The 133625-nt window shown below is 44.0% G+C and overlaps 2 protein-coding genes across 4 annotated transcripts; both read left to right on the forward strand.

Moving 5' to 3' along the window:
* The first annotated feature begins 4063 nt into the window (after positions 1-4063).
* Positions 4064-70129, forward strand: col5a1 (procollagen, type V, alpha 1). 2 transcript variants are annotated; one of them, XM_084036114.1, is made up of 66 exons: positions 4064-4453; positions 18665-18832; positions 24712-24925; positions 25317-25479; positions 35260-35391; positions 36061-36168; positions 36257-36694; positions 37196-37780; positions 37862-37918; positions 39219-39260; positions 39818-39880; positions 39970-40044; positions 41557-41649; positions 41930-41986; positions 42098-42151; positions 42340-42393; positions 42516-42569; positions 42694-42747; positions 42834-42887; positions 43283-43327; positions 44022-44075; positions 44720-44764; positions 45488-45541; positions 45638-45682; positions 46256-46309; positions 47646-47690; positions 47901-47954; positions 48451-48495; positions 48864-48917; positions 50732-50839; positions 52447-52500; positions 52913-52966; positions 53639-53683; positions 53779-53832; positions 53918-53962; positions 54054-54107; positions 54201-54254; positions 54353-54406; positions 55264-55371; positions 55545-55634; positions 56127-56180; positions 56399-56506; positions 56597-56704; positions 57750-57803; positions 57894-57947; positions 58037-58144; positions 58238-58291; positions 58407-58514; positions 60423-60476; positions 60595-60702; positions 61071-61124; positions 61211-61264; positions 61355-61408; positions 61515-61568; positions 61663-61770; positions 61881-61934; positions 62012-62065; positions 62296-62403; positions 62539-62592; positions 62671-62706; positions 62791-62844; positions 62937-63204; positions 63852-63964; positions 65488-65556; positions 67542-67775; positions 67888-70129. In XM_084036114.1, the coding sequence occupies exons 1-66, from the start codon at positions 4354-4356 to the stop codon at positions 68032-68034; spliced, it is 6105 nt and encodes a 2034-aa protein (XP_083892240.1). In that variant the 5' UTR covers positions 4064-4353; the 3' UTR covers positions 68035-70129. The 2 variants fall into 2 exon arrangements, with proteins under 2 accessions (XP_083892240.1, XP_083892239.1); XM_084036113.1 differs by lacking the exon at positions 65488-65556 and adding an exon at positions 65357-65425 and having other exon boundaries at positions 4065-4453.
* Positions 70130-104318: 34189 nt separating this feature from the next.
* Positions 104319-120572, forward strand: olfm1b (olfactomedin 1b). Of its 2 annotated transcripts, none has more exons than XM_084035181.1 (6): positions 104319-104474; positions 110507-110656; positions 111182-111337; positions 113325-113544; positions 116815-116921; positions 118365-120572. In XM_084035181.1, exons 1-6 carry the CDS (start codon positions 104409-104411, stop codon positions 119037-119039), a joined length of 1374 nt encoding a protein of 457 aa, XP_083891307.1. In that variant the 5' UTR covers positions 104319-104408; the 3' UTR covers positions 119040-120572. The 2 variants fall into 2 exon arrangements, with proteins under 2 accessions (XP_083891307.1, XP_083891306.1); XM_084035180.1 differs by lacking the exon at positions 104319-104474 and adding an exon at positions 108824-109346.
* The last annotated feature ends 13053 nt before the right edge of the window (positions 120573-133625 follow it).

Raw genomic sequence — 133625 nt, forward strand, 5'->3', positions numbered from 1 at the left:
ACCCTGACCTTTCTTTTCATTTTAAATTTTTTTCTTAAAGAGATAGTGCACTAGCCGCCTTCATATCCAGGACCAGGACGAAACATGCAAACTCACACTTTTTTTTTCTTCTTGATCTACAGCACGACATCCGACATTGCATAAAAAGCCAATCTGTGTTCGGAGCCTGCCAGGAGTCACTCGGTTCCAGGATCCACAATCTATCTGGTCTTGTTTTTTGGTGCTGCTATATTTAAGTTTTCCTCCTTCTGCCTCCTCAGTGATTTATCCTGTGAAAGCACAGAATTCAACTGTATTCCGTGATTCATCGCCATCACACCAGCGGAGAGCAATGTTTTGATGCGGGGGAAAAGTATCGAGTGTTTGTGAAGGGATTGAAAAGGTCTTAAAAGGCAGGTTTTGAATGTGCAATTCAACTTATCCAAAGTTAATGAGCTCTTGACAAATTAAATGCTTCTAATTCTGCAGAAAACTGATTTATTTTAAGACCTTGTTAAAGCAAAACCAGATACTACAATATTCCAAACTATACGTTTAATGAATCGGGTTAGGGTTACACCATTAAAACTTGAGGAATGTTAAGTAAATTTGCTGTTTGTAGATCCATCCATGATTTCCAAACACTATATTAAACTTATCTGCTGACTCGACTGACGGTCGAAGCCTTTTGATCGTGCAACATGAGAAAACAACAACAATATGAATAGATTTTTCATTCCTTTTATCTTTTGTCTTACAATTTTGGGGTTGATCCTGCTCTCAGTTTTAGAATGACTGCTCCCATAATTTCATAATTTGGAGGATATAAACAGGAAGTACAATGTTGTCATGGAGTCAGAAGTAAGTATGCCAAATTTGCTATTAGAAGTTGCTGCATGCAAAGGAGCCATGAATGTACAGGCAACTCTCGCTGGATGACTTTGATATCGCAGAAAACCTACAAATATCATGAATCTGGGGCAAGTTCTGGAGTGGTTGTTTTTGGGAAAACTTGTGGTAACAACCATCTCTGCTGATCCGCATGTACTGTAGAAGCCCTGTTGATTGAAATTGAATAGACACAGGTGATTAATCTTGAAGGATCCATCAGTTTGATCCTCCGAATCCTGTAAAAGAAGAGTCTTTGATAGGGGTCGGCTTCATTGCAGGCTGGGAAGGATGCTGCACGAGAACCAGAGAGTTGGTTTGGTGCAACCTGTTTTAAATCAGTGATCTCCGTTCACGTTGGAACTTGATTGAACCTGACTGACTCAACCTCTTCCGGCAGAGCTGGACTTTCTCAGCCGAGTCTCATCACTTGTAGGAGTTGCTTTGACGACGGAGGATGAAGATGGATTGAATCAATTAGTAAAAGTGAACGTGGAAAATGGGAAAAAGAGATGGAAGGAAAATAAAATACTTTTCAGATGGAGTTCCCTATTGTTTTTTTGGCTCGCAAGGACTTACTTTTGTGAATGATTATGTCGTCTGCAAGTCCTCAAATGAGGTGGTAACCAGTCGGCGGTCCAGCTTCAGATAAAACACCATGTTTCTGGTTAGGAGACGGTTAAAGTGGAGGCGAGCGGAGGACTCGTACAGGAGTAGTTAGAGAGCCTTGAGATTAGTGTGGTGTAGGTATAAAGCCACCCTAAATACAGGGCTCAGGCCATAATTTGAACCATATATCTGACCAAGTAACCATTACATGGCTAAGTGGTCAGTTTGATGTAAATATCCACTCCTCCTTCGTGAGGACGTTTTTGTACGTTTAACGCCTATAAAAACCCAAGAACGTGTAAACGCGTGGTAAAAGGGGTGAGCTGAGGTAGAAAGGCAAATGTGTTTTTGACCTGATTATACAGCGTAAAGAGTTACAGCCTATGCTGATGATGCATGGTTCCAGGTGTGTAAGCAGGTGTGTTACATGATGGACCAATCATGTTACAGCTGACCTCCTTCTTTAACTTTATCCTCCAAGTTCACTGTGCAAAACAGCCGAATTCACATTTCAAACTGTTATTAATTGATTTCTTTATTTTCCTTGAATGCAAAGTGAAATAATTACATGACATAAAATATGTCATGCAAATATGAAAAAGACAAAAATAAAATAATAAAGGTTGAGGAGGGACAGGAGGAAGCTTATCATATCCCCTTCTTTAAATTATCGCGTTTAATTTACATACAGCTCATTTATCTGTTTGTAATAGTCTTTATCCAAATCTGAATATGAGCTATATATATAAACAACACAACATAATAACAATGTTTATGTTGTAGACTGGACAATTATCGTCCATCCGAGCAGAAAAAAAGTCCCTCGCCTGTTTTAAGATGGTCCAAGGTAACACCTCGCCATGTGACAGTGTCAGATGTGGCCACATTTTGGACCGTTTGTTTACTTTGTTGGAGCCAACTTTTTACTGGGCAGTTAAAGTGAAGTCGGCCTCCCACTGGAACGGCCATATGCCAGCTTACAAAAGCCAGCTGACATTATTGGTGTTCTGGAGACACCGTCGGCAAAGAGCTGGTGTCTGAGTCGTCTGTAAAAAAGTTTTTATTTTTTTAATTAACAGTAAAGTACTGTTCTTCAGCGAGGATAAATGCATTACAGTAGCAATGTGTGTTGTAATAAAGTCACATATGGATATTATTTCACAATTTGAAAGACATATTTTACTCATTCTAGTTTTTTTTGGTTCCACTTGGATGAAAAGTGTGTTTTGCACACTGAGTTGGTGAATAAACCTGATACATCTTGTAACACCATATTAATTCAAAGTAGCTGCTATTTTTATTTGCAGTTTAGTGTTGACATAATTTTCTTAAATTAGACATGTCCACTGATAAAAACTAGGACTTTCTTGCCAGAAAGTGATCATCGCTCGTTTATCCATCGCATCTGTTGCACTCCAATCGTGAAATGGGAGTCGACATCACTCGTCCTCCAGCCTTCAGAGATGAGTCAGCATTTTTTACTGTCCGTGTCAGCAAAAGTGTTTTTCTTTTGGTTTTTTTTGTTGGTTGGATGCCTGAAATAAGGTCTGTGGTTAACATGAGCGTAGGAGATTGTAACGTTTTGTTCTACGATGTAAAACACATCGGTAAATGCCCCTCTCGTGGAATTTTAAGCTTTTACGTGTCATTAAAAAAAAGAAAGACGTTTGTTAACAACGAGACGACAAAGCTAACAGTCTCGTTGCATCTTGCATTCATGTGGTGTAGTTTGTTTATAGCTTAACGTTAGCTTCTCACTTCTGCTGGTTATATTCACGCTTAAAACAAATGTTGATGTGTTAACAAAACGTGCACTTTTCTGCAATAATTCATAATAATAAATAATAAGTTGGCCCACGAAATCACATCATCCACACTTCATTGTGAACCTTGGGCTTCTGACAGTTTGTTTGTTTAATAAATTAAAAACAAATAAAAATAAAATAAAAATAAAATGAATTACCTTATATTATAAAGTTAGTAGTCGATAGTGAAATATTTGTACTATCTAACATTGTTATCGGAAAAACAACAACTTACATGTAATAAACACACACTCACAGATCATCAATATAATAATTATAATAAAACAGTAGCTGATGCCGTAGCAGTTTGCTAGACTTCCTGGGGTCCACAACAATTAATACAGTCCTATGATAACTTTAACAGTTAAAATACATTACAAATACATTGTAAAAGTGTAGCAAGAAAGTACATTACAAAATGCAGCACAATGTACATTATAAAAGTCCAGCTTTAAAGTGGTGGCCAACTGTTGATAGGCTACTAATGCACAAGTCCCTCGGCTTCCTTCATGCCTCCCTGTCAGAGGACTCTTTGTAGGCGTGAAACTTTCCCCCCAGGTTCCCCTCCCACTCCGGCCCAATAACAGGGCTGGCTCTAATGTATGGACGGCTCTGATTTGCGGGAGACTCCTGTCCGCGTTGTGAGTGACAGCCCGGTTCCTTTTTCTCTGTGTGCGCGCGTGTCTTCTGGTGTGTGTGTGTGCGCGCGCGCTCTAACTTGAAGGGGGGCCCTTACGTGACGAGCGAACGAGGGGACGACACTTCTGAACGGAGGCGCTGCGGTGCAGGACGGTTCAGAAAAGCAGAGAGGAGAGGAGCAGTGCGGGAGAGACGGGTGTCCATCCGTCTGCTTAGCTGGAGGAACGCACACCAACAACAAAAACCCTTATGGCTGCTTGAGAAATACACAGAACCCCCCCTCCCCCCCTTTTTCTCTCTTTCTCTGGGACTTTTTGGGGCTTTTTTTTTTCTTTTTTGGTGTCCTGACCAGAAGTTTTTCTTGTGCTGCGAGTCTTAATTAGACCAAGTTGAACAAAGTGAATCCACTTGCCGTGGACGGTCTCTGGCGGTCATGGATACCCATATAAGATGGAAAGTTAAACGGAGGATAAGGGACGCCCAGATCACTTTAGCGGTGATCCTGCTTTTTGTCACGTCGCAAGCCAGTTCAGGTAAGATGCAGACTTGTGGATGCAGTAAAAAAAAGAAGAAAAAAAAAGTTTCCCCCTCTCTGGTTGTAGTGGATCTCCGTTGATGAGCGCTCCTCCTCCTTAAACTCATCTTATACTTTTCTTTTTTTATATGGGCATCTTAATGTATTCAGCTCTATGGGACTAAAACTATGGGACTTTTTGTTGTTGAAAGTTTTCTCTTGTGGAAACTGGCTACTTATAGTGTCTGAGGCTGCAGGGAAATAGTGCATTTTGTCTCCAGAGAGGAAACAAATAATAAAAAAAAAAGAGTATAATCTTCATGGCTTGTTGTGGCGAAGTTTACATTCATTGCACAGTGAAAGGTTTCACAGATGTCTTCCTGATGTCACTAAGGGAAATCTCAAATTTCGAGTTTTGCATTTTTGCAGAATTTTAAAGTTGTAATAGTAACTCTTCTTTGGAAAAGTTCAACAAAGTTTAAAAAAGTAGGTTTTCTGTGTATTTTTTCTTCTCTTTCTTTTTTTTATTAACTGATGAGAGGGATGAGCACACTTTTCATAAGAAGGAGGGGCTGCAGCTCATCTACAGTGGCAGGGTGGAGCCGCCTTAAAAAAACTGACAGAACACAGTTTCTAAAGCCTCACAAATTTCATTTATTGCATTCTAGAAATCCTCACGATGCTTCTTAGCAACACTCAAGAGTGTGACAATCTGAACGTAAAAATTTGGCATGCCACTTAAATATCTGTTATACCCAGTCTGTAGGTAAAGCCGGGACAATAAAGTCTATTTTTTAATCATTAGACAGTTCTAGTGTGTCCCCATGATGTGTTCAGGGTCAGGCAGTGCTGTGCTAGTGCAGGTCTGGGGGTCTGGCTTGGCCCTACGAGTATTATTAGCACCTTACGACCGCCTGGCATGGTAGGTGGTCTGCTGTCTGCCCGCGAGGCTCTGACACAGGACTTTGAGGTGAACAGGTGTTTTTTTTTTCTTGTGTCTGCTTCATGGACAGTTAGAAAGTGTCCAAGAATGCGCCGATTGGCATGAATGGGACGTTTGGGGCCCGACAGAGTCAAGGCGCTCCACTTACAGCTCAGTCAGTCCACACTGCAGAGAACGATTGTCCAAAAAGGGGGTTATAATAAAAAACAGATGCACGTTGGAAGTGGTTTCACACATGTGGGCTATATACCGTTACAGATATGAAGGAATTACAGCAGGCCTGTTTATTTTCATGTTGCCTATAAACACTGGTTGTCAACCGGACACACGTTAGGTCACTGCACAACGTCTGGATCTGGATCTGGATCTGGGGTCTTTTTGTTTTTTGATGAGTTGGACTTGGAGTTCCAGTGGACGTTGAAAGAAATTGGGACCGAATCCATTTTGATGCTGCAAGCTGGATTTGATCAGCTCCTAATAGAGAGAGAACAACCAGAGTCTTGTAATTGATCCTCAAGGGGTCTGGTGCAATTCCTGAAACTTGACACTTGACACAATGGGAAACGCTTGATGACATAGCAACATGCTATCCACATGCAACTACTTCAAGTTTGATCTTTTCACTTTTTTTTTAAACTCTTTGCTCAGCCAAGCATTTAGTGTGGTTAGTCACACCAATGTAAAATTATGGTTAAAGATATTACATTTGGTTAACGAATGGTAATTGCAGACAATTAGCCAGTTTGTCAGCAGTAAATTATTCATCTTGACCAAACCACATGACCTCTTAGCCTCAGGGAGGTCCTACATTCATCTGAAGGCCTGTAGAGGCCTGCACAGACACACCAGCACTGGTTATCTGGGACTGACAACTTTATACACTTATACTTACATTCAAATGCAGGTGTAACAGAAGTATTTACAAACTATCAAATAGAAATACATATTCACTGTCTAATTTTGTATTAATTTTGTAATCATGCATCTGGAATTTTATAAATCAATAATTTTATGTTAATGATTTGATTATATTGTATACACATTATTATATTGTAACAATGGGGATTATAATAACACTGTAAACAGAGTTTAAAACAGTGTTTGCCAAACTTATTTTTCTGGGTGACCCACCTTTTTAAAAAAAATGACAAACCATCACCAATTCCCAACAGCCCTTATCTCTTATGTTATCAGCAGGCTACAATTTTCAGAACAATACAAACATTCAGGCTCCCTCGTGTGGCTCAAAGGTGTACTGCACGTATAAATGTTAAAAGACTATGGAAGAAATTCTGCAAATGTACTTGACGACCTTTGGAAAAGCTAATGTTACATGTTTTTGTGATATTAATATTTGCCAAATTTTTCATTTAATGATGCATTTGTGGATTGTTGGTGTTCAAGAATAAGTTCCATAACAGATATTGATTCAGATACCCAGATCTGCTAAGCTGCTAAGCTAACAAATTATCTCATGAAATTATTCATGTAATTTAAAATCATTTTTGATTTAGGAGGTCATTTTTCTGTATATAGCACAATGTAAGATACGCAACACCTATCTTTAGTAATGTAGACGTTTATAAAGCTGCGTTAATCCTGGTGATTTTTCACCACCTGGAGGCAGCATATCGAGCTGGAAACACGGCACTGACAATGAATTAACAAAGTTCAAAATGTTAGCAAACAGTTGCTTACAGTATTTAGACTATAGCATTAGTTTGAGTTGCGTTTCTTCCCTTTCAGGTCTGTTCTTGTCTCCAACAACACTTGAGGTAAATATCCAGCTCTTTAGCTCAAAGTTTCCACTGTGCTAATTAGCTAACGCGTTGCTAGCTTTGTCAGTGTGCCGTTTGGTGCTGAGCAGGCAAGGTTAGGCTGTAGTTGGTTGAACTTTTTTCACTGAAAGATGCTGCCTGCTGCTGTTTGACGCAAGCTTGAGTAAAATAGTGAAAGTGAACGATAATGTTGTGAGCTGTAATGCAAAAATGGTTAGCAAGAAAGATGCTAAATGCCACTGAGATCTACGCCAGCTGCAGTGTCGGCTGATAGCTTTCTATGGGAGCCCGTTCACATTACACACATTCATTTGTTAGCATAAAAATATTAATGCCTCGCTAGCTTTAAGGTTGTAGACTGTTGCATTGAAAAATATCACAAAACAAAGTTTTCTGTCAAATGTAGCTTAGCTCGTAAGCCTTTTAAACAGCTAGCCTGCCTAAAATGATCTTATTTTACCTACGGACAAGCCTCACAGTAAAGAGAAAAATATTAAGATATGCCTCTAGGGTTGTGGTGTATTCTCAAACTGTATGACTTTAATGTTTTTCTTAATTGTTTGAAGTTGACAACAACCTGAGGTCGGGTCAGAGAACCAAGTTAAGAGCGAGTGAAGTCAGGGGAGGTCATCTTTTTCGGCTTTTAATGAGGAAAACCTTACTTTAACCTGTGCGAAGCGGCGTAATAACAGAAGGCCTATAAGACGTAGAGGTTATGAATGAGTAGAGGGGTCGGAGTTCGGAGGTGAAGGTCAGGACTTTGGGATTACCACCGCTGTCAGGTTTACAGTTTCACTGCCTGAAGAAAGGAATTCTTGCTGTTGAAGCTCCCCCTCGCTCCATGTGTCGGTAAATTCTCCTCTGACTCTCGGAAGTCAAAAGATAAGGGGGGTTATGTTTTCTGGTTGTCCTGCCCATTCAGGCGATATCTCAGGAACGCCAGTAATTTAATTACATGTCGGATTTAGGGATGAACCGATTTAGAATTTGGTGGTCAAAGGTCAAGGTGACTGACGGTACCTGAAGAATTCATATTCGAATTCTGAGCATTTTAAACTAATGTTGAAAAGGGTAGACTGATAATGTGATGACATTCTGCACAGACATGGATGTAAACTGCAGTATGAGGCAGTATTTCTACTTAAGAAGAGGATCCCTGCAACAATGCACAGTTTGTTGGACTCTGGACTTAAACGGTCTTAAAGAATTGGCATCCTGAGCCAGAGAGGCTGATTTAGGTAATAATGGAGTTTTTGTCTCTCTTGTTTTTCCGCTAGTTGATGTTTCCAGATGTCTGACTTAATAACATCCATTCAAAAAGTAATAGACCCCCTAGCGTGGGGCCCTCAGTTGTTTTGTAGTTTTATGATCAGCATACCTGCTGTAGACCAAATTCTCCAAAAACCGTTTCCTTTGTGTTCTCTGCTGAGTTGCTGTTTCTACTTCGTTTCCTCAATCAATGAACTCTTTTCACAAGTCTTAGAGAATCTGTTTTGACTCTTTTCACTGTGGTTTGTTATCATTAATTAACCAAAAAGTTTTTTTTTTTTTTTGCCCGTTACAAACATTCACACAGGACCGGGACTTGCGAGTGTGGAGCTCTTTAGTCATCAGAAATACTGAAATAACATTCTTTGAATACCTTGTTCAAATGAAAACAAGGATGGATTTTGGCCAAAGCTACCTTTGCTAATAGACCAGAGTATTGAAAGGACCACCGGATATGCTCCAGAATCAGGAAATATGGTCAAGATTCAAGAATGATGCTCCAAATAATGGATCTGTTCATTTTTTTTTATCCTTATGTCCATTTTAAAATGGATAAACAGAAGAAGGCCTTGCTGTTTTACTGAGCACCTTCACATCTGGATCCGATAAGTTCCATTGTGCTGTCTGCTAAGCCCTCCAAAAACCTAGGAAAGATGTCTTCCAGATGTTTTCTTCCCATTTCGGTGGAACAGGGGACTGTGAAAAAAAATATACTGTAGCATTTTTCAAAAGAAAATACACCATTCTGCGCAGTTTTTTTCCAGGAAAAATTCCTAATCGAATATCGGGCCCGACATCTGCAGCCTTATATGCCGCAGTTTGTAAAACTAATAGTGCGCGGCCTTGTGTTTCAGCCAGGTTTGCACATACACATCCAGGGTCATTAAAAGGTTCTTTTTTTGTTTAAGCCAGCCGACTTTATGACGGGAGTTAAAGGTTGAATGCAGCTGGTCGGCAGCTGTTTTTCATTAGACCATTTATATCTGGGCAGCTCCTCTTCTAAAGGAATTTATGTGGATAAGTAAATTTTGCCTTTTCGTCACAGTGTATAAAGTTCTTCACAAGGCCAAATTAGCAAAGCTCATCGGAGGTGACTGAATCCACGCGGAATTGAACAAATTGCGTAACTTCCGGTAGGCATTATTTGTAAACATGACAGGATGCTAACGACTCATTTGAGACCCTTTGAGACTCAGCTCTGGGGGGTAAAGTTGTTGTTAACCACAAGGTTTGATCTGTCCCTATTTCAAAGTGTCCCCAGAACCCCAGTTGGCTCCCAGGGTTCTCTGCAGCATCCAACTGCTCATAAATGCATAGGGTGGGTTAAATGCAGAGGTCAAAGGTTCTATATCTACCTGTATGTATATGATGATTCACGTAAAGCGTATTGGTTGCTCTGTATGAAGATATGAGATCAGGTCCTTACAAGCGGACAGCTACAGTTCATTTGTCTGGTTGGTTTTGAAGAGATTCAAATGTATGTATTCATGGATCGGCAGCCTTGAGGGCTTGAGACACCGACACCACTCATCAGTGGTCACCTTTCAGAGTAGCCACGTAACCGGTCTCTCCACAGGGGGTCCCGGCGAATGTTTATCGCTCACCTTAAAGTGGTGATCCCGAGGTCATGTCCGACTCAATCAGATAAGCGGCGGTGAGGGAAAGTGACTTCTTGTGTGTGCGCCCATCGCCACGGCGCTGAGGAAGGAATCCGAGTTAGCTGGACTGTGGAGGAAAAAAAGCAGTGACCCTGCAACTGCAGTGTGCCAACTCGGGCCCTGTAAATGAAGGCTTTGTGGAAAGGGACCCTCTAAATCAGCTTTAATGCCTGATAACAACATGGGAGATAAAACCAAATATGCAGGGCGAGTTCCTGACCCCCCGTGTCAGAGTTAAGGAGACCCTTTGTGCGGCACAAATAGTGCATTATTTGCCATATCCTGGACAGTATATCATCTATTCCTCTCCAGACCAATTAAGGGTCAAATAATTGTTGCAAACTGCTCAATGGTTCTCTGTAGTCGTGACACAGCGTGCCTGATGTGAACCCAGATACAGATGGTATTTCTCTTTAGGTGTTGTTTACCCAAAAGCTAGTAGCTCAAAGCAAAGATGGCTTGTTGGTTCTTGACTCTTGGTTCTTGAGGGAAAAGGGGAACAAAATGGGGGCGGCGATGATGTGTGAACGTGAACACATCGTTGACGTAAAAGTTGGACGTCCTACCTCCATGATGCAACTCCTGTGTTTGAATTTTTATTTTTTGACCATACGCTTTGTTGCAGAACGTAGTGCGTGGCGGAGTGAAGAAAAAACAGGGCCCACAAGACGAGCATTCACTTCAGCTGGGAAACAGTGCTTTTCTCTGTAATGGGGTATTATAATCATTGAGCATGGAAAGCAATGCATGACTCATCCTTTCCAACCCCGCCCCCCCCCAGCCGGAGCTTAGCCACAGCCTGGGCAGAAGTAACACTGAGCATAAGCAGTTCTTCTGGGGGGGAAACACAATGGTTTCTGGTCACTCCAAAAAAACTTCTCCTCTCTGTTTCTATTTTTACTTTATTAGGTGATGAAATAAATTGGGGGGGTTTAGAAAGGAGAGGGGGCATTAAGTCAAGTTCCTGCTTATTCAGCAGTGTGTTGTCATTAAGCCCAGGGCTTAATGAACTTGGTTCCCGTTGTAACAAGGGGATCGAGCTCGAGTTTGACCGCAAACAAGAGACGAAATGACGAAACAGTAATCAAGCAACATTAAGTTAATTTTGTTTAAAAAATGCGATGCCGTCTGGAATACGTTTTCTGTCGACACGATAAGGAAACGTGTTTGGAAATGGAACGTATCGGACAAGCTATATTTGTCGTCTTTCCAAGATTTCCTGGAGATAGGGTTGGTTTTTAAAACCTGTCTTCAACTCGCCTTATTTTTCCAAAACACTGAACTTGGGGACATGAAGTCAGAAGCTGATTTTGATGATTCATAATTGAAGAATCTGGTAAAGCAGCATGCTGGCTGTCAGCTTCTGTTCACCCCACAGGGTTGATATTACTCAAGTACGACTCTGGTCGAAGTGTGTTTGCAGGAGATGACTAGACGCTTGGTTGACTTGGCACTTGTCACTGAAACGCCGGCAGATGATTTGGCACGACTCGTTATGGCAAGCTTTCCTTAACCGCAGGCTGCAATTACACCGTGTATTATTATTCCTATCACAAGAAGCACAGTGACTGATGACCTAAAAATGTGCCACTATAGTTTTCCATCTTCGTGTTGTCACTCTTTCCCACCTCACCGATAGCTGTGCCAAAGAGTTTTTTCAACTCTGCCCATCCTGTTTGTCTCTGTGATTTCCTTTCCCTTTAGACATGTTGACATTATTGCGTGTGCATCTGGAAACGGCTGCTTTTGATGTGTTACCTACATGTCATGACATACATTTAGTTTTTTTGCCTCTTAAGTCTAGAAGCATTACTGGATTTTAATTGGGATTTTTGATGCTTTGAGTTTGCAGGGGAAATATCCTTGTGAATCATTTTAATGTTGGTGCTTTCATCTCCTGTTATTGCCGTCCGTGTGCTGATTATGGGGACTGTGTGGAGACTTTTCACAAAAGAAAACATTGTATCTTTAGATTGATTCCCCATCATTGGGTTGGAAAATGTTTCCACTTTGATCGGCTTTACTCATGTGTCGGCGCTGGATGGTCCTTAACAAATGGAAATTGTGCAGAATTTCGTTTTTATTAGATTCTGTTTCATTGTTGAGTGTGTGTCTGTGTGTGTGTTTGTGTGTGTTGCTGGAATAATGGTTATCTCTGAGGCTGGGTGAGAGGAAATGGTTCTCGAATGTCAGTGCTGCAAGGCCCTCTTTTATCATACGTTTCTCCACAGTCAGCCATCAAAAGCATATCCTCTGTTGGGCGAGACGAAATGAGAAAAAAAGATAAAATAGGCAGAGGGAAATAACGTTGCTCACAAAAAAACTAAAGCAGACAAAACTACAGAGGAAATTAGAAGATAAAAAAGATGGAGATCATCACGCATGCGCCTTCGAATGGACACTTCCTGCAGTTTTCTTTGCTGTACAATGAGCGTCCAGAGGTGCGCCCTGGAATCTTGACTCAGTTTTTCCATCTTAAGTCTGTGGCGGATGGCAGACAGTGATTTATCCCTCGCTGCTGTGAGCCGCAGTGTGGAGACAGTGAAGTAAACCATCTGGTATTCCCCCTGTTAAAGCAATAAGAGGCTGGCTAAAGCGGTGAGAGGAGCTCTGGTCAGAAAAACTCTCTGTTCTCCGAGATCATCTTACGGGTCTGCGGGTGCAGATTCCGGGTAGATTTTATTCTGTCTGCGTTTTGCATGCGTTTCTTGTGTGTCTCTAAATAATCTGCTGTTTCCTGTAATCTTGCAATTAGAGTGCCGGGGTAAACTTTTGACTGTGTCATTCTGAATGAGTCGGAGCGAGTTGATCGTGAGCAGGGAAATGAAGGCACAGGGGCGCATAAACAACCAAAAAAAAAAAGAGCTCGCTCTCCTCATTTCCTCCCTTTAGCCTCTTCCTCTCTGCTGCTGCTTTCACGCGCCGCTCTCGGCCCGCGGGGTCACTGGGTCAGTGTCCTGAAAAGTCCGGATTAAAGCTGTCCGATAAAATGAAGCATCGCTGATGCAGGCATGTGAGGCCGTTTCCAGGCTTAAGATTGCTCACGTCCGTGTGTAAAAACGCTGTCCTCAGTTGCCTTCCAGAGTTGACGCCTGCAAATTCATTCTTCATCTTTTATTCAAAACAAAGCAGCTAATATGATGATTGCTAATGCTGATGATATAACTTTAAGAGTCAGTGATTTGACTCTCTACTGTAAGTTATACCAGCAATCTGTGTAAAGTTTGCTCACCACCTTAAAGCTGGTTATCCCAGATGTCCAAGGCTGTTTTAATGCATCTTTGTAAAAATTGCATAATCTCGCTTTATATCATATTCTCTGGGAGCCCTGAGTGCATGTAAATAGTGTTTTTGATGCCTCACCGGGATGCTTATGCCATTCATTTTTGTGCTGGCGTTAGTTTCCTCATGTGTTGTATGTTTGCAGATGTGTGTGTGTGTGTTCTCTCACAGGAAGTCCATGCAGTGCATGTAATGCGTTCAATCTAGCATACGTAATGCCCGCAGTGGGATTTCCAGGTCTGGTCACATGACACGCCGAAGCAACAACTTACGGTCAATGATAGTGTGTCTTTATCTGTCTTCATAGGCCTGAACTTGATATAGTGGTGCCTTTTTAGTGTTTTGGAGTGGTGGTGTTGTAAAGGCAAAAAAAAAACGAGTCAAGAGACAGAATTTCACACTGCAAATGCAATATAATGAGTGTTTGATTAGGCCTCGTGTCCGAATCCAGTCCACTCGCCTTCTCAGGTAATAAACGCGAGACCAAGCAAGCCTCCGGCTGCAAACTCTTCAGTGTATTAAATTGAGCATTTTATTATTCCACTTTTAAAATGCTAAGAGGATGGATGTATCACTTCCTTTAGCTACGCAGCTCATTAAAGTCAGGGGCCTTAATTGCAACCTGCTGCCACAGTTGGCTTTGGTTAAAAAGTTTTATAACAAAAATCAGGTGAAATGAAAAAAAAACAAAAAAAAACACCCTCCCCTTGTCTGTGATGCGCTCTAGGAGGGGGAAGTCTCTCATTGGGCATTCTTGTTTTTGGCTGTGCTGGTTTCCAAGAGAGGCAGGGTCCTCTTTATGGCTGCTAATTACTCCTTGTCCTCAGCGCCAGGTCAAGCATGTGCCTGGAGAGTCAGGCCTCACTTCAGGAAGGGCTGGAGGAGGATAGGGGGCAGGGAAACGGGGGAAGAATGTTAATCTCCATAACACCCCCCTCCCCATGAAAAAAATCCTAATTCACCAGTCCGGCACCCCTCCTCCTGTCAAATGGAATGGTCCCGTCTGGAGTGAATGTTGTTGCTGAATGTGTGTATGTGCATTTGAAATGGGGGGGGGTCGATGGATAGGTAAGGGGGGCGGGATCCACCACAGGATTATGAATCCGAGAGAAAAAAGGTCAGAAAGAGGGGAGTGGAAGAGAAACCACACCTTTGCCCACTTTCCCTTCTCTCTTAACAGTTGTTAACGTAGGAAGTTTGACCACATTTTATAATAATTCACACTTAAAAACCCACTGCTGTTTTTATAAATCCATTACTCTGCTGCGACCTCATCGAGGCCACCGTCTGACAAACAAACCCATAAAAAGGTTGAAGACGGAGTTAACCGCTACCCTCTTTTTTATCACATCACAGTCGAGATTCTTGCTAATTTGTGCATTTTGCTTCCAAAGCAATCAACGCTGGTAGAAGTGGATGCTTCAACTCTCAGAGATTTAAAAGGATGGATTAAGTTTCATTTTCCATCATCCATTGACATATCACGTCCTTGCCTTGAAATTGTGTTGTGAATAGATTGACCTGTGGAGGCCATTCAGAGCCTAACGAAAGAATATGTTTCCATATTCCAGCTTCCAAAGAGGCTTAAAGGATGCACTGTACTTCTTTTTTTTTGCCCTGCTCCGTGAGAGTGACAGCCGTGTGGCACCAAAGAGCAAATGTACACAAGACCGTGTCAAATAAACAGTTTTCTGTGTAACCTGCCTCCTGGATGTGAGGGGCTGTGGTCAGAGGGGTGGGAGGGGGGGAAGTGTTTTTAGCATTTAGTGCCAGAGGTGTCGGCCTCTCGAGGGATCTGCCACGCTAAGTGGGTAAACATCTCAGCTTAACAAGGTGGGACTGAGACCCGTACCTGTGGCTTAGGATGTGGTCGGGGTCAGCTTCCGCTGGAAGGTCGACCGCCGGTGACGAGTCCATGAATGAAGGTGTGTAAGGGGGGGAGACGGGGGGAGGAAAATGGAGCTGATGATGTTTGACTCTTGCATCAGGCGAGGCATCGCTTTAATGGAAACTACATTCGCTGTTCTCAGATGGGTTTCCGATGGGTCTGTGATTTCTCGGTTGGCATCTCGACAGAGATATTATGTTATCCTTTCACCTCCCTCCTCTTTTCCCGTTAGCTGCTAATTGGCCCTCTCCACCTGGCTCACCTCCAGATGACCCAGCGGAGGCCTCGTGGTCGCTTTTTTAGATCCACCGGAAAAATGAATATAACAGATTTTTGCAGGAGGGGGAAAAAAAAAAGGATAACTGGAAATGAGAAAGTGGAACGGTTTGATAGTTATAACTGAGTGGTGGAAGGAAAGGAGGAGGGGTTTCAGGTAGAGAATGAGGGGGAGGAGGATGATCTTCACGGGATTAGTTTGTGTCAGTGTGGATTAGCAAAAGCAACACTCGTCAGCAGGGGTCGTGACATAGTTAGCATCGACTCGATGCTCATAACAGGCCCCCCCCCCCCACCCCCACCACCAGCACCCTCTCCTTCTTTCCCCGTGGTGCTGAGCTGGCTGTTATTATGATGCTGTTATTGTTATTATGTCATATAGGCTGCCATTGCCCAAAAGCAACTTATTTGAATCATTTATCAGTCTGTGTGTCGCCATCATCTCTAAAGCACTACAATCCTGAAACAGCTGATCAACGACGGTAGTTCCCTGCTGGTGTTTACGTGTTTTAACGCTCCAGTGTGACTTTTACAAATTTAGTTTACAAGCAGCTTCACGAGCTGAAACGACAGCTAATGTGTCGCCGTGGTGACGTGATGATGTCGAAGTACTGTAATGTGAGTGTTAGGATTATATGAGGGAAGCTATGAATGGATGTTTGTACCGAGTGTGTAGCCGAAAAGGCTGCAGTGACAGGCTTGTATGCCCATAAAAGGCATCGGGGGGAGATGCCGCGTCGTCGTGGAGATGGAAAAGGGAGGCTGGTTGGTCATTACAGTCTGGGAATCACAGACTGAGCCCACATCGACTGCAGACCTCGAAGCTGTAGCTTGAGTTCAGCGTGACATCGAAGCTCCGTCATTTAATCAATTAAGCGATCTCCATGCCCTTATATGGACTCCCTCTGTGCAACCGCTAGTGATCGATTGATTTATTTTTCCTCAGGGGATATAATGTGCCGTTGGATTGTTGGCGGGGTCAGAGAGGAATCGCTGTAGTGTCAAAGCAGACTGTTGTGGTTTTTACAGGGAACGCTGTCCTTGTTAAAACACGGTATTAAATTAAAAAAGCTTTATTTGGGAGGTTTTACGTCATTTAACGTCTCTTCTATTGGTGTCTGAGAAAAACTGTCTGTCTCACTGGAACTGATTTAGAAGTCCAGCTCCAGAATAGTTTTTATTGTTAAAATCCGACGTGATGTTTGTCTAAAAGATGCTAAATATACGTTTTTAAAGAAGCTTCTGAGTTAAATTCTTCCATCCTGTGTGCTTATTGGTTATAGTAGTGATAATGCTTTAATTCTGTATCTTCTGACATCTGCACTCAACTTGTTACAAGTTACATTCAGGTCCCTGAACGCCTCAGTTGCTAAGCGACCAGTGTAACAGACTGAGACAGATCAGCTTACCACAATCTCCCACGTACACACCGATACGTGAGGGTGAGGGTATCGATGTGCAACACTTTGTTTACATTAAAGAGCGATCAATCAGAGCATGTTGCAACAGAACTACATTTCCCATCACTTGGTGGACCTTCGAACGTATTATTATTAGACGGCTGCAGAGACGACGAGCTCGTTAAATGAGCCTCCGTCATCGCCTCGTGGTGAGTGATGAGGCATTTTACTGGCCGGTCGGGGAGTTTCTGTCCGTCTTCATTACGAGTCGATGACAGACAAAGCTGTCTCTTTTGTCGAGGCCCTTCACCTGCTCGGAGCCCCGCCCCCCCCATCATCATGTGGCGTGCACCTCCAGGAATGTGTGGTGTTATAGCTATACTTTTGACATGCTTTCATTGCTGGAATAGGTTTTTGTTTTTCTCTCAAATGAGGAATTTGGATCCATAATAGACACACAGACAGTGTGTTTGTGTTAAAGCTGTTATAAAGAGTGTTACCTTATTCCACTACTTGAGTAATTGAAACGACGGCATCTGTCTGCTGCAGAGTGGTTTGTTGGTTTTGCCTTCTTCAGTCAGATCTTTGTCTCGTTGACGATAAGACGATGCAGCCAACGTGCAATCAGACGTCCATTAACGAGCAGGAAGTTGTTGTTTTTTTATCCCACCATCAGCTGTGGACGAACACGTGCACGTTTTTTTATTTATTTAATTGATCTGCGCTGCTGCACGTGAGCCATGTGTAATGACATCCAGCTGGAGGTTGTTGCAGCAGAGAAACACTCACGCTCTGGCCATTCACCCTTTTCCACCTTTCCCAGCATCCCTTTCACTCTCAGATGGATGGCGGCTATTGAGAGCTCCCCCCCCTGTGAACGGTGTGTGTGGTCTTTGAAGCCAGACACTGGGACTTCTGTACCTGTGTGTGTGTGTGCATGCTTTCATACTGCAGAATACCACCACGCCATTCTCTTTGTTCTTATTTCTGTGCCATAAAATCCCTCTATTGGCTCTTTGCTTCCTCACTTCAGTGTTTGCCCTCCTCTAAAACACCCCGACAGCCCCCATTCCTAACACGCCCGTCCCTATAGACACGACCCGGTGTCCTTTTCTTGTCCAGACGAAGGTCTTGGGACGCTAACGGGTCATCATCGTGTAGCTTGTGTGTGTGTGTGTGCATCTGGCTGCAGGAACAGCTGTTTGTCCTGCGTGGTTTTGGCATGCGAGGGTGCGGTCCGGGGTCAAACCCCGTGTCACATTGTTCTGATCTAGTGTACTCCTGTGGTGGCCTGGTTACAGCCGGAGAGAAGGGGGGTGGCGACCTTTCACGGCCCCCGTGAAAGTGTGCTAATTGCACGGTTGCGGCCAAGAGGAAGGCGGGCGGTAGATTTTTTAGCATGGCGGGGAAACGGATGGGTTTTTTGGTGCAGTTGTAACCCGTGATCATGGCGGATCTATAAATGGGCACATCTCAGTTTAGCGCCTAAATGGACAACTGGAAACGTCTCCGGACCACAACAATGACATCTCCTGCTGAGTAACCGGAGCGCTTGACTCAGCAAAAGACAGAAAATAGATGGGAACGGTCATAATTAAGGCTTTAAAGGCCGAATCTATATATGCATTGTGTAAACGGCAACTGTAAATGTGAAGTCTTACTTTAACCTCCCCAGAAAAAATGTAAAGAAAATCTAACATGATTTTTTTCTTCCTGTCTGTTTCTCCTCTCCACAGTGGAACCAGCAGACCTCTTGAAGATTTTAGATTTTCACAGCTTACCTGAGGGTGTTAGAAGAACGACGGGTTTCTGCTCACATCGGAGGTCAACACAAGGCCCCGATGTGGCTTACAGAGTATCCAAAGACGCCCAGCTCAGCGCCCCCACCAGACAGCTGTACCCAGGTGAGTCATGCTCCACTCTCTACCTGTCCTCTCTTTGTTTGCTTCTCAAAGCATTTCTTTTTTTACAATTCCTCTAACTAACCATTTAAAAGCCATTTTCCAATAATCCCCCTCCATGCTAACTACTCCGTGTTAATCTCTGCAGGAGCTTTATGACCTTTCACCCCACATCATATTAAACTGGGATTATACCATTTAAAACATAGCTGGAAAGCAATTTGTATGTGCCGCCTTGTGCCTTGTTCCCCTCCAGGCAGCCGTTTTATTGACTCCTGTAATATTTACGTCAACTCTATCTTTGCTTTATGGGACTTAAGGGCGCTTTATACCCCGCTGTTTCATTTTTCACCCCCCTGTTAACTTATTTACTCCTAACTAGAACACAAACTGCAGCACATGTGGAGCATAAATGGGTTAGTCCCGTTGCTTAGTCAGACATTTCGAGATAATTTAGGGAGAGAGAAATAAAACGCTCATTCACCCTGCACGAGAAATCCTGCCCTGTAATATATGATGGGAGGAGGAGGAGGAGGAGGAGGAGGACGATGGAAAAGCAGTGAAAAGAGGGGAGGGAAGTCTGGGGTTCCACTTTTGCCTTGTTCTATTGTGCTGACGTGGCTTTGGGTTACTGCTTCATGGTGCGCTGCAGTAGTGCTTTTCTGTTCTCTCCTCCCTCTCTCTCTGCCTTTCTCCCCTCCTTCCCTCTTTTATTTTCCCTCCAGTGCCGTCATTTTTCCCTCTATCATTTCTCCGAGACTGCTGCCGCCTCCCAGTGTTTTCGAACTTTGTGTTTCATCAAAAACTTTGTCTGGTGAGACTTCAACACCATAATTCTGACCCAGACAACCAACTTCTTCTATTGTTGAGAAATGTTCCCCCCCCCCCCCCGAAAAAGGCAGTGATGTGGTGCAGATGCAGAAAAGAGGGAGGAATAATAACCATTCCTGTGAGCTAATCTTCCACCGAGCTTAGATTGGACGGCCGCCCGATTCACGGCCCCTTTTTTGTTGTTGTTGAGATGTTTCGTCGGCCTCAGCCGACCTTTTGATCCGCGTCGTGGCTCTTCTTCGGGGGTTTAAAGTAGAGCCGCGGAGCCCTTCGTGCCCCCCGCCCCCCCCCGCTCTCCAATCAAACAAATACACTTCCCCTTTGAAGCCGTGTGACAGAAGAGACCCGTTTGAGTCCCCTGTTTTGGATACACATGCTCTAATTACACACATGCTCCCTCTGGATCATCCGAAATAACAGTCTACATAAAACAAACCAACTTCGGAGTGAGTTCACAACCGGCACCACGTAGTCTTAAAGGTGCAAACAGAAACAGCCCCCCGTCTGAGGCTTTAAGAGTCTAGCCGAGTGTCTGTGATGTCTCGCCTTCACAGCTAATATGTTCCAGAAGGTGACGTCATTTTATCCACTTTTTTCCTCCCCTTTTTTTTTTAAGTAAGTTTTGCTACCGAGTTATGACTTTGGCCCGGAGCCCGGAGTCACAATTTGCCTAAATAGCCATGACAGGTTCCTGCCTTCCCCCTTAAAGGTAAAAAAAAAGCCACATATAGAAAAGCAAAATGCTAACACGCGTTGTTTTGTTATGATTATACTGTCGGTAATAAAAAGCCACAGTAGCTGTGATTGAGAACACACCAGCCTGTGACCCTGCAACCACAGATGGTCTGCGATGATGTGTTGGAAAAGAGCGTGTGCAGACATGCGATCATTAGGCAAACATGTGGAAGGGATGATTCATTTGAAACCGCCGAGGCTCCGAAAACAGAGGAGTCCTTTCTTACCTTTATGATGTGAAAGAAAGTGAGGAAACGGGGGCAACGAGGCCGCCGTCCACCCTTTAACTTTTATACCACACACTTCCCACGTCTCCATAGTCTGTAGGCATCTATGAGGAATAGCATTATGAGTATTAAAGAGGCAGTCCGTAATATTTACATCTATTTAATTCTCTTTTAAGTTCCTGTCTATCAAAGAGTGAGTTAAAACAATGGTGGTTGATCATGTGACCCACTAATAAAAGTGCTTGTACTGTAGAAATAGAAAATTTAAAATGAGTTTTAGCTTTTTACGTCAGTCAGCAGCGGTTGGTCTCCCAGGTGGAGCTACTCACGGACGTATGCTGCGTTCAATGTAATCTGAAATCAGTAACTTCCATCTGCTGAGTCAGGCTCCCTCTAGTCCAAAGTGTTTCTACATATCATTACTGCTGACTCACAATGGAGGATCAACAGGCAGAGAAAGAAGACCGTTCAACTTCCAGTCCAAGAAAAAGAACCAACAAACTAATGGAAGTGAAGAAGGAAAACAAGGGAAAACGGACATCCTTTCAGTGTGGAGCATTTGAAGGCATCACACAGATGAGAGACGGTCCACACTGTTGGGTGAGGGAGATGAGTCCCAGAGGCTCGCCTGCAGTTCCATCTACCGCCAGAGAGGCCGCTAGAAGCAATCTTACAGACTGCCACTTTCATACAAAATCGCCATGCATCACTGGCTGCTTCTTCTATGTTATTATGACACACGGCGAATGGGGAATGATGCGGTGGCTCTTATGTTGCCTCTGATTCGGGGTTAGCTGTCACTTGGCACTCAAACTCGTGGTTTGGTGGTGGCGGCTTTGGCTCGATGGCCTTTTTTCAGTGAGCTCTGCTGGATCACAAGCTGTTAAAGCAATAACGCTGCTGGTTTGATTGCATCCATAGACAATGCAAAAAACTATTATTACAATTATGATATTGTACATGACAGCTAGTAAGTGAGGCTGTATGGCGAGAGTAAAACCAATGATGAAAATATGAACGGTAGTCAATGGTCTTAAAGGATGTGCTTTATCAAGCAACGCTTCTTCTCAGCCGGGAAGCAAAAGAATAGAACGTAGATGGCAGTTTTGAGCATTAAAAGACATATTTGAAGTAATTTAACACTTTAATTTGGGCCTTTTCCATTAGAGCCACCTACATGCAGGACACACACACATCCATCTCTATCTCTTTGTCCACGTTCCTCCCATCTCTGCACACCAACGGACCGACAGGTGCGCTCGTCGTCTATAAGCAGCGATGTGCAATCTCACAGGAATGCTGCGTGCCTCGTACAGAAGGAGGGATTTGGACACGGCGATGACTGAGTGACCAATTATTAAGGCACATGAGATTTTCTACCCCCGTTTACCTGCCCGTATGAGATTGCGGCGGGGATCGGCTGTAACTCCACCCTCGCTCCGCTCCCTGACGTTTGTGGCGTTCTCATAGACGTTCGGTAGATGAAGGAGAATAATTTATGTGTGGATATCAAACGCCTTCTCCAGTGTGAAATTGGAGACGGGGTGGCAATCCGCTCCCTCCGTCTCTTTTAACTTTAAATTAGACCTCTCCATCAACTCCAACGCTGTAGCTCTCGCAGAGAATAGACGGTAGATATAAAACAGAGGAGAGATTTGATAAAAAAAATCCCAACAATATACTTATTATTGGGTTATTTAATCTGGAGGATGTTGGCGGAGATGTCCATCCATGCGTCTCTTTGGGTCCCAGACCTCTTGTGTGTGTGATGATGGTGCTGTAAACTCCCAGGCCTTTCCATTCCCATGTCACACACACACACACACACACACACACACACACACACACACACACACACACACACACACACACACACACACACACACACACACACCAAATGAGGTATCTCTCATCTGGTGGCCTGAAGTAGCAGAGAGACACATTCCAGAGAAACCTGAGCTTTCGTACGAGGTCCTGAGGAGAGAGAGAGAGTGAGGAGGAGGAGGAGGAGGAGGAGGAGGAAGGGTCACAGACACAAGACAGTGCCCCCCCCCTTCCACTTTTAATGTTAACCTCCTTCTGTCACCCTCCTCTTCTCCACGGTCTCAGTCCTTCTAGTGATGACAGGGACAACAAATCCACAAATGAGAAACCTTGCTTCAATTCAATTTCGGAGGCTGTTTAATACGCAGTTTCTGCCCAGTCAGTTCCCCCCCCCACACTCCCTCTTCTTCAGTGGTGTCCCTTTCACCCCACAGCTGACCCTTGACCTCCACACAAACAGCCTGTCCTGAGCCAGCGCTGAGTCATAGGGCCTCGTCCAGCAACACTTTCTCTCATATTTTAAATCACCAAACATTCTTCACCATCCCAGCGTCCCACACTTGATCATTAATTGGAGTTTGGCTGATTGAACAAAGTAAATGTGTGATTTTCCAAGAAAAATCATCATCATGCAATATCATCCAAGGTTTGCTATATTCTTAATTGGCATCAATGAACTACAAATGTACTAATCCAATCATTAGAATTACTCTAAAATCTATAATAATCTGACAATCATGCATTTCGTTTACTCCTTAAATTCTATTTGTGGCCTGTGAAAGTGGGCTGCCATTTTTTTATTATCATGGGAAGATCGTCACGTTCTCTTTCCTAAAAGGAGCCAATAATAAGAAATCAAGAAAAAAAACGACATAAGAAGAAATGTGCTCTTATATTGCCTCTTATACCATGCTGCTGGAGCATGTGTCAGTTAAAGCACTCTTTCTCATATGATGCCAAGCTGAATTCCTGAGGGAGCTCGCTGCCAAGGCATGTACTCTCTCCCCGCATGATGTGGTCTGCAGCCTGGCATTAATCGAGGAGGAATCGTACAAAAGAGGCAGGAAAGACAAGACAGGAAGGCGAACAGACTCCCAGATGCTTGAAAAACAAAAATGAGACAAAGAGTCAAATGAATGGATAATGGCGCTGAAGTGTCTCTCTTTTTTCCCTGCTATCTCCTCGAAACTTTTTCCAACAGTCCTTCTGAAACATCTTTTTTCTCCGCAGCCAGTTCAGCATTTTTTTTTTCCACCCCGTCTCCTATTATTCTGAGAAAATGGTGGCTGAGTGCAGGGGTTTGATGGCTGCACGAGGTGCTACAAAACCGCTGCAGCCACAAAAACCCTGCCTCTCTTTTCCGGCCGTCTGGAAATCTCCGCTCTGCACACACACACACACACACACACACACTGCACAGCAAAAGAAATCTGCTACCGGGATCCAAGTGGGTTTCTTTTTCTTAAGTTCAAGATAAATCTCGTAACAATAGCAGGTTCCAGTGTAGTCAGATCACTTCTGTGCTTTCTTTTTCCTCCCAGAGGAAACGATCGAAAAATACTGTAGTTTTCAACATTAGTCTCCTCGGGTGGTTGTGAATGCCCCCCCCGTCCTGAAAACACCCCCACTAGGAGAATCTGTCTGGCAGATGTGCCTCCACACTTCAGCAAAATGGAGGAAATATTTGTGGCTGCACATGCAGACGGAGGCAAACGCCTTTTTTTTTTTGTAAACGTCTGATTCGGCACTTCGACACTAACGTTATTATTGGTATTCCTTATACGTGTGTGTCTTTAACACTTTCTCCTGTCGTTTTATTATTTTGACTCCTTATTTCCTCATATCTTGCGTCTGCTGGATCGATCAGCTGTAGGAGAAGAGAGAGAGAGAGAGAGAGGCGGAAAGGAGGGGTTTGAAGGATCGCTCAACAAAGTCTCCCAGGATCACATGCTTTTGTCATTATGCTTCTCATCCTGTGCTGTGCTGGAAATGCTCCACTTTGCACTTTATCCCCCCCCCCCCTCCTCTCTGAACCGGCCTCTAGTCTGCCAGCCATCCCTTTCAGATTAATCCTATCCCGTTACATTTCTGGGCTAATCGCTGGCCTTTCCTTTCTGTACTCAAAATCTTTCCAATTCTTTCCGATCTAAACGGTCATTTCCATTTCCATATCACCACCATATGACTAATTGAATAATAATATTCAAACATAGAATGACATTACTGCTATAGCTCTTTAATGCTCTCTCTCTCTCCGTCGTCCAGGTGATGTGTTCCCAGAGGACTTTTCCATCCTGGCCACGGTGAAGCCTAAGAAGGGCAGCCAGTCCTTCCTGATGTCTGTGTACAACGAACAGGGCATCCAGCAGCTCGGACTGGAGGTGGGCCGCTCTCCAGTGTTCCTGTACGAGGACCACACAGGCAAACCCAGCCCCGAGGACTACCCCCTTTTCAGAGGAGTCAACCTAGCCGACGGGAAGTAGGTGTTTCCGCTCGATGGACATCCGGACGTTTAGATGAATGCATATGAGACTCTGATTAAGGTGTATGTGTGAGGCTTTTGATGCTGGAGTGGTTTGTTAAGCAGCACCTTGTCCAGTAATACGGTGTTTTACAATTAGAGCAGGGGTGTCCAATCAGACACCTGACTCAACTAATGAACTCTTCAATCAAGACCTTGATTTGGTGAGGTAGCCGGCCGTTCTCGGATGAGATTGGACCCCCCCTGCTGTAGAGGATCTGTTGCACCAAATGAATTCTAACGAGAGGCCGAACACAATAGAGACGCTTCAGAGTGCCTGTAGTCGTGTGTAAGTGGGATGAAACCCAGTAAGTGTGTGAATTAACCTCATCTTCCCTCCGTCTTCCAGGTGGCATCGAGTGGCCATCAGTGTACACAAGCAGACCATCACCCTCATTCTGGACTGTAAAAAGAAGGCCACCCAGAAGCTGCTCCGGAGCCCCCACCCCATCATCGATACCAAGGGAATTGTAGTATTTGGAACTAGAATACTTGATGAAGAAGTCTTCGAGGTAGGCGTTACACTTTAACTCCTAATCTATGTGTTTTTAATGGTGTTATTCTCGAATGTATTTTATCCCCATAAAGATGGAATATTTTGTTTACAGACCACAATCCTCTCGTTAATTCCTATTTTAAATGCATGAGTAATCACCAGGTGAAATTAATTAATTCATCACATTTGTTTGGTGCTATAAAAAAACAAGACATTTGCAAATAATTCCAACTTTATGGGTTTGTATCTTTTTACAAGATGTGCACTACTTTTCCACTCCAAGTGCATTTTGTACGTGAGAATGTGAAATGATCGATGGCACGTCACAGAACCAGAGATGCAATTTTCAAGGCCGTACTAAACACATCTAGTACATAATAGTCCCTTTTTTGTGGACGACACTTGAATTTGATTCATGGTCCTGAAGTAGATCAAGCTAAACTGCAGCACAGACACATGTGGCCCCGGTGCAAACGATTGGTCGTCCCCGATCCCGATCCGGGATTGCGGCAGCGTCCGCTTCCTCTCGTGTGGATTTAGCTCCAACATCACCCACCCACCTATACACACAATCACAAATCACATTTAATTCAAGGTGCCACATCAAATAAACACCATATCCTCCAAAACATGTTGTTGCAGTTTCAAGGTTTTTGTTTCATTGCTGGTTTTTAATGTTTTAATTCTTTCTGTGATTTGGCTGCAACATTTGTGTTGTTTACAGATGTTTTTTAACGAGTGGTGACAAGTTTTCATCATCACAATGAGGGCTTAAAGTCTTCCTTTTTCTCTTCCTTTTAACGCTTTGTGGCTTGAGATGAAAGAAGAACGTTTAATCTGACGACTGTCGGGGAGGGGGGGTTATAATACGGGTATCAAAACATGAACTACTGTTTTTTGCTTTTACTCTACCTGGCGTGAAGAATCGGAGTTAGTTTGAAAAAGGAACTTAAACAAGCTTTTGTGTGGATATTTGTGGCTCTTTAACATGACCCCTGTGAGGGACACACACACACACACACACACACACACACACACACACACACACACACACACACACACACACACACACACACACACACACACACAAACACACACAGAGGCAGAAAGGCACAAGGAATAGTGTTGTCTTTGTCCCGTCAGAGTTGTGCTTGTTTAAAGGGGGATTAGTCCGTGAGGCTGAGGCCCTCAATAATAATTAGTAACAGAGGCTGACTGATGTGACTGATGCTGAGCCAGCTGACCTTTGACCTCGGTGCTGCTCAGTGAGAGCAGAGAAAAAGAATGAAATATGACATCACTCCCATACACACACACACACACACACACACAACCCCGCATGTTTGCCAAGCCATATGGGAGATGGATCTATGACGGGATATAAAACTAAAACTCCAAATCACAGCTTTCAACTTCATATCGTTTATGAATCTATTCCCACAGCAGCGTTAGATGTGCGACATTGTTTTGTGTTACACCGATTATGTTCAAGGCAAATTGTTGACTTGAACTATTTAACGAGGCATAAATCCAGATGTTTTTGTGTGTGTGCGGCGATTATTTACTAGTAAATTCCTCCGGTTGCCAACAGGATGACGGTTGTAATTCTGCTATAATTTTATTGTAATCGCCCCGCCGTACCGATACAGGAACGATTTAATTCGTACCCGGCTATCAGAGCCGTTACCGTGGGAACAGACAGATATTTTTTTGTGTGAGATGTTTTAAAAGGCCTCCCGCTGTGCGTCTGCCAGTCAGGGGGGAGAGAGAGAGAGGGAGAGAGAGGACAGGCTCCAGTGCGTGCAGAAAATGGAAAATATGCCACATAGTTTCCAAATTATGCTCAGGCTGCGCTCCTTTCCTCCTCTCACTCCCTTCTCCCCCTCGGTGGTTCAGCCTGATCCCGTGTTGACTTTTGCCAGAGTCGGTTACCACCGAGAGAGTGGTGAGCATGAAAACAGCCCCCCCCCCCCAAAAAAAAAACATATGCCATTTCACCGGGAGGCCAATTAATTCAGCCTCCTCAAGAGTCTTCAGTTTCTGGTCTCTATAGAAGAAAAAACAGCATGTAAATAATAACAAGGGTCACTTTGAGAGAGGTTTCTTTAAAAAAAGTCCAACATAATGATGACTCATGGTTGGTGCTGGAAATCCTTGAAAACACTTGAATTTTGGTGTGGTGTTTTCAAGGTTTGAAAAGTGCTTGGATTTAGAATAAAGGTCTTGAAATGTGTTTTCTATGTGATGACATATATGATAGAACAGAGAAAAGACGATCTCCATATTTGAGGGACTGAAAACAGCATTTTCTGACATTTCTGCATGAAAAATGACTTTTGATGATGAACAGATGATGAAAATAGTTGGTGATTATATTTCTGTGGATCTGTTTTCCTTTCATTTGTGGTCCTCCTGTAAAAAGCTGTCTCCAAACATCATGTTGGTTGTTTAGAGGACAATAACATCTCATTTAATGTGATGAACAAGTGACATAATAAGTAGACTGAATACTAAGGATTGGATTGATACAAATATGGAGTTTACCACAGCTGGAAGGTTCTGGAAAAGCATGGAAATGCACCTTGAAATGCGTGGAAAGTGCTTGAATTTGACTGGAGAAGGTGTAGGAACCCTGATGACTGTTAAGAAAGAATTGAGGAATGATGATGAATCTGATTTGTCACACCATTGAATTTAAGTGAATGGTGGGTTTGCTTCTCCATAGAGAAACATCCCTTTCTTTACATACAGCAGCCAGGAGGCAAGCAGTACTTGTATGTAGTACTTAGTGTATGCTGAGGTGGTTTGTGGTTTGGTTTCTGACATGCTTATTGTGGTCTCAGAGAAAGCGTCTACCCTCTATAAGTACCATAATGTTATTTCTTTTTGCTGTAGCGTGTGCCAGTGAAGACTATGAAGGTAATTAAGGTGCTGTTTGTATAAGAAGACATGCATTTTACCTGGCTAGAGTAATTACCCCTACCTGTAATGAACATGTTAAACCTGTATCTTTAATAATGTGCAGCTAATGGCTTTAAGGTATGTTTTCTTCTAGACTGTGGGGGTTATGGATGTTAAAAGCATATGTGAATTTAAATCTCCGTTGTGCAGAATTTAGAGGCCCTCATGACAGAGTCCTTCTGCAGAGCGAGTCCTTTGATTTCCTTGTGCCAAGAAAAACCAGAGATAATTTAATGCCCATCCCTCGATCCTCAGTAGCGTTGAGTGAAATAAACGGCCGTCGTTGGCTTTGAGGGGATCGCAAACGGGGACAGATGGACCACTTGGCTTCCCTCAAAGGGGGACCACGGGACAGCAGAAAGTCCAGTATGAATGCGGGCGATCATATAGTGTAGTTTTCAGTCACAGAGTAGCAGTTTTTGGCATTTTCGGAGCATTGGAACCGAATCAGCAGCCTCGGATCAGAAGAACAAGATGTTCCGGATCGAGAGGAGCGAGGCAAGCATGGGAGCAGTAGAGGGTTCAGGGGTTTTCTGGAGCCAAAACCCTTTTGGTCATACTCTGGAAAGAATGAGGAGCTCTCTCTCCCCACTGATGTCAGTCTTGGAACGGCAACCGTAGCGCATGACATCATCCAGAGGTTTCCTCGGTATCGGATAGGCTGTCCGATCCGAACATGGGGGGGTTCATCTGTGTGGGTGGTGATAAGTTGGGGAGGATAGGTAGGAAAGTGTGATGTTCTTCAGAAGAGGAGCATTGAGCTCATATTGAAATAAAGGATTAGAGGTGGAATGAGCGGGGGAGTTAAAGACAATATGATAAGCAACCCCCGTGGTGTTAACTAGAGCCAGGAAAAAAGTAGTAAAAACACACGCTTGCTGCTCGTTAAGCGCTTTGATATTGCGATGGCGTGATGAGTTGTACACATCCTGTTTCCTTACGTTAATTACTGTTTACCTTACTACTTCTCTGCAGCTTATTTACAGTTTCAGGTCATGATGCGTTCTTCTGTAGACGCTCCCTTGATTCACATCCAGTCTGTTTTGAAGACTTTCCAAAATTCAGAATCCCATTTAAGCCCATCTTGGCCAAGTATCTCGGATAGTAGTAGTAGTAATAGTAGTAAAATTGCTTTGACTGATGATGGTTGGGCTTCTCTTTTATTATCTGTTATTGGCAACACTCAGTAGATCCAGTCAAGCTTTTGAAAGGCTGTAGTTTGCCTCTTCGATTTTTTTGTCATAGAGCAGTAACGGGTCCAGCTCGGATGGTAAATGGATGGAAAATGGTTTCTCCCAGGGAGCTTCCATTAGGAGGAAACCTGGAAGGACACCGTGCAGCCTTCTCTCATTGTTATAAACGGGGTGGACAAAATAATGGAAACACATGTCAGTAAAAACTGAAAATTTGAACATTTAGGCTATCTTTAGCTCCATAGCCCTGTTTTAGGAGTTGACCCTGGTTTAGCTCCTTTAGCTTCTAGCTGCGACCTTAGAGCTCCTTTAGCCCAGGGCTAATGGATGCATCGGGTTTAGCTAGCACCTGGTAAAATGTCTTTTTTTTCTGCAGTGTTGAGTGCAAATGTGTTAAAGGGTCGGTCTGTAGTTTTCCCCTCAGATAAAATAAAAAATTCAGTGGAGAAACCGGGAACTGCAATAATGTCAGTTATCCAGATGTTGTTATGCAGATGATAATGCATTATTACAGGCTGAAGTAGAGAATTTACCGCCATGTGTCACTATGTCATAATGTAGTCAAATTATCATTTCTGAACGGTATTTAGTGGCATATTGTTTTTCCAAAGCATACAACATTAAATCCCTACACATGTGCATTGCCGTGGATTATCTCGTCCAAAGTTTGTCATGCTTCACTGTCAGAACACACTGCCTCGATGCATACGGAGGACTGGGATGTAGACTTCAGTAGCCCCAGGGAAGATGAAGTTTCCACCATGGATAATTAAGAGAATTTCCCTAACTCATGTCAGATGTTTGTCTTTCGCCCCTTTTATTCCCTCTGTTATTTCTTTACTGTGTCAGCAAGCCCCGAAAGTGTGCCCTCAGCACTTTTTTTTATGTAGATTTCAGCAATTGGCCCAAGCCAAACACTCGGAATACGTCTCTCGAATGAGATGAACAGGAAATGTGAATATGGCTGCCTGTAGTTCCCTCAGAGAAGGTTGGGATTAACATGTTACACAGAAGGGAGTGTGGTGGGGGTACAGGCGGAGAGGTGAGGGCATGGTTGAGGTGCTGTGCGGTGGATAAGTGGGGTCTGTTGCTCTTGGCAGCTGCTCTGAGTGTCGGGGTTGAGTTCCAGTCTGGATGGGAAAGCGTACATGGTTGCAAATGTACTTGATGTCTGGTAAAAAGTTTTTAAATCTGTCAATTTGACAGGGGCTATGTAAACAATATGTTTGTTTTTTTTTGTGTGTGTGTGTCCGATCTGTGCCGCAGGGCCGACCTCTGCCGACGTTCTGTTTCTGTGGTCAGATTGGAGCTTGCCCAGGTGCTGGGGCTGCCGAGTGTGCCGCCGCCGGTGTGGGCTGGCAGAGGGGACCCGAGGCCTGGCTCAGAGCTCAGGGGTGACTGTGTAAATATGTTTGCGAAAGCCAGCTTGCCTTAAAAAAAAAGAAGAAAAAAACTCAGCCAAGAGCTTCGGGACCTCCCAGAGTCGTACGTCTAAAACTGATGAAAAACGTACACTTTTTTTTTCTGTGAGCTGTTGTCTGAGTGTTTTTAAAGGCGTAAAAGGAAAACAGGGCCATAGATCGGTGTCCCCTGTGGATATGAAGAAATAATGAGCATGGTTTTGTGCTGTTTATTTCATGCAATGTTGCTCTAAGCCAAGAAAGTGCAACTCCCCCTAACCTGATTAGCATGGGTTCACCGCCCTATAATGAAAATAAACCTTCACCTCATGCTTCAAGTATGCATTTATATAAGAAAGAAATGAAGAGAGAGGAGATTTTTTTGCCCATTGCGATCAATATTGCCGTGTATCGTGTCCTTTAATCCAGAAGGGGGATCACAGTGAACTCGGTCCACCCTGCAGGATTGTGGGTCAGGTTCAGAACGGAGACACGTTTTTGGCCCCATGATCACTAGAGCACTCTCCTGCCCCCACCTGGACACTACCAGAACACCCAGTAGGGGTTCACGTGTGTCTGAACACAACAGGTGAGGGTCGGGAATGTCAGCCGGCGAAGACGAAAGAGAAATCAAATGCAGAAAGAATCTGAGCAATTTTTCAGTAATCGTTGTGTTTTTGTGCAACTTCTTTAACGCAAAGTGTGTGAAGTGGGCTCGACTGCAGGCGTCGGGGCTTTTCCACCGGAGAGCGTTGGCCAGCAGAAGAGTCATATTTCAGGGAGATGCTGACAACAGCAACCCTGTTATTGTCTGAAACCTCGGCCTTAAGCACCACTCTGATGCGCCACATGATGCTCCGGAGTGAAAAACGTCGCCGTCCTCTCAGATATGAAAGCTGATTGCATGTTTTTATGGTTCCTCCAGGGGGTTTGGGTTGGGATTGTATAATTCATGGGGTTTTTTTTTCCATTGCTGTGCTCGGTTTGGGTGTGGGATCGGTGGTTCTTGTGTGTCTGTGTTTTGCTGGATGTTAATAAGTCGACATATATTTCAGTCTGCGTTTGTGTCACGCATCCTTTTATTTTAAGTGTTGGGTTTAACCAATCAGTGTAGTCCCATTCTGAATCCCTGACTCTGCACATACAGTAGTTACCCCCACACATATACGGTAATATCGTTGCTTCAATGGCGCCGCCTGCCAGGGCACTAAATGAGAAACCTGGCATTTAGCATCCAGCTGGAGTACAGTATAGGATTATTTAGCGCTTCCCTACATCTGTAAAACAGCAGTTTATATAACGTTTGGCACCGTGAATCTGTGGAGCGCCGTGTGGTGAAAAAAGAGCAGCAGCGGCGGTTCAAAGAAAAAGGAAATCAGAACCAGCTTTGGTGGATCAAGACTTTGACAATAGTTTGACTGTGTAAGGTGGGAACGCTTGTACTCTGTGCCTTTTCTTTTTTTCTTTTTTCATGTCAACGCCGGAATAGTTCATGTGTGATGGTGTGAAAAGAACAGGAACGCCTTTCTGTAACACTTTTTTTAATAGACTGTAGCTGCAGTTGTTTTGCATCATCTGAAGAAAATCTGGAAAAGTGTGAACTCCCAAATGATTCAAAGTCGAAATAAAAATGTGGCTAAAAATGAATCGAACCTTCCACAGATTTGACATTTCGGTCCATTTTCTACTCACTACTAAAGATTTGCACCATGTGTGATGTCATTGAGTGATGTCATCAGGGTTATCTGATTGGCCCTGCAGTATGCCATGACGTTTACTACAAGAAATGGTGCAAAGCTAATGGAGCTAATGAAGTTGCATTATGGGAAATGTAGGATCCAGAGCTTCCATGCTAATGACTAGGAATGAGGATAGATCTGCATTGATTTCAGCCATTCTTTTTTTTTTTTCTTTCTCCGTTGTCCAGACTAAAGTGCCATTTGAAGTTTCTACAAACGTCCCTCCGAGTGAAAAGATATTTATTTCTCACGATTCGTATGCGATCCATCTGCATTTTGTTTGGTTTGGCGCTCGGTGCCAACCACCCTTTTTTTTATAGCCTAGAACTTTTTTTTTTTTACAGAATAAAACTTCAGGCGGCTGGAACTGTTTATGCTGAATTGTCCAACACGAATAAGCACGGCTCAACTCAGGTCCACATTCCCCCCCCCCCCCCCCTTCCCTCTCGTACGCCGTTGGCTATAGAGTAAAATCGAAAGCAGCCATCAGCTTTTCCAGCCCTCGATACGATCCTTCTCTTAAGTTTCTCTCTGTCTTTCTCTGTGTACATGTCAAACATCATTAAACACATTCTGCCGCGATTCTCTCAGTGCTGAGAGAATGTTCTCATTAACGTCCACGACGTATGATTCATTATCTCATCTTGGGACGATTAGGATCACACACCGATCGTGGTCGGGATCTACCGAGACATTTTCTTTTGACTGCTTTTGGGAGACGGAGCAAAAAGAATGTGGCAGAAAAGCAAAAAAAAATGACATATGAATAGGAAAGCAGTTGCAAAGCTCCAGACGGCAGGACTGTTTTGTTGTACAGAGAGCTTATTCCTTATTGAATGTGACCTCATTTCAAACACTGAATTCCCATCAGCCCCTTTGAGCGCAGCTGTTACACACAGTCTTGCCAGGATAAGGGAGAATCAGATACCGAGTAAAGGCTCCTTTACATTCATCCCGACTTCAGCCAAAATATCTCATCGGTGGACATTTGAGAGTTTTGTTTTGTTGTCGCTGGGAGCTCCTGAGTTCGTAGCTTGAAGAGTTGTGTAATGGCTACTAGAGGAAGTTTTGGGGATTTGTCTCCCCGGCATCCGCAATAAAAACCCCGCTGATGGCATAAGCCAAGGACGAGGCAGGAAACATCAACCTTCACGAGTGTTTTGTAAGAGTTCTTAAAGGATCAGGGTCGGGGAGAGATCTGTGTGCAGCGCTGGAAGACCACAAACGCAGAGATAAACTCCTCCGTGGAGAATTACAGCTGCAGAGACATGTTAGTGTGTGTGTGTGTGTGTGTTTAATTAATTAAACACACTCCACTGTGGTGGTCTGTTCCCATAGTTGCGTTACTTCAGGGTTCTTTAACTCCGCCTCCCCCGAAAATATGTAGTGTTTGATGGATGTTGAATGACATCACTGCGTTTGGAAACACGTCTTGGTAGCACATACTGTATGCATGCTGTTCAGCAATGTGGCGAACACACACACACACACACACACACACACACACACACACACACACACACACACACACACACACACACACACACACAGCAAACCCCATGTAGCCTGGGGATCCTTCTGAGCCTTCTCTCTTTCCCCTCTCTCTCTCTCTCTCCTGCTCTTTTTTTTCTCCTATCAATCTCTGTTGCTTTCCTCGTCCTCTCTTCCCTTTTTTTTCTTCCCTAGCTTGTTGCTACTGTTCCACTTCCCCCACTTCCCCCCCCCCCCCCCCCCCCGACTCGGTACTCCTTTAAGTCAAAGGGCTCGGCTATCTGCAGGTCTGCTCATGTTCTCCATGTTCTCCACATGCACCAGCCGATCCATTCATCTTACACAATCAGCTCGAGGGCTACAAAAAAAATCACTCATGCCCTTCGGATCTGTATGTACGGAGCTCAAAATCCATCATCTTGTGTGTGTGTGTGTCTGTGTGTGTGTGTGTGTGTGTGTCTGTCTGTGTCTGTGTGTGTGTGTGTGTGTGTGTCTGTGTGTGTGTGTGTGTGTGTGTGTGTGTGTCTGTCTGTGTGTGTGTGTGTGTGTGTGTGTGTGTGTGTGTGTGTGTGTGTGTCTGTGTGTGTGTGTGTGTGTGTGTCTGTCTGTCTGTGTGTGTGTGTGTGTGTGTGTGTGTGTGTGTGTGTGTGTTTGTGTGTGTGTGTGTGTGTGTGTGTGTGTCTGTGTGTGCAGCAGCATGAAGTCAGTTGTTCCATGTTCTCTTGGAGCTTTTTTCTGTCTCACACTCTAAACTCTGATGCAAAACGACACTCTTGGACCCTGGACAGAGTTCTTCATCATGTAGTGAGCCTTAGATTCCCCCCGGCTGGACCCAGATCCAGGGCCCAGATCCAGGACCGAGTCGTGATAACGCTGCATGCAGATGTTCATCCGTCACTTCTGTTTGTTTGTTCATGTGCTCTCGTTTTTTTGCTGCTTTATTTACGTGTCTGTACTCGGAGCTGATGTCCACCGGGTCTCATCATCACTTCCTGTTTCTTGTGGTTTCCAGGGAGACATCCAGCAGCTAATGATTGTAGCAGACCATCGCGCTGCCTATGACTACTGTGAGCACTACAGCCCTGATTGTGAAGTGCCTGTGCCCGACCAGCCTCAGAACCAGGACCCCAACACAGATGAATATGTGAGTAATAAAATACCTTATTTTTTCAAAGTTTTAGCAGCTTTGCATAAGAAATGTTACTAGAGGTCATTCTGGTGGAATCCTTGCATGCAGGACGTTGTAGTAAAGCAGCAAGAGATCCGTCCCACTGTTCTCATGACCTTCCTCGAGGAAGTTCATTTCCCTTTAATGCCATAATTGCCTGTAATACTCAAATCAGATCTCGGGTTGGATCCTGTGCTGAAAAGAAGCCTCTTGGCGTTTACGAGGAAAATTGCTGACTGGGGGAAGAACGGGGGTTATCAGGCTCACGCAGTTAGTTCACAATGTTCAGGAATGATGTGGTGCCTGCCTAAGCCTGCGTCCCTGCATGCTGGTTAAAGGCGTTGACGGTGGGATGTGTTAAAAGATGGTGCAGGAAGTCCTTTCCTCTTGACCTTTTGCTTGCCTGTCGGAGCGCCCTTCACCGATAGACGTGCGACCGATTCATTGAGAAAGCGAGTCATTTGTCATTCAGTTCTAACGGGGAGATGCAGCGTGAGATCTCGAGTAGAAGGCATTCCTATGGCGTCTGATTGATGAGCAGCCGCTCGCACATACATCAACTAGACCCCAGAGGCGACGCCGCAGTTTGGAAATCGTTGTTTTTTTTTTCATAACAGTTATCTCGGTCATGTTTCTCCCCTCTAGAACACAGAGGAGGACAGCTACTATTATGAATACCCTTATTATGAGGACGTGGACGGCAAGCCTTTCGATTCAACATCGGATAAAGCCACGGCCACGGAAGAAGTCAAGGTACCAAAATACATGTTTAACGTACTTCATGTGTTAACGTTGATACACTCGCACCCACACGCATCCTCTCCCTCCTCCTGCCTTACAGGAGACGGATGGAGACAGCGAGAGGACCACCGTGGAGGAGGTTTTGAGGGGCGCCTCTGGTGCCACCAGCGACAAAGTGTTGACGGCCATCTCCACCGGTTCCTCCTCCTCCGGCACGTCGTCCAGCTCTTCCAGCAGCTCTTCGGCGAGCTCTTCGAGTACCGGCGACGGCGCGGGAGAGGCCTACGGAGACGAGAAGACCACGTACGACACCTACGACGGCTACGGTAACTACGACACCACGTACTACGACGAGGCCACGGCGTCGCCCGACGGGGACGCGGACGCCTCCCGGCGCGTCACCGTCACCAGCACCAGCGACGGCGGAGAGCTGGATCTGGGCGGAGGCGGAAAGGTCGACTTCGGTACCGGGGTCGGAAGCGAAACAAGAGTCGGTGTAGCAGGATCTTCAATCACCATCTCCCACAATAAGACATCGGTACGTTGACGTCCTTACTTACCTTGGTGGGACGTAAAGGTCGAAGAGCATTTTAAACCCAATCTTTATTCTGTGACACAATCTTATGCTAGACCGACCTTGACCTATGTCTCAGGTACATAAGGGGGGGCGTCCTCGGGCCCGTCCTCATGTTATAATCCACCAATCCACATGGGGGAAGCAAAGCCAATACACTTTCATCTAAATCTCCATCGTTGCAGGTTTAGGGAAAGACGATAGAGCTAGAATGATTCGTCGATTGACAGAAAATAAATATGCAAATATTGTCATGATTGATTCATCGGTTCAGTTATTTTTCAAATTCCTTCTTTTAAAAGTGTGACAGTGAATGCAACACCTTTGGGCAAAACAGGTCATTTTAAGACGTCCCCTTGGGTTCGAAGGATTTTGAACAGCTTATTTGCACATTTGCAAAGGTCTGTTCTTTCACCCTGCAGTGCTGCAAATTTCTCTTGATTAACTATATCCGTGTTTGTATAGGGAGGAGGTTCCTACGATGACTACGGCGAGGGATACGATTACAGTGTGGAAGGCCATTACAACGCAGGTGGAGGCGGTGGCGGCAGTAGTACACTTCACATTGATGGAGTTGGCGCTGGCAGCACTGGTGAAATCCACCTTGGAGGTGGAGGAAGCAGCAGCACAATCCACCTTGGAGGTGGAGGAAGCAGCAGCAGCAGCACAATCGACCTTGGAGGTGGAGGAAGCAGCAGCTCCGTCCACATCAGTGGTGGTGGTGGAGGAGGCAGCAGCAGCAGTTCCACCGTCACCATCGGGGACGGGTCTGCTGGAGCTGGCGGTTCCGTGTCCGCAGGAGGATCTTCCGCCGCCGGAGGGGGATCGGCCAGCGCCGGCACCGGGGCAGGCGGATCCATCTCCACCGACTTGGGCGTGAAAGTGGAGGGCGACGGCGACTACACGGATCTGGAGGACGGGTTCAAGGAGGAGCACCTCACAGACTACGGACTCACAGACCTGGAGGACTACGGAGACTACGGAGACCTGGAATACGGTGACAAGGAGGGCAAAGTGCTGCCTGCCGAGACCAACGATTATTATGGACAGGTGAAAAGCACAACATACATTAGACATGACGTAGAGGAGGACGGCGTGGCGGCTGATAACGTGTGTGTGTCTGGTGTGCAGGTTGACGGAGCTCGTGGCGAGAAGGGACAGAAGGGAGAGCCTGCTGTTATTGAGCCTGTGAGTATCACTATTTGAACAACACACTTGAGCAACAGATGTAGGCGGCGTGCAGCCGGGTGTCAGGCGTGGATGTTTATATTTGCCGGTAGATATACGCGACCCACATCCAAACACACGATCGACCCCCAGCGCCGCTGATTGAGCATCTGAGGGGCCACACGGACTCACCGAAGGGCGCGCTCGACCTTTGTCGTATCGGCGGGCGAGGCCTCGCTTCTGCTGGACCTCCCGGCACGAAGGAACACGCAGGGATTGTCAATAATAATGTAAACACAGCGTGGATGGTGTGTAAACATGGGGGAGATGGAGGGAGGAGGAGAGCAAAAAAGGGAGCATGTTTTAAATGCAAACGGGGGAAATGCGTCCAACCTCAATCGGGAGATTCAAACAGTGTATACAGCTGAGCGCTATGTTTGCAGACGTACATAAGGCACGGCTGGAATCTCTACATCTCGAATGCAGCTGCAGCTGTCTCGCTTCAAACAAACGTCAGCGAGCGCCGCGGCGTATACATCGCCTCCGTGACGGAGTGTCTTCGTGTTTACGTGGGAAAGCAAGAGAGCAGAGTGTGTGTCTTCAGTCCACACGTCACACACCCGATGGGTCCTTGCCTCTTGTAAACATGCAGAAAGCTGGAGCATCACACACACAAACACACACACACACACACACACACACACACACACACACACACACACACACACACTGCAGGCGAGACACAGGCATCACCTGGGGAGGAGATTCAAAGATCAATTGAAGTAATTGCTCAGAGAGGTACAGCTTGGGGCGATGGAGAAAAAACATCACATCATTTGTATGATAATGTGCGAGTTTCCGTCCTCATAACAACAACAACAACAACAACAAAACAAAACAGGTCGATAAAATGTTACTACAAGAACAAACAGTGTGTGTGTGTGTGTGTGTGAAGGCACGGAGCTGCAGCGATGCATCTGGGTGTCAGATGCTCGTAAGTCGTCCGCACCAATAACTCCATTGAAGTAACTCTCCGTTGGTGCAGGTCCCTCCTGTGGATTAATTGCAGCTGAAATGACAGGCAGGAATGTATATTAAGTTTAGCAAAAAAAGACTTTTTTGACGTGCTGGGCAGGTGTGTGTGTCGGGGCATGCGTTCATGTACACTTACCTCCTCGAACCAACGCTCGTCCGCGTTAATGAATCCGAGGGATACGCTGGCGGCGGCGGCGGCGTCTGCACGCTGTGAGATGGTTGCACACACATGAATGAGTCTGGGAGATGGTAACTGATGATGCTTGTGTGTGTGTGTGTGTTTCAGGGAATGCTGGTGGAGGGTCCGCCTGGGCCTGAAGGGCCAACAGTAAGTCAATCTGTCTCTTCATTCATCTCTTTTGTCTTTCCTTGTCAATTTTTTCATGCAATCTCCCTATAAATGAAAGATGAGCGTTATGTCACCCCCGTTCCTCTAGTCTGTGCATGTTATGTCCTTTTTTTGAAGACGTTTAAGTGCACCACTGTGTAAATCCCCACCAGCTGCCTGATCTGTAATGCATAAAGGAGTGGCCAAGACAGCTCCCCCCCCCCCGATGAGATATGGACTTGCCCAGATGTTGAAGAAGTTAATTATTTATCTAGGACGATTCTTTTCAGACACCGTCGCTCTTGACACCCTGCAGATGGAGTCCCACAGAGGGCAGCCATTCAAGCGTTGAGCTATAGACAAATAAAGAGCGCCTCGCAGGAGGATTTACAACTCAGCGAGCTGTCCCGTATTGCCTCATGCATTCCTTTTGTCCCATGTGTGACCGCTTTGCAAGATAAAGGCGAGAACTTCTAGTGCAGTCGAATATGGCCGTTTTCTGTGCGATGCATGTATGACGTGTGTTAAAACGAGATTCTTTTTTTGCTTAAACGCAGGGTCTCCCCGGACCCCCAGGTTCTTCTGGACCACCAGGTAGTTCTGGTGATTCTGGAGAGAGGGTGTGTATTAAATTAAGATTTTTCAAACCCTCTAAAAAAAACCACCACATTTCTGTCCACGCTCATGTTTGTGTTGTTTTCCGTCTCAGGGTCCTCCGGGTCGTTCTGGTCTTCCTGGTGCCGATGGTCTGCCAGGACCCCCTGGAACCGTCCTGATGCTGCCTGTAAGTAAATTACAATTGTTAAAAATAATAGTACGTGCCTTTTTATGTTCAACCTCCGCTTAAAGTGATAAACGATGTATTCCACGAGGCTTGTTTAGCCCCGTTTGAAGCCAAGGATGATGCATCTTCCTCTGTGTTATCAATAACTCTGACATGTGGTTTACAGCGTCGTGGAATGAAGGGGGTTTCCTTTGAAACCATCTTTGATGGGCCGGCCCCTGGCAAATCTTTTTTTTGTAATGTAAATCTGTGTTTTAGCAGCCCCTTGTGGTATGTTGAGTAAGTAGCTTGAGTCTGTAGCTTCAGACGGTCACACGGCCATGCAAACAACTTCCTACGACGTCTACTTTTTTTTAAAATGCCCTATACTTTGCAAGATGTCAGATCCGATGAGTTGTGCAGATGTGACGTTGCAGTTTTTTCGGGGGTCCGCACGGAGCTGTCTGGGGGTGAGGCGAGCTCCAGTCTGGACAGGAACCGGAGCCTTTCCAGTGAATCCACTAGACTTGAAATCTGATCCTGGAGCCCTAATGGGAAACACGCATTGTTGTTTCACCCCGTCTCTCAGCAGAGCGCTCTGTGGCTCAGCGTGAACACTGTGGAGTCAACATAACAGGGTTGAATCTTCACTGTTGTTTTTGCTTTAAATAGTCCGGTGACTAGTGATGCATCCTCCTCCCTTTGTTTCCTGTGCTCTACCGTGAGTTGGTGTTGTGTAAAAGTCATGTAGTTCCCATCAGAGTGATTTTTTTCTTTTTTCCCCTCGGCCCCCGCCAGGCGACAATTTGATTGTGGCAGAACATTTTGTTCAAGGTTCGATGATGCGGGTCATTATATTGGAGAAGGATGGCACCGAGATGAAGAGGGAATAGAAAAGAAATAGCTGCCTGTTTGTGATTGTGATGGGATGATATTGAATCGAGCTCAGCAGAGTGAGATTTGAGCTCTGGATAGTTTATTATGGATGGTGCAGCAGGTCTGACTCATCCCTGATGTTCTCATTCTACGGTTTGCATTTTCCCTTCTTGGTAACAAAGTCGTCAATATTTCACGGCCGTGTGGCTGCACATGATCGTGATTCACAGCCCAAACAACCTGTGTTAAACCACCAGCCCCTCAGATAAATCACCTGTGGTGCAATGCCGCGCTATCGCCACCAGATGCCAGTAGATTTCGAGGCAGATTCATCCTTTTTGACAGCTGGAGGCTCGATACTCAGGTCGACATCTGCTGCATAGTTTCAAGACGGGGACAACCGTAATAAAGGAATATTGAAGGATGTTGGGAATAGATTCAACTGAAATATTTATTGTTGTGCCGCAATCCACAAATGTTCTCTTCAGCTATTACTTTATTTCCCCCCTGTGTGTGTGTGTGTGTGTGTGTGTGTGTGTGTGTGTGTGTGTGTGTGTGTGTGTGTGTGTGTGTGTGTGTGTGTGTGAGAGTGTGTGTGTGTTGGTGCATCATCTCTGCAGCAGTGGAAGTCTCACCCATCTTTGATTCGCTCCACAGTTCAGATTCAGTTCCGGAGGCGACTCTGGACAGAAGGGACCCGCCGTGTCAGCACAGGAGGCCCAGATGCAAGCCATCATGCAGCAGGCCAGGGTACCAGTCCCCACACACACACACACACATACACACACACACACACACACACACACACACATACACACACACAAGTCGTACGTTTCTATTATCATCATTGCTCCATTTTCTACCCCTTTGTGTTAATTTTATGACCCCACAAGTTTGCATAAATTCATACACAGAACACACAAACAGACACAAATACACGTGTTATATATTAATCATACATACTGCTATATGCAAAGTTTTCCGTGTTATATTGTTCTGATTGCTTTTCCTTTGCCTTACCGTTGCTCAGCTGGCTATGCGCGGCACTACGGGTCCGATGGGTTTGACCGGCAGAACCGGCCCTCTGGTTTGTATTTCAAAAGCACCTCAAAAATCAATAGGAATGATTTGTGAAAGATTGTTTGTAGCTGAGTGGAAAAACTATTGGTTTAGTGTCTATATTGTTTTTCTTCCCCAGGGTCCTCCCGGTATGACAGGACTGAAGGGAGAGAGCGGAGAGGCAGGTCCTCAGGTACGAGATATCAGAATGTGATATATAACAGAAACTGAATCAAAGTAAACCCCAAGCCATAAAGTTATAACCCAAAACTAAATTAATTTCTCAACCATTGTAGTATTCGAACAAACGTTCCTTGTGTTAGTATAATACAGAAAGATGATGCTTTTGATTTGAACACAACCGTTGTTTTGTTCTTTCAGGGACCTCGTGGACCTTTGGGAACCCTTGGACCCTCCGGAAAGCCTGGCAGAAGGGTAAATGTGACACGGAGCTGAGAGCATGCAGCAACATATTGCTTTTCTGATGCTTCAGATTTGAAAAAAGCCAGACCTATTCTAGGTATATTCACCGAGGTGTCTTTTATATAACCGTACAGGGTCGTTCTGGAGCCGACGGTGCCCGGGGCATGCCGGGACAGTCTGGACCCAAGGTACCTCGCCTACTCTACCGGATTCATAATGCATGCTGATGCGGCATATTTCATAATGCCAGTTTAAAAAAAAAGCAGTGCATTGGAAGAGACATGCAACTTCATGATTATCCTTCTGCTTCAGGGAGACCGAGGGTTCGATGGTCTGGCTGGACTTCCTGGTGAGAAAGGACACCGGGTAAGTTAGTGGAGAGTCTTTTTGATTGTGTGTGTGGATTTGTTTTGACCCGTGCATCTGATAAATCTATATGTTTGTTGTTTTAGGGTGAAAATGGTCCCTCTGGACCTCCTGGTGGTCCTGGAGAGGATGGAGAAAGGGTAACAGAAAAATCTCAATTTCACACCTCTCTTCTATCTTTTTCATCCTCCTTAATTTTCAAGGAAGTAGAATGTGTTGTAGTTGATGTATCTCACTGCTTAACCGTCAGAAAGACAGAAATCACTCCCAGTTGAACTTCTTCCTCCTGCCAAACTTTTTTTTTTTTTTTTTTGGTTCAGCCCCCAGATTTTTTGCTTCCACTCCACTTAATATGATTTGATCTCTGCGCACCTTCATCTGCTTTTAGTCTTCATCACAATCCTCATTATCCACAGATGATGAAACCAGATCTCCTCTTTCCCGGCTTTGTCTTCACCATTATCTCTCAATCCTCACACACACACACCCTCACTTCCTGTTCCACATTCTGACCCGTTCTCCTTTTTTTTCCCAGGGAGATGATGGAGAGATCGGACCCCGGGGACTTCCTGGTGAACCCGTGAGTGATCACACGTATTACCATTCGATCCTCCGCGGAGAGATTGTGTGAAAGAGTTGAGGGATGATCTGATTCTGTCATATATCATCTGCAGACTGCAGAGATTTCTCTTAGCGTTGCATTGCTGGAAAGGCTTGTGTGTGTTGACGAGGCTTAGCTCGTGCTTCGTCTGAAGCTTTGCAAGTGAGAATGCACATCAAGCTAGTTATAATAGCCTCCCACTCTCTGGATATTCCCCACGGAGGAGGAGGTGGAGGAGGGGAAAGAGAATCCACCAGAAAGACCCCTTTATAGCTGCTGTTATGACTCATTTTGTCCACCAGGGTGTGCTGCGTTGGTTTTGCGGTTCTCACACTGACAGGACAATAGGTCTTATTAGGTAACCATAGCTACGAGGCAAATGCATAGACATTTCAAAAGCAGTGTTTGACAGGCACGGCTGTGGGGAATGGATGCGTAGTAAAGGAGAAAATAAAGGAGAAGGGGGGGTTTCAGCTTTCGCCTCACACATCTGAGTCTGGCGAATATCCTCAGGACATTTGGGAAGTCAGGTTGTTTCCGGCAGTGTCATTTTGAAACTTAATTTAGCTGAGCGTGTTTAATAATTCATCAAATCCTTCCACAGGTGTGTTATCATGATTGATCTCATTTCCCTTTCTGTTTTTTTTTTTGTGTGTGTGTGTTTTGCCACTAGGGGCCCCGTGGTTTGCTGGGACCAAAAGGACCTCAGGGAACTTCTGGACCCCCTGTGAGTCCCACTTTTTTCACTATGTTGCAATAGATTTACTGTTCAGAGAGTCATGTTTTTTTTTCCCCTGCAAACAACGCCCACAGGGAAATACAACTCAATATATTTCAGACAACGTACACAAAGAGTGGCGTACGATATTGAGTTTAACTTCAGTGGAGCTAAAACCTCATGTATATATTGCTTTAATATGCATGGTGCTCCTCGATACAGGAGCTTTATTCTTCCCTGCGCAGGATGTCGATATCATATCATAAATCATATATTTTTTTTGTATTTATCTACAGCAGAGGTCTTCAGCGTGTAGTGCAGCTTATAAAAGTACATTAAAATAACATTTTTGACAGATTACATTACATTTAGCTGATGCTTTGATCCAAAACGACTTCCAATTAGTGCATCCAACCACTAGGGTACAATGGTTGAACATTCATGTATTTATAGAACATAATTGAATTCTATTTTGGCATTTCTACATCACAATTTCACCTCAAAGCATATATTATACGTTGTATTCATGTTAATGTGTATTGTTGAAGATCTCTGGTCTACAGCTAAGAGTGCAAGCCTAAATACTGTATGTGCATTAAAGATTTGCTTCCCCTTATGTGTGCTTAACGTTGTCACCGTGTGATTGGCTGCAGGGCGTCACTGGAATGGACGGCCACTCTGGACCCAAAGGAAACATCGTAAGTGAACCTGGAATTCACTCAAATGCCAATATTAAGGGTCGGATAAGAGATTCTCCATTTCCAAGAGAGAAAAAACCCAAAACACACAAATGTCATAGAGAGTGAATCATTTTCATGGTCTTCTACCATCTAAAGGTATTACCTCACACACACACACACACACACACACACCAGTGCAATCAGAGGATACTTAACAGATAATGAAGAATAGACCGGCTGTTTTTAGATCTATTTGTGCAGCTCGCCGCCACCAGTCGTATCATTCCAGGTCAATTTCTTCCAGCGCCTTAAGCGTAATGAGAGAATCCCCGGCCGGAGCAGCTCGTCTGCTCTGCTGGGAAAGTTCCAACTAGGTAGAGATGGAAGATCGGCGGCTTTTCCAGACTCCTGGACCGGGGCGGCGTAATTAATTGCCATTTATCTGAGAGAGGAATGTGCTTGTGTGTTTGTGGTTCAGTGCTTTCTGTCATTAGGAAAGTGAGAGTCTGTGTGTGTGTTTGTGTGTGTGTGTGTGTGTCTTCCACCTTGAGCCAGAGCAAGATCTTCTGCTATGTTTTGCCTGTTTAGGTATAAACAGGGTCTAACTCCTGATTTATCAGTTGAGAGCAGCTTTTAAAATAACTCCCTTCACATGGGAGGTTTTTACTGGAGTCAATAATTTAAAGTATCTCGGTATATGTAAGGAGATTTCCTAAAATGTACTTCTTCATTTCACTTCAGGGACCTCAAGGAGAGCCAGGACCTCCCGGACAGCAAGGCAACCCGGGCACCCAGGTCGGTGATGAATAGGCCTCGTCTGACATTTGATTTTTTTTATCTCTCATCCATCACATAAAATGTTCTGAGTGTTTTTTTGTATCCTCTCCACAGGGACTCGCAGGGCCCCAAGGTGCCATCGGACCTCCAGGAGATAAGGTGAGATATCAAATGATCGGCCATCTCCGCAGGACAAAAAACCCCCCCAAAACAATCCAGCTTTATAAAATATTAATAAACGCAGACACCCAAAATGTATGAAATTGCAGGGAAATTGTCTCATTCATTTGCATGAGCTGAAAAAGCCCAAGTTGCTATCTTAGTCAGCCCAAATGCTTATCACCCCATTATGCAAACGCGTCCTCACCCCCGACGTGGGAGCAAATAGTGCCGAGTAGACAGATTTTAATTCCTGATACATTTTAATCCAATTTCAGCTCGTGCCAGTTTGTGTGGAGGGTATTCAGTTTATTATTGAACAGCGTGAGAATGAATAATTTAGGTGTAATGTGTTTTTTTTTCCCGCCTGGTTTATAAATGAAATCCTAGAAAGCTGCAGCGTTTTTGATGGAGCACAATAGAGTCGAGATAATTATTTGAAGGCGTCGTTAAGTGATCGGCGTGTTGGAATGCTGATGTTAGCGTTTAGCGTTGCTGCAGACTCTCAGTCCTGATTAGACGGACTTTTATGATCCATCCGACCTTTCATTGCTGTGTTTGTCTTCCATCTAGGGTCCGACTGGAAAGCCAGGCTTGCCAGGAATGCCAGGAGCTGATGGACCCCCGGTGAGTTCACACACCCATCCCCTTTTTCTCCCTCACCGTCTCTTTTAGAATTTGCAAATGTTTAATTGCCATAACTGTGGAAAACATCACCTTTTACAGTTGCAGGGCAAGGCAATTTTATTTGTATAGCACCTTTCAACAACAAGGTAATTCAAAGTGCTTTGCATAAGACATTAAAAGCATTGGAAAGAAACACATAAAGAAAAAATTAGAAAAAAAAATAACAGGCGAATAAAATGTAGATAAAAAAAATAATTATAAAAATTCAAGCAAATAAAATTATATAAAAAATAATTATAAAATAAAAACAAGCAAATAAAATTAAATAAAAATTAATTATAGAAATTAAAAACAAGCAAATAAATTAAATAAACTACAACAAGCAAATACAATTTCATTAAAAAAGAATTATACAAATAAAAACAAGCAAACAAATAAAAACAAGCATATCAAAGGAATAGAAATTACAGCGCAGTATGAGCAATTCATGAGTTGCATCGTTTACTGAAACTGTTTATTGTTTGCTTGCTTACAGTTTTACCCTGAGATCATTATTTGTCTGTGTGAAACAGCACATTAACACAACAGGTAACCTTTGAACAACCTGCAAACGCCCCGTTCCCCATTCATACTCCTGTGTTAATGGTGTGTCTTATAAAGCACCAGGCGGCAACTTAGAGACGTGAATCACTAGTGAGAAAAAAAATTAAATAGTGTAGAAAATGAGGGATTAGCTGAGAGAGACAGGGATAAGAGATGGAGGAGAGCGGACACAGTACAATGTACTCGGCTGCCTTTAATGGCTTTCAGAGAGTTTTTGGAGACGAAGACACACTCAGCTTCTTTCCTTTTCTTTTTTTTATTCAGCCATTTGTTGCATCTTCCATCAACCGGCAATGTTCTCTCTGAATCTCCATGCCCCTCGTATCTATTTCCTCTCACATCACTGAAAACCCATCAGAGGCTCTGCAGGGCTCCTTTGTCTCATGAGACTGCAATCAATTTCCTTCCATTTTTTCCCCAAACATCCATATTAGATGTGTTTTTTTTTTTTCATTGTGTGTTTGTACACATGCACCGCACACAGTAATGTATTGTGAAGTCGTCAGTCTTGGCTATGAGGGCTCAGTAATAGCCGATAGTGCTTCTATAATTCTCCTGCATTAAGGTTAAAAATACCAAATGAGATTGAACTCTGAAGACTCCAATTTTCCACTTTCATACATCCTCCCATAGTTTTACAACTTAATCCCTCCATTACAGGCGGTGTTGGAGTATTTATGGTGGTAATTACCCCGAGATGGGATTCAATAATATTTCTCTTAATAATTCACAGGGTCACCCTGGGAAGGAGGGGCCAAACGGAGAGAAAGGACACTTGGTGAGTTTAATTTCTTTCCCCCCTCAAAACTTCTTTCAGAGATTTTTCTGAATTTCTTTGAGCTTTTCTTCCTCCTCCCTTTGTCCTAGTTCACATTAGACACATTTGCATAAACATATTTTTTTTGCATTAATGTGGATAGCATTAGCACTGTGTGTGTGTGACTGTAAGTGTGTGTGTGATACACTAAACATCTCTCTCTCCCCCCAGGGCCCTGCTGGCCCTCAAGGACCCCTTGGTTATCCTGGGCCGCGAGGCGTGAAGGTGAGATGATTATCAACTCATACATTTGTGAAATCATCAAATGTGGTACCTTATTATGGGCTAATAGTTGCACATTATCTTATTAAAATGCATTAAAAAAAAACTCAATGTTAATTTTTCCAAGGTTTTTTTTTTGCAACAACTAAGTGTTGCAAATTAAAAGCTCCAATTTGCATATTTGCTGCTTAACCGTCGAGAGTGGAACGGCCTTTTGTCACAAAAACCATCTCAGTGATGCAAAGATGGAGACAGGAGAGTCACCGCCTCAGATCTTTACATCACTTTGCTCACGTATGACGGCTCAAGGCGGAAGACAAAAGGATTCCCATCAAGTAAAATCCAATCATTAAAGCTTGGACGGAGAAAGAGAACGGGGTGGGGGATCATGAAAGCGCCCTGACTTCCGGCTAAAAATCCCCCTCAGTTACAAGATGAGCTGATTGGTCCATGTTGTCCGGCTTCACATCTGTCACATCTGTGTGTTCTTGCATCACAGGGAGCGGATGGCGTGCGCGGTCTTAAAGGGCACAAGGGTGAAAAGGTAAGAGAGCTCACACTTATTGGCTGAGAAAGTGTCCGTGCGAAAGAAAGCAGACAAACCAGAGACATGGTGTTTTTTTGTTGTTTTTTTTTAATCAATTATACCCAAATATAACAAGTGTGGTGGTCTTGCATGGAATGTTTCATGCAAATGATAATCTCGCTGAAATCCTGTAAAACTGATGCTGCGGAAGAAAGAAAAGAAAAGGCGATCAAGAGTTTCTATGGCAACGGGAGGGGAGGGGGTTGCCAAGACTCGGCATCTGTCTGTGTCTGCATGAATATGAATAGCACGCGAAATGTTTGAACATCTGTATGATCCCGCTCTTCATCCTTTTATGGCGTCCTCACCTCTTCGTCTCCTTTCAGGGAGAAGACGGGTTCCCCGGCTTCAAGGGAGATATGGGGCTCAAGGGCGACAGGGTAAGGCTGCTTTGTTTGGATTATGTGTGTCACTCATCACGGAGTTTTGGAAACACTCAAAAATAATTAGACGACTTCAATATCTGTGCTATGAGTTGTGTTTGGGGCTTGGTTTTGTTTCGGGGGGTGGGGGAGTGACCTTTACCTGAACTAAGTGTGAAATCACTCCTGAGGTGTTAGGTCCCCTCATGGCCTTCTGCGACTGCTGTGGAATTGTGGGTAATGAGCAAACATAAGGTGTTGCTCCTATTGCCAGCTGCTGGCGATGTGCTTACGTGAGTAGCAGCTTCCAATCCTCCTACTTTTTTTCCCGGTCCTCCTAACCTAGACAACTTTACACCAAAGCGCCGCTTTTTGAGAGGCGGAGCCAGGAGGAGATCCTTCTCCGCACTTAGGGGATTTATGATGTCAAGTTTAGTTGTGGGGGAAACTTTTTATCTTTTTTTTTACAGTGAGAAACATAACCCCGGTAGTTCAGACATCAATCCCCTCCCCCGTATCCCTGACCGGGCCTGTCATGGCTGAACACGGAAAGGAAGTAGAAATCAATGGCACTCTAAAGCCCCTTCAACCCCGGAGAGAGACGCGGCGCTCCGGCCCGGTTTCCTCTGGAGATGCAGCAGATCCAGATGAAAGCGAGGATTTGAGGAGTTCCCGAGGAGACGCACGTGGACTAGAATCTAAATGACTCAGGGTTTTTTTTAAGCAGGCCTATGAAGAGCGTCTGTCGGTGGGAGAGTGCTTTAATTTTAAACTCTTTGATGAGCTCGCGATTGTGCGAGAGTCAAGTGCGGTTTGCCTGACGGCGCTGTCCTCTGGGTCGCCGCGGCAACGACCAGTTGTCAGGGCGAGTTTGTACTCTTGTCACTTAGCCGGTGACTTCGCTAGAAGGCGGGAGGCGATAATAGGGTCGCTACCTGCTACTGAGGGGGAAAATAACTTTTAACGCAACTTTTTACACTTACAGCGGTTTTTAAAGGGTTAACCTGAAAGGATGGACTCGTTTTCTTTAAAAGAATATGGTGTACTTATGACTCAACGAAAATGACAGTAGTCCATATACTGCCAAGAAATATTCCTGACTTAAAAAAACATCCTTCGGTATTAATTGTTTCAGAGTTAAGTTAATAGAACACGATTCATTTTATTTAATTGTATTTTTCCTTCGAATACAAAGTGCAAAATTTCCGTCACATAAAATATTTCATACAAATAAAAATTATTATATATAATTATCCATGTATATGTGTAGATGGGATATTGTTTATTTACTTTACGTTAGACATTTATTTATGAATATATTTTTGGATGTCTGAAGGAGAAAAAACAAGTATTGGAGTAATGTTACATTGTACGCTTTAAATGTGCTGCTTTTTCATTCCCTGTGATCAACAACAAGGGAAAGAAACTTACTCTCATTAATGTATGTAATACTCTGAATACAAAAACATTTAAATCAATAAAATCATTCAAGATCGAGGAGGGACAGGAGGAAACTTAAAATTATTAAACGTAATTTACATAAAGCTTTGTTGATAATTGACGAGGGCCTGTCATCAGATTTGATTAAAATATTGCTAAATCCTCATTGGCGCATGGAAATACTTGACTTCGCCTTTTTCTGACTAAGCCCCGCCCACTTAAAATCTGTAAGAAAAACAGAGGGAAGTAATGCAGTGTTTGATTGCAGTAATGAGCCAAGAAATGTAGATATACGCGAGTAAAAAGGCAGAAAAAGAAGAAAAGACAAGACAATAGAGGTTTTCAAACATGTACAAAGAACATGACTACTTCCTGCTTCCTGTGCTTTCCAGGGAGAGTTTGGACCAGCAGGACCCAGAGGAGAAGACGGTCCCGAGGGACCAAAGGGTCGCTCAGGTCTCCCGGGAGATGCCGGTCCTCTTGGTACAGGCGGTGAGAAGGTAAGCTCCGGGTTGCCAGTTTGGTTTCTGCAAAACCCCCCCCAAAAAAACACTCAAATCCCCTAAAAAAGTAGTTATTCCAGCCTTTGTCTCCTGAACAGTAACTGCTCTTAAACCAGCTGGGAACATGAAATCAAATCAGTTCATCACTTTGTTTGTCGACATGTTTGCGGTTTTCCCTCTGGAGGCCTCTTTAGTGGTCTTTTACATTCTCTTCAGTAACGTCGAGTGTCATCCAGACTGCTCCAAACAACGTCGCACAAATACCGGATATCACAAGCCGCAGTTGGAGGGAAAACCACGGCCATGTTTAAGGACCGCACTACACGTGTTGTTCATCCTTAAAGCTTAGAGTGAGAGTCCTTCAGCTGATTTGCATTGTGGATGTAGACGCTGGTCTGAATCCGGTTTAATGTGGCATCACTACCATGCAGAAACGACAAAGACACACGTCAACAATAAATGACGATTAAAATCGCCTCATATGACACAATGACAGCATGAATAAGGATGACACATTGAATAAAACACAATTTACCACCAATTAGAAACCAAGAATTACAAATTTACAAAAAACAATAATATGAGGCTGCAAAAGCAACACACCTAAAAAAAAGAAAAAAGCTGTTTCAGAGCCAACAATGTTTTGTTTTAATGCCCTTTTGAAATAAATCTATTATTTATTTGTTTGTTATTATTATTTGTTATTATTTTTGCATTACCGATAACCCTTAAATATACGAAATATATTATTTTATTTTATTTTTTCATTTTTTTCATTTTTTTATTTAAAGGAGTCATCACCAGGAAATCGCAATTTCTCTTGTTAAAACATGCATATCTGTGTTTGACCTCAGTTGAAACTTGCCTGAAAGGCTGGAGTTTGAAAGTGGCGCCGTTTTTTCGCTTCTGCTCTTTTTCCGAACAGGAATAGCACACAAGGGTGTGCATTCCTAAAGCACGAGATTTTGATTCTGCGCCTTCGGTGACGTCACCGTGGCGGCTACTTGCATAAGCCCACCCCTCTTTCACCACCCAACCCCGCCCCGTCCGCTACCTGAAATCGCCGAAGCGCCGCCATTATGTTTTGGAGTCTGCATGCAGGCAAGCCCCCCCGGCTCTGTCCTTCCTGCGGCGAATCAACGCGCGCCTCATTACATATTATACAACGCACATCCGGACCAGTCAAAACCTCGCGCGTAATCTCGCGTGATAAAATCGCGGTACGAAAAAGGGTCAGAACAAGCTCAATGTTTGATTAAAATTTTTTTTTTTTTTTCTAATAAGTTTTACGAATTGATCCAAAGCGATCCAAGGGGGGCTGGATACGTATAAAACCAGGTTATGACTCCTTTAAAAAAAGAAGAAAATAATTTTATGTTTGTTTTTATATTATTATATATCTGTGCGGTATAATGTACACCAATCGATTTAAATAAAAATTTGAAAGAAAAAAAAATACAAAATATGTCATGGTGTCTCACTTAATTAATAACTTTTAATTAGGTAACAGAATTAAATCATGTAGGGGAAAAAACAGTTAATCATGTCCTCTGTTTTGGTTTTGTGTGTTTATCTGTCTCTGATGTGTCTTTTCTCCTCTACAGGGTAAACTCGGAGTACCTGGATTACCAGGATACCCAGGAAGACAAGGACCAAAGGTAATTCTTCCTCACCAATAGTGTATTTCACTACTATCTCTATAAACCTCTGCACCGTAAACCCCTCTTGATAAGGAGGCCAACCACACACATGCACGTCTGTGCTTATTTGAAAGAGAATTAATTTCCGTGCACGTGGCGTCTGAACTTTTTTGGACGGCCTCGTCCTTTCGCCCCTCCAGCGAAGCCGCGGTCTGACAAGTGGACATGCTTGAAGCTCTCTGATCAAAGAGGCGGGATTTGAATATGCCTTTTGGTGTCGGCTCTCCGCCGCTGATGTGACAACAATAAAACCACGCTTTTATCTGTGGACTCCCCGATCCGTTTAATATGCCAGAGGGGATATCTCATGGGAATAAACAAGGGATATCATATTTTTAAGGTTTGTCTCTTTCTTTCTTCTCCCACGCAGGGATCTCAAGGTTTCCAAGGTTTCCCCGGCGCCAACGGAGAGAAAGGAACTCGGGTATGTCGGACAGGCTTCTTATTATTCCTCTCGTTCCTACACGGGGTCGGATCAATAGGGGCGTAGCGCCGCAGACAGCTTCCCGTCCCAGCGCCCACATTTATCAACATGGAGGAAGTAGCATGGCTAAAGATAAAGATTTTTCACCAAGGACAGAAAGACGATTCCTTCTTCTCTACCACTTACACAACTCATTTCCAACCAAACCCAAAAGCATTGTTTATCACTCTGCCGGCAATGTTTCATTTTTCTTTGTTTAAGGGACGGGCCATTAGCTCGCCTGCAAAGAGTAATGGTTCGCCAGGCGCATAAAGCTTTTCATCTTCACAAAACATTTTAAGGGGGGGAGAATATGAGACCAAGTTCCCAGAGGTAAAAAAAAGAAGAGATAATAGTGCCATTAATGTAGTTTCAGAGAACTTAAAAGCCACACAAAAAAAAGAAGATATTGTTTTTCTCATTAAAATTGTATGCAGCCACTGTAATTGTTTTAAAACCTTATATTGCTGTGTATTAAAGTGGTAGTAATTCATCTAAGTGCCATGATGAATATTAATGGTATTTTTTGACGAGTGAATGATAAAAGATGATAGATTCTGTTTGTAAATGTGACTTGTCCGCTTGCGTTCGACTCTTTGTTGATGAAGATGCGTCCTCTTGTTTTGTCCACAGGGAACAGCAGGGAAGCCCGGCCCACGTGGACAGAGAGGACCAACGGTTAGTCTTACTCAGCAGACTCGTGCTTGTGTGCAGATGGCAGATCTTGGCACTTGGACCCCCTTTTTTTAATGCTTTTTGTCTTTTTCCTCCAGGGGCCTCGTGGAGAGAGAGGACCGAGAGGACCAACTGGAAAAGCCGGACCAAAGGTGCGTTGGATGCTTCGTACGCGGCTTTGTGTTTTTGCGTACATTGTGGTGAACGTTGACCTCTAACTCCTTCTTGTCTCCTCAGGGTAACTCAGGGAATGATGGCCCACCAGGACCCCCCGGTGAGAGGGTACGTACCTTCACACTTTATATTTTATTCTCATCTCAACATGTAGAATCACTTATTATTCACCAAACATCATTTTGACCTTTTGTTTCAGGGTCTTCCAGGGCCTCAGGGACCAACAGGCTTCCCAGGACCAAAGGGCCCTCCTGTGAGTCCACACACACACACACACACACACACACACACACACCGTCTATAAAACCCATCTTCTTTCATTCATACATGTGTGTGTGTTTCCCAGGGACCTTCAGGGAAAGACGGCCTGCCTGGACATCCTGGACAGAGAGGAGAGACTGTGAGTGATCTCGTCTTCATCACTTACATCTGTATTCAACACGGTCGCCGTATGGAAATGTAACTCTTGTTTCTTTTCACCCTCCTTGTGATAAACAGGGATTCCAAGGCAAGACCGGCCCTCCTGGACCTCCAGGCGTGGTTGGACCTCAGGTGGGCCACTGACCATCTTGTTGTGTTGCTCCCATATATGTTTTATCAGCACGACTTATTGATTGGATTCTTCGGTGAAGAAGAGACGAATCTCCTGAACAGAGACCTGAATGGGATCGCTAAAAAGGGAACAGCGTGTCGTTGTTAGGGGCAACTATTGGCAGAAATGCAATTTTAAAGCCTAACCAGACCAGACACTGGTGTCAATTTGACTCTAAATGGACCATAATGTACTAAATCAACATCATGCTGTATTGAAGAAGACTTGAAACTAGAGATTGAGATCATAAACGCTCATTTTGCAACCAGAGGAGTCGCCCCCTGCTGGCCAGATTGCCGCCTGCTTAAAACGAGCCATACATATCTACATATGGTGCTCTCGACAGGTCCATTTTTTAAATTTGCCTTTTCCCTGCTAGATGCCACCAAATCCTCAACGCTAGTGAAGCTACCAGAAGGCTCTCAGCATTTTTTTTGTCTTTCGTACCTGTGTATCTCCCCGGCAATAACTTAAGTGTTGTTTATCCTCTTTTATATTAGCAATGGGCTCTTCATCCATTATGCATACAAGGTTTAACAGACTTCCCCTCCCAGACGCTCTGCTAAAGCCAGCTGAGAACATTGATGATAACGGAGCTGTATGTGGCCTTAATGACTAGTAGGCCTCCCACACAGCAAATGCTCAGCTTCTCCCTGCAGTTTCCTAATAGATGGAGAAATTGTATCTTTATTTTTTTTTTATTGAATTGCTGATTTTGCTCACGGGTGTTCCTCTTTACTGTAGCCCCTCTTCTTCACACCTTTAATAGCTGTAGATGCCTGTGATTATATATTTGTTTCTCTTTCTCCAATTGTAGGGACCAACTGGTGAGACTGGACCAATGGGAGACCGAGGTCATCCTGGACCCCCGGGCCCACCTGGTGAGCAGGGTCTACCCGGTGCTGCAGGCAAAGAAGGAGCCAAGGTGAATCCCGAAGCTCTACATATATTGCATATTTCCTGAAGCACGCAATAACACCTTGAGTTTTATAGGATGATTCGACCACGCTCATCTGAGTTTAATTAGGAACAATAAATCCCACAGCACCACAACCCTGCGTTCACAGACAACTAATAGCATTGTGCTTTGACCTACAGGGTGACTTCGGTCCTGTTGGCCCAGCGGGTAAGGATGGCCCTCCTGGACCACGAGGTTTCCCCGGAGAGAGAGGTCTGCCTGGCCCTGTGGTGAGTATTCCCTTCTGCATCTCACAAATTCAATATCTCTGCCACAGATTGTTTATTGCATAATATTTCCGGGCTATTAATTCGCTCTAAGACTGCGGTTAACTTCAAGAATCAGACACGATGGCGCCTCCCAGAGTGGGTTTCAGATGAGGCTGTTTATTTATCAATACATATTTTTGACTTTATTCTAACTCGACAAAGTCCAGCTAGTTACGCGATTCACCCTCTTGTTGTTACTGCAAGGAATCGTTCCAACCCCGGGATGTAGAGACGATGTGATGCACCTGTTCCCTTCTGCAACATAAAGGATGTTCGCTACACCTTTTTTTCCCCCCGTAAAATAGCCGCTCTCAGCCTCCACTTCGGGGGAGTATAGGAGGTTTGTCCCGTCTCACGCTGAGCACCGTTTGAAGGAGTGCGTATGGCAGGATGTGTGCTTTACCCAACAGATGTGTTTGTTTCCTCAAGCCCTCATTTTCTCTTGTTCTGCAGGGGGCTCACGGCCTGAAAGGGAATGAAGGACCTCATGGCCCACCTGGCCCCGCTGTGAGTACAATTTACTGCATCGCATCCTCTGTTTGTCACTCTTCCATATTCTGTCTCTGGGAATTGTCCTCGCACCCTCAGTCTTATATAATATAATTATATGCACAGTTTGCTCCTTACGTAAGCGAGGTCTGACCTATTTGGTGGATGAACCTGGTGATACCTGATGTCTACATATTTCTGATCCACTAAACTGTTGCTGTGCGGCGGCGCTGTAGGGTTCTCCTGGTGAACGCGGTCCCGCTGGTCCAGCCGGACCTACGGGTCTCCCCGGACGCCCTGGCCCTCAGGGACCTCCAGGCCCTCACGGAGAGAAAGGTGGACCGGTAAGAGCATCGCATTATATAGAGGGTGCTGTGACGTTACAGGAAAAATATTGGATTTTCAACATTCTGGAAAAATATCTGTATTTTTAGGGAGAGAAAGGACCTCAAGGCCCAGCTGGAAGAGATGGTATTCAGGGACCAGTGGGTCTGCCAGGACCTGGAGGACCTCCTGGACCACCTGGAGAGGATGGAGACAAGGTGGGTAACTTCTCATATTTTGTCTTTGTCCCCTTAAAATGAAAATCCAGTAAAGCTGCATTGAATTTTTTGTTTTTGATGATGCACCCCCCCACACCTTACAAAGCTGCTTAACTTCTCTTTACCTGCGACCTTAAACGCTCTAAAGGGAATCAGCCCCACAGAGTTTGCATCACATTAGCAGATCTTTAAAGATGCCTTCTCACAGCTTTGTGCTCCTCTCTACAAACAGACGGAGGGGAGGGAGGGATTTTTTTTGGTGGCGACAACAGAATGTGTGAATGTGACCCTTCATTATTCACAAGCGGGGGAACAACTCCTCTAAAAACATTTGCAAGCAGATCAGCCGCGGATATACTCGGAGGATAATCTCTTCTCCTTTGAAGAATGCCTCAGTTCTCAACGGGCCCGGCAGTGGTCCCTGTGGTACACACGGACGCCGAGGATACAGAGGGGTATTTGCCGTGCAGATAAAAAAAAGAGGATCTGGCGAGCTAATGTTTACACACATTTAGACACTTTCTCATTATGAGTCCCGTCCACGGGGGGAAAAAAGCAAAGCCTTTTATTTTAAGCCCGACACCGCTTCACAAAGAGCATCGTCTGACTCAAACCCCTGAAAAAGCAGACGCCTTTGGCTTTGGCAGATATTAACATTATTTCTCCAAACACCCACAGTGTGGAGGCTTTGAAAGAACTCTGGGAACGCCGGTGCAAACAGGTTGAGACGGGACTTATTATTGTGTTTTTGGCTGCAAGCGGCGTCGGTCACAAGATAGAATAGAATATAGGATAGATAGAATATCCCCCCTTGGATATTTGGCACCAGACAGAGAGATGTAATTGAAATATCCTGACAGATTCTCTCTGATGGAGCTGAGAGTAGGTTTTATTATTGTGCTTTGACGTGTCGGATTCTGTTCCGCTGTTTGATGATGAATTGAATATTATTCTTTGTCACATATTTATCTCCCCGTCACCTGTGTTACTTTGAGTCAAGAGTTATATCTGTGATGTCAAAATCTGTGATGATGTCATCCCACAGGGAGAGCTTGGAGAGCCGGGCCAGAAAGGAGGCAAGGGTGACAAAGGAGAGCATGTAAGTTGGTGTTTATTCATAATGCTTTTCATGTCTGATCCATTTATACTGTGAATTCTGTGATTAATTTGCGTTTCCTCTCTTCTGCAGGGTCCACCTGGTCCCACCGGCCCTCAAGGACCCGTTGGAGCACCTGGTCCTGCTGTAAGTGTGTCCAGTTTGCTGTAAAACCAACAGTACTACCCCCCCAAGCCTTTGCGTTCCCTCATTGTGACCCCCTTGTCGTTGTTCAGGGTGCCGATGGTGAGCCTGGTCCCAGAGGTCAGCAGGGTCTGTTTGGTCAGAAGGGAGATGAAGGATCAAGAGGATTCCCCGGACCTCCAGGCCCAGTTGGGCTGCAGGTGCGGACTTCTAGGAAACATAGAAACTACGGTGGGATGTTGTGATTAAAGAAACATTTTGACCAATACTGATGAACCCTCTCCACTCCGCAGGGCTTACCTGGTCCACCTGGTGAGAAAGGTGAAACCGGAGACGTTGGTCAAATGGTAAGTGTGTGTTAATATACTGAACATAAGGGTTATCATTCAACACATCACATTACCAGACATTTGCATGCAAAGTCCCTTTAATTCATTAGACTGTATCTCCTCTTCTGTGTAGGGTCCACCCGGCCCTCCTGGTCCAAGGGGCCCCTCAGGACCCCCAGGTGCCGATGGACCTCAGGGACCTCCTGGCGGTATTGGAAACCCTGGTTCTGTTGGAGAAAAGGTAAACTTCTTCTTTATGTCTGCTTTGGGACTGGAGAGTTTTGGTTTAATCAATCCATAACATTTTGATGGGGTTTTTTGCCACTTCTTCAGCTGGTGTTAGTGTAAACACAGTGTGTTTTACTGTTTTCTGGGGAATTATTTCTGCTAAAAGAGGAGTTGTGGGACTGAAGCGTCTCCGGTCTTCTAAAGTGGATGGGAGTCGTTGTGATCGTCCATTACGGAAGTCCACTCACCCTGTTGAAATGTATTGTTTCTAGTTGACAATGTATTCATCATCGACAGACGCTTTTTTCTTCCAGATGGTACATCTGGTCCCGTTCCAAAAAAAACCAACAAGCTGAGTGCCACGTCTCTCCAGATGTGCATTTTTTAAAATAAAGATGTTTTTTCCCCAAAAGACGCAGATAAAACACAACAAAGGCCCCTTGGTGTTTTAGGCAGCTGACTGTTTCAGACATTTTTCATACTAAACTCCCATATCAAGATATATGCGACTCAGTTTTTGTCCGGTTGAATGGATTTATTATCACTTTGGAAAGGACAGATTGGGCGCGCTAGCAGTTTGTTTGAGTGCTCCGTGGTGAAGACTGTGAATGATCCCCCTTTTAAAAGCCTTTTTTTGGGCCATTAATATTCTCCATGCCTATTTATATGATGATCCTTTTAAATAAGACAGGACATTTTTTCTTTTCCTTTCTGCCACAGTGACAGCTGCAAAGCAAATCTAATGGACACGCTGCGTCCTCCAACAGAACTGGAGATTATGAATAAATACTCAAAGACCTCGATGAGAAATGCATTATTAAAAAATGAAGGCAGAGCTCGTACAAATTTTGCTTTAGCAGCGCTGTGCACTTTCCCGTAGCGACGGTGTGATTCCTTTTATCTGGTTCAGTCAATAGAATCACCTTTTGCTCCTTTTCTAATCTCCCCCAGGAGGAGACAAACAAACACTCCTTTAGGGCTAATCGCTCTTTAGCTGATCTGGCGTTTTATTGGCTGGCCCAGGGAGCTGCCAAAGCCACTGAGCTTCCTTTTTTTGTTGTTGTTTTTTCGTAAATACATCCCTCATATATCATTAATGAACAGCTGTCCTTCATGCTCACGGTTTCCCTGCTGTCAGCGGATTTTTTCCCCGGCAGCCCGCGTTGGCGAGCATCTTGTTGTAAAGACGGGAGTCAAGGCCTCCTTAGATGCAACGTTGTAGAAAAAGACCCGCTGCCGATACGGGAGGGATCAGTCATGCTTAGAAACGGGGCGTACCAACCGGTTAGAGTGGGGTTTTTTTTCCCTGACGGCACCAACGGAAGGTTTGGAAGACGGCCAAACACTAATTTTGCAGCATCAACACAGAGATGTTGCTCATCGGCTCATCTGCAGAGCTGCATCAGATTTAAAGAGTTTATTATCGTATGCACAGCAAAGGAACGTGTTTCCCTTTCGTTTGCTGTCCACAGAATGCAAATAGTGCAAAAACAACGTCATTTAAAAGGGCAGCATGTGACAAAGTAAATCCTCCAGCAGGGACGGAGGTAGCCTTAAGTGACAGTGAGTAACGATAGCGCCCCCGGTGTAAAGGTGAGTCAACAGAGCAACTATCCAATAAGGCAGGTTGGTGGTGGTGGTGGGGGGGGGCAAGATATATGTGGCGGTTCCAGGGAGAACAGTGAGGTCAGCGCCCTGGTGTGCTCCAGCCACCCAAACTGCCGGCGCTTGATGGATTGAAATCCCTTGTGTCATCGCTTTCTATCGCCATTTGGGTGACAAGGGCATCGGGACAGTGAGGCCTCCTGTAACTGATGGGACTTTTAGATCCTCGTTGGATCAACAAATCACCTCTCGGGAAAAATGGATGTATCTCTCCCCCTTTTATAACCCCTCTCCCCCCTCCTCTCTTTCTTATCAGGGAGACTCCGGTGAAACAGGAGAGCCAGGTCTTCAGGGAGAAGTTGGCCCACCAGTGAGTTGTCTGATTCTCTTCCCTCCATATTTACATGAATAAGAACTGACAAAGAAGTATTTTATCTATATATATTTTTATGAGCATATCTGACATTTGAGCCATGAATATTTTTTAGGGTTCAAGAGGAGAGCGAGGAGAAAAGGGAGAGTCTGGTCCAGCTGGTACAGGAGGACCTCCAGGCCCCAAGGGTCCCCCTGGAGATGATGGTCCCAAAGGCAGCCCCGTAAGTCTACGTCCACCTCCAACGTCATTTTATTCTATAAATGAATAAAAGATGGAATGAAAATGTCACCATATTATCCAATCAAAATGTGCTGAAAACTCTTATTCTGGCACTAAAACATTCTGGAACTTAAAAACAAATATATTTATTAATTTAAGTTGTCCCTCCGTTAATTTTTGTATTATTTGTAAATGAAATCTGGCTCTAGCTAGACGGCTTTTTAAAGTCACTTGTCGTCCTGATAATAGAAATGTGTTGTATTTGTGATCCATCTCCAGCCAACACTGATTTCATGTCTCACAAAAGCAAGAACATTGTGACCTCAAACTAAATGTAGTAAGTTTAACTCACGCTTTATTGTTTTTCAGGGTCCAAGCGGTTTCCCCGGTGACCCTGGTCCCCCTGGAGAGACCGGTCCAGCTGTACGTATACATCAGTGAATGAACTTCATTCTTTATAGTTTGTTTTTGATGCAACGTGACTGAGGCTCTGTTTGTTTCTCATGCAGGGATTAGACGGACCTGCTGGAGATAAGGGAGATGACGGAGAGGCCGGTCAAGCTGTGAGTGTTTATTTATATTTTATGATTTTAAAAAAATCACAAAAATGAATTCTGTTACATTTTCATTTTTTTGTCAACATCTGAATCCAGGGTTCCCCTGGACCCACTGGAGAATCTGGTCCCTCCGGACCACCAGGAAAGAGAGTAAGTGCCGTCCTCTGCTCTCTGGTCCTCCAAAAAAATGTTATCCATGTCACAATGTTCACACTTTATATTCCACTAAAATAATCTGTCATCTATTTATGAATAGGGCCCCCCTGGAGTATCAGGACCTGAGGGAAGACAGGGAGAGAAGGGAGGCAAGGTATTACACCCGGATCTCCTGTTCATCTCCTGTTTGTAAACCAGTAACGTCAGCCTCACCAGTATAATATAATGGTTTTGTGTTTGTGTCAAAGGGAGAGTCTGGCATGGAAGGTCCCCAAGGAAAGACGGGCCCCGTCGGTCCTCAAGGATCACCTGGCAAGCCCGGTTCTGAAGGCCTCAGGGGCATCCCTGGCCCAGTTGTAAGTACCGTCACACCAATTCATCACAGGATGTTGTTGTTGGTGAATAAGCTGCCGAACATAAAAGAGCAATATCCATAGAAACGTGTCTGAATGGTGTTTCTGTGCAGGGCGAGCAAGGTCTACCCGGGTCCCCAGGCCCAGATGGACCCCCTGGACCTATGGTAAGTAGAAGCAACTCCTCCTGTAGATCACATAGTCTGATCTGGATCATCATTCAAAATGTTTCTCCCTCCTTCAGGGTCCTCCTGGTCTACCCGGTATGAAAGGAGACTCCGGCGTGAAAGGAGAGAAGGTCAGCCACCTGCACGAGTTCATCTGTGATGTAGAATTAGCATAACGCCAGGCCTAATGGACCTAGTTACAAGCAGATTGATTAGATGTGTTGTTTGCCTCGCCGCCAAATCATTACCGTAATGATTAGAGTAGTGTGGCAGATGGATGCGTGATATGGCTAATGTTTGCTGTGGTGTATTATTGACCGTTGTATTGATAATGTTTGTGTGTGTTGTTCTCTCCCCTCAGGGCCACCCGGGTCTTATCGGTCTCATCGGACCCCCAGGTGAACAGGGAGAGAAGGGCGACAGAGGTCTTCCCGGTCCACCAGGATCACATGGTTCCAAGGGAGACAATGTAAGCAAACACAAGTAGTGTTTATAAAAAGGTCCACACCTGCCCACGCACTCTATTCCAGTCGATACGGACGCAGCAGGAATAAACAATGCTTTGTTCGTTATGGATTCACACCTTTTTTTTTTTTTCCTTCAGGGTATTTCAGGTCCTTCAGGTCCACTCGGTCCCCTCGGTCCTCCTGGATTACCTGTAAGCCTCATCATGCATGTGTTTCACTGAATACTGGGAACCACCTGAGCCAATATTGATTATGTGATTTCTTTTTAGGGTCCTGCTGGTCCCAAAGGTGCTAAAGGGTCATCGGTGAGTGTTTTTCCTGAAACAGGAGCTGTAACAAGCATCAAGCATTGTTTGTGATTAACCTTTGCTTTAATTCGACCTTCTCAGGGTCAAACTGGACCAAAGGGAGAAACTGGCACAACTGGACCTCCTGGTCCTCCTGTAAGTTAAAAAAGACGTTTGACTCCTCTTATCCTCACTGTGAGTCATCGTCTCCAGACATTAACATAATCTCTGGCCGGCATCTGTAACAGGGCCCACCCGGCGACGTCATCCACCCGCTCCCCATGCAGTCCAACATGAAGGGCCGAACCCGCCGCAGCATCGACGCCAGCCAGATGATGGACGACCCCGCCGCCGACGCCAACTACAAGGACTACGACGACGGCATGGAGGAGATCTTCGGCTCGCTCAACTCCCTGAAGCTGGAGATCGAGCAGATGAAGCACCCGCTGGGCACGCAGAGCAACCCCGCTCGCACCTGCAAAGACCTGCAGCTCTGCCACCCCGACTTCCCCGACGGTTCGTGTTCCACTCTGAAACCAGGCTCGGTTGTGTAATAGTTTGTTTAATTACGCCGCTGTAATGGCCGTTATCACGCAGCATCGCTCAGTAAACGAAGAAGGAGGAGGGAGCTGTGTTGTTAATCTAGCTTCCACACACACACACACACACACACACACACATTTATACAGTTCGTCTACAGCGAGTCAGTGACTTGATAAATCAATAGGCAGAAAAATGATCTGCAAATACATCGACAATAACTTTTCAAGGAAACAAACGATTCATTGAGAAAATAATAGATTTCTCTATAATCATCATTAGTCGCAGCTCCAGAATGAACCATCATTACATGCTGCATCTTCAATATTTGCATATTTCTAATCCGTCACAGCTGTTAACACGAGTATTTCTGTTTAATTTTTCTTTCTTCGGAGGATGATGTTGGGATTCAAACCACGTCATAACATTTAATGCATTTATTACAATGTTTTATTGAATGTTTGCCTTATAAAAGTATTATTATATTATGAATATGATGTGGGCACAGTACAGACAGGATAGTGGAGACACAGGAGATACTTTTAGCACAGGAAATGTGCTGTACAGGAAGGGAAGTAGAGTACCAATCACTCTGTAATTGCTGTCTCCGTCTCCTTCTCCAGGTGAGTACTGGATTGATCCAAACCAGGGCTGCTCTCGGGACTCCTTCAAGGTTTACTGTAACTTCACAGCGGGAGGAGAAAGCTGCATCTTCCCAGATAAAAAGTCTGAAGGGGTGAGTCTGACCGTCTGTACACACACACACACTAACACACGGGGGTATATTACACAAAAAGGTTGGCTATCGAGAAAGATAGTTTTTCTTTGCTATTTCCACTTTGTGATTTGATTGACAGTCAAGTGAATGATTTTTTCCCTCCACACACACATCTGGGACTAACCACCGTGCATGCTTGATAAATAATATCTCCTTGCGTACACACACATAATTATCCTCCATGAGATTACCTGCAGCAGTGGATGACACAACATATTGCATTTATTTTACAAACGCGCTAAATCTCACTCTAGTCCTGACAGCTGTAAGGGGAGACGACTTCCCACACTCTTGTTTTTTTGGGTGCCATTTTTAGATGGAGGCGGCCATTAAGGGCCCCGTTAAGCCGTTTGGCAGGTGACAGACACGTCGCAGCGGATCCCCGGTTCATTATGCATGAGCGTGCGGTCGGAGAGCGGTGAAACACTGTCTTTGACAAGTCAGGGTTGTGTAATAGCACGGCGCTACAGCCATTTTAATGATCCCACTCACCAAGCCTCTAGAGGAGCAGGAGTTTGCTTAAGCTTAGAATAATGAAGCAGACTTTTTTTTTTTTTTTCTTTTTCTTTTTTTACAGCGAAATAAAGCCTGCGCTGTCAGACTGCAAACACACCCAAGCACATTTATTTATACACCGTCCACGCACTCGACACCATCGCAGTCACGAAGACAGAATCATGGATTCTAGAAAAAGTTAAAAAAATAAAAAAGTCACAGGAAGAATGTATTACCTGCTCAGTCCATCCCCGCCACCGAAGGTCACCTTGAAGGCAGCACGGGTCTAATGTATGCCATCTTCCTCCCCGGCGATAACTGATCCGCGGCTCATCATTCATTAACGCATTAAGACATTAATGACAGTTCCGTATCAAAACGCTGCCATCTAATTAGAGAGAAATCCATCCTTGTCATGGCGGAGATCATTAGAGCTGTGCCCCTGTTGGCCAATTCACAGCTTTAAATGGCATAACAAAGTTAGTGCGCCATGGCTGCACAGCACTAACACTGAACAGCAGGGGCGGAGGCCGCCGTACAAGAGCTCCTCGCAGGCCATCATTGCTTAATTAATCACTGTGTACTCATGAATTTTTCAGCAGCAATTAGCTGCCAGCTACGGTTTGTACTGTACAAAACGGCATTTACTAAAAAATCTTCTGCCCCGGACACCGGTTGGTCTGGTTGATCTTGCTGGATGCTATTTCAGGTTTCGACTCCCTCAGAGGACGAGCAGAAGGAGGAAGAGGGGAAGGAGAGAAACGAGCTGGGATGAAATTCTGTCAGATGTGTTTTTCTTTTCTTTAACGCTGCTGTTTTTCCCTCCTCTGCCTCTCTGTCGATCCATGCCCCCAGGCTAGGCTCACATCCTGGGTTAAGGAGAATCCCGGCTCCTGGTTCAGTGAATTCAAACGTGGTAAACTGGTAAGAACCTCGACTTCCCCGAGTCCTCTTCCCTTCCCTGAATACCCTGTTATATTTTACAGAGCAAAATGGCAAAATGGCCCAAAGACTCGCCAGGCACATGGTATAGTCACTACAAGAGAGGTTCCCTGGTAAGTGGCCCCGCCTGTGGACCCGGAGTCCTGGTTGACGACCTGGACTCTGCGGTTCCTGAGGCTCTGCATGCGTCTGGTTCGACACGAGTGTGTGTTTGATGCCGTGGCACCCTTTTGCTTGCCGGTTGCGGTGCATGACTTCGACGCGGGGCGATGCTCTCGCAAGGCAATGGAGGAGAGGATTGTGGGAGCACCACACCTCTGCATCATTAAGAGAGCATCTCCTAGTGACTGTGTGCCTCGACCCCCATGACTCAAGAAGCTTTACATAGCTGATTTAATAGTCCCCGTCTCTTCATTGCACATTACATTTTTTATTTAAGTCAAACCTCATCAGGTCATTTATCCTCTGCTGGTGTCTCCTCCCCTTTAAAAGTACATCTTAACCCCCCGAGTCAGGTCTGGCACACAGTCACCACCCAGGGGCTTCTGGGTATTCAGTCACTGTTGACTTGCGGCTGTGATGATGAAGAGGTAATGTTTCTCTGGCGATGTCGGGCTGGATCCACACGCTATGCAGGGGGGAGGGGGGGGGGGGGGCGGCACTCATCGACATGCAGAACCAAGCCTTCATTGTTTCTGTTTTGTAATGAATTAGCTAATTCATTGGCACTACTTTTTTGGAGAAGCTGCTTCTGTTCATGTCGAATTTGAGTGTCGGTACTCTGGGTGTGTATGTGCATGTGTGTGTGTGTGTGACAACCAGTCCAGAAAGACCGGGTCCAGGCTCACACGGGCGGTGTGCTGCTCTGGCTGCATGGGCGTGAATGCTGCATGCGCTCCACCCTCAAGTCAGTCCTGTGTGTCTGAGAGACGAAGCGACTATGTGGATCTAATGGATTCCTGATGGTTGGTATGTAGATAGTCACGCTCAGACATTCAAACCGAGCCGTGATGTGTTTTTGCCAAGCTGCCCGTCCTCATCAGCAGGATTACAAAGCGCTGTAATCACCTTAATGGAATACATCCGTTTGCTGCAACACGGGCTGGAGGAAAAAAAAAAAGCTAAATCTGGGTTAATTATAGGTTAATTACCAGGCAATTAACATATTAGCGCAACATATTTCCTGTTAGGATAATTACATTTTCATGCGCTTAACATAATTCGCTCATATTAGGTATGTATTTTTACATAATTGAAAATAATCAACATTTAAATGAGATATTTAGTTATGCTGATTTTCACATCAGTAGAGCTTCCAGACATGGAAATATTCTGTGCCTCCTTCCCTCATCTATATAGTATCATCACCTGATCTATTGCTTAAGAAATATGGACTGATCTAAATATTTGAACGTCATTTATTAAAACTATGTTATGTCCATTTTTTTCTATCATCAAAAAATCACAGTAAAAAAACAAAAACCTACAATGAAGTGATTCTTTTATCAAACAAACATTTTCTATAAAAGGTGAGCCACACGGCTGACATCTGGGCACTTTTTTTTATCTTAAGTCCTATTAACACTCGTCTGTTGTTAATACTCAAATCATGTACTAAATATGTATTAATCCACAAGATAAAATAGTCCCCAAAAATTCCACCTTTTGCTCTGGTTTCAGTGACGCTTGGAGTTGAAAAATCGATATTGTATTGGGCGGCAAAGTATCGCGATATATTGCCATATCGATATTTTTACCCACTCCTACCATCTGTTGAAGTAAATTTAAAAAATGTATCAGGTCAACGCCTCGCTCTCTCAGAGAGCATGTTAGTTTATTATATATTAATTTATATTCCCTCCACATCCTCGGATGACACCTCCTCTTTGTCAATAAGAAGCCCGCACTCGAATCCCAAACACAGCCGTAAAAAAACAGCAACATGAATGACAAAGTCGTAAATTAAATAAAAATAGCTCCCGAGAGACAAAAAAAAACAAAAACACTGCACAGTATAGACATGACTCAGCGAGTCTTCCCCCCCTTTGGTGTTCCATGTTTTTGCCGTTCCACTTAAAACCGGCGTTCCTCCTCGCAGCTCTCCTACGTGGACGCGGAGGGAAACCCCATCAGCGTGGTGCAGATGACCTTCATGCGGCTGCTGAGTGCCTCCGCCCGACAGAACATGACCTACAACTGCTACCAGTCGGTGGCCTGGCACGACCAGGACCAGGACAGCTACGACAAGGCCGTCCGCTTCCTGGGCTCCAACGACGAGGAGATGTCTTACGATAACAACCCCTACATCCGCGCCGTGGTCGACGGCTGCGCGGTGAGTCGATAAGAACCCCTCCGATCTCTGGAGATTGGTTTTTATTATTTTATTATTTTATATCCCTCCACACATGACTAACCTCCCGCTGTGTCTCCTTTCTCCCCCACAGTTGAAAAAGGGTTACGAAAAGACGGTACTTGAGATCAACACGCCAAAGGTGGAGCAGGTGCCGTTCGTGGACATGATGTTCAACGATTTCGGCGGCTCCACGCAGAAGTTCGGATTCGAAGTGGGCCCCGTCTGTTTCATCGGCTAAGACTGTTTTTACTGAACAAATGGAGAAAAGGAAAAAAATTTAAAAAAGCATATTTGTTTTCTCAGAAAAAAGAATAGGACAATTCTATTTGTATAAAAAAGTAACTTTTTTTTCCATAAAGCAACAAGTACGAGTAAAAAAAAAAATCAAGTCGAGAATACAGAATTTTATAGGAATAGAGGAAAATAACCTTGAAACCTCAGTGTGCCTTCTTCATCACATGCAAGTTTTGAAACTGGATGTCAGATCCTGCCTCCCACACACACACACACACACACAGACACACGCACACACACACACACACACCCTAGGCCCATGTCATCACATGATTTAGATGTTTTTTTCCAACGAAGGCGACTGCAGTACTTTGCCACGGACTCCATCTGATTTGGCTCCTTTTCCTTAAAATCTGATCTCATGTTTTTCCCTCCCTGGCTTTTTTCTTTCTCCACTTGTCTATCGTTGGTTTTGTTCGCTCATTAGCTACGGGAGCTTTGTTTGTGCATAATTCTCTCCCCATTCCCTTGGGATGGACCTTATATATATAAATATATATAAATAATTTTTATGTTTGTAAGTACATTCTGTATATTTTTTTCTCCTGGTAATGTTTATTGCTTCTGGCTTCAAAACATGCATGTGACTTTATTCATTGCGAAGTAGGAGACGATGGATACGGGGGAAACATTGTAGAAATATATCAAAAAGTGAGGAAATTCGACTTGTAAATTGAAAAAAAACAAACAAAACCAAAATACAAAATTGGGAAGTCCTGTCTTGTTGCAGTTGTGGAGCACACCTTGTTGTAATTTAAAAACAGAATGGAAATAAAAGACGAAAACAAGCTCTGTGATATTATGTGACAGTTTGATTTGCGAATACATTCCTCCCTCGGTGCCCTCTGAACTGAATCATTAACTTAATAAACAGCTTTTTTTTGTTTTCTCCCCCCCCCGAAGCACACATCTATCAGACTATGCAATGGGAGATGACGCCAAAATGTTCTTTTTTTATGAATAACACAAAGAAATCAAAACCTAGGTGCTATTTTCTCTCTTCTGTGGTGCTATGTATTTTTCTAGTTTGTGTTGTTTGAATGAAAGGAACCCCCCCTCCAACGTCCAACAGGTGGATCTCTGCTGCATCCATTTCTTTTTTTTTTATTTGTCTGTTTGTTGTTTGGGTGTTCAGCGGTGGCGTTTGCCGTTTTTCTCGACACATGCGCTCACAGATCAGTGCAGCATGGCGGCGTTTGTTATCTCCCGCTTCGGCGGACCGCACAGATAAGAAACGAGTGTCGGCGATTAACGAGAGGAAACCGAGGCGTTCTTTGCATATCGTTGCTCTTTATGGCTGCTGGATCCTCCACGTCACACTGATGGGAGTTGAGAAGTGGACTTGTTGTTGATTGGGACCCAAAAAAAAAGGATATGGTCCAAAGTTTTTGTTTGGCCAACGAAACCCTTAACTCTCCCGCCAAAAAAAAAAAGGTTTTCAGGTATATATTTAGCTTTAAGGTCCGCGGTGGCTTGAAATCTTTCTCTTTTTCTACCATTTTATTCTTGATTGTAGAAGCAGGTCAATAAATTAGAAAGATGAAAGCGTTGGCTTGTTGGTCTACTATTTTTTTTTGCCCTTATTGTAATTATGCTCTTTGTTCAAAACTATGCACTCTCTATGCTTATGACCACTAGTATCTACCACAGAATCGTTATGCCCTTCATACATAGGTTCGTTTTGTTTCCTTTAAAAAAGAAAAGAAAAAAAATCTTCAAATATGTGACTTGAACCATTTCTGTTAACTCGATATGCTTGTAGATCTTTGGCTTTATTTTCATTGTGATGCAGTACACCCAAATTTAAAACTTTCTTCTTCATAAAAAAAGGAGAAAACATTTTTTTGTACATTTCCAGAACCAGCAGTGATGCTGCCATTGTTTTTTTTTGTTTTGTTTTTTTTGTTTTGTTTTTTTGTAGATTTCCGTTTTGTCTGTCTTGTTTTTTTGTTTGTTTTCACAGTCTTGTCAAACCTGTGTAAGGATAAGAGGATAGAAGTTATATTGGTTTTTATGTCAATAAATTCAAGTTTACTGTGGCCATCCACTCTTGTATGTCTTTTGAAGCATTAAAACCTATCTGTATGCATGAAATTGTAAAGTTTTATTCTCTTGTTGTTATGACTGTGTAGAGCGACATGATCTCCAGGCCACGTTTTTTATTCATCGGGATGCGTCCGCCTTTTTTTGTTGTTTTTTTAACAGTGATGAATAAATATATATATATATATATAAAAAAAAGGTCATGTCCACAATTGTGAAGTGGAGAGAGAAAATGCTGAACTTGTAACTCTACCAAAGCCAATGTTCGATTGTAGTATATTTATTGTATTATTTAAAAAATAAATGTTAAATGACACCATAGTGTAAGTGTAAGAGGCCCCCTCTTTACGTGCACAAAAAAATGTTATTAATTTACCACATATTACACAACATATGGGCTCCTTTTTAAACGGAGCCTTCGTTTAAATCTACGATCCTCAATGTGTTGATGCTAAATTGGTCTGTTTAAAATGCATACCAAGGTAAGGCTGCTATCACTGTACTGCCATGTGTGTTTTAATACTCTCGCTCCACAAGAAAGAAGTTCTCAGGCTGCAGCTCGCGATCCGACATTTCCATTCGACGCCTCCAACAAAGACCGCTTGAAGAAATCTTCCCGTACTTCTATCATAATTTCTCTCCACCGCCTGCAGCGCATCACCATCAGACAGACGACATATGTACGATCACTGCTACGTTACGGCAACCTTCTTCAAATAAAGTGCTTTCTTAACGCTCAATGCACCACTTATTTGAAATATTTGGAGCTTTGATCAAATCTCTGCTGTCGAAATGACTCGCAGCACTCGAAGTGTCTCGTTAGCAGAAAATCTTACACGGTCAACATTAAGCCGAGAGCAGCAAAAAACATTTTTTTACTTTTTTTTTAAGTTGATACACGATCAATATTTAATGCAGTGTTTACAGGATGGAAAAAGGCCGATCCAGAATATATGGATTCTACTGAGGCAAGCACCCTGGGCAAGTTAAGCAGAAACTAACAGCAAAGTCCTCATCTGAGCAAATGCAAGGGGGGTAAGTGGGGCATCAAAGTGGGTTGAAGAAGAAGAAAAACAACCAGCAGGTAGGGGATTCAGCACAGGTGATGTGTCAAAAGATGGCAGAACAGCATCCGAGTGTGATGAGCTGATGGAACATTTTTAGGATGTGTGAAGAAGTCACTTTGGGAAATGCAAATGTGCTCCGGAGCAAAGCGGGAGGACGATTATAGTGCAGCAACCAAAGCACCGAAACCAGGAAGTAGTCACATCCAGTTCCTCATCATCTTCTCTCGACATTCGGCGCATCAATGTAGCTGCAAAATAACTATTTACGATGTAAAGATATAGCGAAGCAATGTCTGAGCAATGTCACCTTCCCTCTGTGTGTGTTGTTGTTGCTTTCTCCCTGCTTTGTTTACATAGCTGCCCTGGCTGTGCCTGCCTTTAAAGTGCACTTAGCTCGAAGCTGCAGTTTTGCTTTACACTCATTCGGGGGTCTGATGATGGCGGTGTTGTTGTGAAGTGTAGATCCCCTCCCTCCCTCCGGTTACCTGTCAGGTAAACATACTTTTCCTCTGTCAGCACTATTGCTGTGTTTTGCACTGTTAGCACTGTTAGCATGTTAGCACCATGTTGGGAGACATTGAAAGGGCTCTGAATTCTACTTTTAGCACCTTAAAGTACAGAAGTATTATCAGCAAAATAAACTTAAAGTATTGAACGTAAAGGTCTTGTTCTGTAGAAAAATGGCACTGGTGTTACTTACTGTTAAAATGTAAGACGTTATATATACTTCATACTTTGTGTGTAATTCTCTCAGTAGTGGAAGAAGTAGGCGACCATTACCATGGTCAAAATGTTCTAAAAAACTCTAGATTTTGAGCAGATAAAGAAGCAGCTAGTGAGGCTTTAAATCTGGATTTATTGATGCGTCTCGGATTCTCGGACCCAGAAGAAAAACACTGTTCCCTGTTTCTACATACGATATCCACGTTTTATATTCTGCATTAATTCACGTCTTTCATGCGGTACAGGGAAGTGGAATTATTAAAAGTTAAGGAGTGCTGTTAATGTGTGGTCCGGGCTGATTAGGGACCAGCTGGAAGGTCGAGCAGCAGACGGGTTCTAAAGGGAAATTTGGGGACGGAGCTCCGTGTTAATGTGTAATTGCTTTGAGCCTGTGGATCTTTTGGCGAACAGAGCCCATTCATAGCCGAGGCGACACCACTGACCTACTTCCATATGAATCAGATAGCGAGGAAGAGAGCGAGATAGTCTAACAATCTCGCTCTCTGTCATATTGGGATATTAATAAAAGAGCTTTTTTTCCTGCTCTAATGGACTTTGAGATTGAGGAGTGGCTGGAGTTCAAGATGCTGGTTCCTCTAATGTGATTAGTGTCTGGCCACCCAAGCATTACTGCTGGGTTCACACGCTGGTGTGTTAACGCTGAGTGTCGTTGTTTTACATTAGGATTAGAAATTATATTTTACAAAAATGGGCCAAAATGGTATTTGATGATCAGCTGCTATAAAGATACGTCTCCATGTAACGGTGTCTGAATGTATAGTGAGAAGACTCAAAACATCCCACAATTCATCTTGAATAGAAGTGTACAACCGACTGGTCAATAACCGAGCATTATAGACCATGATGCATTGCGATGAAGGGGAAATGATGGCAAATCCATGAGTCGTGGTGTGAAATTAATATATTTAATAATATATTCAATGCAAGCAGAGCAGAGGATCACAACACAGATGCTCAACAAGTTATTTTGTTTGTTAATTTGGAAAAATATTTAAATTTCCCCCTACATCGACTTTCGTTGTTGCCTTTCATAACAAAAGCCCTAGGCAGTATCAACGCTTATCAGAGGAAATTAATTTACAACAAATAGCTTACAATATGCATTTATTTAACAAAAAAAAAAAATGTTTGGTAGTATCTGAAAATGTTTCTGCATTTTCCAGATGAGCTCAGCTGTTTAATCCTCTATAGAAGTCCTCGATAGAAGTCCCTGGATAGCGGGGAGGGAGGATTGAAGTGAGTGATTCCAGACTAACGAGCCACCTTGCTAATGTAACACACCTGATGGATGTGAGGAGCTCACAGCCGCCTGCAAGCTTGCATCAGCTAGAATCCCTCACATCAGGGACTGTGTAGATGCAAGCCTGAGCTCCAGTTCGTGTCGGCATTATTTGACTATAAAAGAAGGAATGAAAATGGCTAAATAAATGAATTAATTTCTGCCTCAATGACTCCACCCTCCACCGTCCCACAGCTGCAGTCGTTAGCCCGTCCAATTAGATGACGAAGCAAACGTTATAAAGGACAGCAGACATGGAGGGCGACCTCGGAGAGAATGCACAACAAAGGCGCTTCATCCTGGGAAGCAAAACCATGAAATTACAAGCACCCTTTTTTTGAATTTTCTTTTATGAAACTGACATTCAATTTAAATATGAAAGCAATCATATACACTATGATTGTTGCTGACTCATCCTATAAAATATACAATATCCAAGTAATGCCACTAAGAGGGGCATACTTGGACTAAGCAGTCATTTCAGTGGGAAATAGCTTTTTTGCATCATCAGATTAACGGAGGCTTTGATTGTTATCAGCGTGTCTTAAGTGCTGCCGTGTCAGCGTTTTAATGCTGATAAGAACCCTTTTACATCGGATGAACCCGTGATTGCTGATGACACAAGCCTCCATGCACTTCAAACATACATTTTCCTGTCGTTAAATAATCTAATAAAATCAAATAAAGAGGATCTGAAATGTGCCAGGAGAGGCGCCAATCAAGGACAAACGTGCCCACGCAGAGCCGAGAGGTCTAATCAGCTGACAGGCGACACCTGTGTGGGTGTGAGAGCCTCCGTCTTCCCAAATCTCTTCATTCTTGTGAATGTTTTTGAAAATAAAACTCGAAGATGAATACGTTTATTAGCAGCAGCTGTGTCTGCTTGGTTCTCTAATTCTACACGCTTGTCGGGGCATGTAAAACAAATGTAATGAATTCAAGTCTTTAAGAAGATACTCTTCTTTTTTTAAAAAGATAAAGATCACAAGATAATACTGTGCTTAGAGACCGGAGGAGATAAGAGCAGATGGGGGGGAAAGGATGAGGACAAAAAAAAGGGAAAGCAGTGAAAGCGAAGGGGAGATGTTTGATGTGTAAATACATCAGACGCAGCCGGCGATGTTTTCCCTGCAGGAATGCAGGTAAATAACGCATGAGTTTGGTTCATATTTAGAATAATATTCAAATAAGTGTCGGCAGATATCATTAGGGATGCGGAGGATGAGTCTCGTGGTCCTCGTGCTGCTTCTTTGTTCCTCGTGGATATCGTCATGGGGGGACACAAACATTTGAGATGTTACATCCAGATCCTCAGAAGATCCTTAGAATAAAAAATAAACCTTAGAATATTAACACGTACCACGGGTTCTATACTGTGTTGTCAGTGCGGGGGGATGAGAAACCTAATATGCAAGATTTGTTTTGCTTTTTCTTGGCGTTGACGCGGCGTGATGAATTCTGTTGCCAAAAAGGAAGAAGCTAACAATATGACTTTGAACCTTTGTCTCAGCGGGAGAAGCTTTGTCCCACTCATGTAAAACTTAGCGCTTGATTTAATTAGATCATCTTGTTTCGCGGCCAGAAGGAAGAGCATATGGTCCTGCACCCCCCCCTCCCATCTTCACTCACATACAGTAGCTCTGTTCTATTTTCAGGATCCCGGAGTTTCAGCTTTGAAGCTGTTGGCCTCCACACATTGGTGGTCCCCTGTAGAGAGACGGGGGTCAAAGAGACCTGTGTGGTGCAGGACCCAAACAGCAGCCAAGGACGGGCAGTTATTAATAGCATTAATTACCTCTCCTAAACACAGTGTGAGCCCCCCCCCCCCCCCCCCCCCCCCCTGATGTCATTCCAGAGATACGAACAAGGACGGGGTAAATTCATTCCAGCCTGATCTCACGATGCTGTAATGAAGCACCAATTTAATGTTGCGTTCTATCGCAATGCCGTTTCTTTTGGTGTGCCATTTTAGTCCGTATGATCAGGCAACATCCTCCAGTTTTTGAAAAGTAAAGCCAAGGTGGAGGCGCCTTTAGATGTGCATTCTTTTTAAAGTCCATCAGGGGGCGACTCGTCTAGTTGCAAAGTCTGATTGCATGGAAGTCTATGAGAAAACTCGATATATAACCTCAGTAATGAATTTTCCACATTTTTGTTTTTACTTTAAGCTTTTTTTCACTTTCTGAAAGTTGAGAAAACATTTTGGTTGCCTAAAAATGTTTAATTCAGCGCTCGGTTGTACTTTGCTCCAGCCCTACATTGGGAAAACATCGGAAAAACCTTGCCTTCTGACAGCCTGAGACATTATGAGATTTGTGATCATCCATCAGAAGGTTGATTCCAACATTTGTTAATGACTAAATATGCAACAATCAAAGTTTAAGAACGGGAACATTGGTTTTCAGTCCATTAAAAAAACACAAGGAAACTAACCACTTACAAGCCACCAGGCGACTGGCTGTGAATTCACTTAACCTTTTTTTACACCAGCACATTTCCATTTATCCGAGACGATACGTGCCTGCTGATATAACTCCGTTGGAAAAGAACATGATTCATGTCGGATTTTTTTTCTCCTGCTACTCTCCAGTGAGCAGAGAGGAAGATTGGGTGGTGAACTGGCAGGAGAGAGATTGAGCTGTTTTATAGGATGACATTTGGAGACAAAAAAAATAATAATCATATACTGAAGAGGGCTCACTCGGTCGATGAACACAGAAACCAATATTGTTTGCACTCGGATTCCATCGGGGGGGGGGATTTTTATTTGTGGCTCCGTTCGCGGTCAACAAACAATTCCTCATATTTATTTGGCCGTTGCGTCTCTCTCCCCGCTCAGCTCTTCCTCTAACAGATGGCGTACGTTCTCGGCTGATGAATACGCCGGTGAAGCGCAGGTGGAAGAGAAATGTGGAGTTGTTCATTCATTTGGAGGAGAGCCGTGAAAAGCGATGCAGTTGTTTGTCATGCAAAGTGAAGCGCTGTGTTGTGCGGTTGCACTCGGAACTCAAGGATTCAGCCAAAGGTCGTGGACGCTGTGTGAACAAACCTTTTGGATCTCTTGAATGAGTGCATTATTTGAGCTCATACTTGTTTATTATAAGGTGCAACTACCTTTGGGAACTATCTTTTATTAATCAGTACTACGTTGCCATTATTAGAACATTTTAACTTCATGCACATATCCGTTGTCGGCTCAATGGTCTGTTAAAGGGGACATATCATGGAATTTGCATATGAAAAGACATGCTACTTCCCGTTCTGAAAGGTAAAGCCAATGCACAAGTGCCTTTTTAAAGTTTCTACTGGCCACTAGGGGCCGGCGACTCTGGTTGCAAAAATGACACCAATTGACCCTTATTTCAAGTCTTCTTCAAAAAAGCATGATAGTTTAGTAAATGATGGTCCCACTTTGAATATAACAGACGATAAAGCTGCATCGCTACCATAGCTACCAATGCAATTAGCTATTGATATTACTTTAACACAGCTGTAAAGATTACCTCAAATTATGGAAGCATAGTTTGTTAATAGCAGTTAACAACTTTTCAGTACTCAAATATGGTCACTTCTGTTCACTGGTTGCAAAAAATTCAAAGATGGCTCCCAAGAAGTCTTCAAAACCGTAGTTTACAATCCAATGGGTGACATCACCATGACAACGTCCACTTCTTATATACAGACTATGGTGAAAACAGGTATATTCAGACAGGAAGTATGTGAAAATTGTGTTTTTTTTTTTTTCAAAATTAAAGCATGTTCTCATGGAAACCCAAAACACAAGTCGGCTATGAACCAAAAAAAAAAAAAAAAATAGAAATGACATGTCCCCTTAAAGATATACTGTGTCTATAGATTAAAGTCAATACATATTGCATTCATTAGCCATTTAACAGCGCGAGGAAAGATTCAGTCACCAGGTCGTCTTGTATTTTCTCGGGTGGGCGACCACATCTCTCGGCTCTCCATCAGCATATGTCAAACAGGATCAGGCGATAAAATAATTTCAGCACAACTCAACTGAATATTTCATGATGCTGGCAGATGCTATCGACAGCAGCGTCTCACTTTCCTCTCCCGTGCTTTTTATTTGCTATTAAATCATTCGCGATGAGACAAAATAGAATCCGGGCTTGGTCATTTGCCGATGCAAATATACAGCCACTAAAGCGTGCATGAATTAGCATAGAGAGACTTGTATATGCATACCCCTACTTGCTTTATATATCACGATGTGACATATTTTGTAAATATAAACAGAAAGGGCGAGGCCCTTCTCTGCAGTCTGAGACGCCGCTCAAATAGCCACCGGTTGACTCCTTGGACCGGCCTTGACCACATTTAGTGTCTGCGATACTTCAGTCAAATGGCCATTTAAATGATTTGTAATCCTGCTTCGATACCTGGCAGTTGAATCTGACCCTTCCTGCTCCAATTCTTGTATTTTGTCCCTGAGCCCCTTTTAATAACTTTTGGTCGTTGCTGTTTTTCGATGTTTCAATTTTGAAATGCGCCACAGGGAACCAACTTGCTCAAACTTGATTTTATATTGATTAGAGTCACCTGGAATCATCCACCTCCCCCTGCATCCTGCCAGAGGAGATATAATTCAAAAAAGCGGAATATTAAATTACCGAAGTGTGAATGTACCACCTGAGGTCAAAGCACACGGAAGTAATTCATCACTGTCAGTTCAACATCAACACCTTTCCAGCAGGTCCAAAAAAAAAAGCTTCCTCTGATTAAACATCAAGTGGAGACAGCGGTGCCACGGAGAATCAAACTGGTGAAGCATCTTTGGCCTGGGAGACTCTTTTTGCAGTCTGCTAAGCAAGATGGATCTCCACCAGTCCTACGAGAAACATTTAATTATAATGAGGTTATATCGCTCGGAGCAATTTAACTTCAGATTTTTCTTTTATCTCCAAAAATAGGAGAAAGCAACCTGATTTTGTTTCTTACTTTATTTATCTTAGCCTGTCGTCTATGGCAACCATCCCTGCAACATTATCATTATGATGCAATACAAAAATCAACAATCACCGTTGTGTTGAATGAGCATCTCTATCTCGACAAGAGTTTATGATTATGCTTTGCAAATATGCTCATTACAGCCAGCTATTATATTAGATTATTATGTTTCAACCCCAATTACATCCCTATTCAGATAACATTCAAATTGAGTTCAGTGTATTGCAACATTCATATTAGTCCTCACAAATGCATTTTCCATTAGCATGCATGTATTTGGTTACATAGTTTGAATAGTTAAAATAATAATAAGCACGGATTAGATTGGTTCAGATCATGTTCCTGTGGAGGTGCACAACAGCGCTAATGAAAGTATAGGAAATACCTTTATATGGAATGTATTTTGTGTAGGTTTTTATTCCGCCTTTAGTTTCTGCAGTGTGACGTATTTCACAGTGAAAATGGGATATTTGAAGGATGTGCAGTTACAAGAAGGGTTTTAATCAAATGCAAAGGATTAGTTCAGCTAGATTTGGAGTTGCGGAGGATTGTTTTGCTCCCTTCGCTCATAGAACTGGAGTTATAGTCAGTAACTGGCCAAAATGAATGGTTCGAAACAATTAGCAGTGGTGCTGCTTTTGCAACCAGGAAAACCAGGAAGCCAGGAAAAAGACAATTCCGAGTCCGACGAGACCAAGAGTGCAAGACTTCAAAAAGGTGGCCTGGAGACCAGACCCGAGTTCTTCAGCCCCTGCATGCGCATGCTACAAAGTGAAAGTACTCATTACTGGTGAAATACATCATCAACATGCATACGTGTTCTGGAATAACATCAGTGAGACCGGCTTGTGCTGCACTTTGTCCACAGCCAGACTGACTGATGGGGAGAATAATTCACTTAATGGTATTTTATGGCTCATCGCTGTCATCAGGCGTTCCCCTGATACCAGCCGAAGCTCACAAACTGCTGGCTCTCCCAGTTTTTTTACACGCACTTAAACACACCCTCCAACATCCATGCAAACAAGGACTAGATTTGTAATCAGTGTAGATTTTATTTCAGTCCAGGGGAAACTTTTCCTCCATCTCTCAACTGGTTTTTCCTTTTTCTCCCACGTATCTTCACTCCTACTAGGCTCCCTATCTCCTGCAAAAGAGTGAATCTCTGAAACTCTATATTTCTACACTATTTTTGGTACGGTGGGTTTGTACGAGTGTGCCACGTCAGATTAAGCCCCTTCATTATGATACGTTGTGTAAATAAATGACCAGCGCCAACATGATGAATGCCACCTGTGCATAAGTGAGTGCGTGCTCATTAGAATTGTAAATTAGCATAATTAATGCCACCATATGAGGCTACACATCCTTCCCATTATGTCTCCTGCCTTCGGAGATCCATTAAGGGAAGTATCATTTTTAACAGTGGAATTGAGGGAGCAGCTAAAGCCGAGGAATGAACAAGTACCGTGTCTCCTGCGGGTCTTACTGTTGCTGAAATAAAGAAGGAATGCTTCCATGTGAAAAACCTCGCTATAATATGTTAAACAGGTCTGGACCACTCCTGAATTGTGTTCGTATCAAACCCTGAACCAGAAAAAGGTCTCTACCTGTCGTGCTTCGGCAGCGCGGCACTAACCGCCCCTGATTCAGTCAGACTGGATCTGTTTAAGGGCTGACTTCACCTTTCTTTTTGTCTGAGCGACGGTGTCATAGACCCGAAATGACAGCGGGGATCTGGAGAACGCCAAGCGCACGCTGCTCGAAGTGCAACAAAGATGTTTCATCATCAAAACCGAGCCGGATCAAATACAGTTGGGACGATGCATCTTTAATGGTGCCAAGGCAGGCGTCGCGAAGCATTAGGTTTTAAAGGAATAATCCAGCCTTAGGTATTCTTACACTGCTCGTTACCATCAGCATGACACCTCTGATGAGTGTTTGTGAAGGCACCTGTGTCATGTCAACCACCTTCGACTTCTATTGTTTGCGACTTTCTGTTCCCCTAAAGGCTTTCGACAAACCCCAGAGAACCAGAAGCGTTGATTCAAAAGTGTGAATAAGAGCATATAAATACAGCAAGCTTGCCAATTAGTACGTGCACGTTGGTCTATCATTGCTGTCATGTCCTTTATCCTAAATGAAGTTGCATGGGTACCTGGCATTCTAGCTCTTGTGGCTAGGGCGAAAGAGGAAAGAGGATATTGCAAGGGGGGGGCAAGCCAAATGGTTCAGCCCAGACTCCTCTCTCATTAGCAGCATCCTCCAGCTCCTCTTGAGGTCCGCCGGGTGTCCTGGAGCCTCATCGCAGTTGGACACGCCTGGAAAGGGGTTTGTCCCGATCAGATTCCCCTCGGATGTCTGACCCCCTTCTTCTTACGGTCATTTCCCAAAGATCATAACCACATGTGAGGGTAGGGAAGTAGACAAACCTAGACAATAGAGTACTAATGGCGCTGCGCCAATCCACCCCTCGAGCTCATGCTGCATCTCTTCTTAAAACGAGACCCTGAGATATTACGTAATTAACTCGGGGCAGCAACTGAACTCCTAACCTCGGAGCTGCTGAATCTTGTCCCAAACTGTCCCAGTGTGTCATTGGTCACGGGTCGAGCCAGAAGAACCACATCATCAAAAAACACAGAGATTAGGCTTGGGAGGTATATATATACCAGGGTATATACAAATCCAGACGGCATGATTTTCAATACTTTCATAAATACAGGCGCTGCACTTTCTATGTGATGTATTGTAGTGAGCAGCATGTGCCACCAGGGGTCATCTCTATAGAGTAACAGGCAGCTGAGCTCAGAAAGATTGCAACTGAGTGTGGCCATCTTCTGTTGCCTTATGAAGCTTATAGTTTACAGTAGGGATGTCAGTTTTGGTTGATTTTTTTTTTAAAGAAAAAACACAAATTGACTGCAGTGCTCCGTTGCGGCTGCCTTTTTTGAAGTGCTCCATCCAGTTTTTATGTATTTTGATGCAAGTTTGTGTTAATTGTGTTTTCTGTTGGCTTTGCTGATGTTTGTGTTGATGTTAGAGTTGCCGATTAGCTGAAATTTGTTCTTGTTTGATCGCCTCTCTAAAGGCCGATGAGATGATGCATCGACTCTAACTGAAATGTTCTTAGCGCTTGTTTGTCTGCTCTTTTAATGAGCATTGAGGCCCTTTCTTGAAAAGGTTATCTAAATGTAAGTTTTAAGTGCATAATTAGATGTTGTGCGTAAATGTTGCATTAATCAAATTTGCTTTTGGTTTGCTAGAAAAGCCTGTACACACTTAGTTAGTGTGACTATGCTGCTCAGGAAGAAGTCTTCATGTTTCATACTATTTTCTCAGCGATCAACGTGAATAACACACATCTAGAGCCAAACAACACGGGCCCAGATATACAAGGAACAGAGTCAACAGCTGTTTTTATAAAAACAGAAGCACACATGCTGTTCAACACGATGTATTACATTAATCAAGGCAACAGCATGTTGTGACAAGCTGTTTCATTTATTTTTTGAAAACAATGTGAGCAAATAGCTTCAAGCAGGTAAGGCAAACCTGCGAAATTGTGCTGAAGAAATTATGGATCTGGAGCATTAACTGTTATTTTAGCGAGAAGAAAATAGACTTGTGATATGCTTCGAGGTGATTTAACATAAATTGTTCCTTTGGGTGATGGATGCCAGATGATTTCAATCTGTTTAAAAGGAAATCAGATAAAAGCACCTAGTAGTTAGACTCAGATTATTCAATGCACTTCTTTCAGTTCAATCTCAGAGTAGATCTGCTTGATCCCATCTGAATGCTTTATTAATTAAGGTATGTCTTTTTTTAATAATTGCCTCTCCTGGTTTCTTTTTCTCTGAAATGTTCCATACTCACCACCAGAAGTGAATACATATATGCCATAAATTATCTTTCCCGCTCCACACTTGAACTTTTTGGAGTTTAACTTCTTTATGGGATAAAGAGATGAGTCCAATGAGCATATACCCCCCCCCCTCTTTTTTAATTTAAAGCACTAAACATTAATTTAGGAATCCACTCAACCACTCATTTGTCACGAAGTGGCAGACAATCGCCAGACGCTTCTCCGTGCCTCTCCACGCCTCCTTACCATTTGTTGTTGTCACTAGCTGTTGGATCCAGAGAAGGGTGCAGCCGTGCCTGTCTGACATGGAGATGCTACCGAGCGCCGGCACAGGTGTGCGGTTGCCAACGAGAGTCTCATGCAGAAACGGCTCTGACAGCTGTGTAATATCTTGCTAACCACTTTGAAACACAGACATCATTATACAGCATCATTTAAATAGCGCTACAAAATGATGCAGACAACGTGTGTGTGTGTGTGTGTGTGTGTGTGTGTGTGTGTAGCGCCGTTACGTAAGTGAATGAGAAGTTTCTACAAGTGAAGTGGGATGCATGGCCTCTGAGGAGCCAAAATAACAAAGCAAGATTATTGGCTGGGAATACGAATGATGCTGTGGCCCAGATTGGAGGGAAAAACATGGGGGCGAAAACTGTTAACCCAGACGCCTGGAAAAGAAGCGCAACTCGCCTCTTCAGGGCTGCATGGTGGTGTAGTGGGTCCCGGGTTCGATTCCAGGGTTCGATTCCAGGGTTGGGTTCCTTCTGTGTGGAGTTTGCATGTTCTCCCCGTGTAAGCATGGGTTCTCTCCAGGTTCTCCCGGTTCTCCCAAAGTCCAAAGACATGCAGGATGGGGACGTCTGTCTCTACATGTCGGCCCTGTGATAGACTGGTTACCTGTCTGTCTCTACATGTCTCCCTGTGATAGACTGGTTACCTGTCTGTCTCTACATGTCGGCCCTGTGATAGACTGGTTACCTGTCTGTCTCTACATGTCAGCCCTGTGATAGACTGGTTACCTGTCTGTCTCTACATGTCAGCCCTGTGATAGACTGGTTACCTGTCTGTCTCTACATGTCTCCCCGTGATAGACTGGTTACCTGTCTGTCTCTACATGTCAGCCCTGTGATAGACTGGTTACCTGTCTGTCTCTACATGTCGGCCCTGTGATAGACTGGTTGTCTGTCTGTCTCTACATGTCAGCCCTGTGATAGACTGGTTACCTGTCTGTCTCTACATGTCAGCCCTGGTTACCTGTCTGTCTCTACATGTCTCCCTGTGATAGACTGGTTACCTGTCTGTCTCTACATGTCAGCCCTGGTTACCTGTCTGTCTCTACATGTCTCCATGTGATCAACTGGTTACCTGTCTGTCTCTACATGTCAGCCCTGTGATAGACTGGTTACCTGTCTGTCTCTACATGTCTCCCTGTGATAGACTGGTTACCTGTCTGTCTCTACATGTCGGCCCTGTGATAGACTGGTTACCTGTCTGTCTCTACATGTCAGCCCTGGTTACCTGTCTGTCTCTACATGTCTCCCTGTGATAGACTGGTTACCTGTCTGTCTCTACATGTCAGCCCTGGTTACCTGTCTGCCTCTACATGTCTCCATGTGATCAACTGGTTACCTGTCTGTCTCTACATGTCAGCCCTGTGATAGACTGGTTACCTGTCTGTCTCTACATGTCTCCCTGTGATAGACTGGTTACCTGTCTGTCTCTACATGTCGGCCCTGTGATAGACTGGTTACCTGTCTGTCTCTACATGTCAGCCCTGTGATAGACTGGTTACCTGTCTGTCTCTACATGTCAGCTCTGGTTACCTGTCTGTCTCTACATGTCTCCCTGTGATAGACTGGTTACCTGTCTGTCTCTACATGTCAGCCCTGTGATAGACTGGTTACCTGTCTGTCTCTACATGTCGGCCCTGTGATAGACTGGTTACCTGTCTGTCTCTACATGTCAGCCCTGTGATAGACTGGTTACCTGTCTGTCTCTACATGTCAGCCCTGGTTACCTGTCTGTCTCTACATGCCAGCCCTGTGATAGACTGGTAACCTGTCTGTCTCTACATGTGATAGACTGGTTACCTGTCTGTCTCTACATGTCAGCCCTGTGATAGACTGATTACCTGTCTGTCTCTACATGTCTCCCTGTGATAGACTGGTTACCTGTCTGTCTCTACATGTCTCCCTGTGATAGACTGGTTACCTGTCTGTCTCTACATGTCAGCCCTGTGATAGACTGGTTACCTGTCTGTCTCTACATGTCTCCCTGTGATAGACTGATTACCTGTCTGTCTCTACATGTCTCCCTGTGATAGACTGATTACCTGTCTGTCTCTACATGTCTCCCTGTGATAGACTGATTACCTGTCTGTCTCTACATGTCTCCCTGTGATAGACTGATTACCTGTCTGTCTCTACATGTCTCCCTGTGATAGACTGGTTACCTGTCCAGGTGAACCCTGCCTTCGCCCAATGACAGCTGGGATCGGCTCCAACCCCCCCGTGACCCTGAATACAGGATAAGTGGTAGACGATGGATGGATGGTTGGAACTCGCCACGATTTACAAGCTCGCAATGGCAGTTTGCAGGTTTCCACCTGTCTGAGAGTTGCTTGTTCGGGGGGTTCACTAACAGTCCCGATTCGTATATTTGGCAAGGTGTTTACTCACAGCTGTCGAGTCTCCTCGGCACCCTGCGTCCAGCTTCAGCAGGGGATTTAGTATTAGCTTTGAGGAGAGCAAAAAAAAAAAAACCTGCAGCGGTGTGAGTGGATCATTATGGGAGCCACGTCTCATGCTGTAGTCCGACGGCCCTCGCTGTGGTGCAAATGCTGACAGGATGGAATTAAACCCAGTTTGAGCACTGAAGGAAGGCTGTGGCCATGAGAGTTTTTTCTTTCTTTTTGTTGTTCAAAGCAGACATCACAGCGGTCCGTTATGAGGTCCGTCTCCAGCAAAGCGTCCGTCGTTGCATCAACTTTCAAAGGGTTGCTAGACTTGGGGGTGAATTGAATTCCTAATACTCAGGACTTATTTAGAACGTGTTGCTTTTTGTGTGTGTGTGAACAGGTTTAGCAGTACTTGTGAGGACTGGTGTCGCGGCCTAGCTTGTGAAGACATTTGTTGCTAAACATTACATTTATTACATTACATAAGAGTGGTATTGATCTCATCAAAACAGCTTTTACATTGCCCACAAAATATAAATATGTGATCAAATTATGTCTGAAGGACATCTATGTCTGTTTTATATTGTTTTTATGTGGATGTTGAAGTATTTGGAGGGACCAGGACTGTCGGTCTAAAGGGATTCTACCACTTTTGTCCACAGGGACCACCAAAATCAAAGCTTTAAATAGCTTTGTACAATCTGTCTCGATCAGAAAATAATTGTAAAAACGGAGGAGGGTCATAGGTGATTCATTCCCTACTGCACTCGGAAGTACAAAATGAAATTCATGCATTACTGTGGACACAGGCACGACTTACAGCCTCCTGCCGTTTGTTGACTCATTTCATTTGTCCCAAGGACCCACTTCTGTATTTCTTCCTCTTTCCTCTAATTCCCTATTTCTCCTCGACGTCCACAGCGCCTGATGCAATGTGCTGGCATCCACTCATTAAAGCCAAAGTCAATAGGAAGACGAAGGAGGGGGCGAAATGATTTGCACAGGACCGTGGGAGTGAGTTTCACGAGCAGCCAGGTACCCCGGGGTGAGACGGGAAGGAAATTGGATCTGGAGGGAATGAGAGTGGGTCCACGTGAAGTCGCATATTACGACAGATCAGTGCAGAGAGGTGGGCTATCACTCATTACTGAGCTGCTGTGCAACAGGACAAACTCAGCTGGGGTCTCCAACGAAGGTGGCGGTAACTGGCTGAGCCACGTAGTGCGTGGGCGGGATTCGCCGCCGGAGTCCTGATTCTGCATCGACGCCACGTCTTGTAGGGAAAAAAAAAAAGGCAACACAGCTTTCATGGTGTCGTCAGCATCTGTGTGGACATTAGGTTCTTTATAATCTCACGTATCTCTGTGAGAGCGTTGGAACACAAGCGCCATGTTTTTCTTTTTTAACTGTAAATAAAAGGAAAATATTTGCTTTGACACAAATAGCTTTTGTGCCGCGGCCCACATGGTCCTCTCGGTCAGTGCATTATTAATGATGATGTGCTGCGATAACAAGGCACGTGTCCAGTACTGCAGAGGTCTGCAATGTTTTCAGGTCAAGGACCCCCAAGGACCCCCTATTACATATTATATACACTATATAACTGTTCCTTATTAAACCGGGTCAATGATGATGTGTTGTGCAGCCTATAGTGCCATGTATAACAGTACTTTGTAATGATGGATGTATAGGAATAATTCAGATTCATATTTTAATTTGATTTTGGAAATCACAATTTCTCAACATAATATTAAACAAACAGGAAGATTTAGATTTGCGTATATATATATAATAATTTCGGGCTTTTGCTACCAATATCATTGTGCTCATAATTTCAAATAACCAAACAGCTGTTTGAGTCCTCGCTGCATTCATTTTCCTTGTCTTTCAGTTTCTGGAGGAAGGAAAAAAACAAAAAAAATGGAGGTGTACAAAATATTTGTCGTTTTGGTTCAGCGGAGAGAGTAGAAGGTTTGCAGAGAAGGTTATCATCCTGACACACTCCTCGGCTCCAGGATGCAAATTGGACCTGTGCAGCTCGGTGCCAGTATCCTTGTAATTTTCAATTGAGCTCATTTAGGCGTAAACTGGCCTCGGAGAGAGAATGAGGCTGGGGAACACGCAACGAGCTGGATGCCAAGTCACAAAGAATTCAGCACCTGATTCTCTCAGCTAGGACAGATGGCGGAATTGCAGCATGGTGGCATAAACAAGCACAGAGACGGGAGAGAGGAACAACACACACACACACACACACACACCCATATCAGTGTTCCCTTAGGCGTGTGGCCAAGAAACGCAATGTTTCATAAGGATTAAAGTCTCCGTATGAAACCTGTGACTGAACATGAGACGTCGGATCACGAAGCGGTGCCAAAACAGCTGTCAGGCGCCGGCGCTGAGTCACGGTTCCTGTCCACGGGCCGTTTGTTCTGTCATACGATACGAGGGATGTAAAACCCGGCATGTTCCATTAATCCTCCCCCGCTTGAACGTCACGGGGCCGCCGAGGGGCCGGACTTCCTGTGCCGATGGCATCCACGCGGCTCGTCATTCCCCAGAGATGGTTACTGTAGTTTTAGGATCATTATGGATTTCATATCCTCTCTCAAATGTGTGTCGGCATTAGATGTACCCTGCTTAAGCCCCTCGGTTTCTCAGGGCCAGTGTTAATCTATCAATACTTAGATTTGTCTCCCCTCTCTCCCATGATCCATGGTGATAAACAGAGCTAATAAAGGCACGGGCAGACAGAAGCTGGCGATAACACATTATCCTCGCCATCTAATCCCCCTTCTAATTAGAGATGTTGATTTTCAACCAAGAAAAAAAAAACAAGGAAAATTGAAAAGTCAGACAAAAGACATCCATTATTTTAACGTATTAATCAGTCAAATAAAGGCCCATGCTGGTGGATTTGTGTGTTTGAGACCATTAATAACACATACACACACACACACACACACTGTTTTCCAAAGTTTGAAGCTTGATTTCATTCCTTCCAGGCAAGACATTGGTTTCATTTCAGTACTTCAGAAAACCTCATTAACTTGGAGATAAATTAAAAATGGCTTGTAATAGATAATCCATCACAGTGAAGTTAGATTTTAATTTTTTTCGTGTGAGAGGTAAGGCCGTTAGGAATGTCTCCCTATTGGACCATTCACAGACACACAAGACCTCAGGCTAACCTTTTTAAAAAATGCATTTGTCGATATTTCTTTGATTTGCATCATGGTAACCATGGTAACATGGTAATCATGGCCCAGAGAGAGTAGACATTAACTTCAAACAGCAGACGGACAACGTTAGCAACATAATGGCTGGAGGAGACCAAAACGGAGCTAAGAGGGGAAATCAATCCAATTTACCTTTTAAATGAATGCTAATGTTGCTCCACATCTGCTGGACAATGTGCTTAGCATGGTTATGTATTTTTAAAACTGTTTTCTTTGGATTTTTATTTTCAATAAAGTGGTCTGTTTTTTTGTGGTACAATATCGAAAATATCTCCATCAATTTTGCTGGCGGGAATTTATGGAAAAGATGATCAAAAGAATAATCACGAATGAAGAAACAGAGAAAGGAACAAAAAAAAGACATTAAAAATGACAGAAAATGTCTGTGTTGATCCGGAGAAGGCTGTTTTTTGTTTTTAATCTTCTCACTTGATTGCATCACCGTCTCTGAATCGGCTTCAGTGTGAAGGTAGCATCATTTTTGTATTTGTGTGTGTGTGTTGTCACTTTTTGAGGTACAGGAGGCAAAAGTATGAAGATGACATCATCTACTCCCATCACTCACCCTTCCTCCTCATAATCTCGGCACGCTCCGTCCGTCCACTTTCTCTGGCTCGCCTATTTTGTCTTTGGGTGAACATGAATTGCTCTGCCTAAATGTAAATCCCTCCCTCTGTCCTCTTACGACGTCTCCTCTTCCCTCTGGCTCTTTGTTTACCTTCCCCATCCCTATTCCCCTATGTCGTTTTATACACCACCCACCAATTTTCTTTCCCTCCTCTTTTATATTCCATCACTCGCTGCCTCTTCTCGTCTTCCTCTGTGTGTGTGCTCGGACATCATCGTCCTCCTCTCCCTTCATAAGCAAGCAAGCTGAGGAAGGTGTTTGTACGTCTCAGAGGATGCTAATGATGTTTTAATAACTCCCGACTAAAATAGAAAGAGGCATTCAGGGTATAAACAAAAAAAAAAAAGGTAAATGTGGTTTTAGCTTTTAGTGGACACATTTGTCGTACATTTTCAATATAAGAGCTGAGATCCCATGAGTTGCATTTTTTCGTGACCTGGAAAAGCGTGGCAGCTACATTTCAAAAGAAGCTGCTGTGTGAATTTCACAAGTTAACTTGCCCGAGCTGCTGATGTTGTGAAGATACTTTGCTGAGCCCGGAGAACAGACGGGGGGATAGTAAATGGCCTAATGAAGGCTTTTGAGGCGTTACTTTAGCAAACTCTGTCTGGCTCCCGCTCTCCTTCGCCATGGTTACAAATTGAAGCACATTTACTTCTGGACAAATCTCTTCTCAAAGCCTGGCCGACGCCCAGTGTCAAGTTATAAAAGTTTTATTGAAATATGAAGAGATTGATCTCTAATTGGCTCTGCTTTGCAGTAAAAGCACTCCCAATGACTTACGACGGATGGACGGTAACAGGAAACACGGATCAGAGTTGTCAAAAGGTAAAAGTGTGGGAGGCAAACATTCTCTCAATAAACCAGAATGGGCATTCCTTTTTCTAGCGTCACGGCTTTGATCTCTTTCCCCTACAATTGAAAGACTCGACTCCCCCATTTGTTTCCTATTTCTTTTGTTGATGGAGTGGCAGAGAGGCCCAGAGGTGATGTTGTCAACAACACATTCCAACCCAGTCTAATGACAGATCGTGCAAAAAGAAGCTGAAATTGAAATCAATTGATTTGTGTACACGGAGAGGAATTTTTATTTTTCTTCGTGTTGCTCAGGAAGACAATAATGCCACAATATATTTTTTTTGTAATGGCTAACAAATTAAACACAGGGCCATGCAAAGGTCAGAGCTAGTGATGTGGTATGTAATATTGAGAAAGACTTATTGACTCAAACAAAAACAGGACATTCAACCAGACGGCGTTTCTCAAAGCTCTGTTTTTCTTCTTTTCTTCAACCCCAACTACGTAGTTTTATTGCCAAAACCTTCACATTTTTGCTTCCTAATTGAAATACATTGGTTTGAAAGACGTGCTTGGCGACACAAAATAAATGGACAATTACTTCCCATGTACAGAAATAATTAGACTTGCCAAATTCCAACCCTTGGTCAGTGGACTTTGGCTTCAAACGTCCTGCAGTTCAACAACAATAACGTGGATCACGGTTCTATCAATCTCAGGCAGCATTCTGTGTATGGACCCGGCGCCAGTGTAAAGCGGCGTGCCAGCCGAGAGCAGCATTAGCACACAATGGAGCTTAACGAAGGCAGCGGATCGTCCTCTGGGGAAACGGAGCTTCCCAGACTACTTGGATGAAAGCTGCAGCGTCTACAGCTGAGGGAAAAGCTCAAGTTACCCCGAGGCGGAGAGGTCCACTCTCACTCAAATCCTCCTCTCCTCACCAAATGCACCATTATCTGGCTTTAAAAAGGGTTGATGTCTCTCTTCCTGTCAGTGAGTGTGAGATGGGGTTGTAAACTAGGGGGATGAATGGGATGCATGTTGACTATTTGGCATGACACCCATGGTCAAGTATAAGAATAGTACTTATTTATGCGGTTTAAGATGCATACTACCCTTAGGGGAACCATTCACATTGGCTAAAACTGACCATTTGCAACAGTGATTGTCCAATCATAGCTCAGTGTACAACTATAGGCACAGTAGGCCTGTCAAGCTTTGGATTTCCTAACATTATGATTTGTTTCCTAAAAAACAAACGAAGGGAAGGAACTAAACCAACAAGCCCTCCAACTCATACGACCAAATAGGTCGTGTGTCACGTCCTCAAATACGACCTCTGGGAGCGTATTGCGGAGATTCTTCCGCAACGATAGTAGTGGTTAATGTTAGGGTTAGGTCGACGTGTGGAGGGGGTCTCTGCCGATGATTGACGGGGGGCGATCGTCTGAGACACCGGAGTGTCGATATTTACTTGACCGCTAGAGGGCGCGCTATTTTGAAACGTAACATATGGTCGTAATTCGGTGCTTGACACACGACCTATGTGGTCGTTTTCTCGAGGAGGACAGTCTGAACTAAACAGGTAATGGGTGTGGTGTCTCCCCTTCATTGTGAGATCAATGAGGCACAAACCAATTAGTCATTAATGGTTAAAAGCTGACTGTATATAAGAAGTGGACGTAGTCATGGTGAAGTTACCCACCAACTTTTGGACTACACTTTTGAAGCTTTGAGTTAAGCATTTTGGCCGTCACCATCTTGGAAGGAAGTGACCATATTTGGACTGTGGAGGAGCGACGGGTGGATCTGACAAACACAAACAGCAGAGCAACATCCTTATTGGATCTGGATTCATCTGGCTTCTGGCATTCAATAATTCAAAGCAAACTGTATAGCTCAGTGTTCAGAAGTCATCTTAGTAGCTGATTGTAGCGACTTGTGAAGGTAGCCACGCCCTAAAACATACCCTGTCTCATCATCTATTTTACTCTAAATGGGAGAATCATTTACTAAATGAACAGGTGTAGAATTTTCCAGACCTTTTATCTTGATGTACTTGAAGTTTAGATACCATTCGATAGGGGAGTTAAAGGTTCTGACGTGTATAAATGGTACTGGTGGTAAAGGATACACAGATTTTAAGTGCCCAGATTGAATTTGATGTGAGAAGAAGCAGACAGGATGTTCAGTTAAACGCTTCTCTTTTCCGTTGGAGGGCAGGAGGTTGGAAAGTGTAAAGAGTCAATGGCATGGGCGTGACCTTAACATTATTATTTACTGTCCAAACCATCATTAATTATTCACTGAAATTAGAGCTTGAGCCATACATGTTGTTGCATCGTTTCCTGCCTGCAGTGTTTGAGGGGAAAAGCATTTTTTATGTTTTCAAAAAAAAAAAAAAGGAGCAACACTCACTGTAAAGATTCGTAAGGGTTGCTAATGATGCCCAATGTGATGCAAATGACTCATTCATAGCCGCTGCCTGGCTTCGCCTTGAATAGACGGAAGGGGGGGGGGAACTCAGACCTAATGATGTTTGGATGGAATCTCTGTTCCGCATTAGGACTGAAATTAATTTGCAAACACAATGCCCCTTTCTTACTGCATCGCAACTAAATCAAACACAGAAAGAAATCCAGATGAAGCCTTGCAAATGCTTGTTCAAAGGCCATTAGAAATTCTATTTCATAATGAGCAGTGCCCGGCTCACTCATCATCACACTGACAATCCTCCCTCCCCTGCCTTTTTCTCGACGGAGCCGAGGAAGCCGAGCAAATGGTGTCAGAGTCGTTGAGCGAAGTGTCGGAGCGGTTTAATATTACATGATTTTGGGCATCAAGTTCTGCTTTCGTTCTCCTTCACAGCAGATAAACAGGCAAAGGCAAAAGAGAATAGCAAGTGTTTTTGGCAAGATGGAGCATAATTCATTTACTCAGTGTCCAGTCGGAGTAATAGATATTAAAAGCATCTGTTCCCAGCCAGCCGCGCATTAGGGCGCTCTTACATGATGTGGGTCTGTCAACACAAATCTGAGTCGGGCAGGCACTCTGTTCGCAGGCAGCGCTGATATATGAAGATGTCAGTGAGAGACATACAACTTCCTCCTGTGAAATGATGGAAACAAACAAAGTCTTGTCAAAAGGCGGCTCTGCAGGGTTGCGTTGATTTACTCGGTTTACTGTGCAGCCGACTGAAAAAAGAGAGGCAGTGAGTTTAGAGAGTAATTGTAACAGTTTGATGCCTCCAGGGAGATGAGTGTATTTAATCTTGCTAACATGCCGCATTAATGCTGAATTAATATTATTATTATTATTTTTTACAAACAACCCCTACTGAAGTCAGCGTCTGACTGAGAAAGCATTGTGCAATTAAGTCATTTCAGTTAATCATAGAGTGCCTGATGATGAATAACCCTGTATAATGATATAATAAAAATACAATTTATTTCAAAAACAGTTACACAGTGTTTCACAATTAACTTGTTATACTGTCGAATGAGAAGTTATCTCAATACATTTTCAAAGTCCCAACGTTACATTGTGTAGGATGTGAAAAGGAGCTGCACAACAATCAAATCAATCAACAAAAAGCTCCCTTTATTTGGTCAAACAAACTCTTTATGTGACCAATTACTGCTGGAAATCTCTGTCGCCTTATTAAATATGTATTCAACTCCAATAATATTCCATCAATAGCAAAAAAGATTGCCTGCACAATGCAGAAAAATAAACATTAACAGGCGCGCTGATGCTCATACATGTTCTTGGATACTATAAATAAGACGGTAGCATTAACATTGTGGAACAGCGGCCGCTCGTTTGCTTGCTAGCATGGTTGTAAATCTGCAGAGAGCCCAGCTGAGTGTGTTAGCCTACAGGAGCGGGGGAGGGGTGGATGAGACTGATTGTATCTCAAGCACCGGGGGTCTCTCTGCATTACGAGCTTTTTATTATGAAAGGGTTAATGCTGCTGTGCACGTGCCAACGAGCGAGATGGATGCTTGCTGCTATGCTAGGTGTAATTGGATCACGCACCTGCCTCTGTGGTGTGGTCATTGATCTCTTCCCCCTGCAGGGCCCAATATTTAGGGAGGCGGAGCCGCGTGACTGAGACCCTATTGATTTTCACCTCAAACCGATCATGAGTCTTTGAACATGACTCTGCGGCGCTGCGCGGCGGACCGCCGAACAAGGGCCCGGCCGTTCCTGTTCAGTATGTGTGGAGTGAGACGCTCACAGCGGGGCGAAGCTGCTCCACCGCTGATGAAATTGCATGTTGACATTTTTGCTTGATTTGCGTAGCAACGTATTGATAAGCCAGGGGCTGATAATCGATGATGCAACACAAAGAGAGGCAATGACAAACTAGCTTGGGACCAGCAGGGTTTTCACTTCAGAAATGTAATTTAATCGAGGATCATAATGAAAGAAATTCTTTTTTTTTTTTTGTCTGCAGGTGATTTATCATTTGCAGGGACTCATTTTGAGAACCGCTAAACCACTGTTGTTGTTGTTTCTTTTTTTAATGCTAAATTCAGAATGAATTACAGTGCTACGTATTCAAAATGTCACTTTCCATCATTTAACTGCTGACTGGTGATATACCTTCTCACATTATGTGCTAGAAGGCACTCAGCGAAGGATTACACTTAATTACACATAAAACACTTTTCTGGAGCAAAGCCATCCACATTTTCTCTGATACAAAAAATAATAACTAAAGACAAACTAAAGACAATACATAGGAAAAAAAGGTCACTTATTGATGTTGCATCAGCGAACCAATTTAACCTTTTGCATCTGACAACTGCATTTTAATGCATTTTAATACATTTACACAAGCAAAACAGAATAACAGTGATGAAGCTATTTGCAAGCAAGGAAGTTTTATCCCCCTGGATGACATTTACTCACACAAACCCAGGGGACTGCATTGTCTGTGGGGGGGGGGGGGCATCGACAAAGCAAACAGTTAAGCAGCATCATTACAATGCATAGAGCCAGGCAAACTCATTTCATTTTTAATGCATATAGGTGTGTGTGTGTGTGTATGTGGTACAAAGGTGATAAACAAGTCAAAGGACATTATATTAGGATCAGTGGGGAGCTGGCTTTCTTTGCATGTGTGTGTGTGTGTGTGTGTGTGTAGTCCTACAATTGTGTACTTAATATGCTTTGGAATTTGTGTTATGATTGATATCTGGTAAGTGCATCCTCGGTCCACATGGTCATAATAGATGAAGGTTTTGAGAGATTGTGTGTTTTCTGAGAATATTGAATCAGTTGTAATATGCATGCATTCATTCTTCTTAAATGCTTGCAAAATCTTGGTGTGTGTGTTAGTGTGTGAGAGAGAGAGACATCTCCTCAAGCAAATGAAAAAGTATTCTGCAATAGCCACCTCTTTCATATCTGGGAGTCCCACCAGATAACTGCTTGATTTCACTCTTTTTCAATGATGCTCTTTGACCGGCTGCTGAAGTTGCCGTAGGCAACCAAAGCAGAAATATTACAACCGTGATGAATATCGAAAAAATGCAGTGTGGGGTTTTTAACAAGAGCTTATACACGGCGCATTAGGATGATGAATCCCCCTCTGCCTGGGCACCCTCCAGATACAGCACAAAAAACCCCAGATGAAATCTATGTCAGAGAGAGAGAGAGAGAATACCTGGGTGTCTGTTCTTGATTAAAGAGTGGTAGACAAAATATTAGGTGATGTTTACCTGCAGCATTCCATTCTAACACCACAATTGGCCTCAGTGATGACAATAGAGGCCTACCAACGTCTCTCCGACACCGCCTTTCAAACCAAAACACACATTTTAAGATCACACAGGTGTTGCAACCAAACCCCCCGCAGCTACGGATGACATCAGCTGTCAAAACCAGCCTGTAAATACAAAGGCGTTAGCAGATGAAAGCCGGCGCTTCTTTAGGATGTTAGAGAGATTATCCTCGTGCAACACGTCGAAGGTGTTCCTCTCCGTCTGATGGTCTTTCTCTCCACACAGAGGGTGGGTTTTTTCCCCCTCTGTTTGGTTTCTATGGCGCCCCGGCGTTTGAGCCGACAGAACTTGCCGTCGCCACGTTTTGAAGTCGTAACGCTCACAGTGTGTTGCCTCCGAGTAGCAAATGCATCACTATAATCCAAACTCCTCTGTTTGATGGGCTTTGAAATAGTGTTTAACTGAACTCCCCCGGTGCCGGCGTGTAACGCTCGTGCAGAGATCCCGAGACACATTCAAATCACTATTAAACCGAGAGGGCAGTTCTCGCTCTCGAGAACAAATCAAACGTATTCCGCCTCATATATCACTGCAAGCAGCTTTTGGCAAACTTTCTCCTTGCACCAACTTTGAATACTAAGTGACTTTTCTTGTCTACTCATCTCGCCGTTCATTTTCCTCGTGGCCCAATTTCTCCAGGGATGTATAATTGAACAATTTATGTATGAAACGGTTACACAGTGTCACACGCAAATCCAATTTCCAGACAATAATAACTATTGAGATACTGTATTGTTGAGACGAATCAACCACATCTTGTGAACTGATTGAGGTTCCAGTGAAGAGAACAACGCAGACCTCATGTATTCTATACTCCTGTGGAAATACTTCACTTACTGTCAAGAATGACTTCATAGTTACATACGGACCATCTTGTGATGGGATAGACAAACGGACAGATCTAGACAAACTGAGAGATCTAGACGAACAGACAGATCTAGACATATTTAGACAAACGGACAGATCTAGACAGATGGCCAGATCTAGACAAACTGAGAGATCTAGACAAACAGACAGATCTAGACAGATCTAAACAAACGGACAGATCTAGACAAACAGACAGATCTAGACAAATGGACAGATCTAGACAGATCTAGACAAACGGACAGATCTAGACAAATGGACAGATCTAGACAAACAGACAGTCCTAGAGAGATCTAGACAAACAGACAGATCTAGATAGATCTAGACAAACGACAGAGCTAGACACACGGACAGATCTAGACAGATGTAGACAGATTTAGACAAACTGACAGATCTAGACAGATCTAAACAAACAGACAGATCTATACAAACAGACAGATCTAGACAAATGGACAGATCTAAACAAAAAGACAGATCTAGACGGATCTAGACAGATGCAGACAGATATAGACAAACGGACAGATCTAGATAGATGTAAACAGATCTAGACAGATCCAGACAAACGGACAGATCTAGACAGATCCAGACAAACAAACAGATCTAGACAGAAAGAAACAACACTGTCTGTGATGGTTCCTGATAGTCGCTGTCTCCTGAACCACATCATGTCACGATGACTCAGACACAGACACTCTCACAAGGTGAAAACAATACCAACGCCGCTGTCGTGGCTGGTACATTATTATTGACTCTCAACAATCCATTAAGTTGATTTGTCAACATCAATAAACTATATACAGTGGAGGGAGCGTAGGAGGCCTGGCTGCCTTTTTTGTTTGGCAGAGAACACAAAAGGCCCTTCAGGACGTCGGACCGACACACAGCTTTTGTCTGGGGAGGACAGGCTCACCCAGGAGCTCAGGGATCTTTCCTCTCGGCCGGCTTCTGGCACTTCTCGAAGCTCTCCCGCAAAATTACCCAGGACATCTTCTGTGGAATCTCACGCTTGGATTTAGAAAGCCGCTCACATCAGACTTGTGGCATAGCCGCTTAGTGACAATTAATTAAGATAGCCAGACTTACTGTGTGATGCCCTCCGTGTCGTCCAGGCTCTGCAGGCAGTGGGAGTCTTTCTCTCTGTGAAAACGATAAAAGTCCCTACATGTGTTACAATCACACAGTACATCCTAATTACTAACCAACGGAGGGGAAGAGTTGATTTGCGCATTCTCAACTTCTTCGACTTTTCACCGTTCATGTCAGTTTTGATTTTGACCAACACCTCTTCTTCCTCCGCTGCCTCAGGCTCAGGTGTTTGCACCTCAGGTGGCTGCCGGCGGGGCGTCGGGCTCGGCCATGGCTCTTTGCGCTCCAGCCCTTCATCATCCTCTTCATCCCCCCTGGCTTTGGTTGTCAAAAACCACAATGACAGAAGGAATGATTATTTTGACGCTCGCTCCTGTGCTGTTTGTGTATTTCTAACCTTCCAGCCGGCTTCACTACCCATTCCTGCTGCCTTTTTGACAGACTTCCTCTCAATGCTCTTCCTTTTCCCGGCCTCCTGCAGGTGGTTCTGCACATCAGCCCGGATCAGCTCGCCATCCATCAGGCGCTTGTCCATTTTGAATGCTCAAGAACGGACAGGACACAGACTGGATGTCGACCCGGCCTGTGGCAAGATTCAGCAGGATCTATCTTTCTTGAATGTTGGGCAACCGAAGAGACCTCCAGAGGTGGTTCAGCAAGGCCGAACACACCTTCAGGCAGATGGTGCAAACAGTTGCTGACTTAGGTGATACAAAATATTCTTAGTTTATTCTAAAACACAGGTGATAAGCTTCAGCAAATATCCCAGTAGCTGAAATATTTATATAAAATATAATGTATCAAATAAAGGTTCAAATTATCTTTACAAATGCTGGAAGTGAATAATGTAAGAGAGAACAGCAAGAACAGCTAATAACTTATGAATAAATAATACACATTTTTTACATTAGTCATACAGCATTAAATATGGCTTCATTGGACCACAGACTGAGACTAGGAGGCCGAAAGACATTGGGTCAGACTTTCATGTCAAACTTCAAACGTGCAAATTAAATAAAACATTAATGAACCAAAAGCGTCACCTTTATGGAACCTTTTCATCCATTGTTATCTGAAAGTATTGGCAAAAATAATCACCACGGCAATGACATTTTCAGTGATTGCACAGTATCAAAAATCAATGCTAGAAAATATTGCCTGCACAGTTTAACAGCTGCATTCAGCACAACTACAATAACGAGACATACTGCGTTGACCTTCAAGGCAAGAAAGCTGTAGCCTAGCGACACTATTATATGAGGACACGCAGGAGGTGAGGCATCGCTGCAAGCTTATGCGGCGTAATTAAGACATTCACAAATCTGGCGACCCAGTAGTCTGAAAAGCACATTGCTGAACTGCAGCTCAGTCCTCCAAACTACTGATCTGGCAACTGGCGGCGGCGTCCTTTAATTATCTCTGACATGAATACAGGAACCACGCAGAGATGCCGCGTGTGATGAGCAAACAAAGGATGGTACCGTATGACAGAAATACTAACATCAAGCAACGACTGTGAGCTCCCCCCGCCCTCGTCCTCCCTCCGCTCTATTCTCTTCACTCTTTTTGTTTTTGCACGTCCATCAATCCGTCTCCTGCTGCATTTCCTCTCTCTTATGTTCATCCATGATGGCCTCCACACTGCTCTGCTTCTCCCCGTCTCCCATTGTCTGTCAATGTCCCTCAGTGCATGTCTGCTGCGTCATTCTGGCATGACCTACATAACCCCTGGTCATCAATTTTGTATATCTGATGCATTATGATGCATGGATTTCTACAGCAGAGTTCCCTCCAGGCAGCTGTGAGCAACGGCATGTCACTAAAATAAACACACACACACAGACACACACACACACCCACACACAAGCATAAATCAGACCATAGCAGTCGTTCGCTGACTTGAGCCCCCCCCCGGCAACAACACAAACGGACAGCACTGCAGCCTATTCAGGGGCAGACAAACACAAAGAAGACGGCACAGTCTGAGTGGGGATGATACTATCTTGGCACCGAGCACTGGATGAAGCGAATACAAAGATAAATGGAACGGATAATTAAGAGATGATGGGAGAAATACACAAACCCGTCGTTTTTAATAGAAGGTTGAAGCAGCTGAATGGACACGCCGGAAGAGAAATAGGCTAACACGTTGTAACCCTCTGAACCAATGCGGTCACTCATCGGTAAAGATGTTTGACAATGTGCTTCCAGTGTTTCGGACTGGAAGCAAGAATGAAAAAAAAAGAGCATCTACAGCAAGCGTGTCGTCACAGTTGAAAGTGTTTTTTTGAAAGGGTGCGTTTACAGATTTTTTTTTGCGATTTAGGATCTTGCGCTTTTAATGTAAATGTCTGCATTAGCCAAATCACAGTGCTCAGTCAGTGAATAAAAAGGCCTAAGGGTCGGCCTGTAGGCTTCTCCACCCGGCGGCCTTGAGTTGTCTCTGTTTACCCAAACTGTGTGGGTTCAGCATCAATCACAACAGCCTACACCAATCTACAGAGCACTCCGCTCTTATGTCTTCATCATCTGCCTAAATACCTGCAGCTATACAAAACATGGAAGCAAAACTGACAGTTACTCAGGGATGGATGAGCTGTAGCAAACTGACTCTTGCGTAGCCCAACTGCAGTGTATACAGTTATAATAAGATGGTTACCACTCGAAATGAGTTATCCTTTCCACCATTGCTGAAAACTGTGTCCTATTAGCTCATTATCTAATGAGAACCCTATGAAATAGTCCTATAAATACATCTTTGATGGTTAAGTACATGATATCATACTTGCGCGATGACTGAGGCTAAAGCTAAAGCTCAGCACCCTTACCAGCTGATGAACCACGTAGAAGGCTTGTTAGTAAAGGAGCAGCCTTATGTGTTCAGCAGGGTAAAGTTAACTGATATATTTAGCTAACGTAATGCTATCTAGGCTAACAATTAGGCTGGGATGCTAACACAAGGGCGTTAGCATCTCTCGCTCTCTCTGCCCAAGAGGGTTTTTTTCATATTTAACCTCAAAGAATAATGCACTTAGTTGATAATACAACATTATTTTGGAAGTAGCTTCACTACTGTAGGTAGTTAGCTAGTTAGCATGCTAATATGTGCTAAGTGAGCAGAGAAACTCACTGTTTAATCACAATCGTGCTCTTGTATTTTGGGTTTTGGAAACACTGTTGTCCAAATTCTTTGAATAACAAGTATAGCTCATGTTGGGCGTTTCGACATGTGGGGTAATCCCAGTTATTCATCTGCCATAATTTACTTACGGTGGCTAAGCTACCATTGGATGAACGCTGTTCGGGGTTAGCAAATTGTCAACTGTGGGAAAATGTCCTAAAATGTTCTAACGATATTTAGTGAGATATGAGTCCATCCTTAAGGAAGAGAAGCCGGCTAATCTTTGATGGACGAGGTTAGGTCGTGAACGTTAGATGTTAATGATCTAATTCATCTCTGTGATTCCGAACGGCCCATAAAACTTTAATGATTTTTGGATGTGGTGATTGGAGAGGCCGTTATAATGTGTTTGACTTCACGCCGGCATCGATTGAAATCGCTCCAGAATTGCTCTTGCGGCTTCTCTGGCGACATTACTGACCCGCAGTACGAGGGCAGCATTCGCCTCAACGTGGACACCTGATGCTCGAAACTCGTTTTTTTTTTTTTGTCTTTCATATGAAACGGCTCTCTGTTTCACTTCAGACCTTAAAACTATGTTGAACATGTGGCAACTGCGTTTCACAGAGATTTGTCCGGATGAAGATAAACGAGAGAAAAATGATTCATCGGACCACGCTTTTTCCAATTGCAGCAATCAAGAATTTGTACTCTTTATGCCAGAACATTTATCTTTGTCTAATGGCCTCAGATATCGCCAGTTTCTGAAAGGCAGCAGCGCAATACATGCCAGCTATACATGAATCTCAATAAGTGCAGAGGCGGTAGTTCTGCTCAGAGGTAAATTGATAATTGTTCGTTCTTCTACTTGTCATTTGCCTCGATAGATGGGAGATAAATCTCTTCATCCACATTCCTCTTATTTCTAGCCCTCTCTTTTCATTTCCTCTTGTCCTTCCTCCTCTCCTCCCTCACCTGATCACTCTGTACAGCACCAGAGGGTTTTTATCCTCCCAAGGTCTTAAGACTGAATGCCGATAGAGTGATTATCCAATGCATTAGTACCGACTCCAGATAAGCACAGAGTGGGCTGTTAATTCATGCTTTTAATGGCGCTCTCTCCTTTTACGTGCAGAACTGGTTCCTGGACCCATATATATATATACAGACCAGGTTTGCAACGCGCCGAATGAATGCAGCTCTGCTGAGACACAATGGACGGGTGCAGCATATCTTTGATAGCCATCTGTAGCATCAACCCTGCAGAGAGCGGAGGGAGAGAAAGTGATGAAAGGGGGAAGTAATGGCAGCGCGCCTGAGAGGGACGACACACATTCTATTGGGACCTAAATTTAAACTGGAGCTCTTTTACTCACTTCCCCCCCAATCTCTCTTTCACACACTGTACACTTGCAAAAAAAAATCCCATCTGGGAAGAAGGAGGGGAAATAACTCAACTGGTGAAAGAACAGGGCCTCTCTCAAATGGAGCATTTTGGAAGGTTAATCAATTTTTTTCCCTGTGAAACGTTGGATAACTACACGCCAAATCATAGCGTTCTACAGTTCATCCCGCGAGCAGATACATAAGCAAAGAGAGTGTGCTCACAATCATTCTGTCGCCTCACAAAATGCAATGCAACTGAGCGAGCACATGCGTTTTTGCTCAGTGACTTCCCATGCGATGCACCTGCAATGACGACAATTTAAATACATCTGCATGCAAACAAGATAATCCAGCGATTTGCATTTTGAACTCAAATACATCTCGAGGAGGAAATATCCATACGAGGAGGCCACATGAAATCAGTACCCCACATCCAGCTCTGTTTGAACACTGAATTCTTCCCCAATCACAGCGGCGATCCATCATCTCCTATTGCTTGTGTTGATTGCTCGTTCACCACAGTCCTCATCTACTTGCATCAGTGGACGAGGAAGCGAGAAGACGCATTAACTTTGCACAAAATAACTAAACCAGACGCCATCATTCATTTTTTAGAGAGTTGCAAAAGAAAAAAGGTGCCTTGTATGAATTAACCGAACAGTCGCCGAACGTCTTCTCTCACATCCGAAGGCGGTGAAGGCGAACAAACATTCCCGTTCTCCCATGCAACTTTTAATAGAGGAACAGCTCGTCAGGCGGTATCAAAGGGACTACTGTGCTTTTAGTGGAGGTGTCCGCTGTCGCTTCATGCAACGGAGACAGCCAACTTTAATATCGGCCAAAGTGCCAGTGAGAGGTGTCTCCTGCTGTCCGGTGTGTGGGCTGTGTACCGCCACGCAGGGGACGGCTCCGGCCAAACAAATGTTCTTTTGTCGGCATCATTCCACTTCCATTACTCAGAGATAACCCCGCCACCCCCTTGCCCCATAATCAAATCCTCATTGAGTGAGCTGAAGACACGTCTGATGGAAAGAAAAATCACTCGGACTTGCAAAAGCAATCGGACGCACGAGAAGAACGCGCCATCCTGAAAATCATTTTGAGTTTAAACCTCCTCTCGGTCTAGTTCAGGCAGACGGAGCAGCCAAAAAAAAATAATCTGCTAACGGACAAATGAGAGTTCACAGAACACAGATAGGAACTTGCCCTGGTTCCATTACGAGGTGATTTATGCGTCTTCGTTTCAGCTGGGAGTCCATCTACAGGCCACTGGGCTATCGGGAGTATAATGTGGTTCAGAAAGTCGTGGGCAGGCAGGAGCAGGGCCGCTTGACCGTCCAATTAGAGGTCTATTGGGTACCTTAGTATCATTCTAGATGGTTCTAGCGTGCAGATAACACACACACACACTAAATTAAACACAAAACTAAATTATTAAGACAAAGGATTCATTTATTATGATGAGACTGGATTCATCCCGCCCACACAGTCCCGAAGAGGCAAATTAAAATAATCCTCCAAATATCTCCACATCCCGTAATTCTAATGCTTGATTTCCCTTGTTGGTAGTAACACATTCAAGTACACAAGTGTACAGCTTTGATTGTGTACTTTTTGAGTAGGTTTATTTGTCTGTTTATATATACATATACTGAACTCGACAACAATAATGACAATGATGCTCAAACGCATCAGTATAGTAATGAAGCTGGTATTCGAGAAAACACCGGTGTGGTTATTTGTGATTGGCGTCAAAAGTACAGCCGACTACTTGTCTTTGAAAAGGCTCGGGTAAAAGTAGAAGTACTGATTCAACTAATTTACTCAAGTAAAAGTGGAAAAAAGTACATTCTCTGAAATGTACTCAAAGTATTCCTATTATACTTGCTGTGTTTTTTGCGTCACAGTAGTAAGAAAAAATATAATCGACTTCCCCTCAAATGCATTCAAACTAAAGTAAGGAGCCTGTTTTGAAAATGTGAATGTAGAAAGTACAAATTTTGGAAAAAAATAGAAATAGGTACTTGGTTATTTCCAACCTCTGTTATCTGGCAGCATTTTAACATCTAATAATAACACATGAGCTCATGGGTATGGAAGACAGTATGTTGTTTTTTCCTTTAGACAGACTTATTTGGAGCGAATCATCATCCGGGAGAGGCATGGTCCCTCCCTTATGCTTTGCCAAATTTGAATCTCCCTCTCTCCGCGATGCTACTTCCGCTTTCAGCACCATGTACAGCGCCGTCACTCTCATCTCTTCCCCCCCATCGAGAGCAGCTTCGCACGGCGGCGGCTCCAGGCGGGGAGGGAAACTTTTGGCGATCCCGGAGCGCAGCTTCAACAGCGGGCGTGTGCGCATCGACAGTGTCCTGCTTCGTTCTCCCGCCCGGATGCTCATCACAGCCCGACGCAGCCAGAAATAAACTGCGGCCACGGAGGAACCGACGGACAGGAGAGAGAGAGGAGAGAGAGAGAGAGGCAGCGAAGACATCCGAGGCTCCCGATATGAAATGAATATGCACGGAGCCGCCAAACAGACCCGCCGCGTCCTGGGCTGCTGCTGAGGGGAGAACAGCATTAAAGAAGAATTTAACAAACATAGAATAAGAAGAAGAAACCAGCCCGGAGGAGAGGACCGCTGTGCGGGGAGAGGGGAAGAGGTGGTGGTGGTGGTGGTAGTGGTGGTGGTGGGGGGGACGCGAAGGGACTCGATCTGCATGTGAGACCGCTGGTCCACACACACCGGAGGCAAGAGATGCAGCCTGCGAGCAAGCTCCTGACTCTGATTCTCCTCATCTTCATGGGCACAGAACTCACCCAAGTAGGTTTTTTTTTAAATGTTTGTTTCACGCCATTTTCCCCCCCACATCCTTTTAATTAAAAGCTAAAAAATAATCAAATAAAAGCGGTTGATTGGCTTCAGATCCGAGAGATTATACCTGGCATACCTCGCATAAAGAGCCCCCGTGAATTAGCCCCCTCTTCCCCCCTCCCTGCTTAAACAGATTAACGGTGGGATTACATGATGTGAATACATTGTGCTTGACGGGCGCGGATGGATCAAGCAATCCCCACCGCCGGGGATGACAAACCGGCCAGATATATAGGGGGAAGGAGGTGGGTGGAATTATTGCATGAACTGTCAATTTTCTCATTAGCAAATTGCTCAGATTGATCAACTGCAGGGCTGATACAATATGTTGCCTGTATCTCTCTCTAAAAAAAAAGAGGCCGTTGTTGAATCATGGGGGCTGCTGCTCTTAAATCAAGGCTTCACAATCAAATGCAGTGTCTCATAAAGAAGGTGTTTGGAGCATGCTCAATGACCACACTGTGACTTACTGTGTTTTTGCCTGAGAGAGAGAGGGGGAACATTCATTCCAACAATGTGAAGCCAAGCCAGTAGTAAACAAATGGACTGGTCCATAAATCGCATCTTTGGGATTCTTTTACTGGAACCAGTAATGACTTCCTGCCGTTCCCAGCGACGCATGTAATATGGTTGCATTAAACTGTTGCCTTTATACATTTTGTGCAGACGGTATGGTGGTGGTGGTGGTGGCGGGTGGAGATGTGGAAGGGGGGGGGTTATTTATCACCAGGCCATGCCACCACCGGATTGAAGAGTTTGATGATTTAATAGCCCCCCCATGCTTGAACAGAGAGTCATATTTCATTGGCTTCACTCTAGTGTGAATCCAATTGTGGTTGGTAATTGGAGGCTGAAAAAAAAAAAGTGCCACAGAGGTATCAATAAATTAATCTCTGTTCCCGGAGGATTTGTAATATACTCCAAGTGACACACTCAATAAAATGTGTTGGAAGTAGGCAGCTGACCCCCCCCCCCCCCCCCCCACCACCACCATAACCAGTGTATTAGAACATTATTGATGATATATCGCCTTGACACAAATCCGCCGACATTATTGATTTAAACAGCAAACGCGTGACAGATTTGACATGTGGACGTACACACACAGCTACTGGTGCCGTTGTACCCCCCCCCCCTAACGAAAAGCATCGAACGTGTGAACTTGTAATCTGAACTGGACACGAGTGTGCGGCGGAGCAGGGTGCTGAGAAACGCTGACACGGCGGGAACGATGGGGCGATTTGATGGAAGTCAGAGGAGAGTTGGGACTCTGGGTTTGGTGACAGCAGGTGTCGGGGTCAGGGGTTTACAGTGCCGGCGTTTCTCTGGTGGCCTGAGAGTGCATCCCATCTGTTTTTTTGTTTTTAAGAAGGCAAGTCGAGAGGAGTCTGTTCCAGGAGGACAGAAACTCGACTCGACTCTATATTTATACAGCGTACTGCTATAGAAACCCACAGATCCACCGTAGGAAGGCCTTCTCTGCATCACATCTCTGTTTGAAGACGGATATATATATATAAATAAATAAAAACACAAAGTGAGAGGCGTATCCAGAGATGGAGAGCCTCGAACAATGCTGCTCCCTTAATGACCACGTGAGCCACCTTTGCTTCATAAAGTCAGCGAGGTGGGGGGGGGAGCAGGATCTTTTCTCAACATCTGCCTGATTAGTGGCGTTTCCACTTCCTCTCTTATTCCGCCCGCGTTCATCCTCCATCTTCCTCTCGCTGGAGGATTTCACTCGACTGCTCGGCGTTTGGCTACAGAGAAGAATAGTAAGCAGCCAGAGCGGCATCTGTTCCTCACCTAGTGGCTCCCCCCGTGGGCCTCGGAGGACCTCCCCCCCCTCCCACATCCTCAAACATCTCACGGACACCTTTTAACGACACAGATGGCGACCTGCTTCCCCCCCCCCCCTCCCTCCCTCTCAGACACCATGCAAACCCACGCACCATATCGCTCAAACAAGGTTGAACCTGCACGTGTTAAGGTTTTCGATTTCTGCAGGATTCTTTTTTTTACACGTTAAAAGAAAAAGAGCTTCTAATTCACATGAAACAACTCAATCAACTTCGCCAACTTTTCTCCGGCAAGGGAACGTTTTTTTTTTTTTTCTTCTTTTTTTTTTTAAACAGTAAGTTGGATTTTTAATACATGAAGGTGGAAGAATCAATCGGGTCTTTTTTTTCATGTGAGAAAAGAAACTGAGATGGAGTTGAGCTGAATTGCAATACGTGTGGCAGCTGGGGTTGGAGCTATTTATTATTCAGTATGGTTGCTGAAGCAAGTAGGGGGAGAGAGAGGGTAGAGAGACAGAGAGAGAGAGAGAGAGAGAGAGAGAGAGAGAGAGAGAGAGAGAGAGAGAGAGAGAGAGCAGAAGAGGTGGATACGGTGCGTTTTGTAGTTCACTTGCAGGCTGGAAATGTGTTTTTTTAAGATGATGCTGAGTGTTAATGTTGTTATCCTACATTATTTATTTATATACACACAAGCTAAACACCTGTTCACTATAATGCACTACAGCTCAATAGGCAAGAATATCATCATATATTAATCTTATTTTATTGCCTTATATTATTAAAATGTGGTCCTTTTTTCCACCTATCTTAATTCAAATCTGTGTCTTTTTTATTGTGAAGAAAAATTCACTTTTAAAGAGTTATTATTTAATGTTGCCGTATAAACCTCTTTTACACAATCTTATTTATGGAGGGTTCAAACATCATAATCCATAAGTCGTCATTGTGCAAATGTTGCCTTTTGATTTGGTTTGGACATTTTGAGATCTGGCGTACAGAATTATAAAATCAATCCCCAGTGTTTCTAATGAGTGGTCTTAAATGACAGGTCTCTCTATAAACTGATGAATGATTGATTTTTTTAATTGTATTTTATTGAGTCATCAGTGCAGCTGTGGTGCTCCTCCTCATGCTGCCGTGTTAAATACTTTATACGAGAGGAGGAACCTTTTTTATCATCACCTCCATTAAAACAGGATTAGAGCCGACAACATGTGAAGCATCAGAGTCATTAACACTGGACTAGTCCCCCCCCCCCCACTGATGCCTCACAATAATCTGTGGAGGCTTCACGACTCTGAGCTCTCACCTCAAAGGTCACAAAGAAGTTGCAGAGACTTGGGAGGGAGGGAGGGAGGGAGGGGGTGAGGAGAGAGACAGGGGAGACGTGGAGGTGCAGAGAGTGCAAACTTTCAGTTTACCAGAAAAATGCATTATGGAGCCGACAGAAATAGTCGTGGACACGGAGCCACTCGTGCTATTCCGGGGCCTCATGCATCATGCAGGCCGCCGTCCCATCGGCCTGTTGATTAACCTCCCTTCATATAATGCACACATCCTGTATTCAGTGCACAAACGTGGCATTTATGCATCATATTAATGCTCATATATTATTTTTTACACATATATTTTGCATATGTAGTGCTGCTTCCTTGCATTTTAAAAAGCATCCCCCCTCCCTCCCTCCCCCTCCCTTTTTTTTTTTTTTATTCCGGCAATGCCACAATCAGCTACACGATGGCGCCAGAGTCACGCGCATTAAAAGCTCACCTTCCGTTTGAGCGCGAGGCATCCGGTAACCCTTCATCAATAAAACATACTCCGACTTCTCATCACCCCCCCCCCCCCCCCCTCCCCCTCCTCCCCCTCCCTCCCTCCTCTGTCACTGAAATGCGACAGTTTGGTGGTGGTGTGTGTGTGTGTGTGTGTGCGCGCGCGCGTGCGTGTGTGTACGCGCGCGTGCGTGCGTGTGTGTGTGCGCGCGTGCGTGCGTGTGTGTTTTGACATGTGGATCTTTGCAGTCCTACTATGAACGATCCGGATCAGGTTCCCCTCTCATAGACAAGAAAGCAATGTCACTGTCCCATGTGATTAATAATCCTCCAGCGTCAGTGTCGGCCGACCTCAGCCGCACTGCTCATTGCCCCCCCCCCCCCTCACACACACACACACACACACACACACACACACACACACCCCGGGACAGTCGGTATCGGGCAATTTTGGGCGAATCAGGCGCACTCCCAGATATCAGCGTGAGCGGACCCCCAACCTGGCTGACATCATTGCGTCTGGCGATGTAGATGGATCCGTAGTACCTCCTCCTCCTCCTCCTCCTCCCTCCTCTCAGTGTGTGTGTGTGTGTGTGTGTGTGCGTGCGCGTGTGTGTGTGTGGAGTCAGTGGCACTTCATCACTGAGCTCAGCAAGGCAGGAGGCGGACCGTCGGGCGTGAACCAAATAGTAACGGTGAACCGGAGAGGCGGCAGTGTGCGGGACTACGAGCCAACAAGGAGACGCTTCCAGCAAGGGTTCCCCCTCCCCTCCTCTATTTTTTTTATTCTCTTCCACTGGAGCTTGTCTTACAGTTTTTATTTTTTTTTAAATCTCCATCCCGGACTCCCCCTCTCCGTTTTCACCGGTCCAGGTCGCCTCTCGGTCTCGCGCGTCCGACTCGTTCACTTCGTTTGGAGATGTCCAAAAAAAGAGCCGCCGATCCGGAGTCCCGGGTGAAGAAACAGCAACAGCAAGCCGAACTGGGCACCATGACTCGCCTCCCCCGATCCTCCGCGGGCTCCGTAGAATGAAGACGACCTGACGAGATAAAAAAGATTAAAAGGTGGAGAATAAAAAAGGTCCAAGCAGCGCGCAAAGATGTCGGTGCCTTTGCTGAAGATCGGAGTCGTGCTCAGCACCATGGCGATGATCACCAACTGGATGTCGCAGACCCTCCCCTCCTTGGTGGGGCTGAATACCACCAAGCTCACGGCGGCGCAGGGAGGGTACCCGGACCGGAGCACGGGAGTAAGTGCGCAAGTTACGCATGTTTCCTGCGGCTGATTTCCCCCGTTTTCTTCTTGAATGAATGCTGCGATTGAATGACAACATAGGCAATTTGTGCGCTTTGGTTTCCTAATTAAAAGGAGGAATTCTGTCAACGTGATGCGCTTGCGAAAGTAGACTTGGAGAGTCCTGGTCTGATGTGGGTCCAGCTGCGGTCCCTATGAGTAGCCTGCACTAAGTGGAAAGTTGTCATTTTCCCCTGGTATTTATAGAAATAAGACATCCATGGAGGATAATTAAGCGATTGAAGAGAAATTTCAAGGCAGCCCCCCCTCCTCCTCCTCCTAGTCTGAAACAGCAGGGGGTCCTCATGCATCCTCTCCCCCCCCAGCCTTTGTGAATGAGAGAGGCGTTCAAAGCCAAGGTACAGTTATAGAGTGGAGCTCTTTGTGTCTCTGACAGATCCCGGGTCTGCCTCTGTGCCGGGATAACGATGCTAGTGGAGCCTGAAACATACAACAACGGATGCCTTAAGGCAAAGAAAATAGATCCATGTTGATACCTGATATTTGAATGTGCCATTTCTGCATATTTTTTTGGTAAAAGCAGGGACTGACTGAGCAGAAAAAGGGCCTGCAGATGCACACTGAGATATCAAGGCGGCGGGATTTTCTTTGTGATGTCAGCACATCCTCTGGGGAGACAGCAGTTTGTGGGGGGGGGGGGGATTTTTTGAAGTCACTCCTTCTCACTAATTGATTCAATCAGCAGATCTGTCAAATTCCACTCACTCAATCTTATCTGATCAGCATCTCTCTCTCTCTCTCTCTGGGGAAAAGAACCCTTCATCGTGACGTCGTACTCGTCACGCTTTACACCCTCACACACCCACCCGGTGAATAACGGGGAGCAGCCTGATTGGCTGCATATTCCCCCCTTTTGTGTGGCTTTTTTATATCCTGTGTGATGGTGCGAAAGGGGCGGAGCCTGATGCCTGATGGGGTTTTTTCATAATGGTTATGAATGCAATCCGGGCTTTGGCATCACACAGCTCTTAATGGGCAGCGAAGTGACCTTTTTGTCATTTCCCAGCCTCTCTCTCTCTCTCTCTCTCTCTCTCTCTCTCTCTCTCTCTCTCTCTCTCTCCTCCTATTAATCCCAACCCTAACTCTCGCCCTCAGGTGTTGCCAGCCAACCCGGAGGAATCATGGCAGGTGTACAGTTCAGCCCAGGATAGCGAGGGGAGGTGCGTCTGCACCGTGGTGGCGCCCCAGCAGTCCATGTGTTCACGGGACGCTCGCACCAAACAACTGAGGCAGCTGTTAGAGAAGGTAATCACCTCGGAGTGACCGCCTTTTATCCTTACACTACTTCACACACACACACACACACACACACACACACACACACAGAGGATTATCCATGTTTGTGGTCCGCCCCGTCGGACAAGAATAGGAATCACGCTCTAATGAGCTCCCTGGAAACCCGGCGTGCATCATCAGAGGCAGCTACAAAAACTGAGTCTCTATTGTTCAGCCGGAGCAACACATATGATGACGCAACAGGGCTCAATACACACAGGCTGGAAGCTACCACATTTAGACAAAAAAGGAACATTTAAGCACATTTATGGGCTGGTAATCCCTAAATAATGTGGAGTAGCGAGCTTTTGGGAGAAACCAAATGTCTTAACAGTATGCATCCACTTCCACCGTGTGTCCGAGGGCCCCTGACTAGTTTGTGAGTCACTGCAGGACCAAAGCCAAACCCCCCCCCAAAAACAACACATTGGCAGTCTGTTGCGTGTTTCCTCTGCATCTCTCTCACAGCCAATGTCCACAATGTGTCCCTCACAGGTCCAGAACATGACCCAGTCCATCCAGGTCCTGGACCAGCGGACCCAGAGGGACCTGCAGTACGTGGAGAAGATGGAGGTTCAGCTCCGCGGTCTGGAGACCAAGTTCAGGCAGGTGGAGGAGAACCACAAGCAGAACATCGCCAAGCAATACAAGGTACGGAGAGACCGCCGGTACATCGATCCAAACCGCCCCCCCCTTCCATTTATACTGCAGCTTTAACCCATTTTGTGTTTTTTTTAAATATATTTGTTGTTCCCACTGTGATGTTTCCATAATGCATGCATAATCAAAGAGGTAACTGGACCCACCAACTCACTTCATGAACCTCCGAGATGGAAATCAACCTGGAAATAAGGAGATTAATGTTTATCACACTGAGCAGATAATGTAATGGTAAAATGTACCACCAGGATATCTGATCATGTGACACTTATCCTGAATATAATCTGATTGAAGAGTAGACACAAAGCCCCTTTTTCTCTTAAAGGGCCAGCGCAGCATTTACTATGATATTAGCAGAAATCGAAATTAATATTAATATTTGTGTTTTCATGAACTTTTACTTCCATATAAGGAGTTCGTAGATAGTTTGGATGTGTGTTCTTGCGTGGGGCCGTTCTCCTACACGCTTGGCAAGTTTGGTTGCAAGCTCAAATCCCACACACTGGCCCTTTAAAAGGGTTTGCTGTACAATCAAAATAGAAAAGCCACAGAAGGTTGAAAATAACTTTTATTATGGATATGCATTGATTATTGTCTCAGTCCAATGACTGTTTGAGAGTGAAAAATAAGTATTTTGTACTTCTTAAAGCCCATCAGTCATCAATTCAACAATGCTGAGCTGGAATTCAGGGCATTGTTATTTGAAGAATTACTTAAACGATCAACCAACTTTTCCAAATAATCGCCACTTACTTTTCCACCGATTGACTAATTGCATGATGGACATGAAATTGCTTTTTCAGCTCTCCACTTCGCAAAAAAAACGTTCTCAAGTGCTTCATGTTGTCGAAACACAAGAAGCCAGACAAGAACTTTCAAAATAAAATAATAAGTCAACAAGATACAGATCACAAATTGGACATTCGATGCACTTCAGCTTGTTTTATTCTGATCCACATCATAAAAGCAGATTCCTGATCATCTCATCCATGTGTGTCTATCCATGCATGCTCACATGCAGCCATTCAATGCATGCATCCAACTTTACTGTAATATATAAGTGTGTGTGTGTGTGTGTGTGTGTTGTTAGTTAGGTTAGCAAGCTCTAGCCCCTGTCAACAGTTTGTCATTTTCTTGCTTGCAGGGCTAACTTTAAGACATGTAAAGAGAGCCACAGGGAAGAAGAGGCAGGTCTATTCCAGATTCCCCTGAACTGGGCCACAGTACTGAGAGCATTTGGGCGTCAAACAGTTAATTTACCTTTTTTTTAGCACCATTAAGTCTAAGAAACCCCCAGCCTTCTCCCAAACCACCACTGATCTCTTCCTGCATGTTACTGCTGTCAAAGTTTTCCATTTAAAAGCTTTTTTTCTCCAAACGTAAATACATTATTATTATTATTATTATTATTATTATTATTATTATTATTATTATTATTATTATTATTATTATTATTATTATTATTAATTGCTGTTATATTTTTTTTCTTTTTGGCTTTTGTCTATGCATATTTGGTTACTCAACAAATCTATACGTTAAAAAAAAAAATCAATAGAAGTAAAATTCGAGACACTTTGTTGTGTGTGACATGTAAAAGCATGTAACCCTTAATACGATGTTGCATTTTAAACGATGATGACCAATAAAGAGCTTTCCCAATTGTTGTCGGTGTACCGAGGGCTTGCTTTTTAAAACGGCTGGTCACTGCCGGGGGGAGGGAGGGGGAGGGGGCGGAGCCTCCTCTGCTCGTCCAGGTTGGAGAATGTTTGACACACACCTGCACAGACAAAAAAAAACACACAAACTCTGAACACGGACACAGACGGGGGTCAGTGAAGAGGCAGGATAGAGTTAGAGCAGTCAGGCTCAGACAGGTGTTTTTTTTTTTTTTTTCTTTTCCTTTTTCTTTTTCTTTTATGGACAGTCTCCTTTTTTTGTCGCGCATGACACTCAACCGAGCTTATTCTAATCCTTTCAGGCCATAAAAGCGAAAATGGAGGAGCTTAGACCGTTGATACCAGTGTTGGAGGAGTACAAAGCCGATGCCAAATTGGTATTGCAGTTTAAGGAGGAGGTCCAGAATCTGACGTCAGTTCTAAGCGAACTTCAGGAGGAGATGGGGGCCTATGACTACGAGGAGCTCCACAACAGAGTGTCAAATCTTGAGGAGAGACTCCGAGCATGCATGCAAAAATTAGGTAGGCACAGAAAGTTGTTGGCACACACTTTTGCTTCAAAAAAACAAAATAACATGTGCATGCAGAACAAAAAAAACACACTCCCACTGACATGAAGTTTGTTGTGAGCGGCCAGAAAGAGATCTTCAGGCATATTCAGAGATACTCAAATGCATATTACACAATCTTACACTTTATGGTCAGTCAACCAATCACAGGGCTCATTACATCCAGGTAACTTCTATATCTTTTCCTGTCAGAACACCAATTTTAAGTCAATAATCAACATTTATGTGATGTTTTTCTGTTTCATGCGAATGTTAATTGAATATTTGGGGATTTTACATTGTTTATGGAGCAGCACACACCATTTGAATACTCTGGGAAAATGTGATTTTTATGACATTTTTATGACATTTTTATAGACGGCGTCATTAATAGAAAGACTTAATAATGAAAATATCCCATTTAGTGGTTCTACTTTGTGAACTTGCATAAGATAGCATCCTGTAAAAAAAACGTCTTCCTGTGATGGAAAAAGGAGTTAAAAAACAAGATGAGGCACAAAACACATAACCAGGGAGATGGCGAGTTCCTATCAGACTAATCTTCTGGTTTTAGCCCCGTCTCAGTCTCTTCACACCTCTGTCACAGCCCACAGTGCTAATAGATGCACACCCACACCACAGTGACTAAGATATATTACAAGAGCAGAGACACTTAGCGGGAATATCATGTCCCTGTTTCATATTATTCACAGTGCGAGAGGACAGAAAGGAAGTTTTGTTGCAAAGTCTACTAGTCACTTTATGTACATTGTAGAGTGAACTCAGTTATTTCTCCTGTCATTATGTATCTTTTATCTATGCACACAAGGTTAGTTTTTTTCCTATCGGCTGCTGTCGCTACCCATCGGACTGGACCAGGAGTCTGCTCTCTCAGTTCAATGCACATGTCGTTGCTCACATCTGCAGTCAGGCGAGTGGGGAACTGTGGGAAATCCACCAGAGTGTGTGTAGATGTGTGTGTGCGTGTGTGAGAGATCAGACTAGATAAAGGCGAGGTCACCCAGCGAGGGACTCAGGCACAACAGTAGGGTGGCTCCTCCCTTTCATCTTCACACGACGGCAGAGGAACTCATGCATAGTGCACACAAACACACTCTCGTTATTGAGATTAAACTTGCGAAGGTCACTAGACAAAAATTTGCATCGGCAGATCAACAACCGGGGTGTGGAGGAGAGGAGAGGGGAGGAGGGGGGGGAGACAGGGAAAATAAAGAGGGCAGGAGGAATAGAGTATTGAATAATAGATACAGCGTCAGGAGGAATTGATAGGAGGGGGCGAAGGGAGGGGGAGGGGGGGAGTGATAAAGTGAAGGCGAGCGGGGAAAGTGAAGGAGAGTAACTAGGGTCCCTGCAGAGCTGTCCTTCAAGCTGTTTTGTGCTGGAGAGACTAACAGACCGGCGGCTGCTGGGACACAATGGCCATCGATCAAGCGGGACATGCCAGCTCGCTGGGCAATAATCAAATAAATAAATCACCCCACGTCGTGCCCCCCTTCCCCCCCCAGGCAGAGGGCTTCAGGCAAATCCGATCCCCTTCACACACAAAACGCTGATGAATGGAGCAAAGAAAGTCACACCGGCGCATTTAAACGACGCCGCTCCTCTCGATTTCCATTCCCATCTGTAGAGAATAGTGAGGGCTCACGCCGTCCACGGGCCACAGAATCAATATTTATCTCCTCCTAAACAACCTCATCCAAGCTGACGTAAATGGATTTCCATCTTTATTATAAAATCATTTATTTATGTGTTTTGGATGTTGATGTCCTTTTTTTTACATGGAGGTCGTCAGACGATGAGGAAAAACTAGAAAACTGTTTCTATATGACCTCAAATATAACCAACTAAATGTAATAAATAATTAGTAATAATCATTAGACCTGTTAAACTTAAACTAGTAGTGACTAGAGCTGCAATCAACTAGTCCTAATCCTCTGAAAAGTTACTGAGAAACAAAGAATCAATTTAAGAATTGCTTTCAAGCTTCTCACGTATGAGATCTCGATGCATTTCTTTATCATACAGTAGAATAAACAGAATATATATTTGGCGTTTTGTACAGTTGAATGGACAAAATGAGACATTTGGAGACGTTTGTCACTATTTTCTGACATTGTATAGCCAAAAAAATGATACATTTGGCTACAATGTCATGACAACATTGTAGCCAAAACTACAAAACTAAGACTCATGTTGAAATAGAGTGAAATCATCTTTTTACAAATCATTGAAGAGTGTTCATTTTTATATCTAAATCCTCACTTTTGGGGTTAAACGCTGATGGTGTTTTCCCTCCAGATATCAGCTCCAGTTTCCCATCAGGATTTTCTCCCATTTGCTTTGCCCTTTGCCTTCAACGCAGGCAAATTCAGGCCAAAAGGGGATTAGACCCTTGTGTGCATCTCCAGACTGCAGATCCGTCAGCGGGCCTCCCCAGCAGCCTGCGACGGCAGCGTCCATCTAAAGATAGAGGGCACGATTAGAGGAAAAATAAATAAATCAATGGGCGATGTATTACCGCGGTCTGTAATCCCACTGAGGGTTATGTAACGAGTACTTATGTAACAAATAGTAGATGCTGCTCATGTGACCATGTGTTCGTCTCCCAGAGCGCCGCTGAGGTGTGATGCCCACACACAATCATGGGCACGACATATGTCTCACACAGACACACGCAGGCTGGTTATAGACCATTTTCATCATTCGACACAGATAATGTGGATTGTGTGAAATGATACAGAGATGAAAGAGAGCCACCGTCACGGTCCCGCCCTTTTAACTTATCAGAACGACTCATTACGTTCTTGGGACGGAATTAAAATCATCTAATTGACTGTTTTGTCTCTATAAACTTAAAAAAAATAAATAAATAATGGGTGCGTTGCCGTGGTGTTTGAGGGGCTGATATTTGGTCAAATTAGGGATACAGAGACCGGTGTTTTTAAATCAAAATCACATGAACACCTCAATCAACACTAATTAACACTAAAGCAGCTTACTAGAGCAGAATACACAGAGGTGCTCCCTCTCCTCTCGCATACACACACACACACACACACACACACACACACACACACACACACGGCATGTGTGAACGGAATAATAAGGGACCCCTCCGTGTGCAGAACAAGCTGGACGACAACCCGGACTCCTTTTTTTAAGTAGAGTACCCGAGTCCTGGGTGTTGCTCTGGATTTTCCCATCATGCCTCTCTCCTTTGCAGCGTGCGGCAAGCTGACGGGCATCAGTGATCCCATCACCATCAAGACGTCCGGGTCCAGGTTCGGCTCCTGGATGACCGACCCTCTGGCCCCCGAAGGAGATACGCGGGTATGTAGAGTCACGGGGAGTCGTCTCCTTATATGGTGTTGCCTCATCTGACATCATCATGAACTGACACGGTGTATATATAGGATATAATCTGGTGATATGTGTCATGATTCAGGGGTTAGAATTCAATATATTGGAGATACTGTAAGTGAGGCGATTATATTCAGATTTTGGAATCTAATTTTTTAAGGAAACCATAGTATGAACACATCATTATGAGTAAAAAATACAACTTCCTATCTACATTTTTTGATAAAACCACTGTCTACAGTATGATTGATTATGTTTTGAAGGTTGTTTTTTACCTTCTCCAGTGTGATTCCTTCCATTATCTTGGTCTTCCACACTATGAAACTATTATTGGGCTTCACTCTATTGGCTGGTTAACATGCAACGCTGCAGAGACAAGTCCCTGAAGATCTGCAAGACGAGTGTGTAGCGATACTAAGTGAGAGTCGACCTCCATCGTAGGTGAAGGTCAACGCTCTGCTGTGTTAATTGGACACTGTCCTTTTTATGAGCTGATTGCATCTGATTCCCTCTCTTCTGGCTGGTTCAATAAATGCTTTCATCACTAAAACACATGAAAATGAAATGCCAGGGATGAATCTGTAGGGTTTTAACAAGACTGACAAGGAAGGGGGAAAAGTTTATTTGTCAGCTCAATGCATGAAGAAGAAGCAGCATACAGAAGAGGAGCTGTGTAGATTCTGCTTCCTGGAGGCTAATTGTCATGACAACAAAGGCTGTATAATGTGTATATTTTAGAGATTCTGAGCAGCAAGGGTGAAACTTTCTGCTGACTGAGATTATATTCACTGTAAAGCAACTTTTTTTTTTGTAGAAACTAACACATTTTGAGCCGACTAACACGAATGACGCATGAAAGACGTGCCGCGTTATCAAAGGGCCAGAAAAAAGAGGAATGAATGTAATTGACAGGAGCAGACACTTCTGCTCCATGTCTTTTTTATGTCTTTGTTTCCATACCTTGGTTTTTTTTTAACTTCCTGGGCCCTCAGAGACCTGCTCCCGTGATATGAATCCTTTTTTTTAAGTCAATCACAGCAGCTCGTGGAAGCAGGTGGGGGGGAAGAAGGTGCTTCAGGTGTGTCAGTCCCTCAGAGACGAAGGAAGCGTTTGAGTTTCGAGTTCCGGAGAAAGAGCTCCTTTATCTGCCGCCGCCGCCGCTGCCGCCGGGCCGAGCAGGAAGCTGGGTCGAAGCGGCTGAAATGGGCCTTTTTATGTGGGATGATGGGTGTTATCCCGGCAGCCCTTGGCTGTCACGCTGGCTCTGTTTATATTCAGGTCCCCGCTTTGGTCGGCCCCTTGAGGAAGTCTGACTTAATTGGGATGCTTGATCTGCGTAGAAGGTTCCGGTGTTGTCTTATCTGTGTTTCTGGCTCGGAGGGGCTAACTCTTCTTCCTCTTCTTGCCGTTCAGGTCTGGTACATGGATGGTTACCACAACAACCGCTTCGTGCGGGAATACAAGTCGATGCAGGACTTCATGACGTCGGACAACTTCACGTCCCACCGGCTGCCCCACCCGTGGTCAGGCACCGGCCAGGTGGTCTACAACGGCTCCATCTACTTCAACAAGTTCCAGAGCCACGTCATCATCAAGTTCGACTTCCGCACCTCGTCCATCAGCAAGTCCCGGCAGCTGGACTACGCCGGCTTCAACAACGCGTACCACTACGCCTGGGGCGGCCACTCCGACATCGACCTGATGGTGGACGAGGGAGGCCTGTGGGCCGTCTACGCCACCAACCAGAACGCCGGCAACATCGTCCTCAGCAAGCTGAACCCCAACACGCTGCAGATCGTCAAGAGCTGGACCACCAACCACCCCAAGAGGAGCGCCGGCGAGTCCTTCATGATCTGCGGCACGCTCTACGTCACCAACGGCTACTCAGGAGGCACCAAGGTGTACTACGCCTACTCCACCAACTCCTCCACCTACGAGTACATCGATATTGCCTTCCAGAATAAGTACTCGCACATCTCCATGCTGGACTACAACCCGCGGGACCGAGCCCTCTATGCCTGGAACAATGGCCACCAGGTCCTCTACAACGTTACGCTGTTCCACGTCATCCGCTCGGAAGAACTGTAACCGTGGAAACAAAACGGATAACGTCCATAAATACATATTGTTTGTGTCAAGATCTCCCTATATACAAAAAAAATATCTGCGAAAGAAAAAAGACTATGGCAATACAATTCTATTTATAATATAAAGTAACTTTTACTGAGAGACTCTATCAACGCTGAATGCAAAGTGGATTGAATGTGCATATACATGACACTGAAAAAAATATCTAAAATTGAAGGGTTTCATTCCAAATATTTGTTACAGAAATAAAAAAAAGCTTTATTGGTTAATATCACAATATCGCAGATGATTGTTAATAAATGTTTTGTTTTTTTTGTAAATAAAAGGTCTTAATATAACTTGAATATGTACCCATAGTAGACTTTATTTTAATAGCTGCCATAATTTTTTGTCTGCGGAATTTTATTTTGGAATGAAACTCTTTAATTATTTGCCGTGTAGAAAATGATTGTAAAAGTAGTCAAATATATCAGATTTAAAAAAAAAGAATAAGAACAGATGCCAAAAAAAAGGAAAAAAAGATGATCACGCCTTTTTTTATATATATATGTTATGGAATATCAAACCTAAGCTCATTCCCGTGGCTCTGGTTCTTCTGTAGAAATCCTCCCAGCTGAACTTTTCTTTTGGTCAATGGGGGTCCTGACACAAAGACTGTTGGTAATACACTGTTTGGATCCCCGGGTCCCATGGACAGACAGGAGAGGTGGGAGGTCAGTCTAGTCAGAAGACTTGCTAGCTAACGGGGTGCGGTCTGTCGTATCGTTTTTAATCAAAGTACAGTAGCAAATCAAAAGTCTGTAGAGAAACAGCAAAACAACAATAACACCATCGACTAAAAGACCTGAAGGCACTGACTGTTGACAGCGCTGTTGTTTGAGACGACTTTTCCCGTGTTTGTGACTTTGTGTGAAAAAGGCTTTCTTTGCATGAGTGTTTTCGATCACTCCGGTCTGCTCTTCTGAATGTCTTTTGCTGTATGATATAAAATAAAAGGAGTGAGGGTTGGGAGGGAGGGTTGGTAGAATACCTTCTGGGATTTGAGGATTCGCAAAGATATTTACTTTCTTCTTTCTATTTAGTTCTTTTGTTTATTTTTGCTTTTTTTCCTTGCTATCGTTTAATTTAACAAATGTTCTCGTATCACTGTAACTGTTGGCACCGCTTCTGCCTCTCTGTATTTGTTTATTTGGACCGCGTGGGACGGCTTTATCTCGCTCACATCTCTCTGAAGAACAAAAAAATAATAATAGAATGTATCAAGTATTGTATCCTGGGAACCCTGGTCCTCCTATCTTCAATTCACATCATGTAGTAGGGAGAGGTTTATTTGATCTATTTTTTATCGAGGATAATCCTGTCTCATGTCAAGCCCCCCCTCCCCCCCAACTGCTAGTGAAGGATAATGCTGTTTTAAATGTATACCCCTGCAGAGGACAAAAGCTTTTCACTCTTTTTGCGCTTTGCCGGACATGTGTTGTATCTGAGATGAGATAGTTAATGATTCGTGTCAATAAAACAGAGAAATCTGAAGCTTGGGTTGTTACCTTTTGGGTTTTCTGTGAGGCCATTCTGGTCTTTTGTTGGATTCTGGGGAAATGTTAAGCATCTACTGGCTGTGACACATTTTTAGAAGTCTTAAAGTGATGCTTAATATCCTTTTGAATTAAGAAATTATACATTTTTCCTTTTAACCACGGATTCATAAACCATAAAAACGTTGCTAAGTTGCACTTGGGGGTTCTGCAGCTACAGCCTTGCTTGGTCTGGTAAGACCACTAGCTTGAAGTGGCTAACGTTAGCATCCTTTAGCTTGATTGCCACGTTCAGGTGCTTTTAAGGTTTTGCAAATACATAATTCATCTGACCTCACACAGATCTGGGCTATTACAGTTTTGTATTATTATTCCCTCCTGCTACTTTGACAAACACTCGATTTCAAGGTTTGATTGGGCGCTAAACGTTACTTTTAAGTCCCAAAGATTTTTATCCATCACAGTATGAAAGAAGCCTTTTTTGTGCTTCTATCGCTTGATATTTTCCTCTGCGTTCTGTGATGTCTTCTTAAGGCCAAACTGTCCACTTTTTCGTTCACTCAACAATTTTCCCTCCTTTTGTTCCCCACTCAATTTCACTTACCCCACACCGCCATCGCATTTTTCTTTCCCTCCTTTATCGTCAAGCCACTCTGTCTTTCCCGCTCTTTGTTGCCCCCCCGCTCCCTCACTGCCTCTTAGTCCTCTGATGTTTCAATCGATGAATAAATGATTGCTTCTATTTTTCACTCCGAGTGCTCGGGCCAACGCAAGCTGCTTTTGCTCCCCCAGAAAGAATTAGAGATGGGATTTTTTTTTGGAGACAACTTGTGGCTGAGGGCCTCGCAGTGTACGACACTGATGAGCTGTCAATCAGGAGCCAAATGCATCTTTCAGCTTTAAGCTGGCGCATCAAGAGTCGCAGCAGCACTCCCTCTAGTCCCAGAGCCCCTCCAACCCCCCAACACACACTCACGCCTGTGAACCTGACAGTTGCCTTTCATTTCATCATTTTGAATGCTGCCTCTTCCCTTTTTCATTCCTGCTCCAATGTCTTTTTTTAATAGTGCACTAAGCTAATTATCTTGTGCATACTTGCCCTCTGACTGCTGCAGCACTTCTGGGAGTGAAGGACGGACACAGTGAGAGCTTTGACCTTCCTTCGGCCAGCTGTAAGGTGCATCACTCCCCCCTAAGGACAGAACCACTTATCAGTGATAGAAAGCTTAGTGTGAATGTGCCAACGAGAGGCTTGCAAAAAATTGCTGCACAGCGCTGCAGTTTTCACTTTATAGTGCTGCAAAAAAAAATTGTTGTCACGGTTGCATACTTCCCCAGGTGGCCATATTTCATAATTTACCTTTTTTGAAAGTGACTCTCATGCAGCGTCTCTGTGGCCTCTTTGTAAATTTTGAAGGTTGAGTCATGTATCCCTTGAGAACGCTAACTGTCAGGTTGCTATTAAAGCCGACTGCTGCGGTAGTTGACATTCAATTGAACGTGACGTATTATGATATGCTGCGGTGATTAGCACAGCGGTTGCCTGTTCGCCCCATGTCAGCGTGGGTTCCCTCCAGGTGCTCCATGTCCTCCCACACTCCAAAGACATGCATGTCAGGCTAATTGATGACTCTAAATTGCCTGGGATGTGAATGTGAGCATGAATAGAAAATAAACAGGGTGACTTATTTGTGCGGCTGCCTTTGCACGAAAATGTTCAAGAAATCAAAAATCACGGCTCAAGTGGCACATGAACTCACTTGAAGGGATATTCAACAACATGTGAAGCAGAGAATATTAGTTGAAGTAGAGCACTAGAAATTGTGCTTGGATTGGTTAAGTGATTGGCATCAGCTGCTTCACCCATGTTTCACAATCAGGGCCTCATTCATCAGCTGCTCGGCCATCAGCAACATGCCGTTATATTCACACAGGTGTGCAACCTGTGTGAATATAACGGTCAGTATTTCTGACTTCTGCAAATCCCTCCACCACCTATCATCTTGTGATACTACTGACTAAAATGTCTTTGCACATAGGCACATGGACATGTTGGTGTACCACAAGGCTCTATACTCGGTCCTCTTCTATATAGTTCCGTTCAGCTCTATGGAGTCGTGTTGCATCTTCTAGCTCAATATTTCAGGTTCACCCTCATTGCTCTCAGTAAAAAAAATTTCAGTCATCCCTCCACCACCTGTCATCTTTTGATATTACTGACTAAATATCTTTGCACATAGGCACATGTGTTTGACCTTGTTGCCAGGTCAGATTAAGTAACATATTTAGTTCAACCAGCTGTCTGTGACCTGAATGGTTTATTCAGGGATGCAAGTCGATGCCAAATACAATTTCAATGATAGTATTGCGATAGTAAATCTCTCCCTGGCTTTTACTATTCCAATGACAATTGTTATTGAGTATTCCAATAAATCTGCTGTTTTATTTAACTTCCACTTTTTCCACTAGAAGTCGCAGAAACAGTTTGGTTTGGTTGCCGCCTCAAGTTCCACCAAAAAAAAGTTCCATCTTAGATATAGAAACGTGATTAATCCTTAACTATCAAGAGATCCAAGGCAGTAATAACATTTCCAGGGCCTAGGACCTGCCCTGCACTCAAGCAATTACCGTGAGCCCTTTCAAATTTAATGCTACGTGACACTCGCTGACAGTCTCTCCACTCCTTGCTCACCGCTCCATTTGGAATTTTTCCATTCCGATTCATCACACTGGCAGGGGAACGAAACAGAAATAAAGCCTAGGTCTCACGTTTTTATTGGAGCCGGGAGCAATCTCTGAGCTAAAACTATTACAAGCCCGGTGTGGGTTGAATAACAGCCAATAATAAATCAATAGAACCATAAAGAATAGGACTGAGGGAGAAAAACAACAGCAGTAAAGACAATTCATTTTAATTATGGTGCAATAAAAAGGCAAAGTAAGACGTCCTGTTTGCGATTCTCCGAGCACTGGTTGCGTTTACAATTGTGTCCTTGTCAGCAATTCAACACCTGCTCTGTGACAAAATGTCTCCTTAATTAGCATTTTCTTTAATGCACTGTTATCACAATTGTGTGTGTGTGTGTGAGTGTGTGCGCGTGTGTGCATGCATACATATAGACACCACAGCAAAGCCTAACCCAATCTCCGTGCTGCAATTAATGTTTTTACAAGTTTGCTTTGCCAAAAGATTTTGTAGGTAATATTATGATCCCTGCATTATGTTCAACGGCAACATGTTTGTCCAATAAAGAAAGTGTGAGTCATAGACAAGCAGTCAAGGTGGGTGGTTGGGCATGCAAATCACAGTTGCGTCCACATATTTGCGTTGGTTAAGAAGTCAGATGTACTTGGTTGCAGAAAGATCGCAGTTTTAGTTTAATATTGCATGTTATGTCAAGAAATGCTTTCAACGTTTTGTTTTTTTAGAAGCAATCATACAAAAAAAGCACCAACTCTGACAGTTTAACACCTATTCAGGACCAAAGTCCTGTTTTTGTTTGACCCTTCCTCGCTCTTTATATATCAGCTGCTCTGACCGGCTAATAATGACACAGGTGGGATTTCGTTGAAAGCCCAGCAGCACTGACGAAATGTCAGTATTTGACAAGTTGGAAGTGCGATCGGGTCGACTGAAAACAGCTGCCTGCTGCAGCTGAAAATGACTGAGAGCAGTGAGAGTGAACCTGAAATATTGAGCTGGAAGATGCAACACGAGCTGAAGGGAACTTATTTTAAGCAGATAGATGACAGTGTTGTCAGCATACATCTAACAGGTCTCATTATGTGGACAAACTTCAGGTAAGTCATTAATATGCAGACTATATAGAAGAGGACCCAGTATAGAGCCCTGTGGTACACCAACATGGCCATGTGCCTATGTGCAAATAGATTTTAGTCAGTTATATCAAAGATGTTAGGTGGTGGAGGGATTTGCAGAAGTCAGAAATACTGACCGTTATATTCACACAGGTTGCACACCTGTGTGAATATAACTGCATGTTGCTGACGGCCGAGCAGCTGATGAATGAGGCCCTGATTGTGAAGCGTGGGTGAAGCAGCTGATGCCAATCACTTAACAAATCCAAGCACAACTTCTAGTGCTCTATTTCAACTTATATTCTCTGCTTCACATGTTGTTGAATATCCCGTCAAGTGTGTTTATTAGCCCCTTGGTGCCGTGATTTTTGAGACTTGAACTTCTTTGTGCAAAGGCAGCCGCACAAATAAGTCATCTGTCCATTTTGTCATCTGTCACCCCTCATGGGTTTATTACAACAAGTAGTTTTTTGAGCCACTACAAAAATCTGTGCAGCATTATACGTCTCACATTTGGCGATGCAAGATAGTTGTACGTGAGTGTAATTTTTCAGGAAGCAAGGTTGAGAATCTTCACTTAGATGTGAAGTGTTTTATAGTATAACTGATGATAAGGGAGATGTAGCAAAGTCTATAAGGACTAAACCATTAAAATGATGTTTTTTATGGTGCAGTTTAATGCGAAAATCTCTTTATATCCATTTCCCCAAATCTACATTCAGAATACTCAAATGTGTTAAAAAGAAAAAGATGAAATATGACATTAACCTTTATTCACACCTTTTGCTAGGGCACTTGAGATTTTCCTCCCATTTCTCTTGATCATCTTTGAAACGTTTCCACAACCTTGATTGGAGTCCACCTGTAGTGAATCCCATTGATTGGAGCTGATTGGGGAAAGGCACAACCACCTGTGTATATAAGGTCTCACAGTAGAGCAAAAACCCAGCTATGAGGTTGAATTAACTGTTGCTAGAGCTCAGAAATGGGTTTGTGTCAGACCAGGCTCAGATCTGAGGGGAAATGAAAGACTCATCAAAGCTTGCTTGCACACAAAAAAGCACTTAAAAGAGTTTTGGACTGTGAGATTCAAGATTCTCTGCCTTTAATCCTAAGCATCATGTCTCGATGAAACCAGATAACTGACATATCCTTGATGAAAACCCCGGTTCATGACAGCAAGGCATAAGGTTGACCTTCCAATGGGACACACAACCCTAAGCCAATGCAGCAGTAGCTTGGGAACAGCTCTGTGAATGTCTTTGTCACATTTGAACATAATCACACCTGTCTGGAGAGACCTCAAAGTGGCTGAAAGTGATTGAAAGGTGTGAAAAAGACCACGAGGACTCACGGCTGTAACCGCCACCCAAGACGCTCAAATCAAGTATTGAGTTAAGGCTCTGAGTTCTGGTCAAAATAATATTACAGGGTTTATTTTCTTTTTAATACATCTATGAAAATCTATTTTTTTGCTTTGTCATTGTGTGTGTAGATTGATGAGGAAAACAAAGATTTTACAACATAACAAAATGTGTATTTATTAGACATCAGTCTTCTTGGATCTAATTTTCCAGACCCAGAACGGTGTTTTGAACCTTTAAATCCTCTGCCTGAGATTTTATGGAGGACTAATTAGCAAAGCACTGTTCATATTTCTCTACCTCCAGTCAAAAGGAGCTTTGAGCATTTGTGTATTTATGGGTGCATAATTTGTGTGTGTGTTTGTGTATGCAAATGTTGTTTAATGCGGCGCTACTCTGGTGTGTAACTACCCATAACTATGTCCCACCAACACTTTCACACCTCAGTGGCCACATGTAGCGATGACCACCCATACTGCCAAAATGGGTGGTCTTCGGCCAAAGGTCGAGCCCCGTTTGTGCGTGTCCACATGTACTCGCACGTGCACATGCTCGTGCATGTGCGTGGGTATGTTTTACTAACACGCTGCGGTGACAAAATGTGTACCATCTGTGCACACGGGAGATTTCACACTCTTGTTCACGTTTGAGTCGTGCCAGTATTCTCATCAGGGACACCGGCCAATCAGCACGGGGCAGCGGAGCGCAACGAGCTCCAGCCGGTCAGCCGGTCGCCGCACTGATTTTCAATAATATATCCCCATATCTCCCCCCAGATATGGTCTCTAGTCTGCATGGGAGGATATGACAACGATTATCCCTGCCAAAATGATTGCAATTCACGATATTATCCCGATAATCATCAAAATATGTTTAAAACTCTTTAAATGGACATACTGGCATCATTAATTGGTGAAGATATAGATTTTTTTTTTTTGCTTCAGATAAGACACTTTTCTTTTCAGATAATCATAAATAATAAGGTCTCCCTGCTTAAATAAAGGATAAATATGTAATTATTTGTTAAAATGACCCTATTTCTCACTTCACAAAATGTTTTCTCACCATGATCAACTTCTTGTGTTTCTTTTTCTTGCAATCTGTGATTTAAAATCCTATATCGTCCCTCCATGGGACATTTATTATTATATTTTTAAAGCTAGAAAATGTTCAGTTAAACAAATGTTATTTTTTAATCCTAGGAAATGTAATTTTTTTCGGCATTAAAGTCTTATCTGGCGTAAGCAGAGTAGATAAGGTATGTCACCAAGACGGGTCGTTTGTAACAGAATGTGTGAGATTAGGATCTTCAATGACTTTAAATGAGTCTCTGGCGAGCGGTGACTCATGGCTTCTGATTCACTACAGGCATTTCTAATCCTCGCCTCCAGATGATTTGAGGACAGGCTGTGATGGAACAATGAATTATTCAGGATCGGCTGTTCACCTGGAATGAAACCAAGTGGACGGAATCAAAACGATGTGGGTGATTGAAATTAAACAGTGGCACTGACAAAGAACAATCCCTTCCTAACTTTTTTTCATCACAGAGACTCACGTTTTCCAAAAAACAACTGAAAAAGGACTTAAAATGAAGCCGCACAGATTCCTCACCTGTGGAGAGACTCATCAGAGTGGTGCAAGTTTTAGTCTTTTCCACCGTTAGATGTCAATATCACGATTGCTTTGATGCCGCGAGGTGCCCGCTCACGTAGAAAGGCCTTGTAATTGTCAAACATCTTCAATTTGGAAACAGATTTGGTGCTGTGTTCATCTATTTCACTCAGCGGCTGTTCTGCAGGAGAACCTGTCAGTGCAGCCTGATTACTCGGTCTCACCTGACAGCACAGCTCTCCACAGAAGCCGCGAGAACAGCGTTTGACGTTGCCGGATCGATACCTCCAGGCAATTTGCCCCCTTTTCGCACCATGAACGCATAATTATGTGCCTAACCTCTCCACCTCAATCACATGTACAGTCTCCGACCCAGACTCCAAAGGTTACACGCCGTTCTTTCTCTTAACACCTCGTGTGGAATCCTAATGTCGTTGGTGCCGACTTCCCGCCACATTTTTTTTTTTTTATCCCTCGCCGTCTCCGCCTCGGTCATCAAGAATGCAAATTGGGAGTGACAGAGCAATCGTGAGTTCCATCATGCACGGAGAGCGGAGCGGCTCGGCGGGGGGAAAGTCGGCCGAGCGTCTGTGATTGAACTCTCCGGTGTTTCTGATGATGGATGTCATCTATGAACTCGGAGTATAAATCTCAGATTGCCCTCAAAAACATGACAGGGAAACAAAAAAAAAAAAAACATCAATTCGGATTCTAATGTCGTGATGCCCCGCGAGTCAACCCTGAAATTAAACCAGGTGAACGTCTGATCTACCGATGCCTGAACACCAATCAGCGATTGGCCGATTTCACTAATCCTAAACCAATTCCACGTCCCGGTCTAAATCCCGCTGATCCCTGTACGTTCCAATGCACATGCATGAATTGAGGGATTCACATGTACATACGTCGGTTGAGGTTTTAGAGGTGATGCAATCAAAATGCCGCAACATCAACGTACCCCCCCACCACCACCACCACCACCTCTCTGCCCCCCAGGTGCACCGAGGCAGAGAGCAGAATGGAGCGGAGCCTTGTGCAGTGACAGTGACATCCATCGCATGCAATGAATAATCAATGAACACCATCTGGCGCATACAACAGGGGAGCTCCAATCGCTTACTCCAGGATGCCTCTCTCTCTCTCTCTCTCTCTTTCTCTGTGTGTGTGTTCAACACACTTGTCTCTCACCCTCCCTTTCCCCATTTTTTCCCACACATATTACCTCTACAGCCACCATCTATGCCCCCGTTCTGCCCCACCGCCACCTCTTCGCATGCTCCATAGTGGCCTCCATGACAGGCCAGTCACAGTGTCCCTCATTCTAATTCAGCCGTACAAGTCCCAGGCAGCTAATAAGGTGACCTCTCGCCCTTTTTTAAAGGACATTCGCCTTTTTTATGATTTATAGTAACCGAATCGCTTATTAGGAGTGGTGTAAAAGTACCATAAAAGCACTCCAATTATATAATCCAAAGGACAACGGGTTTAGGAAAACTATTTCTTACACAGAATTAGCAAAGGTCTGGCAAAAAAGAGTTTATCTTATTATCCTCCATGCCCATTTTCTTCGTTTTAACGGCTCCAGGCATTAAGCAGTAATAGTAGTAGATTCACATTTTAACATTAGCATCAGATTCTCACCTGACCTCAGACGTGTGTGTTGAATCCAGCTGTCTGAGCAGGTCTGTAACTCCTTTTCCTGGCTTGGCACTCTGTTTAGCCTCCCCTTGTATTTCATCCAGAACTGCTGTCTTGACTCGTCGTCAGTTTTTTTTTCCCCTAAATGCTCCAATGTCACCCCATCACTTTCATTTCCTCCCGTGTCGAAGCTCTTTATTATACTCAAAGAAAATTCCTGGCAGGACCTCCAGAATCTGGCACAAACGGAACAACATCGTCAAGGTTACCGAATTTTAAGTGCAAATGATTGTTTTGAGGGAAAAAGACCGATGTGCTTTGTCGTTCATCATAACTAACTGAGAACAAACAAAGTTAACCAGACTTCATAGAGGTGAGCTGATTTTAGCTGCTTCAGGACGTCCAAAGCCTTTTTTATTTTTAATACCAAATAACTAACAAAGGTCGGATGTGATGACTTGATTATGTGACGCCCAACAAATCATGGCTCATCCTTGCAGTCTTGCAATAAAGAGAGCTTCTGGTGTCCTGTGTGACTAGACTGTCAATGCCAAGAAAATGTTGCATCAAATGTCATTTCTGTCAATTTCATTGGGTTCAATGTTAGGCAAGAAGTTCCCTACCGATTTAAAAATGATTTTAAAATCATCAGATGATGCATTTACCCCATCGTTAGCATTTAGCAGCAGTGGGCTCCTCTGAAAAGCTCAGGTCTAATCTGGTGTTCGGTCTCCATTGAGGACATTAATTGTGCTCAATAATAATTTACATTCTTTAGAACAAATCTGTTACTATAAAGTGTGTTTTTAATATAAAATTGATGCCTGAAAACTCTTTTTTTTATTATTGGTATTGATTTTCTCCACAGTGTTTCTGCTATTGCTTTTGTTCTGTAAACATCCCGATGCTGTTTTCATTCAACTGTTGTGTTCTCTTCACAATAAATGCTGGTGCGTGTTTTTATTGTTACAATAAATGCTCTTTTTTTTCCTCTCCTGGTAAATCCTCCAGATGGGCACCTGAAGATCTCATTCTGCTGCACAAGGTGTTCTTTAAATTTGTTAGGGCTCTGTTCATTCAAGGAAAAGCTACAAAGCAGGAGAAAGAAGCCCGCTTGGTAAAATGCATACAAATAAGAAGAGAGAGAGAAAAAAAGGGAATTAGGGTTTGGCCAGAGATATCAGCCCAGTTGGAATCATCACTCTCCCAAATTGAAAGAGGTGCAATATGTGGGAAGGCAAGCAGCGGCCTCGTTAGCCGCAGGGCTGAAGGGGAGAAGTGCAGCTGTGGGGAAGTGCACTGAGGATTGTGTGAAAGCTCATCACGTCAGCATGCATAGAGGCGGCTTTCAATTCATCCTGCCACGGAATATTCATTTGCACTTTGGAAAATCTATGTTTCGGGCTTGTTGATGAAGAGAGGGGAGGAGTCGGGGTGAAAAACGGCCCAACAAATCAGATCTGTCATGGCGACCGTTTGAATGTAAATACATTGAAACTGCAGCACTTTGATTTTGTTGTTGTAATAAAAGACGCAGCTCCTTCCTCCGAAGTTTTCCACTTGTGAAAATCCGACGGTAAACCACTTTTGCACTGACAGAATGGTGGATCCGCTCACAATGTAGTTTCGGGTGAGAAAGTCGGCAAGCTGCAGTAATATCCTCGAAGAAAAAATACTTTTTCCATGAAAATTCTGAATAAAAAATAATGACATTCTCCATTTATGCACCCATTTAGTAAGCGAACGCACGCAATCACATTTCCTTTGTGCAAAACATTTTTCAGCGATATATCTCGGCTCCAAAACACATTTATAATGGAAGCATAGATTTTTGTCTTTTGAAAACCCCAACAAAACTCCCTCAGAATGAAATTGCCTTTCATTATGTATCCCATTCATTTACACTTAATAATCAGCAGTTTTTTGTTGTTGTTGCTCTGTATGTATCTGTTTATAAAAGCTTTGTTTCCTCCTTTTTCTTCGCTCCTTCTCTCATGAACGGAGGAAAAAGCTATTTCCTCCCGGATTACGGTCGCAACTTTAAACCGTTAACTGTTAAATAGAAACAAAACAAAAATGCAACAAAATAACTGACTTTATGTTTTGGAGAGAAAACGTACAAAAAGCTGAGTGAAAGCTCTCTGCTTCCCCCCGACCTCCCTACGTGGATTTCTGCAGACTAAAAAGTATTTATGATGCGTCAAAAGCAAACTGAATGCATGATGATACCTTTTTTTTTTTACCTCCAATATAAAATTCACAATGCAGGTTGGTTGTATGGGGATTTGGAGAGGCTTGTCGCAGGATTAGAGCAGAGGCTCCCAAAATCAATGTCGAGGTCAAACATTAGCAACAAAGAAAGATTTTTTTTTTTTTTACAGTTATTGAGCAGGGTTGGCGTAGGACCTGGGATTAAGGCGCTAGAATGTGTGACTCATCAGATCCTTACTTTGAGTCTTTCTACTTCTGAAGTTTGGCCCGTAAACTGATGCAGAGTCAGATGTTGAAGACAGAAGGAAGGCACTTCTCTATGTTTGTAGGTAAGTGTCACGAGTCATGAGCTTGAAAACTGGACAATGCAATGAACGTAAATTCTGTGTTGAAAAGTCACATTTTGTGTCTGATAGACACGTTCCTTTTAAGATTCAACTCCATTCCAAGGACCACGTTGGAAATAAGTGTCACCACTTTAACATGTTATCCTTTGGGTTATGTTTCTGTCTCTTAAATCCAAAATAAAATCAATAATTCCCATAATATTTAAACTCGTCATTTTTGACGTTGAAACCAGAGATTGGCGGCTTCCATAATTCACTGTATTACAAGGAAGGGGGCGGGCTCACAGCGGCGTCCGAGTCCACATGACAAAGCTGTCCCCCTTTTTGTTTCCTGAACAGCAGCGGCTGTGTGCCGCTTTTCTGTCGAGAGCCTTTTTAATTAATTTGCAGAATGATTGAGCTCAGTTTAATAGTCATAGTCTGCCCGGTGGTGATAACGATGGAAGCAGCCAAATGGAAAAAGGCTATTTCTCTAAAAAAAAAAAAAAAAAAAAAACTCTCCTATAAATTAACCTTGACTCTATTGGTTGTTTTTGTTGTTGTAAACATGATACATTCACAAGCTCAGGATGAAGAAGTCACATAAGATAAGTTGTTAAAATATTGAATAGAATAATAAAAGATTTACAGCCAGTGTCAGTACATCTAAAGCGTGACTTCACTGCAAACGTAGCCAACCGTAAAAGACAGCGTGTCTTTTTTTTTTATTGCTGCTGAGGAACCGTGAACGTCGCCCCATGTGACCTGCTGCAGAACTCCCAGAAAACACCAGACTTGTCTCGCCCTCTCCCAAATTCACTGTTGCGAACTCGCCGCCAAGTTGTGGCTCCGTTGGCCCGTGCAGACTGATCTGGCGTGCAGCCCCCCCCTGGTGGGCGACTGGCGTGCATCGACCCACTGTGGCAGCAAGACAGAGAAGAAAAACAGTCCTTTGTGTTTAGCGAATCCCCAAACGTCCCATTGGTCTGAAACGATTCCGCCTCGCGGTTCTTGGCGTGAGATTATGAGGGAAGGGTTTCCAACTCCCTCGCCATCTGATTGCTTCTGCTCTCCGTGGGACCGAAGAGATGAAGACGCCACCGGCTTTGCAAACACTACATCACGATAGGTCATCAATTACACACACGACGATGAGATTTTAACTTTCGGTTGCAGGCAACGTTTGCGGTTTTTAAAAAACAGTTTCTTTCCATTCACCATGAAGCAAAGGTAGAAGCTGTCTTTCAACTTCCTGCTCCACGCTGCGTCTCGGTTGATGGGCTTTTATCCTTGTTTAATTAAGGCGAGGTAAGGGACACCCCCCCACTGCTCCCTGGGCTGAAAGCTGCCACCGCTGCTGACCTCTCTGTACAAGGAAGAAACGGATGGTGACAGGGTGGTAGGTTGCTTTTAATTAGCTGGGTGGCACAAGGAGGTCTTTTTTTTTTTTTCCTTCAAGATCAAGGTTGAATCCTCTCTCTGTCCTGGTGTAACTAGGTGTGCTGCTGTACTACAAACAAGCAGGGAAAACGTATTTGATCTTTTGCAATTAAAAAACGGACCGATACGTTTGAACAGCACCAACCTGCTCACAATTTGCCGAATGCTAATTTCTCACATAGAATGTATATAAGAAGTGGAGGTGATGTCACCCATTGGTTTGTGGACTACGGTTTTTAAGCCAACTTTTGGAAAGGAAGTGACCATATTTGGACTGTGGCGGAGCGACGGGTGGATCTGACTAACACAAGCAACAGAGCAGCAACCTGACTGGATCTGGATCCATCTGGTGTGAAGCTGTTAGCAAAGTTAGCTTCCATGATTCAAACTTTACAGTGTTAAAGCCAACGGCTGTAGCCACCTGTCAATCACGAGGTAGCCACGCCCTAAATCATACCAAGCTTTATTGTCCATTTGATTCTAAATGGGACCATAATGTACTAAATGAACATCATGCTGGATTGAAGAAAACTTGAAACTAGAGATTGAGAACATAAACTCATGTTTACAATGTTTACTGAGATAATACATCAAGAGAGAAGTAGGACCATTTTCTCAAAGACTTCTATACAACCAGAG

Source organism: Eutrigla gurnardus (genome assembly GCF_963514095.1).
Source record: "Eutrigla gurnardus genome assembly, chromosome: 19".
Lineage (NCBI taxonomy): Eukaryota > Metazoa > Chordata > Actinopteri > Perciformes > Triglidae > Eutrigla > Eutrigla gurnardus.

Excerpts from the sequence above, each read along its gene's own strand:
- col5a1 (XM_084036114.1), top strand. The coding sequence starts at position 4,354 with ATGGATACCCATATAAGATGGAAAGTTAAACGGAGGATAAGGGACGCC. Across the intron at positions 42,570-42,693 it reads CGGGACAGTCTGGACCCAAG|GGAGACCGAGGGTTCGATGG; the intron begins GTACCTCGCCTA and ends CTTCTGCTTCAG. Across the intron at positions 60,477-60,594 it reads AGGGAGAAGTTGGCCCACCA|GGTTCAAGAGGAGAGCGAGG; the intron begins GTGAGTTGTCTG and ends AATATTTTTTAG.
- olfm1b (XM_084035180.1), top strand. The coding sequence starts at position 109,197 with ATGTCGGTGCCTTTGCTGAAGATCGGAGTCGTGCTCAGCACCATGGCG. Across the intron at positions 111,338-113,324 it reads ACATCGCCAAGCAATACAAG|GCCATAAAAGCGAAAATGGA; the intron begins GTACGGAGAGAC and ends TAATCCTTTCAG. Across the intron at positions 116,922-118,364 it reads CCCCCGAAGGAGATACGCGG|GTCTGGTACATGGATGGTTA; the intron begins GTATGTAGAGTC and ends CTTGCCGTTCAG.